Source organism: Musa acuminata, chromosome BXJ3-6 (genome assembly GCF_036884655.1).
Source record: "Musa acuminata AAA Group cultivar baxijiao chromosome BXJ3-6, Cavendish_Baxijiao_AAA, whole genome shotgun sequence".
Lineage (NCBI taxonomy): Eukaryota > Viridiplantae > Streptophyta > Magnoliopsida > Zingiberales > Musaceae > Musa > Musa acuminata.
Window position 1 is genome coordinate 33,613,266 of NC_088354.1, and position 141,713 is coordinate 33,754,978.

General features: G+C 38.7%; 11 protein-coding genes across 22 annotated transcripts in view; 7 read left to right on the plus strand and 4 right to left on the minus strand.

Moving 5' to 3' along the window:
- Positions 1-1,099: 1,099 nt before the first annotated feature.
- LOC135641617 (NAD-dependent protein deacylase SRT2-like) lies at positions 1,100-15,689 on the minus strand. Of its 2 annotated transcripts, none has more exons than XM_065157130.1 (11): positions 15,522-15,689; positions 14,139-14,181; positions 13,780-14,032; positions 13,600-13,665; positions 13,470-13,515; positions 10,602-10,762; positions 10,387-10,516; positions 4,441-4,605; positions 3,206-3,333; positions 1,527-1,626; positions 1,100-1,449 (listed from the first exon to the last, which is right to left on the minus strand). In XM_065157130.1, exons 1-11 carry the CDS (start codon positions 15,564-15,566, stop codon positions 1,396-1,398), a joined length of 1,191 nt encoding a protein of 396 aa, XP_065013202.1. In that variant the 5' UTR covers positions 15,567-15,689; the 3' UTR covers positions 1,100-1,395. The 2 variants fall into 2 exon arrangements, with proteins under 2 accessions (XP_065013202.1, XP_065013203.1); XM_065157131.1 differs by having other exon boundaries at positions 1,147-1,449; positions 14,135-14,181; positions 15,522-15,615.
- A 216-nt stretch (positions 15,690-15,905) lies between these two features.
- On the plus strand, positions 15,906-18,435 carry LOC103989108 (DNA-directed RNA polymerase subunit 10-like protein). Its single transcript, XM_009407870.3, has 4 exons — positions 15,906-16,062; positions 16,251-16,309; positions 18,029-18,123; positions 18,221-18,435. The coding sequence occupies exons 1-4, from the start codon at positions 16,027-16,029 to the stop codon at positions 18,241-18,243; spliced, it is 213 nt and encodes a 70-aa protein (XP_009406145.1). The 5' UTR covers positions 15,906-16,026; the 3' UTR covers positions 18,244-18,435.
- Positions 18,436-19,335: 900 nt separating this feature from the next.
- LOC103989109 (uncharacterized) lies at positions 19,336-29,444 on the minus strand. Of its 4 annotated transcripts, none has more exons than XM_065157270.1 (14): positions 29,178-29,444; positions 28,070-28,221; positions 27,766-27,857; positions 26,786-26,899; positions 25,484-25,814; positions 24,205-24,384; positions 23,967-24,047; positions 23,336-23,554; positions 23,035-23,177; positions 22,582-22,748; positions 22,206-22,423; positions 20,894-20,986; positions 19,836-20,105; positions 19,336-19,722 (listed from the first exon to the last, which is right to left on the minus strand). In XM_065157270.1, the coding sequence occupies exons 1-13, from the start codon at positions 29,377-29,379 to the stop codon at positions 19,905-19,907; spliced, it is 2,193 nt and encodes a 730-aa protein (XP_065013342.1). In that variant the 5' UTR covers positions 29,380-29,444; the 3' UTR covers positions 19,336-19,722; positions 19,836-19,904. The 4 variants fall into 4 exon arrangements, with proteins under 4 accessions (XP_065013342.1, XP_065013343.1, XP_065013341.1 ...); XM_065157271.1 differs by having other exon boundaries at positions 19,336-19,753; XM_065157269.1 differs by having other exon boundaries at positions 19,831-20,105.
- Positions 29,445-31,264: 1,820 nt separating this feature from the next.
- Positions 31,265-32,901, plus strand: LOC103989110 (gibberellin 20 oxidase 2-like). Its single transcript, XM_009407872.2, has 3 exons — positions 31,265-31,869; positions 31,937-32,258; positions 32,463-32,901. The coding sequence occupies exons 1-3, from the start codon at positions 31,334-31,336 to the stop codon at positions 32,739-32,741; spliced, it is 1,137 nt and encodes a 378-aa protein (XP_009406147.2). The 5' UTR covers positions 31,265-31,333; the 3' UTR covers positions 32,742-32,901.
- Positions 32,902-39,522: 6,621 nt separating this feature from the next.
- On the minus strand, positions 39,523-49,869 carry LOC135641514 (probable LRR receptor-like serine/threonine-protein kinase At1g53440). Of its 2 annotated transcripts, none has more exons than XM_065156891.1 (24): positions 49,535-49,869; positions 48,375-48,549; positions 48,201-48,272; positions 48,036-48,104; positions 47,296-47,367; positions 47,136-47,207; positions 46,942-47,013; positions 46,708-46,779; positions 46,550-46,621; positions 46,394-46,465; positions 46,219-46,290; positions 45,978-46,052; positions 45,791-45,856; positions 45,628-45,690; positions 45,503-45,541; positions 45,343-45,392; positions 44,842-45,212; positions 44,410-44,602; positions 44,193-44,330; positions 42,780-42,898; positions 42,457-42,667; positions 42,088-42,325; positions 40,702-40,852; positions 39,523-40,107 (listed from the first exon to the last, which is right to left on the minus strand). In XM_065156891.1, the coding sequence occupies exons 1-24, from the start codon at positions 49,668-49,670 to the stop codon at positions 39,754-39,756; spliced, it is 3,024 nt and encodes a 1,007-aa protein (XP_065012963.1). In that variant the 5' UTR covers positions 49,671-49,869; the 3' UTR covers positions 39,523-39,753. The 2 variants fall into 2 exon arrangements, with proteins under 2 accessions (XP_065012963.1, XP_065012965.1); XM_065156893.1 differs by lacking the exon at positions 49,535-49,869 and adding an exon at positions 48,636-48,752.
- A 3,895-nt stretch (positions 49,870-53,764) lies between these two features.
- On the plus strand, positions 53,765-86,560 carry LOC135585554 (probable LRR receptor-like serine/threonine-protein kinase At1g07650). Of its 4 annotated transcripts, none has more exons than XM_065153068.1 (24): positions 53,767-53,992; positions 55,425-55,584; positions 56,587-56,658; positions 56,750-56,818; positions 56,910-56,981; positions 57,062-57,133; positions 57,232-57,303; positions 57,390-57,464; positions 57,612-57,683; positions 57,801-57,869; positions 57,961-58,029; positions 66,540-66,611; positions 66,717-66,785; positions 71,319-71,384; positions 71,471-71,506; positions 71,625-71,668; positions 79,979-80,364; positions 80,523-80,715; positions 81,190-81,324; positions 81,936-82,054; positions 83,617-83,827; positions 83,929-84,166; positions 85,573-85,720; positions 86,041-86,560. In XM_065153068.1, the coding sequence occupies exons 1-24, from the start codon at positions 53,899-53,901 to the stop codon at positions 86,422-86,424; spliced, it is 2,997 nt and encodes a 998-aa protein (XP_065009140.1). In that variant the 5' UTR covers positions 53,767-53,898; the 3' UTR covers positions 86,425-86,560. The 4 variants fall into 4 exon arrangements, 3 of the variants coding, with proteins under 3 accessions (XP_065009140.1, XP_065009141.1, XP_065009142.1); XM_065153069.1 differs by lacking the exon at positions 53,767-53,992 and adding an exon at positions 54,947-55,208; XM_065153070.1 differs by lacking the exon at positions 53,767-53,992 and adding an exon at positions 54,959-55,200.
- Positions 86,561-87,327: 767 nt separating this feature from the next.
- LOC103989114 (MACPF domain-containing protein CAD1) lies at positions 87,328-95,660 on the plus strand. The gene is made up of 6 exons (XM_009407878.3): positions 87,328-87,950; positions 90,740-90,978; positions 91,180-91,375; positions 92,890-93,073; positions 93,809-93,972; positions 94,899-95,660. Exons 1-6 carry the CDS (start codon positions 87,633-87,635, stop codon positions 95,502-95,504), a joined length of 1,707 nt encoding a protein of 568 aa, XP_009406153.2. The 5' UTR covers positions 87,328-87,632; the 3' UTR covers positions 95,505-95,660.
- A 707-nt stretch (positions 95,661-96,367) lies between these two features.
- On the plus strand, positions 96,368-107,104 carry LOC103989116 (serine/threonine-protein kinase 12). Its single transcript, XM_009407880.3, has 12 exons — positions 96,368-96,997; positions 98,733-98,807; positions 98,917-99,012; positions 100,129-100,214; positions 100,342-100,462; positions 101,110-101,189; positions 101,352-101,414; positions 101,515-101,633; positions 102,056-102,141; positions 102,911-103,032; positions 105,457-105,568; positions 106,875-107,104. The coding sequence occupies exons 1-12, from the start codon at positions 96,659-96,661 to the stop codon at positions 106,968-106,970; spliced, it is 1,395 nt and encodes a 464-aa protein (XP_009406155.2). The 5' UTR covers positions 96,368-96,658; the 3' UTR covers positions 106,971-107,104.
- A 457-nt stretch (positions 107,105-107,561) lies between these two features.
- On the minus strand, positions 107,562-109,845 carry LOC135639900 (GDSL esterase/lipase At5g45670-like). The gene is made up of 5 exons (XM_065153895.1): positions 109,571-109,845; positions 108,663-108,787; positions 108,335-108,580; positions 107,995-108,247; positions 107,562-107,897 (listed from the first exon to the last, which is right to left on the minus strand). Exons 1-5 carry the CDS (start codon positions 109,818-109,820, stop codon positions 107,674-107,676), a joined length of 1,098 nt encoding a protein of 365 aa, XP_065009967.1. The 5' UTR covers positions 109,821-109,845; the 3' UTR covers positions 107,562-107,673.
- A 2,114-nt stretch (positions 109,846-111,959) lies between these two features.
- Positions 111,960-117,153, plus strand: LOC135641635 (protein phosphatase inhibitor 2-like). 2 transcript variants are annotated; one of them, XM_065157159.1, is made up of 5 exons: positions 111,960-112,141; positions 113,524-113,589; positions 114,310-114,425; positions 114,506-114,667; positions 116,566-117,153. In XM_065157159.1, the coding sequence occupies exons 2-5, from the start codon at positions 113,558-113,560 to the stop codon at positions 116,787-116,789; spliced, it is 534 nt and encodes a 177-aa protein (XP_065013231.1). In that variant the 5' UTR covers positions 111,960-112,141; positions 113,524-113,557; the 3' UTR covers positions 116,790-117,153. The 2 variants fall into 2 exon arrangements, with proteins under 2 accessions (XP_065013231.1, XP_065013229.1); XM_065157157.1 differs by lacking the exons at positions 111,960-112,141; positions 113,524-113,589 and having other exon boundaries at positions 113,910-114,425.
- A 5,975-nt stretch (positions 117,154-123,128) lies between these two features.
- LOC135641001 (alpha,alpha-trehalose-phosphate synthase [UDP-forming] 1-like) overlaps positions 123,129-141,713 on the plus strand; it is a 21,292-nt gene continuing 2,707 nt past the window's right edge. Inside the window, exons 1-16 of one of the 3 annotated variants that reach the window (XM_065155936.1) lie at positions 123,129-123,246; positions 124,011-124,451; positions 124,809-124,906; positions 125,094-125,482; positions 127,507-127,621; positions 127,814-127,915; positions 130,433-130,583; positions 131,922-132,010; positions 135,000-135,048; positions 135,483-135,583; positions 136,497-136,684; positions 139,177-139,294; positions 140,706-140,885; positions 140,956-141,078; positions 141,159-141,246; positions 141,352-141,482. In XM_065155936.1, the coding sequence (XP_065012008.1) occupies positions 124,031-124,451; positions 124,809-124,906; positions 125,094-125,482; positions 127,507-127,621; positions 127,814-127,915; positions 130,433-130,583; positions 131,922-132,010; positions 135,000-135,048; positions 135,483-135,583; positions 136,497-136,684; positions 139,177-139,294; positions 140,706-140,885; positions 140,956-141,078; positions 141,159-141,246; positions 141,352-141,482 (2,343 nt within the window). In that variant the 5' untranslated portion in view covers positions 123,129-123,246; positions 124,011-124,030. Of the gene's footprint in view, positions 123,250-123,885; positions 124,452-124,808; positions 124,907-125,093; positions 125,483-127,506; positions 127,622-127,813; positions 127,916-130,432; positions 130,584-131,921; positions 132,011-134,999; positions 135,049-135,482; positions 135,584-136,496; positions 136,685-139,176; positions 139,295-140,705; positions 140,886-140,955; positions 141,079-141,158; positions 141,247-141,351; positions 141,483-141,713 lie in introns of those variants that run through there. The other 2 variants (XM_065155935.1, XM_065155934.1) reach the window with 2 other exon arrangements.

Here is a 141,713-nt window from a genome sequence, read left to right on the forward strand (position 1 = left end):
TAATCACTATATGCGTTCTCTCGGTCTTTTTGGAACGGAAAGGGGTAAAAGTTATTTAATATTTTTTAATAAAATTTAAAAAGATGACGTGGCGTTGGATGAGTAACGATACATTAATTTACGTGCCTAAATTATATGGGGGCAAATCGACACGTTTATAATAATCACTATTGGACGTAAAGGACCCAATCAAACCCAAATGGGACAGCCATCCGATCAATATTTTGGTCAGTGGGTCGAATGGTGAGATTGTAATTTTATTTTTCTAAATAACATAATATAATTATATAAAGAGAAATTTTGATTTTTTAGTATTTTTAAATAAATATCATGATTTTATTTTATTTTTCTCAAACAATGTCTCTAATTTGAAAAATACTCGAATCCTTCTTCAAAAAAATTTTCACCTGTTATAATATTTTAGCTACTAAAACAAAAAAATACCAAATATTATAAATGAACCAAACCAAATCAAAATATATTTGATATAAATAAACTCATAACCTCAATCAAATTAATTATAAGCTTAAAAATAAGATATTGTAATCATCTATATAAGCAATGATGATCGAAAAGACACAATATGATATCACATATTATGTTTTTTAATAATATTTATAGTATTTTTTAATAGTATTTTCAGTACCTCAATGAAACATCATAAACGTAATCAACCCAATGATAATGCTGTAACAATTTAACACTGGTAAAAAAAAAAAACAGATGAAAAAATTTGATAGAAAATTTCTAAGAGATATTTTAGGTATTTTTTAATTAAAGATACTATTTGAAAAATAAAATAAAAGAATGATACTTTAAAAAAAATACTTAAAAAGGAACAAATACATTTATCATATTATAAAAAATATATCAAAATAATCAAATATGACGATACAGATGAGAGCGAGGATATACTGATGAGAAAGTAATAAGTGTAATAAGTTTTTCTTTCTTTTTTTTTAATTGAGGGTTTATTTTTTTCGACCAAAAACAATGACATATATCAACCAAAAATCTTACCTGATTTTATATCAATTTGCTTGAACTTAAATATATGGTTATCAGAATTAAGTAATGCAATATTCCTGGAAACAACAACTGGGACAAAGTTGTTCCATCAACATGGAATTAAATTGGAGTACAACAAACCAACAAAAACAGTTGTGGCTATTTATAAGTACTTTCTATCTCCATGATTCATTTTTTCAAGAACCAAATAATTTGTCAGGCTGTTGTTTCAGAGACTAGATATATAAATTAAGATTACAGGTCTTGGGGTGCAGTGGATATTGGAAAAAGCTGCATCAACTTATGCTTGTTCACTGTCACACTCATCCAAGGATTCTCTGGAGCTTCTTATACTGATAGGAGCTAGCAATCATTGAATTCACATCTTCAATTGATGCTGGGTATAGCAAGGCAACCCATCTCAAGTACTCTGGGAAGAATCTGAAAAGTAGCCGATGAACAGTTAACAGATATACCATGAGGCAGCAAAGTTTTAAGCAGAATCACAAGAAACCTACCTCCCCACATCTGGCGTTGATTTTTAAGGACACAAACTCATCACACCTTGTCTTGCCTATGTTGATAACTGCAACAGCAGCATTTGCTTCATAAGCAGCTCTGTTAAGTAAAAGAAAGCAAACCAATCAAATTAGAATCTTCAGCGATGATAGAGAGGGCAAAAAATGAAAGATAAACTCCTTTGCAAGAGAGTAGCTTTCAAGTTTCAGTTTCAAACTTATGTCTACATTCACCAATTCAACAATCTGCAAATTTCCCAAGTATGAAACTTTGAATTTCCTCTGATGAGTAGCAAAGAAAATGCCTTTGGGATTGTGCCACATTCACATTGCCATCACAATCATAAGAACATGATTTGGTACGTGATACACTGGAGTTTAGTGAATTCCATGTTACATGCAGTTTAAGGAAGAGTCTAGCTCAAGACACTGGAGTTGATGCTTAATAAATGCTTCTTTCTTGCTGTAATGTTTTATGTGATCAAATTACACTCTACATTCTACATGATGAGAAAAGCAACTTGTGCTCCAGAAAAGACATGATTCAACAGAATCTAATCGAAGGGAGGGAGGTGCTATTCATCAGCTACCCAAAGCTTCAAGAAATTAAGTTTACCAGATAACACTCGATAGAATAGATGATAAAACAATTTATCATGTGTTTACCAGATAACACTTGATAAATTGTGTCTAGTGCCAGTACAAGCAGCATACACATCATAGGCATCACTGTCAGCAACACAGGAATTGCAGATATGCATGTCCTGTTACTGATGTCTCAAATGAAGCAATGTAAATCCAGATAATTCCAGGATAGTGCAAGTAATTTATATGCTACAGGTGATAGCCTCTGGAGAAAAAGTGCTTCCTCTTTTTTGAGTCCTCCCATAAAACTGTGGAACCTACTTCATCAATCCAACACTATGCATTATAACAAAACTTGCAAATAAACTGTCATCAGTTTTCATTGGCGGACAGAATATTCCATGAACATTTCATCCTTTTATGAATAATCTAAAGCTTCATTTGTTAAAAATCCACTGCATTATCAACTATACCTATTTTCTCCAATTCATTCTACACCATCACCACCCTACTTCCCATTATAATCACCTCCATCAAGCCTATTACCACTTGTCTTTTTTTCCACCACCACCACCATGTCTCAATCACAATACTTACCATATTGCAATGCCCCCTATTCTGTCCACCTACCTCAAACACTCACTCTACCACAATCATCACCATGCCAACTTTTACATTTCCACAATAAATCGTGTCAACAACCACAGGAGACGATGAAGAAGACCAAAAAATAAAAAAGACGGAGAGAGGAGACTATGCCATTGTAGCCTATAGTCTTAAAAAAATAATGAAAAGATTAAAATTTATGGAATATTCCAAGTTTTGATAATAATTGAAACATGGGTTATTTGCAAATTTCATGAAAATGCATAATGTCAATTCGCAAAATGTTGATAAGGTATAGAATTTTTGTAATCACGCCATAAAATGGGGGTTACATGTAAAACACTACATATGGAACTGTTTACTTCCTCAGTTAAAGTAAGTCAAGAAAGCAAATCAAGTATCCATATAATACATCCTCAAATTCAAGGTGCTGACAAAGGAATACAACTGAGCAAGAAAGTAAGCCAATGATGTCTTTATTCATATACCTCACGATCCTGAAAGCAGACATGGTCATCACTGATGAACCAATGACTAAAAAACCATCACATTCTCTTGCAGTTTCTTTAGCCTTTTCAGCTCTGTCTTTGGGAACATTATCACCAAAAAAGACAACCTTCATAGTTCAAAAGAAAAGAAAAAAAAATCAAAGGCAAAAAAAATATTGCACCGACTATGGTACATTTAGCAATTCAGTTATGCAATAGCATTATGAAGATAAAATCCATCCAATAAAATACACAGGCGCATTATTATGACTTAACATAGAGATTTTCAGAGAATGGAGCACACATCCTCAAGGACGTCACAGTACAGTCGAAGAAAACTTTTGCTTCCATGGAAGAACAGTTGCAAAACAGTTGAATGAAAGAATACAAATTTTAACAATTACATCGGAAGGAAAATACCTACGTTGCCATAAAAATTATAGGCAATAGAATATTTTGGCATCTACAGTTTATTTTCACATGAATTACAAACACAATGAAATGTTCCATTAAAGGACATGTCAATGTTGTGCTAGTATTCCCACTGTCCCAAAAATCAGGAGCCTCATGCACTGGGTACACCCTTTTGTATAAACTCATGAATCCATATTCTAAAGTTATACATATCCATATGCCCGCAAGTTGATCACTTATAATACTTTCACTATACTGAATATTAAACAAAATAACAACAATAAAAGTGGCTCTTTTAGTGATTCCAAGAGTTCTTGTGAACTTAACATCCAATATTTCACATTCTACCAAACATTCCAGCATAATCATATCATGTTTTCTCAGATTATTCTTCTATTTATTCTTTTATCTCCACTCTATCTCCTTGCAAAATTGGACACTTGGATACATGTCCATATCAAGTTCTCATGTCCATGCCTATGAACAACTGCAACTACCATCAATAATTATTTTATGCTGATATTCAAAGCCAAATATTGTGACTGAAGCAACAAGAAATATTGATTGGTTTATCTTCGCTACATTTCCTTCTACTCGACCTTCATAATAGCTAACAATGGAATGATCAATCTCACTGTGACTAAAACAGGCACAAACTGTACAAGTAACATAAAAAATATCAGAACAAAAATGAGTGGTCAAATGTCATGTTTGCTTAGTTCTCTAAGTGTGCTCAGACATGGACAAGGCAAATAATAGATCGTAATTGAGCATGTGTAAAGTAGAATGGGTAGTTATCCTATACTGTGTAACACGCTCACATCAGGTTTTAATATTCCACCACATTGCTGGCAGTTTGGAATTTCAAAATCCTCCTCCCAGAACTTGGCATCTATCTCAATGTCAGCATCAGGCCGTTGCTGCATGCCAAAACTCTTGTCGGAGCCAGGATCTCCACATTCCAGACTTTCGATTGCTGCAGCCCACTGTAACAGATTATAGTCAATCATACATTACCAGCACATTATACAACGATGCATACAAGAATAAAAATGCCTAAATTTCTTTTTTCCATTTTATCTTTTAAATAAAATATTTTTCTTCAAAATATGTGTCAACTGTAATTCAAACAAGTTGCTAAATATCAGATACATTTCACAAACTCAATGGATTAAGCAAGGAACTCCTTTTTGTCCAGACCGGTCCATACTGACCAGTTTACTGGTCCGAGCATGAACCATTACGTGGATTAAGCAAGGCTCATCCATTTCGGGTGGTCTCATCCACCATATTAAAAAAAAAAAAAAAACTTTGCATGCCTCCTTCTCCTTGAGGTCCATCCCCATTTGTGAGCCTTAACATGTGGAGTCCACCACCACCTACCTTGCCACACAGCCCACCATGCTGTCACGGACTTGGCTGGTTTTGCCTAAGTCGTGCGGCACCCTTGCGTGTCCGTCCGCAAAGGTCAGCCTCCCCGAAGCCTCCCATTGTCCCTTAGGACCAACAAAAGAGAGAACGGGCTAGAGAAAACGCCTCAATCGGGATCCACAAGCAAACATGTCCGAAAAACACTTCATAGACAATGCAAGTTACAAACAGACTTTACAAGCTCTGAACAGTGGCACAACAAAGAGTAAAATGGTCCATTACAGACCGAAAAGCTCTCGAGCGTGTCCACATGACACAACCTTTATTTACAAGCCTAAAGAGGCCACCAACCCAACTAAAATGGGACTATTAAGCCTTCGGCCGCCCCTCTACATTCTGTACAAGGCAAGAACATGCCAAGAGACACGGACATACATGAGCATTACATCAAACATCTTGTTTAGAAGTTTATCCGTGACATTCTCCCCCACTTATCCCTTCGACGTCCTCGTCGAAGCCTTTGTGAACACTGCAACTCTTCGCCTTTGTTGAGTCTTCAATCTTCCGCTCCAGCTGCAATGCGCCTCCTGGCTCCCAGCTGCTCTCCGCTGCTGTTTTTGAGTAGTCGAACCTTTGATCCGCCATGCTGCTTCAACTCGCCAATGACTCTGACTCTGGTGTGGGGTTGGCTGAGTTGTGTTGATCCTCGTTGATTCCTGCAGATCCACCAAATGAAGGAAAAAGACCATCCTTACTGCGCCAGTCTCTCAAAATTTCTACATGCTGCTTGAACTGGGTGAATGCTTGTTGGAGCTTTACCGAGCATCGCCTCGCAAACTTCTGAAGTTTTGGGTCCTTCCTCCACAAAATCTGCTCATTGACTCTTCTTTCAGTTAGTTGTCACATCCAAGTAGGTTCACATCACTTCCGCTTTCGATTGGCATTTCGTTGGGAAATGAGGCGGACAATCTACTCTCAGTAGCACTGATCACCGTTGGTGAGGATTTGACAACTATTGTCTTCCATTATCTTCGAAGGGTCTTTGAACTTGTGCAGAGCTCCTCTGCTGGATAGATAAGAGAACTGGGGTACTCGGTTTCGCCCATCCTCTTAAGAGTTGAGAAGGCAAAGGTTACTTGACTTCGCCTGCCTCCTCGATGTTGTACTTTATGCATCGAGCTGGTTACTGGCCTTCGCCTGCTCTTTGCTCACACTTCTGAAGCACATGAAGTGTTTGCACTCCTTGCGTTGAGTTAGCTACTGTGATTCACCTTCTCAATGCCATTGAACTTCTGGAATGCAGGAAGTTTTCATCCCAACTTGGAGTAATTCTCTGATAGATGAGGTCGCCTCTGGGATTGTACCGTCTTCTCCATCAACCCTGCCGCCTACTCCACTGAGTATCAAAGGTACAGCACCACGTACTGCTTGCTTCGTTCCTTGGTCGTGCACTCTTGCATGACCCGAAGTCCTTCACTTACGGCTATCTTGATGAGAAACTTGTTGACACCGGTCTTACGAAGTTCCTCGGCCTCTGCCCTTCAGCCTTGTTTCGGTACTTGGAGATTGCCTCTGCATGCTCCACCTCCTCGGCCCCTTTCACGACCAAGCGCTCTCCCTCCATGAGAGCAAGGGATCAATGACTTTCACGGAAGTCCCGCCTCTGCGGTACCATGGCGCTGCCATGCCCATGGCCCTACTATCCGTTGCCTCGCATCTGCATCCCTTTTCTTCACGATCAGTAGATATGTCTCCGTGGCACTCCTCTGAGTCCACCTCCATTCTAACTGATGCTTGATTTTGGGTAGCTAAGTCCCTCTGGACTTGTCGTCGCTTCCTCGCCCCTTTCGACCCCCTGCTTCAACACCTCTGTGTTCTCCAAGCAGACTGTTTGGTCGATGGGAAGACAGACTGCAACTCCCATTCATGGCCTCTGCCATCGCATTATAGGGTCTGCACCGATTCTGTTCTCCCTAGCTTCCTTGGTAGCAACGTTCGCTTACTCGACCTTGTCCTCTGACTTGTCGGGCTCCCTTAAGCGAATATGAGCTCTGGAGCAGTCCAACTCTCTAGCTGCTTCGATCATACCTCTGCATGATCAAGTCCCTCCATGGAACTCACTGGTACTTGCATTCGAACTTTTTCCCTTAGTGGAACACAGCCCCCATATGCTGATGACCAAGGTTTTCATCCGATGCAAAATTTGATGCACGCCCGGAAGACCCGCCTCTGCGGTACCATGGCCTTCACTCCCTGAATCCATAGCCCTTCTTGCCGTCGTGTTGTTCACCAAAGTGGAGCTTCCAGTAACTCCCGATCATACCTCCATATGATCTAGTCCCTCCCGGGACTCTGTCGTGTGTATCGCATTGCCACAAACTGTTCCACCACGATCCGCTGCACCATATCGCCTCCTGGTGACATCTCTATTGCATTCTGATCCTTGTGGAATAAACTCGAATTGTGAACCCTCCATGTGTGGCCTCTGCCAATACATCGCAGGGTCTCCTCCACCTTCGATTTTGTTCGCTCCTTTGGCAATCGACCTTCATCCACCCACTCTTGGGTCACACCTAGATGAAGCACCGCTCTAGGACAGTCTGTCGCCTAGTAGCTCCCGAAGTCCACCGACTTCACCGTAAATTGTGCACCATTGTCTGGATCCTGGGCCTCTGCCCCTACCAGCACAATCTCCGCTGCGCACCGCTTCCCTCATGGCAACTTGAATGACAACACTGTGGCATATTCTTCAAGAGTACCCGCCTCCGCGTCCTCTTGCCCCATGCTAAGGCCTTCTGAACTCAACTTCGCCTCCGCAAATTGAGTCGCCTTAGTTCCTCCATCAAATGCTCCTCCGAGATAAGGTGCATGTGCCCCGAAGCTCCCTTCGTCTTTGGCACCATGCAAAATGAGTCCGCTCTGTCAGAATGAAGGACCCATGGAACAGCATGATTCTACTCCTGCCTCTGCAAGAGTTCATGTCCTTGACCTCTGTCTAGGGAAAGCACTGTGCCTCTGCTCCATGTTCCAACTCCTATGCTGGCTCCCTTCAAGCGGCTTGGGTACTTCGCCAAGTTACACCCAAGTTGCTCCACTCCTCGTTTTTGCATTGAGTCGATGGTGGCCCTCGCGCCCACCATTCCACGGGTCAGCCCTCCCTTGAGTCCGATCTCCATATCGACTCCAAATGTGCCTCCATTTGAGTTGTTTTGGGTCGCTCCCCCACTTGATCTCGCAATGCATCCACCAATGCATTCTCTCAAGCGAGATCATGCGACGACTCCTCGCCGCTTGCTCAGTCCATCGAGCTTCGTGGAGTTGTTGTTTGTTGAGGTACTCCTCCTCAACATGTGCAGTCCGTCGCACATGATTCTCCCTCTGGAGAGCCAGGACTTATCCCTCCTGGATAACTATCCCATTTGAGCAACATCTCTCTTCGTTTTGGAGACCACCATCCCCTTGGACTACTCCGATCTGCTGAACAAACTGTGTATTGTTCTGCCTCCTGCAAACGCACTTGCTAGATTGCACCTCCCCGTCAATACAGCCCCCACTACGCCCCTCAAGGCCTAGCAACATGCTGAACTCGTTGCACACTTCAGCCTCCTACGGACGTATCCTTCACATGCCGAAGAGAAAGTTTCAATGCTCCATGGCGCCGAGTCTCGATCGCCTTGGGATGGCCACGAACATTCCATCGTCCGCATACAAGCCCATGCATGAGTACCAAATTCTTCGAGTTAGCAATTCCCCTCACCTCTGTGAGCTTTGCATAACTCTTTTGGTCGTTGAGCAACTCATTCCACCTTGCATGGTCTCATTCTTGCCAAGCGCCTCGCTTGCCTAGAGCACCATCAAGTATAGTTGTCAACGTTGAGCCGTAGCTCAAACTCAGCCATCCCAACCTTTGTGCGCTCCAAATTCTTCCAAGCTTGCCTGTTCTCGTGGTGCCTCTTGCGCGAAGGGTTGGCCATTCCTCTGAATGCCAATGTTAGATGCCCGCTCCTCCGAGCGACTCCTTTTCCCTACATCTCCATGCCCGTTTTCCCCCAAACGGTCGCGCGTGTGCTGACTGCCCTCAACGCAGCCCCGCTAGGTCCCCCACGTTTGCATGCTAAGTGTTTCTATGAGTGCTTGTCCCACTCTGATACCATCTGTCACGGACTTAGCTGGTTTTGCCTAAGTCGTGCGGCACCCTTGCGTGTCCGTCCGCAAAGGTCAGCCTCCCCGAAGCCTCCCATTGTCCCTTAGGACCAACAAAAGAGAGAACGGGCTAGAGAAAACACCTCAATCGGGATCCACAAGCAAACATGTCCGAAAAACACTTCATAGACAATGCAAGTTACAAACAGACTTTACAAGCTCTGAACAGTGGCACAACAAAGGGTAAAATGGTCCATTACAGACCGAAAAGCTCTCGAGCGTGTCCACATGACACAACCTTTATTTACAAGCCTAAAGAGGCCACCAACCCAACTAAAATGGGACTATTAAGCCTTCGGCCGCCCCTCTACATTCTGTACAAGGCAAGAACATGTCAAGAGACACGGACATACATGAGCATTACATCAAACATCTTGTTTAGAAGTTTGTTCGTGACAATGAGCTGCTGACTGGGTATTCTTCAACTCTTCTCCTCCTCCTCTTCCTCCTTTTTTTTCTTCCTTTTCCTCCACCATCTCTTCTTCCTTCCTCTTCCTCTTTCTTCCTCCTATTCCTCCGCAGCCTCTTCTTCTTCCTTTGTCTTCTCCTTTTTCTTTTCGGTCCATACTGGTGTATTAGTTCATTGGTCAGGCATGGACCTGTACAAGCGTCCAATATGCAATTGTGATCCTTGGACATAAGTACAACACTATGATGCAAATATAACCTAATCTAAATCATATCATTCAAAATTTTATTGCACCCATTTAGGTCTTAAACTATCATAATTAAACCATCTTGAAAAAAACAAAAGGGGCAACTTTGCAAAAAAGTGGATTTATGGCAACAATTGATTACATCTTTGACTCATCCATCAGAAAATCACTTCTTTATCCCAAGAGACATCATCTTCAAGTCAAAATCCAAATCAAGTCCAAACTAAACCCTAAAGAGAAGTCATACCCTACTCGTATCAGGAGATAGATCTATTCAAATTGAAAATATTTTTTTTGTCATCATTTTTATCATGTACTTAGAAATATGTACGTATTCTATAGATCATTTTTATCTGCACAAAGATAAAAATATGCATATATTAAATTTATCATGTACTACTATGGTCTTTTCAGTATGTGTAGTCTATAGAGAGACTCTAACATGTAAACTTAACAGTGCAACACTAAACCTTTTCAAATAGAATTTCAAGTTCCCCTTGTTCTTTCAATAATATGATTTAGTTGCAAATAACACACCTTTGGATTAAGGGCCTTCACCCTGTCTTGAAACGAATCTCGGTTAATGGAATTGTCACACTTTAAGCATACTACAGAATAGACAGTTCCATGCAATTCAAGCGGGTCACTACCGGCACGATGATGCAACCTGAAAAATATGATTGTACTACCAGTAATTCTGACCTAAAAGAACAATAGTATATTTTACAGAACAAAGGAGCCAAACATCATACCTATCCACATTTTGGGTGACCATATAATTAATTCGACCAAACTTCTCCAATGATGCTAAAGCACGATGAGCTGCATTCGGCTGTGCAGCAAGGAATCTTCTCCATCCAGCATAGCTCCTGGCCCAGTATCTCCTCCGAGCACGGCTTGAGCGAACAAACTCCTAATTACAATGTTTCATCATTATAAGACAGCAGTGTGATAAATCAATGATGGGTCACTTGTGAATTGAAGATATTAATTGGTCAAAATCCTATTCACCCAGAGACGGGAAAAAGGGACCTTAAAGAGTTGGGTTCGCACTGAAAGGAGACTCTTCAAAAACGATTACTCATAAAGTTTTATTTGCTGAAATTGTTCTAAAGAATAGAAGATGTCTAGATTGTAAAATTGGTTTTCAAAATAGGCTATTTGCACTTTTCTAACGTCCAATTCTACAATGTACAACATTGATCTGACATTCAAATATTTGACCATCCTCATCTTTAAATTGGTCTATCAAGCAAAAGGATATGGAATCTGCTTCCTCTGTATAGTTCTGTCAAATCAGCAACAAGGAGTTAGGATCTGCTTCATTGGTATAGTTCTCCTTACAAGTCGTTGATTGAATCAATCAGAAATACTTGACAACAAAAAGACAGTATTGGCTCATGTAATCTTTACTACACGCTACTAATACAGTTAAAGGTATCTGCTGTCAGCTGCAATTAGCATTATCTATAAGAGAAGCACAAAGCAACAAGGAACACCATCACTGGTACTGTTGGAAGCTTCTTGAAAACTAATCATTTCCAGAAGTCCAGAAAAGTGTAACATTAAAATGATAATAATATTTAGAATTTACACCACCATGTGCCAATGTAGGAGTTCACAGTGGCATCACATTGCACTGTATTTTAATTTCAGAAGAGACAAAGATAACATGACACTAAATACAAGTACACTGACAATAATTCCAATCACTCAATTTTGTATAGAATAAGAGCCTCAGAACTAAACATTTGCTAAATGCAAAACGGAATGAGTAGTCATAGATACTACACCAAATTACCCAAACTACAAAAGGGAAAATATCCTGAAAAACTATATAGTGTGTGTCATAGTTGGAATGTTCTCGAAAATTTCTATGCATTTTCTCCTCCAACAGGGGCAACCAAGTAGTGGAAGGACAAGTCTACAATTCCATAGAAGAGCAATATGTATACAAACTTGGAGAGCCTCATGATTCATGATCTTAGACGATGACAAACACCTAGTCAAACAGTAAGAAAGAAGATGTTTGTACATGATATATGATATCCTGAATATTGATTGACTGCTAGTTAACATGTTTTGATATTATATCTTCAGGTTGGTTATTGACAAGAACTCATTAAATTTATTGCTCAAACTCATATAACAAGCTAAAAGATTCTTTTGCTGCTCAGCCTAGAGCCTCAAGCGTTCTACAAGGATATGCTGTAATAACTCATTGCCTTCTAGGTGGAATTGTCACAACATAGATGTTCCTCTTAGCACAGTTGGATAATGGATATGATGATTAAGAGGCATTATGTCAATAAGATTTTTGAGGTTTAGACAAGGCTTAGCTCAGCACACCAATACCCAAAATCCAAATGTATTTTGATTTTATTTGAAATATGCTGCTTCCTAATGAAGTTTTCTTGCAACAAGCAATTAACAATAATTCATTGTAGACAACCCTCTTGTTATTAAGTATGTAAACATTCAAGTTCTTTAAAAAGATGAACACATTCCATAACTTGATAAAACAAAATCTTGCTTTTGCAGGTCAAACTTCTTATCTGTCATCTGAAGCCTTCGATTTGTTAAATGGCATGTCACATGACTTTTGACACCTTTTATTCATACTAGCCCATTAGCATATAAACATCCAAACATACGCATGGTGCCTTCTACTTCTAATAGGCCATGAACCATGAACCCGATCAGAATTATTTGCAACGAATCCATAATAAGTGATCCAATTTTTTTCATCAGGTCTGGGTGAAAAACATTTAATCTATAAACCTAAAAAATATAGAAATGCATTTCCCTCTTGGATCTCAACCACCTCGACCTGCCCAGCAGCCATACTATTACATAATAAATATGATGAAAAAATATGAGTGGGTTGAGCTGAACGGTGCTTTAAGGATCATTTAAAGTGCAGCAATTCAAGCATAAGGCAACTCAACCTGACTCTTTTGCATCAGTTTAATGTCAACAATAGAGATATGTTTCAAAGCAGTCTCAAAATTTTGAGCTGACACAATTAGGGAACCAGTTGCAGATATTACAGATTTTGTCAAGGACCTTAGTGACTGATAAATATGTGACTATTAATGTAGGAGAAAGCAATTTCCCAGATATGGCATCATCAATCTTTCCTTTGTGATGTAAGAATGTTTGCAGCCATTTCAAGAGAAGTAGAATGAAAAGAATCAAATACATCAAAAAGAGATATTGTAATGCCCTAAATTACATGTCTATTATTCATTTAACACATCTTATCATCTAAAACCATCATAGGGAAACAAACTATTTCTGCAAATTTGGCTTCAAGGTGCTGAGATTTCATGACGAAAGAAATGTGCTTTGCAGGTGCCATATAGAGTAAAAAGGAATACAGTGTCTTCCATCAATTAACATGATTTTTATGAAAGCTAAAGTCTTTGCAAACTTGGTTATTGGTTCTTCATCGCTTTAACATTGATAGGAAATAACATGCTTACACAACTCAGATGCAGTTAGAGATAGGATACATATTGCCATAAAATAGAACTGTAAAAAGCCAACGAATCTTCATACTCAAAAAGTAAAGCCCTGAGACATTAGAGATAGAGAATAACATAGCAAAGTCGAATCACCTGATGAGTAATTGGCTTAAATCCAGTACTATAAGCTCCATTTGGGCTGTCATAAAAACAATTCTTTAGCTCGTAAAAAAGAGGTCATATTTAGCCTTGAAAAAAGAAAGATGAAACCTGAGACATGCACCTTCTGTAATCAGGAATCCCCGATTCTGTGCTTATTCCTGCTCCAGTCAAAACCACAAGCTTGCGGCTGAGACAAATTAACAAACGTAGACTTAATGGCACAAGATCTTTGAAGCAAACTAGTTCTGAAACTTTAATCTGATTCCCAATCATTAAAAACACGTTAAAAGGTTCAATATACCTCCTATCAATAAATTGATACAGAAGGTTGACATCTTTAACACTTGGAGGATCGGAATCAGGAACTATCTTCCTGTCGTTCAAATTTTTGAAGTGCGATCCATTTTGTTCCCTCAGTGTGGATTCATAAGTCGAATAACTGCTTTTAGCCAGCAATTGATGCATGCAGCATTTCAAGACAAGGCCCCTCCTTCTATTGCAAAATAGTCCACATGTCAACCTTGTCTGAACAGTTAACATGTGAAGGCGAGACCCTAACAGAGGATAACCAGTAAGTTAACTTGAGATCATGATGTGAGAGTATTGCCCTTGGAGAGACACCACCAAGTAACAAGTTAAACAGATAATAAGCTGACCTGCCTTCGGATATGGATCCAAGAACTTCTCTAAGTCTTTCAACAAGCTGCAAATTTTGCAAAGGAGAAAATCTGTTAGAGGAAATCAAAGATTCACTTAACACTATAAAAGGTTACTTTTTCCCCTCTTACAAAGGGCTTGAGAAAATTAACATAGGCAAGATGAGAAGAAACAAGATGGGATTAATACTAAAATGAAATAGAATAAAGCAAAAAAAGGAAAAAAACTGCTAACCTCACGGGAATAAGTCTTTAATATATTCCAAGTTCAACAAATAAATAGATATAGCAAATCTAGAATATAGGTTGCCTTCATGGATTTTTCAGAAACCAGTGTTTAAGTGGCAAGCCACAATTATAACGTCACAATTTAAGTGGCAAGGCACAAGTTTTCTTATTTAAATGGTATGGATTATACAGCACAATTCAAAATTAAGAAGACTCCACAAAACATTTTTAAAGGAGTTCTAAAAATAACCATTAACCAGACATTACTCCTGAAAAGGAGGTGCAGTGTTCCTGATTAATACAAGTCTAGTGGAAGAAGGATTCTTTTGAAAACTTGAGGGACTACATGACAGAAAAAAGGAAAATTTCTCAAACTAATAAATGAAGTAGCATACCTGAAAAAAGAGAGTGAGACGACAGAATGCAACACTAAGCTCGATGGTACAAGAGAAGCCAAAGAGGATGTAAAAGGAAATTCAAACGGTAAAAGGATAGATTGAAAGCAACACTGTGACGAGATTCCACAAAAGTGAAAATAATCGTGAAGTGATCACCAAAAGTTAAACTAATTCTCAGATAAGACATAAGCGAACTTGCCAAATCCAGCAGGCCTTTTTAACCCATTATCTCTTAGTTCTTTCTGTAGCGCGCATTCCGAGCCAGAAAACCTCAAGCACTAATATCTCAACAAACAAGTGACTAAAATCAACTCATATTACTATCAGGATTGTCTTATTCTATCTCCGGTTCACTCTTTCTCAAATCCCTCCGGGAAATCGACGCAGCAGGAAGAACGGACCTTTTCTCTTAGTTCTTTCTGTAGCGCGCATTCCGAGCCAAAAAAACCTCAATCACTATTATCTCAACAAACAACTGGACTAAAACCAACCCATACTACTATCAGGATTGTCTTATTCTGTCTCCGATTCACTCTTTCTCAAATCCCTCCGGGAAATCGACGCGGTAGGAAGAACGGATCTTTTCTACGAATTCTTCCTACTCCTACAAGGCCACCGCCACCGATCGAGAAGCAGTGAGATCACCTTCAGGGACAACATTCCAAAATCGAGACCTTTATACGGAATAATTCGCTCCCAAAATCTCGTTTTTCTAAGAATTCACACAAATGATCTGAAGTGGGAAAGAGCAGGGAGCTTACAACAACCGAAGGGCGAGAGGTCGCCATGGTCATCGCGATCGCCATGGCAGGGAGCGAGTGATCGTGAACAACTCGGGCGGAGGCGGGGGAATTGAGGCGAAGCCGCAAAGAGCGGGGGGCGTCGGAAGACGGCCACGTAGCCGCCTTCCCTACCGTTTGCTCTTTGGCGTAGCCTACAGAGAAGAGTAATAGATTTCTCTACCCGTCTGTCGATGACGCAAGTAATTACTCGTGTGGTGGTTGGGAATATACCATTAAATACACGTGGGAGCCACTTGCTGGGCATCCTAAGGTTTTTGAGTAGAAAAAATAAGAGAAGGATAGAAGGGTCTTTTGACGAGAGTTGGGATCCTCTCCAAGATTTTTGAGTATTGTACGAGCATAACACAACCACCGTCTGATATCTTGGAGAGGATCCCACCCCAGTTCCGAAGTCTACACGCCCTTCCCTTCCTACTTCGAGTCCCGGAGTCGGCGAACGAAGAGACAGGAAAGACGAAGGGAGATGATCATCCCCGTGCGCTGCTTCACCTGCGGCAAGGTTTCTTCCTTCTCCCCTTCACGCTCTTGTTGATGTTGTCTATTCTTATGATTGCTCTGGCGATTCGCGTCCGTCGCCCGATCAATCTAGGGTTTTTGTTCTGTGCGTTTTTCTTTCGTTTCCTCCTTTTTTGTGTTCTTTCCTGCTAGGTTTGATGTTTTGGGGCGGTTCTTTGGATCTTGGTTTAGGTCATTGGCAACAAATGGGACACGTATCTCGACCTTCTCCAGGCGGATTACACTGAGGGGTAAGGATAGTCTGATCGATGTTTTCTTTGGTAGTTTGCTTTTTTTGCTTTATTAATTTTTTTTATCAAGATAGTTTTCTTTTTTCTAATTTAAAGGGATCGGGTGATCACTCGCTCATCATCACTTTGATCATTTAGTTTTACTCTATGAACAATATCTTCATCAATCTCTCCAGCAGGTTCAATAATCTCCATCTTGTTGAATAATCGAATCAAGATAACTAAAACTTTTCCTTATTAGAACTTCTTGTCCATTTATATTACCACATCCTTAGTTCTTCCCGTAGTATTACTAAAATGTTTTCACTTGATCTAAATTTTCTTGGATTTATTGGTGGGGTTTGATATGAGTTCTTTCAATTATTTGATATGCTTTTACTGTTTGAATAATGATTGTTGTATTTTCGACATTGCTCAACACATTCCAAGTTGTGTCAATCATGGATGGACCATGAGGGGCAATATTAATTGGTATAACACAGGATCTATTGCGCTTCAAAGGTTTTTGCAGACTGTTGTGCTGTGAAACAATAGTCAATAAGGTTGTTAATGGATCAATTTGACAGCTTCATAAGGTGATGGGATATGACCCTCTTATCAGGGCTTCATTTAATCAAGAATATTAGAAAAATCCTTCCAAACTATTAGAAAAATAACTATATATATATATATATATATATATATATATATAACACCAAGGGGGCTTGTGGGAAAAAATCTTCCTTTTATAATAATTGTGTCCCTCTCCAAAATTCGGTTGACTTCCAATGCCATTTCTCATATTAAACTGCTTGTCTAACTTATACTATAATCATATTAGACTATTAGTACTTCTGTACTCCATATAGATACAAGATAGGAGTAACTATGAAGAATAATGAGGAAAATACATCGAAAGATAATAGATAGTACTACAAGTATAAATTGCAAAAGTATCTCAATTATCCCTATCATTTCCTAAATCAATTGGGAGTGAGTTGAGAAGGCTTTGACCACTTGGCTTCGATTGCATAAATAACAAATGAGATTGATTCAAAGGTGAAGCCAAAAGGCAATCAATTATGGAAGATTAATACAAAATTACTAAATCTAGTGGTGCACTTCAATCTTATTAAATTTGGATTCAAAAGAAAGAAATTTTGGAGCTTTAATAATTCATCTAGAACATCGTTTCTATATTACCTGTCACTAATGGGTCAAATAAACCTTTATGGATTAAATGTGAGAATTTTGTGAACCATCAAGCACTGTTTCTTTCTGTCAGACCTTCTTAATGCTGTGTGGCCATCAACTCTGATGTGTGGCCATAACCAACGTAACTCAGCATATGAGATCTCTGTCAGGCTTTCTTGATTTTGTTAAATTTTGGTTTCATGCATCCTGTTCATCATGCCACTGCATTTTCACAATTAATCGTTAGGTATTATTACTTGTCCAGTCACATCTGAATTCACCACATGTAATACCAACAACATGGTTTACAGGGCACATACAGAAGCGAACATGACATATGCTGACATTTATATTAATGTTGACCATGTAGTAAATCACATGCATGTGAGTATTGTTTACCTCGCTATTTCCATATGTTGGTGTTCTTCATTGAGTTGCATAGCATCTCTACATATTAAGTGATCCCACAAGTTGTACATGTCCATTTCACATTCTTGTGCCCATTGTGGTTCATCGGATAATGGTTGGTAAATGATGAATCTATAGGGATGCTTTGGATGCTCTGGGCTTGGTCCGCTATTGCTGTAGGCGAATGCTTATGACTCATGTTGACCTTATCGAGAAGTTACTGAACTACAACAGTAAGCTTGTTCGAATCCATTACCTTCCATGTGGATTGCATTTGACCCATTTACTTGACACACGTGTTAACTTGTATGTTAATTTGTCCTCTAACAGCACTCGAGAAGACTGATAGTTAAGGAGATGATATGGTGGAAAAGAGTATGATTCTGATCCGGGCGTCACGTAATTTTGTTTGATGTGTTGGGCATTATGAATAACATTCTGTAGTGTTTTTATTGTATTTCATTCTTATGAGAATTACAGGTAAGATGGATTTCTAAGTTGTCCAGAATATTAACTGTTGAAAGTCTTTTAAGTTTGGTTTGCAATTGCTGCTTGGTCTATAAATCATTTTTGTTTGTGTGAAGAGAAGGATTACATCATCAAGTTGATAAGTAGGTGAATCATTAAACATATGCAAACTGTTCCCCAAGTAAATGCTCAACATGATGATGATTATATAGTTTTCAGTCATTCTGCTTCAGCAACCAACAGATGCTGGGCATGCTTTCACCCATGAATTTGTATGTTTCAAAGACAAATATCATCACAGACGGCGGGCATGTATATTTCAGGTATACAGGGTGTCCTTGAGGCTTAACCCTCTTGGACTGTGAGAGTGCATGTAAGATAGATCTAGGCTGTCCTTGGGAAGGAGAATGATCCATCCCTCTTGGACTAAGATCTAGACGTCCTTGTTAGGAGAATGATTCATATCTTGAAACTTACTCGATATAATAAGAGATGTCGTGCACGTGTTATCATATATTTACTGTATATACATGCATAATAGGAAGGAAATGAGTGTTCAACTGGCTGGTAAATTTTGTTAGAATTAATCATTTTTATTTTTATTGGACAGATTATTGACCTGACTGAGGGGTCTCTACTCGCCAATGCTTTTTCATAAGTAGGGATTGATTGTTATACAGCGTTGCAGTAATAAATCTCTATTCTTGAAATATATATATACATATATATACATATATATATATATATATATATATAGAACAGCCGTCAAACTGAGTAGAGAATAGAAATGAACAGCATCATCTCACCTCTCTTCTTTGAGAGTTCGCTGGTGACAAAATAATATGTAAAGAGAACTTTACATTGCTCGAGAGAACTTGATTCTTCTCTCAGTCTAACAACATACGGAGTATGTTGTTTGTTAAATACATAGAGCTGAGTTGCCTAAGATCCACAAGCAAAAAAACCTACTTCAAAACTTGAACAAAAGGATTGCAATAATGTTATGTGAGGCGATGGAACACTAATAGAAACATGAGCAGTCCCGACATATTTGGCAGATAAAGAACAGTGACTTCAAAAAAGGGCAGGGCTTGTTCCTTCCAGAGGCTTAATTAAATTACACAAATTTTCATTAAGACAAAATTAAGCATGCAAGCCCCGTTCTTTACGCCTTTAGACAGTTTCCTGAAGAGCTAATCGCATTACTTAGCATGACTTGGGAACCACATTCTGAGCAACCTCATATTCTGGCTCTTTGTTCTGTCTTCGAATCAAACTGGCATATGCGCTTGGAACCCCAATACCAAGCATCGGCCACATTGTCTGAAAACTGCATGATGTGCCAACTCAGACTTAAAATAGACCTGCCAATTTCAAAAAAAATCCCAGTAGAAGCTGGGACAGATTGAGTAAGCAAATCCAAAAGAATGGAAAACAAAATTTTGCTTGTTAAAATGACATCAGTGATATACTTTACTCGCATCTTCTCTGTAAACAGAATCATAGTTAGAACGGTGCATGGAACAATTGCATCTCCTGTTTCATATTAGGCACCGGCAGCACGTCGTGCAGTAGCTAAACAAGATTCAGTTTCATCAAGATCATCTGCAGCTGATCTGACTAAACCATGCCTTTTCATTTCACTGGCCATCCTGCGTTTAGCTTCTAGGCAAATGAGGAGAGCTGTCATGTCAGCAGGGCTCACACCACCAACTCTACTTGCTTGACCAATCGTTTGTGGCCTGACCTGCCAAAATTTATCGTATCATCGCATAAGAGAGTTTTCTAGCAATTTGCACAAAAATGCATGCAGTTGATAAACTACAGTTTTAAGCTGGATCAAGATCAAACTTCTTTAGTGATGGCAACAAATTTTTAGAACCCAACTACTTGGTGTCAGCTACACTAAAATTCTCGCCACCTAGATCTGTTGAGGACATCATCAAAACTACACCGAGGCAACATGAAAAATAATAAACAAAACAACACATTTGTCATGCGTGGTGCAATAATAATCTGATTGGCCAAGCTTAAAACTGGCCCAATTTAAGTTTGGATTAAATCATGCCCAATCATATCTGAATCGTGTCAGTTTCAATCAAACTTGGCTCGCTTTAGTATTGTAATTGGGTCTTTAATCAGGTTAACCATCATCTTAGATTATAACTTAAGAACTTAAAACTCTCATTCTCATTCTAATTATGTCATTGAGGCTATTGAAATGTTCATGGTATCAATCTGATCAACAGTTTAATATATATATTCAACCTAGCTGAGGTTGAGGATCTAACTAATGAAATGGCAGAGAAGCAATATAGGAAGTCTTGAAACATAGCTATGATAAAATAGGTTCTCTTTTAGTAATGTATCAAATGGATCAAGAAACTTTCTTCCATGGGTTGCATCACAATAATGGACTTTGCTTCAAACACTTAATATGGATGAGATGTTGCACTTAGACTTCTCATAGCTTTCCTTTTTAACACCCAACAAGATCACCAGTTTCATAAAACAAATCTTATCGAGGTTACATACCTTTGATAGCTTCTCACGTGCTTCCAAAGATAAAGTTGTCATCGAATAGTAATCCAAGTCCTCTGGAAGTCTTTTATGTTGTTGATTAACAATCTGACAAAAAGAAAAAAAATGTAGCAAAAATTAAGACAGTATGGCAAGCCTACAGTCTTATAATTCCTATTATATGTTTACTCTATCTTCTAAAAAGAACTGATATATCAGCAATAATGACTTTTAAAATAGGATTATTCGCCTCATAAGGTTTCAACACGTAGTTAGGTTCTTCCTAGTTTATTCAGAAGTTTCCAAACAAAAATAATAGAAATTACCTCGTATCAAGGAATAAACAACCACAGTATACTGCCCAGCATTTTCAGTACATATCAGTATGAGGCAAAGCCAGATCAGGGACCAAGCCACTAATGGTTGGTATAATAAAGGGTAAAACTAGACCAATATAGTCATTTAAAAAATCTGGTATATAGCACATCAAGCGATGGGATCCCTTCTAGCGATCATTTAACCTATTGAAATTCTCCTATAGCCACAAGTTGGAATCAATAAATAGTATGAAGATCAAACAAACAATGTAGATGATAAACTTGCAAAATCCAACAAAAACAACCAAGATGCTGCTTTGCCAGTACCTATGAAACTAAATGATGTCAATTTGACCATCAAAACTGGAGAAAATAACAGATTTGTGAATTATGGTACCTTTGAAGATGTAATACAGATATCTAAGAGAATCCAAAATTTTGGCTTATCATTAACTTTTTAGGGTTATTTCAACAATAAAAAGAATGTGAAGTGAGAAAAAGCAATCTAGAGCTAACAAGAGAGGCAGACATAGACAAGTTGCAAGATACCAAGCACATGGTGATTATTGCAATATTTGCAAACGTTACTCTGAATCCATATTGGAGGAAATGATTTAAATAACTGTCTCCACATGTCAACAATTGGGTCAAAGTCATCTTATATTGATGCTTAAGAAAAGCAAGAAAACTTTATGACTTGTGGTAGGCCAGCTAAAGATACAAGCTTTAACAAACAACACAAATTGGATGGTCTGATAATATGTAACGATGTTCATTATTTGTTCTTTCAGCCTCCTAAATTCAAGAAGATAATGGGATGCAAGGAGCCAATCAAATATTTCATTTGAACTTCAGATTTATGTTCTAGGGCAGATCATGATATATACACTTAGAATTATTGATGCAAATTATGAATCTGCATAAGCAAAAAAAAAATGAAGAATATTTTTAAAATCCAATTTAGCTTCCCTAGGCAGAGAAAACCACTTATTTCAGATAAAATAATTAACCTGTTGCAGCTGGCTCCTTTGGCGTGCAATGAAGCCCGCATACTTTATATCAATCTCAACGCATTCTTTCTCAATCCTGGATAAAAGCTCATTACCGTAGCCATGCTTGTCAAGGACCTTGTATTCTACATGTGGTTTTTTTAGAATGCTTTCCAATGAAGATGAATCTTTAACTGGTTGCCCAGATAAATGACTAACTTCAGCAGCAAAATCACCCCCTGTTATTAGAACAGAACCATCACATCATGTGATGAACTATAAAAAAGGGCAGATAATATCCAACGGATGCATGCGGTCCCCCGTATATGATCATAAAACCCAAAAGCAAGGTCCTGATGTATGAACTGTCTTATAATATATGAGAAAGATAGCTAACCTGAAATACGTACAGACTTCAGACGTTCTTTCTCCTCCAATATTCGAGCTTGCTTTAATTGGTATAAGTTCCAGCATCTTTCATCTATTAAACCAATATCCCACCCCAAAGGAGTCAGCCGGCTGTCTGCATTGTCAGCACGGAGAAGTAATCGATGCTCTGAACGGCTGAAGTAGATAAAACATCATTACACATGAAATCAGTGAGAATTCACAAGTTAAAAATCTACATGAACTACTTGGGCCTTGAACATTGCCAATGATCAAAAGCAAGCCATCAGTGCATGGCATCCAATACATACGCATCATAATGCGTGAAGCTCAAACAAATGCTCAGTGCTTTGCTTATTGCAACTATCAGAGTTTCTTTATATTAGACAAGTACATTCGCAATTAAATAGTCATCTCCAGCGGAGCTAAACATCGAAAGTTCTCAAATAAAAACACATAATACCTCGTTAACATGCGATAAGGCTCTCGTAAATCTTTTGTTACAAGATCATCAATCAAAGTGCCAATATAGCTGCTTTCTCTCTCAAGAATGATAATAGATTTTCCATCTGAATGTCTAGCAGCATTAATCCCAGAAATAAGACCCTGCACATCAAACAAAAGAAACCAAAAAATACCTCAAAAGTTGTATACTCCACTAGTCCACTATTTGTATACGGAGGTACCACAATCTAGGTCCTAAATGATAAGAGCAAGAAAACAGATGAATCTATTAAATGTGGCAGGACTACACAATGCATAACCTGAGCTGCAGCTTCTTCATAACCTGTTGTTCCATTGATCTGACCTGAGAAAAACAAACCTTCAATCTTCTTCGTCATTAGAGATCTAGAGCACTGATGGGCAGGCAAGTAGTCGTATTCCACAGCATATGCAGGCCTTAGCATCAAACAGTTTTCAAGTCCAGGTAATGTTCTTAAAAGTGTCAATTGCAGCCTCTCAGGTAAACCAGTAGAAAATCCCTATCAGACAGAAAAATGTTGTCATTCAATATATAAAACACTGAAGATGAACTATATATCATATAGCAGCACCAAGGGAACAAAAGAAAGCACAATAAATTACATAAGCATGTCCTAAAACAAGAACGCGAGGAGATCCAAGAAAATGTAGAAGAGTTACACATAAAACATTGAAGCATAAAGATATCCCGAACCAATCAGGAATCCTTAACAAATCAATGAATATTATAACATCATTCAGTATTCTGATCAACCAAATGGTAGAACATGCTAAGCCAATATCCTCTACATTGATTGCACAATTCACAGTATGTCAAAATGCAGAAGACAGAATTAAAGGTCACTGAATGCTGCAGTGATCATCATACTCGAAAACTCCAAATTATAATTGATTTAGAAGAAAAAGAATAACCTGCACATAGAGATCGGGAACAGTACGGCCTTCAGGTTCTAGAAAAATTTGATGGGAATCCTTATCTTGGAATCGTACAATCTGAAAACAAAGTTAGTGGTTACTTAAGAGAAAAGATATGAGACCTACAACTAACTCCTAGACAGAATGAAGTAAAAAATAACAGGTGAAATAAAAGATAATTGCTCTTCCCTGATAACAAATAACATTAGGTTCTAACTGAAAACTAGTGTACTACCTTATCTTCAATAGATGGACAGTATCTTGGGCCTTTTGCTTCTACCCAACCACCATATGTGGGTGTCTCATGTAAGTTGTCTTTGATAAGTTGATGGGTGTCTTTTGTGGTGCGTGTCAAATAACAGCACATTTGCTCTCGCTCTACATGGTAATCAGGATCAAAGCTAAACCAATTAACCTGTTGCAGAAACAAAGGGTTAAAATAGTAAATAACAAATTGCAATTATACATATCAGTTTCACAACAAAATTGACAATAGTATATTGCTCCTAAACCATTTTTTACAACAAAATTGACTATAGTATATTGTTCCTAAACCATTTTGTGACTATGAAATGGAGACCATATGATCCACTAAATAGGAGCCCCTGGGTGTACATATTGATAAACTCAACAGTGCATGTTTGCACACAGGAAGATCAATATATTTTAATCAACGCAACCAAAGTTTATAATATTCTATTTTAGTTGACTTGAGGAAAAATCGGCTGAGTTATTTTTACACACCCATGACAGGGTAATTGTATACAGTGTACATAAGTTTATTCACGAAGTTTGTAACAACAATGCACAATTTTAATATACCATGTGAGACTTGAATAACACCAGTGGTGAACACTTGACAAGTAAGTCTAAGTAAGGTCCCACTAAATATGAGACTAGAGAAAGAATATAGAACACATTTCGTCTAAAAGTTATCCTTTGGCAACCTATTCAATCTGTATAAAAAGACAAGAAGATTTCTTCACAAATTACTCATTCGAGTGAAATCAAACATTGCTAAAGATTAAGCAATGATTCCACTAGATAATTGATAACTTAAATTCCATGACAAAATTTGAAAAATACTAATAATCGATAATTGTGCTAGTTAAAAAAAGACAACATAAAGAAAAGTTCATTCATTGTGGAGCAATCAAAAGCCTTTTACTGTGTCATGATCAACCAAAAAGATATGTTGAGTCATTGACAAAGCCATTAAGCTATGCTAACAACATAATGATATGAAAGCACGCATTGTCCTAACAGGACATATAAGAAAACCAACCACATTAGAACTGCTCAAGATGTCTCAACCAGGAGTAGCACAGCTACAAAACCACCAAAGTTTCTTGTTAGAGAAGACCATAAATGCAGGGAGATTATAGTCTATGTATCACATTATAAGAATGTTACTAATGTTATTGTTCAAAATAATATACATTTAACTATAAGAAACACTCAATTATAGTTATTGATGTTATCACAATCCTGCATGAGCTTATAACAGTAACCACCTCTTCATCTCCATGCTGAGGTTCCAAACCAGAGAAGTTAACACTACGGTAGTCGACACGTGCAGGGGTTCCAGTCTTCAACCGGTCAGTCTCAAAGCCAAGCTGTTGCAAGCTCTCGGTTAGCCCATGAGAAGCCGACTCCCCAGCTCGTCCTGCAGGCATTGATGTTCTACCAACCCAGATCTTACCGCTCATAAAAGTGCCTGTTGTGAGAACCACTGAAGGAGCATAGAAGTTCATGCCAAAGAAGGTGGACACTCCTTCCACAGTATCATTCTTGCCTACCAAGATATTAGTCACCATAGCTTCTCTGATAAAAAGGTTTGTGGTGCTGAAAAAGTAGCACTAGTTAGAAAGCCATGTAGTATCTGTAATACCAATTCATATAAGCCCCTAAAATGCCCCCATCATAATATTTCAGAAAGCAATTTGATATTTTTCAAAATTTTATGTCTGAGAAAATGAATGAACTTCGAACCAAAAAATGGTACATGCAGAATAACAATCAAGAATCTGAAACAATATCTCCGATCATTCCTGAATCCCTGTTCTTATGCAAAAATCTTAATTTCAGGCAAAGTAAATATTAAACTCATACTGATATAAAATATAAATAGAAACTATTTAGTCTTCTTTGATATGGAAATGAATAGCATTTTCCTGATGAAGGCAATCAAGCATGGATACATACATAGAGCATAGGAAAATCAGTACATGTATGTTTCCTATGTGTTTTATAAATTTATCTGTTGTGCTGCTACTGCTACTTAGATAATTATTATACATTAAACTATTTAGATAATTAATGATCATTATATACGAAAAATCATAAGAAATATGAGCACTTTTATGATCAAAAAGTGTTCACAAGAACAAGGATTATCATTTTGTAGCACAGCATTGTGTTGATGTATCTTTCAAGCTAACAATAATCTCAATGGGTACCAGCAGTTTCAAGTCAGCAAACTGACAACAGGCTACTCATTCTTGTACTTCGATTTTCTTTAGCGATCAAACACTATGATTCACTATGCAGATGATGTAAAACTTTGTAAGAGCATGTCAAGTTGGGGACACAATAGATTAGCACAATACTTGAAGTTTTGCATGAACTAGACACATGGGTTTAGCATCATTAATAATCAAAACCTTGTTAAAACTACATTTATCTAAAAAAAATATAAACTAGTACATTCTTCATAATATTGGTGCTTAACTACCCACATGGACCTGCCAACATTAGTTATAGGTAGCACGAGAAGAATAAAGAGAATAATCAATTCTTTGTGCAAATAGACTAACCTTTCAACAACCTTTTTCATTTCCAAGGCATACTCCCTCTTATCAGTCTGAGCACGCAATGCTCGAACAGCAGGACCTTTTGAACGGTTGAGAACACGTTTTTGCAAGTAGCACCTGGTGTGGTAAGAGATCAGCAAGAATTATGAGACCCAGGTTAAGGAAGGCGAGCAACAAAGATGGTAATCCCAACCCCAACTGCAATGAAGTGTATGAATAAAATAAAATTGTAAATGATCTTTTAACTAGGAAAAATTACAACTAGCACTAGTTCATAGGTGTGGTACCATAAAGGGTATACAAGACCCATTTACTGTGACTTTGTACTCTGATAGACCAGAACTCTTATGGACAAAGATGATAACCGAAAAATCTTACAAAATTTCCAAGTAAAATGCAGTGAGATGGGGTCAATTAGAATGACCAGGTGGCACAAAGGTAACCCTTGCAATTACACGAAATGAGGCACAACTTTTATCAGATAAAAAGCTTCCACTTATCAAGAATTAAGACGAATAACATCAAAATCTGGATCTGCAAGTTTAACAAAAAAAAAAATCAATTCAAAGAGGAAAATGGCAAGATGCTTATACTGCACCAAAAAGAATTTGGCTGCTTGATCTTGTATGTCACAAAGCTTGTCTTGTTGTAGTATGTTGTAGTATGTTGTAATATGTTGTAATAAGTTGTAATAAGTTGTAATAAACTTTATGATGCACTAGTTAACATATTACAACAAACACAGAAGTGAAAAAAACAATAAACCAAAAGACAAATAGTTCAATTTATGAAGTTCCAACTAAATTATGAACCAAAAGAAATTAAGAAGCATGAATAAGCATCCCCACAGAAACAAATTTCTCACAGAAATTCAATTAACAATTTCAAGAATCCAAGTACCTGCTTAAGAAAATATTTGGTGATTAATTGAACAACAAATTAAACTAGTAATATATCAAAGTCAACCATTATGGGAATTCTACCTATCAGCAATTTTCCCTATTTCACCACCAAGTGCATCCACTTCATGCACCAATTGAGATTTTGCAGGACCACCAACTGCTGGATTGCAGGGCTGTGTGCCAAGACATAAGAATTCAAAATAAAGTGAGACAAATATGTTATGTCATAATTTAAGAAAATTAAAAAAAAAGCTGTATCAGTTATGCAATCAACATACTCAAGACTCAAAATGAACTTTCAACTTTTAGTGTGCCTAGAAATGCCATGAAATTTAAACAATAATAAACAAAAAACAATGATAAATGTCAAAATTACAAAATTAACCTGCCATGCAATACGATCAATGTTGAGGGTGAGAAGAAGAGTCCGGGCACCAAGACGAGCAGCTGCAAGTGCAGCTTCACAGCCTGCATGCCCTCCTCCTACTACTATGACATCATATTGTTCCTCAATTGATTTGGAATTATCTTTCCCACCTGTACATTATGACAAAGGAGTTTCATGCCGTGGAATACAAACTATTGATTTCCAGAGTATGAGAAATTCATAATATAAACATTTTTTTAGAGGCAGATCTGCTAAAGATTCCAATTCCAAACAATTAAATTGATTTTGCAGCTAGAATATATGTTCAGATACAAGTATCAGAACCACAAAAATGTAGAGATGACTAGATTCAACCTAGGATTTCATGCTTTTGTATTTGGTTGGAGAATTTCATGTGTATATTGTGCTTAGCTAGGATTAACAAGGTACGTAATCTCAAGGATTTCCAAGTTCCTTAGGTAACCCAGGAATTCAAATCACCGTACTTCCAGCAACTGACCAGAATTGCCAAACTGCTGGTTTCAGCTGGAGACACTAGGGTTTTCTTGCTTAAAATCCTAGGATTTCAAGGAAAATGCCCATACCACGTAGGGCCTTATATTAGGTTAATGGGGTACAATTTTCAAGTGACATTTACTTATCAAGACAAAACTCCAAGAAAAAGTTGTCATGGTCTATAGCCTGAGGGTTTTGAATGCCAGAGAAGTCTCCATCCTAAATCAAACAGCCAAGCTTCAAAGAGCTTTATTCACATCTCAAAACAGTAACCCAAAACATGTTATCAGCCTCTCCATATAGTGCTCTCCAGGCTCTCCATAATCACATGTACAAGCAACCTCTTGTAAGGTTTTTATCAATAATCCAAATTCCACCGCTAATTTAAGACAGAAGAACATTCGAATCCATGAAACCTCTCATATGGTGAATCTTACCAGAAACAGTGAGTATTTTCCACCAACAACCAACAAAGAATAATTGCCAGGGATCATTACCCAATTTCATAACTGTGGACCTAAAAAACCAGCCCCAAACCCTGAAATCTCCGGTCAGGAAAGCCAGGTGCATAGAATTCTCGCGTATCAATCAAGAAATGGATCGGGTATACCTTGGGCACGGGTGGTAAGCCCTCGGCGATGAGAAGAGTTCCATCTTCTTGACAAGAGAGACTGCCTTCGGAGAAGGCGGCGAACCGGAGACGGGAAGAGAAGCGTGCGAGACGTGCAGGACAAAGGGGAGAGGCAAGAGCTTAGCCGGGGGAGAACCACTGTGGTCGCGGTGGCGGCAATCGGACGAAGGCGGAGCAACATAACCGCCGCTCGATCGCTCGGTGAGTACAGCAAAAAAAGGCCTATCTTCTTTCCAAGGTTATAGTGAAGACAGGACATATATATATATATATATATAAGTATGCATGTATGTATGTATGTATGTTAATCATGTCATGTTATTCTCCAATGTAAATCCGAGATGAAGTTTATTATTTGTGTCCATTTTCAAGCAATTATTGATATTATGATGCTCAATTGCATGTTTGATCTAATTTATGGAGCCCAAAATTACCCTAATCCTTTGAATTTTATTTAGATCTTTGTCCTCTATTTTTAATATTTAAAAACTTATTTATAATTATAAAAAGATCCATCAACTAATATGCAACTACATTTTCACACCAAGAAAGGATTAAAAAAGAAAAATTCTTAATTAAACTTCAATAAATTTTAATATTTTAGAATAATTATAAACAATTTAAGGTCAAATCTCTGATTTTATGTCTATGAGTCAAAAAGACAAGGAAACTTTTTTTTTTCTTTTTTAACTACGTACTCCTCTTAATAAATGAGTGTGGTTTGATCATGATATATTCGAATTAATATTATTTCTTTATAATATTAAGATTAAAATAATTAAAATATAAAAAAATTAATTAGGATCGGGCTAAGGAATATGATTGATACTTCAATCTCACATAATTGACATGTACCTAATACTTCGGAACCATACGATCAATATGTGTCCAACACCTCGACATCGTATAGGACGATATCTTAATGTCTCGTATCATCAAACTTAGCATGGCATGATCGTAGTTAAGCTTGATAGAAATACACAACTTCTCATAACCAATGCTAATTACAAGAGTAGTTGTCCTAATAACCCATCATAAAAAGGCTTGCCAAATGCACTACACATTTATATACGACCTTCAAGTTTTTTCTAAATCCTTCAAATCTTAGACTAACTTAAATATTAGAGGAATATTTATCAAGAATACTCCTGATATGATTGAGATAGAAAAGAAACCTTAGAAAACCCCTTAGAACATATACAATTAGAAACTCTAAGAATCATGCGTTGATGATGAGATTATACAATTTGGTAGTAAGATGCCATGGTGAGAGGCCCCATTTCCCTATTCATCTTGAGACCAACTACATGCTCCTAAATCTGCGTCCTTGAGACACATCCTATTTAGGATGTATTTGCCCCCAAGAGCTCAACACAAAGGGAAGGGATGACACTGCAGAGATTCCAAGCATGTTTGCCTGCCCAAATTGGTGAGCTAGAGAGTGTGACATGCAATTGGAGTCAGGACAGGTGATCTACTAATCCTTACCTGCACTGTGCCAGAGAGGATGCATGGGTTAGAAATCTCAGTCCATAAATTTATATCCTGCCTCTGTCATTTATCATTAATGAAAAAAAAAAGAAAACATAATTTAAAACTCATTCAGAAAGTCCATATTGAATTGGCTGTTTAATTCCCTGATACAGTCAATTCTTCGACATCCTCTATGCTGCTTCAAAAGGAGAAGAAGAAAAAAAAGGCAACCTTTATAGTGAGATACACAAAGATAAGCTTTTCCTTTAATCCTATCCTTGAGAGATATCTTAAATCACATCAAAAGGGTTGAGGAAGGTGACACGAGACTTGGATCAAAGAGATGAAAGCAAGGCAACAAGAGGGAGACGCTATCATAGGCGTCAGTCGCCCCAGCTTTTGGCTTCAGCTTCACAAGAGATTCCCATGCAGAAGCTTTCTTGGACCACGACAATGGAAGTTCTACACCACTAACGCCCTTCATTCTTAGCTTCATTTAGCGTCATCGAATTTATCCAAACTCACAAGTGTCTTAAACCCCTGTTTCCCTCTTCTTTACCACCTCGCCTCGCCTTTTGTCGTCTTCTCCTTCCTCCCGTCGTTACAAATAGCCCCACCAGTAACCCGAACCTTCTTTCACCGATCTCATCTCTTTGTCTTCCATGGATTCCGTCTCTCCTGTCACTTTAGACCTCAACAAGGAGGAAGGCCACTGCAGCAACGGTGCCGTCGTCTTCGACACCTCCTTCCTCCGGAGACAAGCTAAGATACCCGAGTCATTCGTCTGGCCTCGCAACGAGAGGCCTCACCCACTGGAGGAGCTCGAGGTGCCCGTCGTCGACCTCCGAGGACTCTTCGAGGGCGACGAGGCCTCCATCAGCCGCGCGGCCGAGGCCAGCCGGGCCGCATGCGTGCGCCACGGATTCTTCCAAGTGATCAACCATAAGGTTGACGCGAAGGTCTCCGGAGACGCCCTTGACGCTGCCGGGGACTTCTTCAAGCTCCCCCTGAGCACCAAACTGAGGGCCCGCAGGCAGCCCGGGAGCGCGTGGGGCTACGTCGGAGCCCACGCCGATCGCTTCGCCTCCAAGCTGCCGTGGAAGGAGACACTCACGTTCGGCTACGACTACGGCGAGCGCGGGGATGGTGTCGTCGACTACTTCACGTCGAAGCTCGGGGAAGGATTCGAGCCGATGGGGTACGGTGTTTTATTAACTTTATGCCGCAGTCGGATACCGATCGAGCATGAACGATTCGTGAAACAGGAGGGTGTACCGGAGGTACTGTGAGGCCATGAAGGAGCTGTCGCTGTCGATCATGGAGCTGCTGGGGATCAGTCTGGGCGTGGGAAGGGAGTACTACAGGCAGTTCTTCGAGGACGGGAGCTCCATCATGAGGTGCAACAGCTACCCGCCGTGCCAAGAACCAGAGCTGGCGCTGGGGACGGGGCCTCACTGCGATCCCACCGCGCTGACGATTCTGCTGCAAGACCAAGTGGGCGGCCTGCAGGTGTTCACGGAGGGCAAATGGCAGGCCGTTCGCCCCGTCCGGAGCGCGCTGGTCATCAACATCGGCGACACGTTCATGGTACGTTTTCGTAGGGTAGCATTTTGTTCTGGCGTAGCGATCTGATACTGTTCAGGTGCGGCTCGCATTTAGTGGTCTGATAACACGTGGCATTCTTGATTATAATTTCATCACAGTTATTAATGACAATCTTTATTATTTCCGGCAATATTATTTACAGCTCGAAAAGTATGAGCTGCATGTGAGAAGTATGCTATGTTGTAGGCATTGTCCAACGGGAGGTACAAGAGCTGCCTCCACCGGGCGGTGGTCAACAGCGAGAAGGAGCGGCTGTCTTTGGCCTTCTTCGTGTGCCCGAGAGGCGACAGGGTGGTTCGGCCGCCAAGGGAGCTGCTGCTGCTGCTGGAGGAGGAGGCGGTGCCGAGGGCGTTCCCCGACTTCACTTGGACGGAGCTGCTGGAGTTCACGCAGACCCACTACAGAGCAGACACCACCACGCTCCAAAGCTTCGCCCGCCGCCGGTTCCTCGCCTCTTCACCCTAACCACCACCGATCGATCGTCGGTATACGTACATTTGCCGTCGCTTTTTGACTCTTCACCTTCATGTCCGGTTGCATGCATGCCCATAGAGTTCACCTCCTCCCTTTCCTGCCATGTTATAGCAATTCCATTATTATGAATAACTTAGCATCTTCTCATCTACATGAAATATTAAGTATGTATATTAAACTTTCTAAAATATATAGGTGAAATGATATCAAAAATTTCTTTGACGAAAGATACATAACGGTCGTGGAGATTGACATCGGACAAGACAAGTGCACATAGCTGACCCAAATCCAAGGTCAACAGTTCTTGATTCCGGTTCAACGCATACGCAGGTAATATATCGGATCGAGTCAAGTCAACATGACAGGTCAACGCATGACTCGCTCTCAAAATTAGAGCAATGATTTGAGTTGGATGGTTTAATTGCGAGCATATATCGAAGACGGTCGTGTCCTAGCCACGAGTTTGGATAAGATTGACCGTCGATGGTTTCTACCGAAGGAGGCGCCATCAGCATCCGACGCGAGGCTCAACTTGTCGTTTCAGTCGCCATCGTGAAGCCATGCCCATCATCCCCAAGCTCGAGATCATCCCTCAGCAATGGAATGGTTGAAGCGATGCATGAAACATAAAAGCATGTCCTCATCGGACAAAACAGAGTTCGAGTGCACGATCGACTGTCCGCCATTCCACCCCAACAGCTGCGGCAGATCGGGCGGCTGAAGTTGATCGAATGATTGGCTCTGCCAAGCGATGCTGACACTCGAGCCGAGGTACGGCCGGGGAACATCCATTATTGATTACATGAACAATGTGCAAGGCAATGCGGGATCCGTGGACAGGCGCTTTCTCGTGCCCGAGAAGTGCTCGACGTTATTCCTTCGTAGTCCGTAAGGGGCCACCCGTGTCCCTTTGGCCGCATGGGATGGTGATCTCTTCCGCGACATTATTAATGGAACGAAAGGCGGGATCCGCGGCTCCGCATCGAGCACTCGGTCGTTGCCCGGAGGACGCGAAGGACAGACTATTTATCCTGCAGGGAAAGTGCTCGACGTTATTCCTCTGTAATCCGGTAAGTGCCCACCCGCGTTCCTTCGGCTGTGTGAGATGGTAACCTTTTCCGCAACATCTTTAATGGAAGTTGGATCTGTCCAATTCCGCCTTCCCTACCCTTAAACTTCTGCAACCCACAAGGTGGGAGAAAAGCATATAAGACAATGATGACATGCTGGTCTCGTAGAAGGATGCTTCGGTAATATCACACTGTAAGTGATGCCTCATCGGCCAAACTTCATTGAATGATGGGATTACACATTATCCTCTTAGTTAATTATGATTAGTATTACAATCCCTATATTTTAAAAAGTAGCATTCAGATTTGTATACTTATGAAAATAAAATATTTAATTTTAATTCTCTTTATGTCGTTAATTTTGAGGAAAAAAATTGTGTTGTCACGTGCAAAAAGAACTAAATGAAAAGGATAAAAAAAATAATTTTATTTTATTTATTAAATTATTAATTTCATATAAATTGCTCGCTTGTAGCGTAGAAACTTTAATAGAGAAATCGCTCTCCCTTGTTCTAGTTCCCTCCCCTTCGGTTGTGTTGCGGATGTCAGACCAGCAACAGTGTCGATGGCGCACGAGGCCAATGATGTTCCAGAGGATCATGACTAATTTCCTCCACCCCTTCTCTTTCCAACCTACTTGTCCATCACCCCTTTGTTGATCTTGCTCACCCGTCGAAGATGAATGCCTATCGCATCTACTCGCTTGTCGCACCTAGTTCTATACATGAGAGCATATTGATCCCCCAGTGTTGTACGAGATATTGCCACTACACCTGCTCACATGCCGTGGAACTCTACCAGTACGATTATTGGTCTGCCCACTAATATGTCAACGACAACCAGTAGGTGGTGGATGCCATGGCCTTCCTTGCTAACCTCACTAATGTCATCGGCGATGCCATCGCCAGGTGGCCACCCCACACCACAACATGTTGACATCTCACTCTGGGCCCTATCACAGACCAAGTGCGACGGGCACTAGCCGAACACCACCTCGGTGTCACCAAGCAAAGAGGCCGACCGGAAGGAGTTCCCCCAACCAAGGACACTGTCAGACGCAACGATTTACAAGGAGGGCGGGTGCCAGCTCAGAGCAGTTCAGGTGATGGTCAACGCTACGTCGAAGCACAACGTCGATCAATACATGATCTACATAAAGAAAGGGGTGTATGAGGAGATGGTCTGTGTGCTATTTGAGAAGATGAACTTGGTATTTTTCAGGGATGAGGATGAGCAAAATGATCATTACGAGCTCCCATAATGTTGATATGGTCGACGTCTCCACTTATAACATGACCATCGTCGATGAGTACAGACTTAACTTTTCTCAAAGTTACCATGTATAGTTTTCTTTTTGCAATCAATAAGAATTTGTCATGAATCCTCAGTCCAATCCTGACCTAACCATGGCCCGGGACCTAACCTTCACCAACATCACGAGGTTGGACGAGCACCAAGTTGTGGCCTTTCGCTTTGCTAGCGACCTCTTTGTGCTTGAGTCAGTGGAGTAACTTGGCTACCAGGACACCCTCTATGCCCACTCCTTCTGCCAATTCTATAAGTCCTACTGCATCTATGGCTCCATCGACTTCATCTCCGGCAACTTCACCACCTTCTTCCGCAACTACCTCATCTTTGTCCTCCCCGGCCAGCTTAATCCTGAGCACGACGAGTCCAACACTATCACCACGCATGGCCACACTAACCCCACCCACTCCACTGACTTCATGTTTTGCATTGCACCATCGACGAGAGCAACGAGTACCTCGAGCTTTACTACTCGAAGCTTGCAATCCACCGCACGTACCTCAAGAGGCCATGGAAGGAGTACTTGAGGACGGTGTTTCTCGATTGCAACTTGGAGGAGATCGTGAGGTCATAGGGCTAGTTGCCATGGACCGGTGACTTCATGCTAGTGCGAAAGAGGAGGGAAGGAAGAAATCGATCATGGTCAAAGGCGGCACCCGGATCTCCTCTAGAACACCACTGGCCTCACGCACCACCGATGCTGTCGCTAGTTTGTCGTTTGCAGCGCAATCAAACGGGAGGGAACCGGAGGGGAGAAAAGTAATTTTTATTAAAACTTACACTAGGAGTAAGAAGTTTATATGAAATTATATAAAATTAATAATTAAAAATAGTAAAATTATTTTTTTATCTTTTTTATTTGTATCTTTTGGTTTACTTGACAACACGTGTAATTTTTTCCGTCGATAAAATTAACAAGATAATTAAGGTTAAATATTTTATTTTCATAAATATAAATATTTTAATATTATTTTTTAAAATATAAAAATTAAGATATTAATTATAATTAATTAGAAGAGATAATATGTAATTACCCCGATGCATACGATGTCTTAGCTTTGACAAAAGTAGATGATCGATAACATATGATTGATAGTAGCATTCATAACACAAAACCAAACTGAAATATACAATAAAAGAAAGGAATGAAAAATCTTTACTCATAATATATAAATATACCTTTTTAAAGTCATATAGGTTAATTTTACTCATAATTAGAAGTTGTTAATATATGTAATCAAGATCGGATCTTAATATTTAATGGATATATGCTCGGCCGATGGCAGTTCAGTGAATAGTGGTCAACTGTGGTTTATTGCCGTATCTAAACCTTTATATCAGTGTTTAGGGTTCTTCAGGTTTCTTTCTTCCATTTCGGCAACTTCTTTTCTGATTCGCAGTAATCTTCTGCAGATGAAAAGGATTTGATCTCATCCTCCGAAAACAACATTTTGATATTTACTTTTTATCTTTATTTCCAAAGAAAAGAAAAAGATCTGATCTTTTGGTTATTGTTTGACTTATACGTTTAATTTGTCTACGCATTTTGGGGATTTATTAGCTCTGATATCTAATGGTTTCGGATGAGTAAGTTTGATGAAATCCTGTTTATGGGGCGACTTGTTTTTCTTCTTATTTTGGTTGACATTACTGCTACGATTGATGCCCGATGATGGAAGATCTAATATCGTTAGCGGCTTATGTGGTTTTCTATTGAGCACTGATGCTTGCTGCTTCATCACCTCCACTTATCCTCTTCTTCTTCTTCTTCTTCTTCTTCTACTTCGAAGCCATGTGAAGGTGCTCAATAAGTAAAGCCACTCACTAAGCCTCGATGAATGCGAAAAGCTATGAGATCTGAGGGCTTCATTAACCAAAGTAATCTATCATATAGATAAGGAAGAGTGGAGAAATAGTATTTCTTGCTTTGCCAAATCGACTTCTTTGTTAAACAGAGTGCTGTGATCATGTCTCTTTACCTGTCCACCTGTTCTTATGTTGTTGGCATTGTTGATATTGGTGGTAAGAGAAAGATTGATATTTGCTATTTATAGTGTTCTTTATGCTCCATTGAATTTATTTGCATTTAACAGTATTTAAATAATTTATAATTTTATTAGAAGTAAAGATGTGATGCTTCCATAGATTCTGTTGGTGTTATAGTTATAATACTTGATCAACAGTTAGGTGATCAAATTGTGACAGAACATATGTATCAGACAATGTCAATCTTTAACTGTACTTTCAAGTTCTAAACATAGTCATGTTTGCTAAGAACCTTTTTTTGCTTGTACGTTTCATAGATTAGTAAATCACTGTGGGCATTTAATAGGTCTGTCTGTATAAACATATGAAGCTTTCTCCCTTTTATGATTACAGTATCACAGTCTTTGCCAGCCACTGACATGGCATTTTGTGCATATTAGTAATACATTGTGTCATCTTGTGAGTTACAGAATTGCTAAACTGATTTAAGTTGCAGTTAGTAGAAGTGGCTAGTTGTACTGTTCAGATCTGTAGAACTTGCAAATATCAGTCTTTACTGTTCATTCTACACTTCATTAATATACTTGTTTGGGTTTAGAAATTACTGTGATCATTTATAGGTATGTGTGAAGCTATACAAATATTATAAATTTTGCTCTATTAATGATTATGAAAAACAAACATCAGGCTGTGCCAGCCATTGGCATGATATTTTATGCCTGTTAGTATCACTTTATTTGATGTTAGTAACATATTCAATTTACTTTTTCTTTTTATTAAATCAGATGGCTGATTTACTGTTCATTTTGTGTTACCTGCATGCTGATCCATAATTTCTTTGCCGATCTTTTAATGAACAGTATTTTTTTTTTTTTTTTTGTCTTGATTTTTCCCCTTGTGTTTACATTGTTATGTTGCACTTAAGATGAGGCCCAGTGATGGAAATCATTGATTTGAGCTGCTCCATGGCTATTTCTTTTGAGCATTAACTGCATGCCTTCTTCATGTCTTAAAACAAAACCACCACCACAACCACCATTATCACCACCACCGCTACCACTTCACTACTTCACCACCACCACCACTACCACTTTATCGTCATTATTTATGCATGTTAAATGCTCATTGAGAAATACCATTCTTCGAGCTGCAGTGAATTTCTAAAGCTATGAGATCTGAGGGCCTCAGCTAACAGTGTTTGATTACTGTCGATACATGATCCCCAGTGGATCTTAGTCCATCACCGTGGACAGTAATTACAGATGGTAATGTCGACTTACATATATGTGATGATCAGGGTTACATTTTCAGAACAACCAGTGTTGCTGTCTTCAACCATTTCCTGACTTGAATCTATTGTGTGTTATCCTTGTTTACGTTTTGCTTATATTGTGCACCTTTGTGTCTGTTGTAATGCTCACATGTATCAGACAAAGAACCACAGCCCTCGAAGACATTATCTACAAAATAATGGTATCAGTTTCATGTTTTTGTTGTTGTTGTTATTAGTGTTTCCTTGTAGTGTTGCTGGTAAATATTGCCAACTTCAGCATTGATGGATTTGTATAGCTAACCATGACAAAGTTCAATAATTGATCAAATACCATACTGTATTTTTCATGTGAATTCTTCTCAAAATTCTATCATTTTACGTTCCGGCATAAGTTAGTTAGTTGGATATCTGCTATCATTTTATATTGTGTTAATTATTGTTTTAATGGATGCACTTATCTGCTGTTGAGTGTATTATCGAAACTTATATATCTTTTATTTCTTTTTATGGGTATATGCAGGAACAGGCCTTCTGTTTAAGCAGGACTGAGGATGACTAAGGAGCTCAATGTTTCTGACACCGTAATCCAATTGGATACCCTAAAATTCTTATAGTTTTTTTGTAAAGGGAATGGCTGTTGTTCACTGTAATTTTTTATGGGCGATCTCATATTGTTGTACAATTTAGAGAGTAATGGTTGGTCTTATTTTGGAAAGTTTCTGAGTACTAAATTATTTTGCAATGGTAATAGATGTCTATTTTCAGCAAAAAGAAAGAACACAGTATTCAGCGATTTCGCACTGTTTGATTCTTTTTGTCATTTTGTCACCCTCTGGTGAGATAAACTCACCGAAGGTGAAAACAAGAATAACAAAAGACGTGGAAAATGGATTCTTAAGCAATTTAGCCAACAAAGTTATATCTGAAGGCAAAAAGAGACCAAATTCTTCAAATTTTTTCTCCATTTTTTAAATGGATCTTCTCAATCCAACACCTACCAAAGATCTAATCATACTCCCTCAAAGGCCAAAATACCAAAATATAATCATGATGATATATGAATGGCGTTTGGTTCATCAGCTTGCCATTCATATCTACAGCTTTTTATCAGCCCAAAAAACACACAATCTAGAGAGACAAAAACTGCTGAAGTTTTATTCATCACAATTTCAGTCTGGAAAATTTTAGCTTCCATATTTTATTGTTGACTGCATTTTGATGTTCCGTATTTAATTAAGCAACAAGTTACATCTTCTACTTGCATGATGTACATATACTAAGATCACCATCTATATATCTTGACAGTGAAATCAAAATGACCAGTGGACGGGCATACCTTTCTCATGTATAATCAGCGAAGTTCTTCTCAATGAAGCAGAGTGGTATCTCCTTTTGTGCTCTGGGCAGACACCGACGAATCAGGCCATGGCCAATCTGTCGAGTTGATCTCTGTTTGGCTATCACGCGATAGCTTCTCAAAAGCCTTGAATCTTAGATCATCACCTTTGGTGATTGAGCTCTGCACAGAGAGGAGCTCTATGGGTGTCTTCCCCTCGAGCATGCTGACCACGGCCGACATGTTGGGCCTGAGAGTCGGAGATATGTTGGTGCATAGAAGAGCCAACTTCAACATTTGCAGGGCTTCTTCTGTGGAGAAGCCGGAGCCAAGTGCAGGGTCGACCAGTTCAAGAAGATTTCCCTTCTCATGACAAACATAGGCCTAGAGAAGAAAAAGGAACCGGCAAGCTCATTAGAACACCACAATAATTTGAAAGCATTTAGAAGCAGTTCACAAAAGCAATCAATTGACGAGAAGGTCCCAAGAAACCTTGGGAGCAGGTCTTTGGTTAAATGAGATAGTTGTGGAAGACTTCTATTGCTTGATCAACTTGATGCACTGATATGATATGTTCCTAATACCAAATTTTTATAATAAAAAATAAGCACAGTGGTTTTCTTGAAGGAATGTAATAGGACCCTCTAAGATTCAAGCAAATGTGAATGAGACAATCATTTTGCTTCTTGAAATGGTGCAAGGCAAATAAAGTGAATCGAGTTGAGCAGCCTTCGTTTGAAACAAAATCGTTATGTAAATAATGCTCCCACTGCTTCTCTAGATATAACATTATCAATACAAGATGGTCAAAATGTAACAAAAATGAACATCTGGATCGGTGCCTGAAGCAAAATTACTATTTTAATTGGTGGTCGAGAGCCAACCGGATAAGTTTGGTCATCACATTGTAGTTGCATTATTATTTTTTGGCTGTCATCAGACAATGTTATGTCATATGTTTAGAGTGCTTATACTCACCCAATCAAGAAGGTAGACACAGTCTTCCTCTGGCCTATACTTTGTGTTGCTCATGCCACTGACAATTTCCAATGCGACAACTCCAAAACTGTAAACATCTGCTTTATCGGTTAAGTAACCCCTCATTGCATATTCAGGAGCCATATATCCTCTGCATGATCAAATTCATCATCAAAAAGATCATAAAGCTGGTAAAATATGCTAAAAAAACCCAGCAAAAAAGTTTCTTCATTTTTCTATTCTAGATTGTCTATTATCAACTGAATGCATATATTATTAGGAGTCACTGAACTTGTGATTCATCAGAAATTATCATTAGGCATTTACTATAAGGAAGCTCAGACTATTTTGTGAAATACAAAAGACTGTCCTATAAAGAATGAAAACTAATAATATTCATGCCAGTAATTAATAAATTGTTGCCGACTATGTGGCTGTCATACATCATACTAAGAATCTTGTTGGCCACTCTTTCCCAGATATCGACTGAGGAAGAAACCACTGTTAGAAAAGCAATATCCTTTACTGTAGTTCTTCCAAAGCAGATAATGCAAAATTATGTTTAGCTTGTACTTGGTTTAACTCCATATGCTGCATATATTGAAACTCTTGCTTTAAGAATAGCAACAACTAGGATCTGCCATTCTGTGCCACAAAATGCTACTTACACGATTAATCTATTCTTGTTCTATTAATAGTTCTAGTACCACAAACACGTTGATCATTAATAAGATATTTTTGTTGATTATTAATAAAATTTAATTAGTGAAGCAAATGCGGATAATCAACAACCTCACAAAAATAGAGCATATTGTGAAGTTCAACTGCCAAGGAAGCCATCTATATGAAGTTAGTTTCCAATATCACAAGTCTTGAACACTAAGCTCTTAACAGGCATTTTTGCAAAAGAAAATCAATCTTTCTCTAGATGTCCATACCCTGACATGTATCTGTTTCGAATTGTACTACATGGTGATATTACATTCCTCTGGTGTGCATCTACATATGTTGATTAGATAAGCATGTATACGCATCTATTATCTACCAAAAGGCATCTAGCCCTGCAGTCGGTCTTTAGAAAAGCATCCAACTCCTAGTATTGGGAGGTGTTTCCAAGAAATTGAGAACGATAATTCATACCTTTAATGTGTTTCATTTTGGTTAATAAAAAAGGATTGATGAAGACACTCTTAAAGTATCACCAGAACTGATTTGGCAAATAGCAGTCTGTATGTTTAATTGCGGTCACATGTGATACTTTGGAATTGCTTTTTGATACGCTATGCAGATTCTTTAATGGTTTATTACACATGTACAGCATGGCAAAAGAATTCTGAATATTGACAGAAAAATATTGCTTTCTCAAAACAACTAATAGATACTCACAAAGTGCCAGCAATTCTAGTGCTAATGTGGGTATTCTCTTCTTCATTAAGTTTAGCTAGGCCAAAATCTGATATTTTTGCATTGAGATCCTTGTCTAGAAGAATATTTGTCGCCTTGATATCTCGATGAACAATCTTCAACCTTGACTCCTCATGGAGATACGCTAAACCTCTTGCTATTCCTAGGCAAATCTTCCACCTGGTTTGCCAGTCCAATCTCAATCGGTATCCCTCAGGACCTATTGATGTTGAAACTTTTGTTAATTTTGTTTGGTTTAAATAACTATTAGCAAAAAAATGAAGATAGTAGAGGAGAGATTAAACGAGATATATAAGAAAGTTCTTTTAGCATAATTAGAGAACCACCTACCATGTAGGCCACGAGCAAGACTATTATTTTCCATATATTCATAAACAAGCAATAATTGGTTTCCCTCAATGCAGCATCCATAAAGTTTCACGAGGTTTGGGTGCTGCAAAGCAGATATCACACCTATCTCATTGACAAATTCACGGTTCCCTTGCTTAGACTTTGAAGAGAGTTGTTTGACGGCAATTTCGGAACCATCTGGCAACACTCCCTGAGTCAAGCAACAAAAAATATTACAACAGTAAGGCCAATGCTAAGAAAAGTCAAGTGAAACCGATCAATGGTGAGAAATTTAAGTTAAATTTTTTCAACACATATCTTACCTTGTAAACTGGACCAAATCCACCTTCCCCTATCTTATTTGCAGGATGAAAGTTCTTGGTGGCAGCTTTGATATGCCTCAAACTGAACTGTCCAGTTTGCAATTCTAGACCTCTGAGCTCTGCATGCAAGTGTTTCATTTGAAAATAACAAATGTTAAATCTGAATTTATGAGGTTTGGACTTGCAACACCTCCCTAGAAAATAACTAATCAACAAAATATCTAATGTCGTTACTGGAAACTTAATCAATTATGAAATATAATTGTGCGGAGATATCCATCCATTGATTAAAGTTCAAGGCAGAGAAAATATTGAGGTCAAGTTTATGAAGGCACATGGAAACCAAATACTCTTTTTTCATTCCTGCTAATTTATGCTGAATTATCTCAAAAATATTTCATTAGTACATATGACATTATTCAATGGACAGATGCACTGGTCCTCGAATTATTTCATGCAAGGCAGACAATGATCTTCGATACGAATTACACTTTGGTAATTATCACTAGATTCTGTTCGCTGATTCAATCAAAAATCAAAATATAATGAAATGTAATCTTACATATTTCACATAAGCTTCTAACAGCAGAGAGAATACTGTAAGCTATTTGTTAGAAACAATCAAATAGTAGTTCAGGACTTCACAAGACATGTTAAAGATGAGTGGCGTGGGTGGCGAGACCAGGTGTATTTGAGGTGTCTAGGTGTTACAGACTGTTAATCCCACATTTGGAACCTTAGAGGATGACTTTGGACTATATATCATGACCATCAAAACATAAGGATATAACAAACAGATGGAGTTAACCATGGAATACAATTCTACTACTGGCTTAGGTGTAAGCATCTTCGAACAATCCACTAAGTATGAGGTCTGTTGAACATCTAGCTGATGATAAATGGTGACAAAACCATTTTATGACTCTTCCATGCCAAAAAAAAGAAAAACTTTCATGTGAGCTGATAAAATATAAAATGACAAGTTCCTAAACAAAAACAGGTAGTTTAATATATAAAAAAATCAATTAACAATTAGAAACAAAAATCAATCACCTATGTAACAAAGAAAATCACACCTAAAATGAAGCCAATCTCTTTTTTATACTTGAGACATAGTTTAATGCAAGGTTCGCAATACCGTACCGTACCGGTGTTTTGACCTGGGCTCGGTACTGGTACCGGTACGGTGTACCGAGCGGTATACCTAGGTGCACCGAGCACTGTAGCACTGTAGTACTACTATTATAACAGTGTACTTCAACAGTACTGTACTGTTGTAGTCTATAATGCACTGTAGCATTATATTAGTGAATTTGCTAATACAAAAAGAAGAATTATTCTTGCTGATACAAAACCCCTCTTTTGATATGATTGAAGTACAAAAAGCAGAAAATGCATAAATAATGTCCTTACCATTATTCTTGGAATTTTTCCTTCTGATATACAGGAAAATAAGGCATAAAATCAGCAGAACTATAATGCAAGCAGCAGCAACAATTGCCAAAATAGTTCCAACAGTTAGCTTGTTTTCACCTGTATCAATCTTGAAATCTACACAAAAGCAAACGATTTAGAACATTGACATGTAACTAATGCACAATAAAATAGGAACAGGCTTCCATAGGCTCACTTGGTGTAACAGAAATGGCTGATATAAGAGGCCCATATACACCTCTCAGTGGAACAGAGTTTGTGCCTTTCCCAGCCCAATAAAAATGAATTTCCAAAGTGCCATCTACCATGACGGTAAAGGACTTAATAATTTCCTTACCAGTCCCATTAGCTTCCTTGGCAATATTAAAGTCCTTCAGAACTTTTCGGCCCTGCAATATTAAATCATTATGACATAACTATTATTCCAATAATTTAATTGAAAGTAAGAAGAAAAAGAAATATGTGGCCCAAAGAGGAAAAACTATGACCTAGTGATGAAACATACTAGATTACAGCTAGTTTTAGCACAGACAAATGATAGATAATACAGCACTAAATTTTGTTAGTGCAGATAAAACAACAGAAAAATTCCAGCGAGATTAAAGATTTTGATGAGGGAATCAATCACCTGGATTGACACATCAAACAAGCGTCTACCGTTGCTGCTATATGTTTCATCATCTGTAAACATAATCTCTGCAAAATGCAGATTTACTGTGTAGTTTCCTTTGTATAAACAAAGCCCATAATATTTGAGCGAAAGCGGACTAAGCCTAGCAGTCATGTACAACTCTGGCTTGGTGATATCTAGTGCCGTTGTGTTTGCAGTTATGAATTTTGGATTCTGATTGTCAACAAAGTCTCCCGTGGAGCTATAGGCCCATTTTCCACTTTCAGAATCATAAAATTCAGATGTACCCAGATCTAGTATGTCGCCTTCATACTCAATGTCGTCAATTCTCATCTTTGGACCACCACAATTTATAAACAAGTTGTAATCTGTGACAGACATAAAATCCAGACACAATAAGTCATGAAACTTTTTTTTTTTGCCATCTTCTCAGAACCTGAATTATGAGCTCAAAGGTTATCACAAAGCGAAAATACTTTTGCAAGTTATCATACTCACTTCTAGATTCTCCAGAACATGGTAGGTTTCTTCTTAAACATGAAAGTGTCCTGTAAAAAGGAGCAGTCAAATTACACCAGCATCCTTCTATGGTGAAAGCAGAATCAATAATTGGAAGTTGTGAAGAAAAAAGAAGGAAGCAAGTATATTGAAAGCTTACGTATCGGAATTCGTGGAAGAATAGCTCGAGACTAGGTTACTACAGGCAAGAGAACCAGTTATTAAAAAGGAAGAAAAGTTTGGCAAATTAGATAACCAATGGATTTCAGACCATCGACTACTCACACACTACCACGCTGACAAATAGCTGGTGCAGGTGATCCCGTAAAGGAGTTATAAGAAATATCACTGCAGAAAATCCGTGTCACGATGAATAAACATGCCGATGTTTGACAATCTTTATAGCTGAAGGAAATGCATACTAATAACTGAAGTAGACATTGCATACAATTTCTGAGCGCTGTTCAAGATCCAATCAGGTATTTTTCCATTCAGGTTGTTATTTGAAAGGTACCTATACAAGAAAAGGTAAGAAATGGATTTCAGATAAATTACAAACAGCACAATAAGATATGAGATTGGATGTACTTGCTATCCTTATTGCATGAACACTGACAATGACAATAATTGCTTACATGAAATTTAGTGAACTCGTCAATGCTGCATAGGTCCCCGGAATTGGACCTGACAAGTTGTTAAAGCTCACGTCCCTGCAAGAAAACCATGGAGACAATCTTAATAATCAATTTTATTGGTGGCAGGTCGGTTACAAAATCAGGACACTAAGTTTCTTCTCCTGAAGAAGTTAAGTGGAGCTCTGTCCCAAAGAAGCTAATGAAGCTAAAACCTGTCAAATATACCCGCTGATAAACTTACAAGCTGTTAAGAGCTTTCATCTCTCCAATATAGTCAGGAAGTTCACCCGATATTGACAAGTTTCTCAAGACCCTACATCATGGCACCAATCAGTACAAACTGGTTAAAGTAAAAAAAAAAAAAAAATCAGACCAGATCATGATGTTTGCGGCATTTGACTTTCTTTTAAACATACAGCTTTGTCATGTTCCTCATATTCTGCAGCTGTGGAAATGAACCAATTCCTCCTTTCAAGTCAGACACCCTCCTGCAGTACCAGACAAGCTAATTTGGTTGTAATTATTGGATGCATGAAACATCTTGAATTGGATTGGGTAAGTTATTCTCTCACAGTTCTTTTAAATTTTTTAATGCCAAGAATCTGGGAGGAAATGGCCCCTCCATAGCCGTGCCCTGCATGTCTCTGTAGAAATATAAAAGATCAATTTGTTAATTACAACAAAAGAATTAACATCTAAGTAAAAGAAAATAGTAGTCAGTGATCAGTACAGCCTCTGGAGCTGTGTCCAGTTCCCGATGAAGCTTGGAATTTTCCCAGAGATTGGATTCCCATCAATCAAACTGCAAAGGTTTAGAAGTGATTAGGTGTCTATTGCTTCTTCTGAACATAGGTTAGGCCCATTGTCTTATGCAATGGCCATCTGCTGGCTGCTAAAAAACCATTGCAGAGACCATGGACCCACACAGTAACTTGCAAAGATTAAAAGACTTTGTGAGACATACAACATTATGAGGTTTTTCAGGTTCCCAAGTGATTCTGGCAACTCCCCACTTAGGTTATTCCCATTGGCAAGGCTGTAGGAAAAGAAAGAAGGGTTGAACCATTCAACCAAATAAACTAGAAAAGAGAATCTTATCACATAACTTAAACAGAAGGCATCCTACAGGCTAGGATAAGAGTTTTTGCATAGCCTTACAATCGTTTTAAATTAGCAAGTTTACCGAGCGCCGCAGGTATGGGTCCTTGCAGCTGATTACCTTCAAGAACCCTGACCGATGAGATGAGATTCCACCATGAGCAAAGAAGGAAAAGAATTGGTGATTAAGAGTAAATAAAGATGGAAGGTATAATGTTACAATTCTTCAAGTGTGATCATTTTTGCGAATTCCTCAGGAATTGGCCCAGAAACCCGATTTCCAAGGAGGGACCTGCAAAGAATTACAATACATAAATTTTCTTCCGGTTTTATATAATTCTATAGTCATCATAAAAACCATACCTAGATCACTGAACTCCACAATTTTAAAAGAAATGCCAACCTAGTCAATAAGCTAATACTTGTGTCTACTTTTTAAAACTATTAAGGATCATTCTCTGGATGTATTAAACTTATAATTAAAATACAATTTACTATCAACAGAGAGTGCATGAGAAGTGGATAGTAGAGGCTGTTGGTGGAGGAAGAGGCAATGATGATTGGTGGCAGGATGATAGTTGCAGTTGTCGACTAGATAAAACTGGGTGTAGCTAGGAAATGGCAACTGGTATCTAGAAGAGATGGGAAGAGGAAGAAGAGATGGTAGTGGCAAATCACATACATAACGATGAAAGAAATAGGGTGGCGAACCAAGAGATGGTTTCATTTATGGCAATGATAGACCGATGAGTTTATAGACAAGAAAGTGAAAATGTTGAGAAGAAATTTTTCTGCCGACAAGAATTTTTTTATCTAGAAAGGACACAGTGGACCAGATTTTCATTAATAATGAAAAAAACTGGTTTCCAAGTCAAGCAACAATGTGGTATGTTGTATCCAGCAACAAGAAAAGAGAAAAAAGAATAAACATAAGTTAATAACTGAAATGAAGTAAATTACAGATGGACGAGAGGAAGAGAAGCCCATGCAGCTGGAATAGTTCCATTCAGATAATTCCAGGTTAAATCACTGTACAAAGAGTAAAAGTAACATGAGCCACATCTTGCAACAGCCTTTTAACTTCCGTCTTGATAGAGTGATAAGAGAAAGTCACTGTAGACTTACATATCTGTTAAGAAGGGAAGCTTAGAGAACTCAGCTGGCAGGGTGCCAGTTAAGTTCTGACCCTTGAGTTTACTGCAGCCAAAAAAAAAAGAACAAACATGATCTTATCTACTAAATAAATGACGAAAAAAGATGTATGATTGTGTAAATGGGCCTTTATTCAACAAAACTTACATGCTAGTAACATGACAAACGTTGGAGGTACGATTACAGTCACAGGTGACATTGTCAGTAAAGACAGGCATGTCACTTCGACCTGGAACGACCCATCCATTGGTTTGGCTGCAGGGATCCACAGAAAAGTCCCACTTCTTTTCCAACTTGGATGCAATCACTCGCAATGCTGCAACTGTTTTTGGAATATGCAAATATTAGGTCCCACATACCACTGCAGAGCGATCAAACCAATACACATATAAGCTTTTGTTCTCTTACCTCCATCATCTCAGAGGTAAGCATTGTCTTATACATTGATGATCGTATTGCATAAGTTGGCCACACACACAGATATACACTTTGTAGTTTGTACAATCTTCAATTCCCCGAAGAAACCAATTGGTTTTTAGCATTGAATAAAAAGAATACCTACATATTATTTCTATCATTTCTAGAGCATAAATTCTTCATACAAGCAGAGAGCAAACTTAGGTTGACCAATCCCACGGTCAGGATCGGTCAAACTCCGATCTTTTACCAATTGTTGAGGCCGATACCCATCACTTTGACGGGACACGCGGTCCGATGTAAGTAAACGAGTTCGGCGGGATAACAATTATTTGTCCCCGCGCGGGATAACATTATTTGTACATCGACAGTGCCGCCGCCCCCATCCCCAGAAAAAGATGGGTTTGGATACCCAAAAATTAGCCCTCAAAGATGGATATAAACTTTTCTTGTGGGTACAGAAGTGATGAGAACAAAGAGGAACGCGAGCAATAAGCACCGGTAATTTATTGCGGAGGATGACGACCGGTGCCAATTCAGGAATGACAGAAATTTGTGACACAAATTATCCATAGCAGTGGAGAGGACAGACAATATTCTTCTTCGAATAAAGAAGAAACAAAACCCTATTCGAAATGAAGAAACGACCGGAGACATTCGGAAAGCTGTGGCGGCTACTTGGGTCGAGTAAGGATACCTCGGTCCCCTTTAGATCTGAAGCTTTTATCAACATTAAACCCAAGGTATTCCGACGAAAACTACAGCGACGCACTTGAGCTCAAAAGGGAAGTGTGGTGGCCAAGCTATTCTATGACCTCACAAAGGAACCATCGATTCATGCTGAGAATCTGAGGTATTCTGACTAAAAGCAAAGTGGGGAAGCAGCGCACCTTCATCCGGGGCCAGTTTCTGGGCGTCGCAGCCCAGATCGAGGGAGGAACGGAAGCTCCACAGAACGAGCAAGACGAGCACAAGAGGGAAGTGACGTGGGAGAAATGAGGGACGCGTCCCACCGAGTGCTCTCATCTCTCTGCACTTCTCTCGCGCTCGCTCTCTCCGGATCGTCCCGATCTAGCAAGGATTCCAAGATGCAGAACGAGATCGAACAGTGCGGCTCGTCCTATAAAGAAAGCATTCGGAGTTGACGAGCTGACGATGGCGGAAAGGGAAGGTTGAACGTACAGCCTTCTTTGCCGGTGTGAAGGAAGTTACCAACATGTCACGCGTCTTTTCCCGGTCGATCGGAATGGGCGGCAAGTGGACGCAGTATTTTTATTTTAATGCTGAAGTTGGAAATAATCTTCTTACCACCTTAATGTTGGTGTGATATCCTTTCAAAGTTTCTTAATAGCATATCTACCCTTCAATAAGTTTTAAATTCAAATAATAAAATAGGTAATTTGAATGGGATATATATGCATATATAACTAATTCTTTGAATGATTATATATATATATATATATATATATATATATATATATATATATATATATATAACTAATTCTTTGAATGATTATATATATATATATATATATATATGTATATATATATATAAATATATATGTATATATATATATATATGTATATATATATATATATGTATATATATATATATATGTATATATATATATATGATCAAATTTGATTGTCCATTCCAATTAATGAAATCGATCTGATTTTTTTTATTTTAGTATTGTCACGTTTAAATGAGAAAAAAAGAAGAATTTTATTAGAGAACATAAAATATCTCCATTTCACATCTAATATCCTGCTTTGATTATACATATGATCAAATTTGATTGTCCTTTCCAAGTGATGAAATTGAATCTATTTGAGTTTTTTTTATTTTAGTATTATCATGTTTAAAAGAGAAAAAAAAGAAAAAAATTTATTAGAGAAAATAAATATCCTACTTTGAGGGGAATATATATATATATATATATATATATATATATATATATATATATATATGTATCTTAGTTTTATTTTTAAAAAAATTATATCGAGAGTTTTTTTAATTGATTAATTAATTAATTAAACTATACCGAGAGTGTGTCCAATAAGATTACTATGTTTTAGTTTGCATTAAAAATCGGATAGAGAATTCATTTATTAAAATTGAAGATAAAACGTGAGAAAAGAATGCTAAGTTGACATGACATGCCTAATAGATTTCATGACATTTTTAATAGCTGAAGTGGTAGGTATGATAAGCACTTTCCCAAGTCCATGTAAAGAATCATAATTTGGACAAAAACCATTTAGAGTTTTCATTACTATATCATCCCAAACCCTTTAATACTGATGTGTAGTTTTATTATATCTTAAACTCTCCAATCAATAAGAGATTAAGTATGATCTTATCAATATGATTTAATTTTATAATAATACACTTATTTAACCTATATATATATATTATTTTGATGGGATAATGCATAAAATAATAAAATATAAAAGGGGAAGGTGAAGCCACTCAATAAGACTGAAAATAGTTTAATGTATCCATAGCCTTTCAATAGTCTCTCTCTTTTTATGTTTTTTTATTGATAGTCTTTCGATAGTCATAATTGGGTAGGTAACATATGTTCGTTCAAATCCAATCGCAAGAAATGATTGACTCCATCCGTAAATGAATCGAATATAAATTATAGGTCAAATCATGTGATCTATAGATTGATTGAATTGTATGTTTGGAATATTTACTTGGTAGATAAAATTGGGTGGACCGGATTCGGCAATGTTACATGTGTTTGGTGGACCGGATTAGGTTTATAGTGTTTGAATATTTAGTCTACATGAATTATATTGAAGTGGAAATTAATTATTGGTTCATCGGTCGGAAGAGATGATCATTAGAAGCTATTCCTATATCATTATATTATATTAGATTATATAAGGACATGATGTAACGTGATGACTCGAGTGCAACTTTTCATGGGTTCTTCCATGCTTTGTTTTCTTGGATATAAGAGCCAGCAAAAGGCAGCCTTCAGTCTCCAATCCTATCGGAAACTATCAATCTCATAATTACAATAGGCTAAGTTTATATAAAGTATATGGAGAATGGAGGGCACAATATTTCATGTTTTTTTTATACCTATTTATATTTTATAATATAAAAAAATGATGTCAAGATTTTAATTGAGTGAACCGAATTAATAAGTTGGGGTCGAGCCAGAACCAAGTTGGTAAATCAATTCAACATTCATTTGAAATCCTAGATATGTTAAGGTTATATTTGGTTGATCCACCTCGATTTATCGTAAGTTGGTGTGATAGATTCGATTTATCGTAAAAAAAATATCAAGAATGAGTGACAAGTCGATAGTCCAACTCGTAAATGTAAGGTTAGCATCGTATCCCAATACCTTATGCCTCTTAATATTTCAAATACATAATTACTCGTATTTACTGGGTGATTATTATTTTTAGATAATTACGTGTAATTTCAAACTTAAAAAATTGAGAGAGGAACACAAATAACTATCTCGGATGATATATATTAAATTTATTCACCAATCTACTCACATAAATTTTTAGATTGAATTGATATAATCTATATTAATCTTAGTCAGTCGGATTCATTCTCATGTGTTCTTAACTAAGATTAAAAAATATTTCTCGCACTAATTTGAACATATACATCACATAGTGTGTGAATCTTGAAGGAAAAAAAAAAAAAAAACTGGTCTTAAAAAGGTTCCTACTACCCGAAGATTAAACAATCGGAAGAAGAGGCATTTCTTGCCATTATAAGATAATGACATCAATGTCATCACCCATCATAAACGATATAAGAGTTGACTTTCTTCTGTAAAATTTCATGGAAGAAGAAGAAGAAGAAAGATATGCCGGCGGCTGTTTAATAGTCTATAAAATTTCATCGAAAGCCTTTCAGTAGTCTTAGGGAGTGGTTGGGTAGGTAACATATGTTCGTTCACAATCCAATCATTGACTCGATCCGTAAGTGAATCGAATTTAAATTATAGATCGAATTATGTGATCGATAGATTGATTGAATTGTATATGTTTGGAATTCGGATCGAATTATAAGAACCTCGTATACATAAATAATCCGGAGGGCATACTCTCGACAATAATTTGCAAGAATCTCATAGGTCGAAATAATCATGATGAAAGACTGAGTTGGAGTTGTTGTGTAAACAATTTTAAGCCGTGGCCTTGGGGCCGACGCGGCTCGGTTCGGGTCCAGATGACGAGAGATCTCTCAGGGGGGATTCCTCGGGACTGTAGAGGTTGTCGGCTCGGGTCGGTTCGATCGTGGAGGTGGGTCGTCGTTTCCTGCGGGAAGGGGTTCCTCGCCAATGCGTCCGGTGAGAGGTACCTCGTCTTCGTTCCTGCACACAGGTCGGGGCGGGATGCTCGACCCGACCCCTCCGATGATTAAGTTAGTCAGGGGTCGCAGGAGTTTTTCCCGTGTTTGCTGTCATTTTCCACCTTTTTTCCTCCCTCTTTCGCTCAGAACGTAAGGATATTTATAGGGGAGTTTAGTGTCACCTGACGTGTCTGCTCGCAGGTGGCAGGATCGTACCTTTTGATGACGTCTGACATCGCTGTTGGCGTGGCGTGAGGAATCGAGCCTAAGCAGTCGTTAATGGGCCTCGGTTGGCGTTTCGGCCCGTATTGGCCAAGCGCTGTCAGCCCGACAGAGACGTGGGACGTCAGCTGATGTCACGCAAGTCTTATCGTAATTATCACCATCATCAAGAGTCCACTACTTTTTAAAAATTTAAAGGAGAGATTCACATCCATAGACATTTCGCTCTCGTCAAGTCAAGTTGGCTTCAGACACATCATTGATGATGAAAGTTAATCATAAAAATATTATGTCACATAGAAAATTAATATTTATGTGGATCGATGTCACCATTAGAGACATGAGGATCATCAAATTTGTGGAAAATTGCACTACATCAATGATATGAGAGTCAGCAAAATAATTACAGATATAGGATCGGAGACCGAAAGCTGCCTTTTGCTGACTCTTGTATCAGTAGCATGGATGCAGAGCAATCTTCCACAAATTCATGATCCTCATGGTTGATTAATGCTACAGATATAGATGAAACTGATATGTCATCTGTAGATACGAATATAAGTCAGCTTTCTTCTATAAAATTTCATAGTCTCTCCTGAGACCGAGCAAATTGCAGCAAACTCAGCAGGAGGAGGAGGAAGAAGAAGAAGAAGAAGAAGAAGAAGAAGAAGAAGAAGAAGAAGAAGAAGAAGAAAGATGTGCTGGAGGCTGCTTACATCCTCTTTGGTCCTCGCATTGCTTAGCTTCCCCGCGATCGGATCCAATCTGACTCGTCTACCGGATGATGAGGGTACAACGAGCTCCTCTTACTCCCATCCTTTTTTCTATCTACTCTATTATTGAGTTCATATAAAAAGTAGAAGATTTATCGGTCTACTAAATTTTAGTCGATTTGACTATTAGACATCTAATCAGAGATTGAATTGTTCGAATCGGATTAATTTTTGTTTTCATGATTGAGAGTTGACTGCAAATTAGAATTAAAATATTTAAATAGCAACAAGAAAACAAAAAACAGCACTGCAAATTTGATTTTATTTGTTGTGTCGCGAATCATGCTGTAGCTTTTATTGATGGATGATAAGGTATTAATTACTATGCATATATTTCTTAACACTTTATCCTTCAATTATTTGATATATATATATATATAATTTAATTTTTTTATTATTTTTAGTATAAATTAATTTAGAACTTGTATAGGAGATTTAGCTTAGGTAGTAACTACAATATCGTAAAGAGTTGTCTTAATGTACAATTCTCAAAAATTGCTTTTGAGAGGATCAGTAGAAAAGAAAAAGCTTCATCCATTGGGTGAATTGGTCTATTGTGATGTCAGCTATAATATTTTTTATGTAACTTTTTTCTAAAAAATTATAACTAATATATAACTCAATTTATTGCGTGCAAAATATATTGACTAGTTTGATTGGCAAATACTTTTGTCACCTTATTATAAGGTTTTAAGATTCGTTATTTACTCTTAAAAAAAATGTCTTATTCTTAGATTAATAATAATATTTATTTGAAACTTAACTAAAGTTGATAAATTATTTTGTATTAGATTCAAAGTTCGTTACGGCGTTATCTTTGCATAAATTATTTTTTATACACTTGATAGTATTTTTATGGAGGTATGAAAAATTAAAAAAGAGGTGTCAAATATATATATATATATATATATATATATATATGTATATAAATATATTTATTTCGCGGAAGGGAAAGAAACATTAGAAGAGAGAATCCTAAATCGCCTCCGGTCGCGGGAAGGGGACGACGAGACGAAGCCTGTCTCCGAAACCCTACCTACTGTTTGAGATGTTCCGGACCGCATTCAGATGCTTATCCGCCACGACTCCATTAACATCAGGAGTAAGTCTTTACATTTTCCGAGTGCGAAACCGATTGCTTGATGGCGTGGTTGCGGCGGGAAGGCAGAAGGAAAAGATACCTCCTGTTTGGAATCGATCACCAACCCATGTTTTGGAGTTTCAGGTGATCCGGTAATTGATTCTTGATTCTTTCTCCGTTGACTCCCTCCTTTTTGGGTTGTATTACTACGTTGCGTCTTGATGAGATTTATGATGGTTTTACCTAATCTAGGGGGTTATTTCCGGAATGTTTGTTCACCTTGTGTTTTTTATTTATCGATATTTCTTGGTGGAGTTATCCGATTCTCTGATTGCTCAATGATCCAAGTGTTACTCTGGTTTGATTAGTGGATGCGCTCAAGAAGATCGCGGTGACTTTGGGCAAAACCGGCTGGGATTTCAACGTGGACCCATGTAACAATGAAACGAACTGGATCACCGGAAAGGATGACAATGTCACGTGCAATTGTAACTACAACAACAACACCGTCTGCCATATCACAACAATGTGAGGGTCCCCACTACTTGAGATTGGTTGGACAATGGTTTTGCTCTCGTCATAGGTTTTTTTCTTGTTCTATGTAGTTGTTAAATAATTGATGCTTTTGTTGATTTTTACCTTCACCATGACTAAGATTCAAAATTGATCATTGAATTAATTACACATTTTTTCTTTTTCTTGAAAACTATAGTATTACTGTAGAAAAGCTAGGAGATTCTGAATGCATTTCTAAGAATTTATTTGACTGTCTGCAATCATGAGTAAGTTAGAAATTGGTCTAGGATGATTTTCTTTTGTTTAAGGAGTTTTGAACTGCCGGTGCTACTTGATTTTTAATTAGTATTCATGTTGTTAATTCTGTTGGGAAAAGATTAGATATGGGGTCCTGAATCTGCGGAAGTGACAAACATCAGAATCTTCTTTTTCTCCATTTTATGTGAATCAAATAAGTTATAGTTTAACACCAAATATATTGTAAATAATCTAACAGTGCAGGTTAATCGGATTAGTGACAGAATACTAAGCAAATCATGAGACAAGATTTATGTGGAAAAACCCTTCAACATGAAGGAAAAAAAAAAAAAACCACAGGCAAACCAGATCAATCTTTCACTATAAAATAATGGGATTATAATGTCACTCTCTCTATATTAACAAGAGGATATCAATATCATATGAAAACCAGGCATTCAAATGAGTTTCAAGAAACTAGGAAAAAAGACTAAGAAGAAGAAGAAATCTTAAAGATCTACCCTGATCAATTCAGAGAGCAATGTGTCTAGATCAGCATATCGAAAAATCATGACAGTCAGAACCAATTTCACTGACCAATAGTCGAATCTTTTTTCTCCCTAGATGAAAGTCTCTTTTCTTCTCTATGACGTCACCTTTTAGGTTTTTCGCATCTAACTCATATAAGATTAGGGTTAGGATTTTTTAATTAACCCCAATGGGTCCCACCACTTAAGTCATGGGCGGCACCACCTAACGAATTCTTTGAATTTACAGAATCCTCAAATCCCAGAATCTTTCAGGAACTCTACCACCAGAAATGGCTCGGCTTCGCAATCTCAATATAATGTGGGTTGTTCTATATCTTCAAATTGGTTGAACTTGTTCAATTAAGCCTTTTCTCCGTATCGCTAACCTGCATTTATGCTGTCTTGAATAGAGACTTTACTCGAAACTACCTTAATGGTACAATACCTGTTGAGTGGGCAACTTTGCCTCTAATGAATCTGTAAGTTTGACTTTTCCTTTTCTGCCATTAAATTTTCTAAAGAATGGTTTCCCTGTTTTCTATCAACTGATTGGATTTGGAATTTCTGCAGTTCTCTATTGGGAAATCGCCTCTCGGGAGAAATTCCACAATGGATTGGAAATCTTACAAATTTGAAAAATCTGTAGGTTTAACATTTTTCCACTTGTTTGTGTCAAAATATGATCATTTGGGTTCATGACTTGCTTGATTGTTTTTACGAAGAGATCTGGAAGCTAATCAGTTTACCGGACATTTACCTCAAGAACTTGGGGAGTTACTCAACTTAGAGATATTGTGAGACCTTTTCTTAAGCATTTAATTTTTCTTCTTTGTTATACAAATTTTGAATATCAGCTTTTGTGATTGTTTGATATATCAGGTTTGTTTTGCAGGCACTTGTCTTCAAATACATTTTCTGGGAACTTGCCTGTGGATCTTGCAAAGCTCAACAAGATACAAGACTTGTATGTAATAAAGTTTTATAAATCCTATTATATTATAGTTTTTCTTGGTAGGCTATTCAATTAAAAAAAAAAAAAAACCATTGCAGCAGGATCAATGATAACCGCTTTAATGGAAAGATACCAGAGCGGATTTTTCAAAACTGGACATATCTTTACAGATTGTAAGTCGTCATTATTTTGAAATTCTTGTATCAATGTGTCATCAAACATTTTGAAGTTCTTATATAAATGTGATATCTCTTTTTCCGGATGGTATCTTCCATGCATGAATTATTGATACCCAATATTTGTCCTTCTTTGGATGGTAGAGAGATGCAAGCAAGTGGCTTTGAGGGTCCAAGTCCTTCTGGAATTGCGTTTTTAAAGAATTTAACCGAATTGTGAGTGAAACTTAGGACTTCATTATCCAGAGTAACATTTAGGGTTCATTTCCACTCTGTAATTTTGGGACCAGAAATTGCAACAGACTTATTTGTTGGAACTGTTTTTACTTGCAGACGGATCAGTGATATAAATGGAACCATGAGCTTTCCGCAACTAAGTGCCTCCAAAATATGGCGCTCATTGTGAGCTTAATGATCTCTAATGTTTAATGAATTCATAATTTTAAATTATCAGCTTGGAGGGGTCACCTTTTTGGTTTGATTTTTGTTGCAGGATTTTAAGAAATTGCGGACTGTCAGGAGGAATCCCTGAATATATTGGAAATTTTGATCTTAAGTACTTGTAAGTTGACTATCTTTGTGCATTACACTTGGTTCACCCTTTTTTGGACTTAATATATTCCAATTGTTGCCTTGCTATTGCACGAGTATATGATGCAGTTCAAAATATTTGCAAGGCAATACTTGTCTCAGTTTCCCTGATTCCTGCTTCCTTGTATATGGATAGGGAACTAATATCTCTAACAGTTGCCCTCAATCAAGATTTGAATCGGACATTGTAGATGGACTCAGACTGGAATAGATTATGGATCATAAATTCGTTCATTTGATGGAAAAAATTAAATGCACATTTGAATGTTACACCAATCTAGACTAGGGTTACAAATGATTGAAACTGTTCATGAACATGGCAAAAACTTGGCTTGTTTAGGTTTGTGAGCTAACTCACTAATAAAATTGTGAATAAGCATTCTTATAGACTTGAGCAAACTCATGTCTAGACTTGTGAACGAGTTCACTTATAAGCATATAAGTGGAGAATCTACATAAGGCAGTACTAATGATGACTATGAGGCATGGCAGGGTGGGGCAGATTTTGCCCGAACTATTCCCATCCCACCATGCTCCCACCCCATCGCTGACATGTTAAAAAATACAATACCATCCCCGAACTACATTAAAGAGTTACCACCTTGGTTGTTCTTCATCCTGCTTGATGAGAATAAATTATGTGAATGTGTGTAAATATATTTTAATAATACAAAGGAAACTATTTCTATATAGAGCGATGAGGGTTTGGATTGGGAATAAATGATATCATCCCATCCCTAGCCCAATTCAAATTTTAGAAGTTATGTGCAACTCTGCCCCGTCCTGTCACGGACAAACTTCGAAACAAGGTGTTTGATGTAATGCTTATATATGTCCGTGTCTGTTGGCATATTCATGCCCTGTACAGAATGTAAAGGGGCGGCCGAAGGCTCATAAGTCCCATTTTAGTTGGGTTGGTGGCCTCTTTAGGCTTGTAAATAAAGGTTGTGTCATGTGGACACGTGAGAGAGCTTTCGGTCTGTAATGGACCATTTTACCCTTTGTTGTGCCACTGTTCAGAGCTTGTAAAGTCTGTTTGTAATTTGCATTGTCTATGAAGTGTTTTTCGGACATGTTTGCTTGTGGATCCCGTTTGAGGCGTTCTCTCTAACCCGTTCTCTCTTTTGACGGTCCTAAGGGACAATGGGAGGCTTCGGGGAGGCTGACCTTTGCGGACGGACACGCAAGGGTGCCGCACGGCTTAGGCAAAACCAGCTAAGGTCGTGACATTTGGTATCAGAGCGGGACAAGCACTCATAGAAACACTTGACATGCAAACGTGGGGGACCTAGCGGGGCTGCGTTGAGGGCAGTCAGCACACGCGCGACCGTTTGAGGGAAAACGGGCATGGAGATGTAGGGAAAAGAGTCGCTCAGAGGAGCGGGCATCTGGCATTGGCATTCAGAGGAATGGCCAACCCTTCGCGCAAGAGGCACCACGAGAACAGGCAAGCTTGGAAGAATTTGGAGCGCACAAAGGTTGGGATGGCTGAGTTTGAGCTATGGCTCAACGTTGACAACTATACTTGATGGTGCTCTAGGCAAGCGAGGCGCTTGGCAAGAATGAGACCATGCAAGGTGGAGAGAGTTGCTCAACGACCAAAAGAGTTATGCAAAGCTCACAGAGGTGAGGGGAATTGCTAACTCGAAGATTTTGGTACTCATGCATGGGCTTGTATGCGGACGACGGAATGTTCGTGGCCATCCCAAGGCGGCCGAGACTCGGCACCATGGAGCATTGAAACTTTCTCTTCGGCATGTGAAGGATACGTCCGTAGGAGGCTGAAGTGTGCAACGAGTTCAGCATGTTGCTAGGCCTTGAGGGGTGCAGCGGTGGCTGTATTGACGTGGAGTCGCAATCTAGCAAGTGCGTTTGCAGGAGGCAGAACAATGCACAGTTTGTTCAGCAGATCGGAGTAGTCCAAGGGGATGGTGGTCTCCGAAACGAAGAGAGATGTTGCTCCAATGGGACAGTTATCCAGGAGGGATATGTCCCGGCTCTCCAGAGGGAGAATCATGTGAGACGGACCTCACATGTTGAGGAGGAGTACCTCAACAAACAACAACTCCACGAAGCTCGATGGACTGAGCAAGCGGCAAGGAGTTGTCGCATGATCTCGCTCGAGAGAATGCATTGGTGGATGCATTGCGAGATCAAGTGGGGGAGCGGCCTTAAGCAACTTAAATGAAGGCACACTTGGAGTCGATGTGGAGATCGGACTCAAGGGAGGGCTGACCCGTGGAATGGTGGGCGCGAGGGCCACCATCGACTCAATGCGAAAATGAGGAGCGGAGCAACTTGGGTGTAACTTGGCGAAGTACCCAAGCCGCATGAAGGGAGCCAGCAGAGAAGTTGGAACATGGAGCAGAGGCACAGTGCTTTCCTTAGACAGGGGTCAAGGACATGAACACTTGCAGAGGCAAGAGCAGGATCATGTTGTTCCATGGGTCCTTCATTCTGACGGAGCAGACTCATCTTGCATGGTGCCAAAGACGAAGGGAGCTTCGGGGCACATGCACCTTATCTCGGAGAAGCATTTGAGGGAGGAACTAAGGCGACTCAATTTGCGGAGGCGAAGTTGGGTTCAGAAGGCCTTAGCACGGGGCAAGAGGACGCAGAGGCGGGTACTCTTGAAGAATAAGCCACAGTGTTGCCATTCGAGTTGCTATGAAGGAAGCGGTGCGCAGCGGAGATTGTGCTGGTAGGGGCAGAGGCCCAGGATCCAGACAATGGTGCACCAATTGCAGCGAAGTCGGGGGACTTCGGGAGCTACTAGGCGATGGACTGTCCTAGAGCGGTGCTTCATCTAGGTGTGACCCACGAGTGGGTGGATGAAGATCGATTGCCAAAGGAGCGAACAAAATCGAAGGTGGAAGAGACCCGGCGATGTATTGGCAGAGGCCACACATGGAGGGTTCACAATTCGAGTTTATTCCCCAAGGATCAGAATGCAATGGAGATGTCACCAGGAGGCGACATGGTGCAGCGGATCGTGGTGGAACAGTTCGTGGCAATGCGATACACACAACTCGTCCCGTGAGGGATGAGATCATATGGAGGTATGATCGGGAGCTACTGGGAGCTCCGCTTTGGTGAACAACACGACGGCAAGAAGGGCTATGGATTCAAGGAGTGAAGGCCATGGTACCGCAGAGGCGGGTCTTACGGGCGTGCACCGAATTTTGCATCGGATGAAAACCTTGGTCATCAGCATATGGGGGCTGGGTTCCACCAAGGGAAAAGTTCGAATGCAAGTACCAGTGAGTTCCATGGGAGGGACTTGATCATGCAGAGGTATGATCGAAGCAGCTGGAGAGTTGGACTGCTCCAGAGCTCATATTCGCTTAAGGGAGCCCGGCAAGTCAGAGGACAAGGCCGAGTAAGCGAACGTTGCTACCAAGGAAGCTATGGAGAACAGAATCGGTGCAAACCCTACAATGCGATGGCAGAGGCCATGCATGGGAGTGCAGTCTGTCTTTCCATCGACCAGAAGGAGCTGCTTGAAGAACACGGAGGTGTTGAAGCAGGGGGTCGAAAGGGGCGAGGAAGCGACGACGAGTCCAGAGGGACTTAGCTACCCAAAATCAAGCATCAGTTAGAATGGAGGTGGACTCAGAGGAGTGCCACGGAGACATGTCTACTGATCGTGAAGAAAAGGGATGCAGATGCGAGGCGACGGATAGTAGAGCCATGGGCATTGCAGCGCCATGGTACCGCAGAGGCGGGACTTCCGTGCAAGTCATTGATCCCTTGCTCTCACGGAGGGAGAGCGTTTGGTCGTGAAAGGGGCCGAGGAGGTGGAGCATGCAGAGGCAATCTCCAAGTACCGGGACAAGGCTGAAGGGCAGAGGCCGAGGAACTTCGTAAGACCGGTGTCAGTGTGCTTCTCATCAAGACAGCCGTAAGTGAAGGACTTCGGGTCATGCAAGAGTGCACGACCAAGGAACGAAGCAGGCAGTACGCGGTGCTGTACCTTTGCTACTCAGTTGAGTAGGCGGCAGGGTTGATGGAGAAGACGGTACAATCCCAGAGGCGACCTCATCTATCAGAGAATTACTCCAAGTTGGGGTGAAAACTTCCCGCATTCCAGAAGTTCGATGGCATTGAGAAGGTGAATCACAGTAACTAACTCAATGCAAGGAGTGCAAACACTTCAAGTGCTTCAGAAGTGTGAGCAAAGAGCGGGCGAAGACCAGTAACCAGCTCGATGCATGAAGTACAACCTCGAGGAGGCGGGCGAAGTCAAGTAACTTTTGCCTTCTCAACTCTTAAGAGAATGGGCGAAACCGAGTACCCCAATTCTCTTATCTATCCAGCAGAGGAGCTCTGCACAAGTTCAAAGACCCTTCGAAGATAATGGAAGACAATAGTTGTCAAATCCTCACCAACGGTGATCAGTGCTACTGAGAGTAGATTGTCCGCTTCATTTCCCAACGAAATGCCAATCGAAAGCGGAAGTGATGCGAACCTACTTGGATGTGACAACTAACTGAAAGAAGAGTCAATGAGCAGATTTTGTGGAGGAAGGACCCAAAACTTCAGAAGTTTGCGAGGCGATGCTCGTTAAAGCTCCAACAAGCATCCACCCAGTTCAAGCAGCATGTGGAATTTCTGAGAGACTGGCGCAGTAAGGATGGTCTTTTCCTTCATCCGGGAGATCCGCAGGAATCAACGAGGATCAACACAACTCCGCCAACCCCACACCAGAGTCAGAGTCATTGGCGAGTTGAAGCAGCATGGCGGATCAAAGGTTCGACTACTCAAAAACAGCAGCGGAGAGCAGCTGGGAGCCAGGAGGCGCATTGCAGCTGGAGCAGAAGATTGAAGACTCAGCAAAGGCGAAGAGTTGCAGTGTTCACAAAGGCTTCGACGAGGACGTCGAAGGGATAAGTGGGGGAGAATGTCACGGACAAACTTCGAAACAAGGTGTTTGATGTAATGCTTATATATGTCCGTGTCTGTTGGCATATTCATGCCCTGTACAGAATGTAAAGGGGCGGCCGAAGGCTCATAAGTCCCATTTTAGTTGGGTTGGTGGCCTCTTTAGGCTTGTAAATAAAGGTTGTGTCATGTGGACACGTGAGAGAGCTTTCGGTCTGTAATGGACCATTTTACCCTTTGTTGTGCCACTGTTCAGAGCTTGTAAAGTCTGTTTGTAATTTGCATTGTCTATGAAGTGTTTTTCGGACATGTTTGCTTGTGGATCCCGTTTGAGGCGTTCTCTCTAACCCGTTCTCTCTTTTGACGGTCCTAAGGGACAATGGGAGGCTTCGGGGAGGCTGACCTTTGCGGACGGACACGCAAGGGTGCCGCACGGCTTAGGCAAAACCAGCTAAGGTCGTGACAGTCCGTTGTCAGAGTTGATTAAATCCAACTGGATCAAGTTAGTACACCATAGGTTTAGATTGAAATCATCATTCCTGGTTGATAAATCCATATAGTTGTCATTAAAATTATTTTATAATCTCGCTAACCTTATAAACTAATAATAAGGCTTGTACATAGACATGTGGTTAAAATTGAAAAATTTATATCTTTTTTGTACAAATGGATTAAGCTCTTATTTCTGTTGATTGTTTCTTCACTTAACAATTAAAAATAGATGTACAAGCTATATATGCATGTGATAGTGGAAGGATCACTGAGAATGCACGATGGAGCATATTTCATAGTATGATACTATGATAGATAGTGGATCATATGCATTTGAAGTTCAGATATGTATTGAGTATAATTAATGATGTTGTTTTTATTCTAGCTTTTCTTATTTATTTCATTTCTGTTTATTTTCTTGAACTATTATGCCTACTAAATTAATTTTTTACCTCTATGAAATTGTAGAAAATCGGAGCTTGAGCTCGGCTCATTCCATATATGAGATCAAACTCCACTCATTTGACAGGATAAACAAACTACTGATGAGGCAAATCTTAAGTTGATCTTGAACTCTCCTGGAAAAGCCAAGCTGAGATCGAAATCATTTACAAGCTCAAGTAGGATTACCGGTGAAGCACAAGCTCACCTAGACTAAGTCAAAACAAGTTGGATTGCTATCTCAATTTAGACTGTTTGCAAAGAAGGGAAAAATATTTCTACTCAAATATTGCTCATTCACTAATATAAGGTCTCATCTAGTATGAATTAGAATGAAACATGTAGGCATGGATATATGTTAAGTGGGGCGTGAGAAGAGTTATTCACATAAGATGAGATTTAGTGCCTTGTTAAGCAGGTTTTTTTTGGGAAACTTGGCCTTCCTAATGTTGCCGACTGCATAAATGGAAGGGGAGTGGTAGTGTTTTAAGGATCAAGAGCTTACATGATGAACACTGTCTAAATGGTGTCAGGAAAGTTTTCAGTGTGGTCCCCTGTATGCTTAAGTCACTAAGGTGAGGAAGATATATCAAAACAATGACTAGATAATATAGCGTCTCTTGTAACCATTGAAGGACTTCTATAATAACGAGTGTATTGTTCAAGAGAGCAGGTCTTTAACCATCCTTGGTCGGAGAGTGATGCTCTAGCAACCTTGACCTTACAGGGCCTGGATAGAGCGACAAACTATAACAGCCTGCATAGGAGGAAGAAGTTCCTTTCTGGTCATGAATAGTGACTGGGTGAAGACAGTTTAGACTTCAGTGCCAAGGGCTTTTTGGGCAAGTGTATGTTGAGTCTTTTGGGCAGTGGGTTGATGTTTAGATTAACTTTGTGGCCAAGAGTTATGTGCTAATATTTCTCAAAAAATAAAGGTTGGTGTGCCTTTATTTTCTTTGTCCTTGATAGGTTCTCCAAGATAGTACAATCATTCTCTTGATAGAGGCAAATATATCAGTAGAAAGATTCACTTATGAGATGGATTTTTCTTTCGAGGAGATGTTATCATAGTTTATCATACTTGGCTGTGATTATGATTGCAACTAGATCCGGTTGGTCATGTTGAAGGTTAATTTAAACGCCACCTCGGTGAAGGATACTAGAGTAGGAGCGTTTGTAGAAATTTTATTGCATGACATTGATGAGATTGAAATCCCAAATTTGATACTCTAAATTATGTCAGGTAATGATACAAGATTCAAGAATAACATGAATAAATATGCTGAACTGAAATCATGATTCTGGATATAAGAGTGATCCCATCAAGCTGACCTCAGACTGAGGTTCTTTAAATCCTGTCATAATCCAATTTAGATAGGGTTGATCTCTGGTTCAGATTGATCAAGTTGTATACATTGCTAAATCTTGAGGTTAAATCAGCAACTACAGAGTGGTATCGCATAATTTTCTTCGATATATATATATATATTGCAAACCATTATTAATTGGATATATGTTTGAGTTGGACTGGGCTTGCATTGGTTTTGGGGTCATCTCTAACCCATTTTTTAATTTCAACATTTGAGTTGGATAGGATTGTTTAATGTTGAACTTAGGCTGAGGTTGTAACAGCAGCTATGATGAAAAGATTATGTGCTGAATGCTTGTAACTTTAGCTTGGTTCCTTCTGAAAATGATTGCCAAGTGGTAGTCACTTGTCTTGTGGTTTGTTATCTTGCAGTGTGTTACAATTATTTTGGAATTTCATCCTTTTACTAACAATTTTCGGTGTTAGCATATTCTGGTCTAACTGCATGATAATTGAGTCATGAAAGTAGAAATATTTAGTGATCATTTAATTTAGTCTATTTATATGGTTAAGTTCACTGCACTAGATGTTTTTAGAGAAGACTTAGGTGCTTATTCTGCTTCATTAAAAGTTTTGGTCAATGGAGAAATTCCTTGTTATTTGTTTTAGATATTCCCTTATGTAAATTTACCTGATCTTTTAATGGATATGTTATTTATTCTAAAACCATAATGGAATTTGGGAAATTTAGATGAAAGTATATAAGTTGAGAGGGAATTGATCATATAAAGAGAGAAAATAGTGATAACTAAAGGAGGGCATGGGAGCATTGGATATGGAGAGAAAAACAAGTAGGATTTAGTTTGATTACTTATAAGAGATGAAATAATTATACTTCAATATTTTTTGCTCTCTAGAAAGGTAGATGGAATCATGGAATCCAGTTTTGACTGTACTCGTCAATATGCTGATCCAATGGCCATTCAACACATGGATCGAGCATTTTCACTCAATCCGTTCTGTTACTAGGCAATTATCGAGCAAGGTTAATGTAGTGGCGTGTCACCTGGTAAAGTATTCAATACCAAAAATATATTGAGAGGAATGTCTATTATCTTTTTTTTCTATACACAAATTTATATGCAATACTAGTCCATTTTTTATAATAGGTGAATCTTAATATTCCAAAAAATGGTTCGTTCCTCTCTGTCCTCGACTGTGGTACAAAGATTATCAATTTTCTCATTTGCTTTGCTACTTCAATCAGTGAGGACTTCTCTCACTGATAATATTCCAAAACAGATATGCTCACTTGGATGTTACTCAACTATGACTTCTCTGACTGTTTCTTTCATCAGGGACCTTAGTTTTAATAATCTATCGGGTGCAATTCCAACTACATTTCAGAACTTGAGAGTCTCAGACTCCATGTAAGTAACCTACTGAAATACTTTCTGTTATTTCATCACCGCAATTTGTTGGTAGTAGAAGTCATCCTTCATGATACTTATTACCTACTACGACTTTACTGTCAGGTTTCTGAACAACAATAATTTATCTGGCCCTGTCCCTGACTGGATATCTACTGGAAAAACAAAACACATGTATGATCAATTTTGATGTTTATTTCAGATTATAAGTTTATAATATAAATTGAAATTTCTGTGTGCTTGTTGTCACATTTTGACTGTCATATTCTTCGTATTGTTATAATAATAATAATAATAATAATAATAATAATAATAATATTATTATTATTATTATTGTGGGCCTGTGGTATTTATGGGAACTTGAAGCATCTTGCTCTAATTTTTCACTTCGAAGTGAGTTCTGCAGCTGTTTGCCCATGTAACAGTCCCAACTCAAACAACATCATAGGCATGCTATGATAACCCCACTGAAGAAAAGTCCCAAACTTAGACTTACTAAATATGCCATTAATGAAGGTTTGGTTTTTTCTGTTTGATGTGACTTGCACACTGTGGTTTTGGTTGCATGACCTAAGCTGAAGACCAATATGCTCTGGTCTCCACTTCAAGTTCCTTGGTTTGTTTAAGTTTCAAGGAACTAAGAACAATTGAAGACATTCAACTCCAATCCCATCCACTCTACTGAGAAAGATAAACCCAGATTTTGAATCAAAACTATTTTAGCTGCATGCAGCGGTAGTCCAACATGATTCAGTTTTTATAGACAAGAAAGAGGAATGGCATTCGAGGAAATAAGGATAAAATATAGTATGTCTGGTTGCAATTTTTATGCCTTTGGGCCCACCTGACTTTTGTTAGGTGCCTGGTGGCCCCTACCATGAATTTTTGTTCACATTTTTAACATCAGTATATGTAATGGTTGGTTTAATCTGATCTGTAATTCAATAGGAGTTGAGGGTCTCCGCTAACATCATCTGAATTAGAGTACACATACGTGTAGACCCGTTACTGTCTCAGCATTAAAGTACTAGTTTCAGTTGCTCAGAGAATTGACTGTCATTTCATTTCCCTCGAGCAGATTGACTTGGTCATTTTATTCTCTCAAACAATTGACTTGTCCATTCTGTTCGGGGCTTGGACATGAACTTGCCCTCATGAATGACTGATCATAAGTTGGAGTGTCTGAGGTACTGGTGGTCTGGTGGGAGCAACGAACTCTGGTCCCAAGTTCGGGGGTTAGAGGTAGAGATCTGCAGGGCTACTTTATTGAGTTTGTTGTAGGCAAGGGGGTCAAGGGAGAGCTCTCGCCACAACTAGAAGTCGATAATTCTCTCTCTTTTTAAACCCTTCAGAGGGCTTGCTGGTTTTGTAATCAAGGCCTCTTTAGATGAATCATGTTATGTGTAACACATAATAGAATTTTTAAAATTGATGGTAACAAATATTGCATTAGATAAGAGCTTCAATCAAGTTATATAGAAGGCAGAAACTAATGTATCTTGTGGAAAATTTAACTATTCTATTGCTGTGCATGCAGCCTGCTAATCATTGCCAACTCCAGTCTACATGCGGTGTATTTTTGGTAGTATGGAGAGAGAGAGGGAGGGAGGGAGAAAAAGAACTCTCGATTTTAAACTGTTATGCGAAGAAAATGTCAAAATGCTGCACCTCTTCTCTCCTTTGATGTCACTTCTGGTGGTTAGATGAATGAACTGATAGAGTTTCTCTGGAAGCAAAGCAACAACAGGGGGAGTTTCTGGTAAAACCTAAATTTTGAGATGAAGAACTGTCATAACTCTTTTTAGTTAGATTTAGATTGAACTGACAGATTTGATCCACTAGAATTGGTGCACTTTCCTACAACTTTTAGCTATATACAAGGAGGGGTGTCAGAATCAGTAGTTTGGGCTGAATTCAGATTCTTGCTCTGTTGTTTAGATCGTATGGGAAAATCTAGGTAATGTTGAATAAATCAATAAGTTAAGAAATTTGCTTTAATAAAAACTAAAGTGCAAATGAGCCTGTGAATTAATGATCTGGCGATGTTTTTCTTTAGAAGGTTAAGAGAGCTTTAAGCATGACCATTTGTGCAAATTCCTGTCTTTCAGATATCTTTCCTTTTCCCAATTGCAAATGGCTGAGTCACATTATGCAATAGTTGCAAATATTCATTGGTAAATCTATGTTCTTTTGCCATCAGTTGACTATCATGAAGAAATTTGCTTCACCATTTAGTACTTCAGCCTGACTTGAGATGGTTAGTCGATTTAGTACATGATGTCAAGAAGCTTTTCTTTACGACAGTTTGCCTCTACTTCTGGATTTAGCTTCCTCTATTAATTCTCAATTGGTGGGTTTTGGCACCAATTATGAAATCTTAATAAGCTTGTTTCTATCTTTTATCATATAATCTTATGTTTAATGATAATGCAATCTGTGTGAGCTAATAATCTCATTATAAAATTATGACAAAAATTATGACTTTTAGGGAGTGAGAGAACACACTAGAAAGCTGACATAAGATTAGCGTGGTTTGATAACTCCCATCTACATCTACGAAGAAACCTTTGTATACCTTCTCGTACTATAATTCCTTGTCCTTTTTTTCTCACCCACTCTAGAAGCCCTATAGAGCATCTTCTCTGGACACACCAGAGAGAAACCTAGGAGTATCTAAATTATTTCTCACATTTTGCTCTCCCCACCAAACCCTAGAAATATATTGGATTTTTATAGAAGAACCAAATCCTAATTTAGAGAGTTTTCTTTCTTCACAAGGACTTCTCGTACTAGGACCTCTTGTTCTTATAGAACACTGACTTCAGAAATTCTAAAATACTTATCAATCCCATCAATCTTTCCCTGATGAATATTTTGGCCAATTTTGTGTCCCTTGAAGAAAAAAAACTTTTGCTTCATGCCCCTTTCAAACTTCGTTGCTCATCCTTATTGAATCGATGATCATTAGATCTTTTGGACTCTGATATCATTTTGTTGGGAGGGAGAGAAAACTCGAAACAAAAAAATTCTAGATATCAATAATAAAGGAGTAAAGGACACACTAGAAAGTCGATGTAAAACTGATGTGGTTTGACAACTCTTGCCTACATCCATGAAAAACTAAACTCTTCACCCCGTGTGATTAATAATTACAAGACTCTCGAGTTATTCTCATTCAAGCACAATCTCCTTGTATACCTTCCTACTAAACCCTAGAGAGCACCCTCTCTAGACACCATAGAGAAACCTATGGACGCCTAAAGTATTCCTTATATCTTGCTATTCCCTCATTAAAATTTAACATCGCCAATGTCGGATGTTAGGTCATTGACAACTTGTGTAAAACTATGTCAAATCTCATGAACATGGATCTTAACTAATTTTACAAGATGGAGAGGTCGATGAGTATATTATTCATAGAGTAAAAATAGGGTGGTTAGAATGACAAGGGATTTCAGGAGTCTCATGTAATCACCGAATACATTTGATATTAAAAGAAAAATTTTATAACACAATTGTGAGATCAGTAATGCTTTATAGATTTGAGTGTTGAGAAATTAAAAAACAACATATATAAAAAGTTTGTATTGTTGAGATGAGAATGCTGAGATAGATTTGTGGAGTTACTGAAAAAGATAGAAGAAGAAATGTTTTTATTTTTGAACAACTAGGTGCCACTTCGATAGAGGATAATATAAGATAAAATCATTTAAGATGGTATGAACATGTGCTTAGGAGACCTATGGATTTTGTAGTTAGATAAAGTGAAATGATTAATAGTACTGGTACGAAGAGAGATAAAAGAAGATCTAAAAAGATCTCAATAGAAATTATAAATAAAGATTTAAATACTCTAAACTTAACTAAATATATGGATTTTTACATATTTCAATGGCGACAAAAGATCCATGTAGCCGACCTCAAATAGTTGAGACTTATAGTTTTGTTTTGTTATATTAAATATTTATATAAGAATCAAATGCTAATTTTTAATGTTTTCTTCATTCACAAGGACGTACTAGGATTCTCCTTGTTTTTCTTTGACACTAGCTCTAGGAATCTCAAGAAGATACTTGTCAATCCCAACAATGACAAGGAGATACTTCTTTATAATTTGCATCTGTCATATCATTTTTCTTTTATATATAGCTTCATACTATAATATCGTCATCTACTTTTTCCCAATAAGTGGTTTTTTGCACAACAGTTATGGAGCCTTTATAAGCTTGCTCTATTTACTATCATATAATCTTATTTTAATGAAAATGCAAGCTATGAAGCTATGAATCAATTCTAAGGTTATGACTTAGTTATGACCAAGATATATGTCACACTTACAATAGAATTCATGTAAGCTAACAAAGTGCCTTTTGTCATATCTAATGTTCTCGTATAGTCACTGTCTACCTTTGGTGATTTATCTGTCATTTTGCTGGTTTGATCTTTTTGTTAACACTAGATTTTTCACTTCAAGCTGAATTTTGACATCCAAGGTGTTGCTTCCTGAGTGTCAAATTTTTTGAACACAATGGAATATGGCATTCAATGGTCTTATATATATTTTTAATTTTCTGTAAGAAATATATGATTAGAAAATAGATTGATCTTCAAAAATCTTAACTAATTCTCAGTTCTGGCTGATTATACAAGTAATTTTTCTTTTTCCTCTCTTTCTGAAAATACTTCTTTTTAATTGGTGGTTTGCAGTGATCTTTCTTACAACAACTTAACTTGGACAAGCCATGATTCCCTTGACTGCCAACAAGGAAAAATGTAATAATTCTTAAAATAGCTGAAAGAAGCCTTTTTCAGTCTTTGTCCTACAACTATCTCTTAGTCTGTTTCTCTTCTTGATCCAGGAACTTGGTTGGGAACTCAGTCAAAGTTAGTAACTTGTAAGTTTCTTCTTTTTACGAGTCTTGAATAGTCATTTGTGTGGCAGAAGGCTACTCGAGCTAAGCTAATCATTTGTCTTGAATAGTCATTTGTCTTGATCATCTCATATTTATTTAGGCAACCAGCTACCCCATGCTTGGAGTTACTTCAGTGTACTCAACGTAAGTATTCTCCTACAAGTGGGTATTTCATTATTTGTAAATGGATATTGGTGAAGATTTTATTTTTTGTGTCTTGGTTATGCCTCATAATTGGCTGAACAATGACATCATAAAAAATGGAAACCAGATGCCATTTAAAACTGTTTTGTAGAATAGGAAGTCCTAATATCTAATTTTGGTAGGCATAAGATACCATTAGAAAACAACTAAGTGGGGGGTGGGGGGGAATGGCTTGCTTGACCATTTATAGTTTTTGAATGTCAATATTTTCTTTATGTTAATCATAGAAGTTAAATGTGCTTGTTGGATCTCATCATGCATGAAGCATATTATTTGTATTGTACTGTCTCTGGTATTCCTCGGTGTATCAATATCTATGGTTTCACATTCCTCGGTGTATATCAACTAGGCAACATGAATCATTTCAATGTAATGACAACCTTATTGTTGATAAACAAAATTGGACCTTTAATCATATTCATGCATGTTCCGTATAATATATTGGTTCCAGAAATAAAACTGAGTTATCATTTTGTTATGTCGTAATGCGATATATGGTGTGAGAACATGCTAATAGGTAGGAATCCTAGACAAGAAAGTGAGATTGGATCATATCTTGTTTCTGCAAGTTTTTTCTTGCGGATGATTTGATACATCATTAACACATTTTGAAGCATATTTGATTTTATTTTTCTTGCAAATTGGCTGACCTTTGCGGACGCATATCACAAGGGTGCGTTATGACTTATGCAATCCCAGCTAAGTCCGAAAAGTTGACGCCTGGGCGCTTCGCGACTTGGCCGCATGGGTGCCTCACGACTTAGGCAATTCCAGCTAAGCACGTGACAGTTTGTTGAATCTTTAATCTTCTGCTTTAGTTGCAACACATCTCTTGGCTCCCAACTGCTCTCTACCGTTGTTGTTGAGTAGTCGAACTTTGATCCGCTACGTTGGTTCAACTCGCCAATGACTCTGACTTTGGTGTGGGGTTGGTTGAGTTGTATTGATCTTTGTTGATCTTTGTAGGTTCGTATCACTTCTGTTTTCGATTGACATTCTGTTAGGAAATGAAGCAGGCAGTTTAATCTCAGTAGCATCGATCACCATTGGTGAGGATTTGACAACTGTCGTCTTTCATTAAGTTTCTTCAAAGAATCTTTAAACCTATGCATAGCTTTTTTGCTCAATAAATAAGAGAACTGGCGGTACTTGGTTTCACTAATTCTCTTAGGAGTTTAGAAAGCAAAGGTTACTAAATTTCGCCTGCCTTCTCGAGAGTTGTACTTCATGTATCGAGATAGTTATTAGCCTTCGCTTGCTCTTTGCTCATATTTCCAAAGCACTCAAAGTGTTTGCACTCCTTGTGTTGAATTAGCTATTGTTATTCACTTTCTCATTGCCATCTAACTTTTGGAATGTAAGAAACTTTGCCCGAAAAGAGCAAAATTTCACCTTAACTTGGAGCAAGTCTCAAATAGTCGTACGACACCCTTGCGTGTCTTTCTACAAAGGGTCTGCCTCCCCGAAGCCTCTTATGGTCCCTTAAGGACTCGCAAAAGAGAAGACAAGTTAGAGGAAGCGTTTAACTCGGGATCCCACAAGCAACCATTTTAGCAAATACTTGATAGTAAATTATAATTATAGACTTCGCAAGTTCTGAACGATCGCGTGATAAAGGGTTCAAGGTGATCCACTATGGTCAAGAGTCCCCACAAGTGCCCACATGACACTACTGTGGAACAAGGCAATGAACTAGCCCTAGACACTAAACCCAAAGGCCCATCTAGCCATGTGCCACCCGAGTAGCTCTTGGGTGCTATGCTGGCTGACACTCTACAGCACTTTCCAGAGTTAGAAAACTCCCAAAATAGCTACTTGGATGGCCTGTTTCTGGGCAGTTTTGCTGTTGTGCAACGATTGCACACAACCTATGTTTATAAGCCTGAAACAAATGTAGAAGCCAATCAAAATGAGGCTGCTAACCATACTGCAAGCCTTCTACATTCTATGCAAAGCATGAACAAACCTGAAAGATAAGGATATAGATGAGCATTACATCGAACACCCCATTTACAGCTTTGCCCATGGTATTCTCCCCTACTTATTCTGTCACGTCCTTATCGAAGCCTTTGCAGATGCTACATCTCTTCGTGTTTGTTGAATCTTTAATCTTTTGCTTTAGTTGCAACATATCTCTTGGCTCCCAGCTGTTCTCTGCCGTTGTTGTTGAGTAATCGAACTTTGATCCGCTACACTGGTTTAGCTTGCCAATGACTCTGACTTTGGTGTGGGGTTGGTTGAGTTGTGTTGATCTTTATTGATTCCTACGGATCCTTTGAAGGAAAAAATCTTCCTTATTATGTGCTAGTTTCTCAAATCTCTCGTACTGCATGAACTGGGTGGATGCTTGTTGGAGCCTTAATGAGCATCGCCTCGCAAACTTTGAAGTCTTTCCTCTACAAAATTTGCCTATTGATTCCTCTTCCACTTAGTTGTTGCCTCCAAGTAGGTTCGTATCACTTCCGTTTTCGATTGACATTCTGTTAGGAAATGAAGCGGATAATCTAATCTCGGTAGCATCGATCACCATCGGTGAGGATTTGACAACAGTTGTCTTTTATTAAGTTTTTTCAAAGAATCTTTAAACCTTTGTTGCTTTGCAGAGCTTTTTTGCTCGATAAATAAGAGAACTGGGGTACTTGGTTTCACCAATTCTCTTAGGAGTTTAGAAGGCAAAGGTTACTAGATTTCGCCTGCCTTCTCGAAAGTTGCACTTCATGCATCGAGATAGTTATTAGCCTTCGCTTGCTCTTTACTCACATTTCCAAAGCACTCAAAGTGTTTGTGCTCCTTGTGTTGAGTTAGCTATTATTATTCACTTTCTCATTGCCATATAACTTTTGGAATGTAAGAAGTTTTGCCCGAAAAGAGCAAAATTTCACCCTAACTTGGAGCAAGTCTCAAATAGTTTTGGTTGCCTCTGGATTGTACCATATTCTTCATCATTTCTGTCACCTACTCCTCTGAGTATAATAGGTATAGCGTCGCGTATTGCTTACGTCGTTCCTTGGTCGAGCACTCTTGCATCGATCTAAAATCCTATATTTTCGACTATTTTGATAAGAAGCCCGTTGACATTGATCTTACGAAGTTCTCTAGCCTTTGCTCTTCAACCTTGTCTTGGTACTTGGAGTTTGTCTTTACATTCTCCACCTCCTCAGCCTCTTTCACGACCAAATGCTCTCCCTCCATAAGAGCAAGGGATTGATGACTCCATGGAAGTCTCGTCTTTGTAGTACCTTGGCGTTGTCATGCCTATGACCCTACCGTCTATCAACTCACATCTGTGTCCCTTTCTTCACGATCGGTAGATCTGCCCGACACTATGACACTCTTCTGAGTCCGCCTGCATTCTAACCAATTCTTAGTTTTGGGTAGTTAAGTCCCTCTAGACTTGTCATCACATTTTTACCCCTTTCGACCACTTACTTAAATACCTTTGTGTTCTCTAAGCAATTCCTCAAGGTTGATGGAAAGATAGATTGTAACTCCCATACGAGGCTTCTACTATCATGTTGTAAGGCTTGTGTCGATTTTGTTCTCATTTGCGTCCTTTTTACCAATGTTTGCCTACTCAGCTTTGTCCTCTGACTTATTGGGCTCTCTTAAGCGAATTTGAGCTATGGAGCAATCTAACTCTCCAACTTCTCCGATCATACCTCTGTATGATCAAGTCTCCCCATGGGACTCATTGGTACTTGCACTCGAAATTCTCCCTCGGTGGTACATAACCCTCATATGTTGATGACCAAGACTTTCATCCAATGTAAAATTCGATATACGCACGGAAGACCCGCCTTTGCGGTATCATGACATTCACTCCTTGAATCTATAGGTCTTCTTGCTGTTATGTTATTCACCGAAGTGGAGCTCCCAGTAGCTCCCGATCATACCGCTGCATGATCAAGTCCCTCATGGGACTTCTCCCGTGTGTGTCGTATAGTCTCAAACTATTCCACAATGATTTGGTGCACCATGTCGCCTCCTAGTAATATTTTCATTTCATTTTGATCTTTATAGGATGAACTTGAATTGCGATCTCTCCATTGAGTTGATGGTGGACCTTTCGCTAACCATTCCATAGGTCAGCTCTCCATTGAGTCCAATCTCCACATGTAAGTATGTTTTTGTTTGGTGTTGCCTTAGGTTGCTTCCCCATTACCTCGTGCGAGGTCATACGATGACTCTTAGTCGCTCGGTCCGTTGAGCTTTGTAGAGTTGTCTTAAGGTACCCCTCCTTAACATGTGCAGTCCGTTATACATGATTCTCTCTTTGGAGAACTGAGACTTATCCCTCTTGAAATCTGTCTCATTGGAGCAACTATTCTCTTCGCATCCTTCCCAATAGAAGTTTAGGAGACCACCATCCCCTTTGACTACTCCGCCTTGCTGAATAAATTGGGCATTGTTCCACCCTCGCGAATACACTTGCTAGATTGCAATTCTTCGCCAATACAGCCTCAATTGCGCCCCTTAAGGCCTAGCAACATACTGAACTTGTTGCACACTTTAGACTCTTACGAACATCCTTTCCATACCAAAGAGAAAGTTTCAATGCTCTATGGCATCGAGTTTCAGTCTCCTTGGGACGGCCACGGATAGTCCATCATTCGCATACAAACCCTTGCATGAGTATCTAATTCTTCAAGTTAGCAATTCCTCTCACCTCTGTGAGCTTTGCACAACTCTTAAGGTCGCCAAGCAACCCATCCCTCCTTGCATGGTCTTATTCTTTGCTAAGTGGCCCGCTTGCCTTGAGCACCATCAAGTTTGGTTGCCAATGTTGAGCTATTGCTCGAACTCAACCATCCTAACCTTTGTGTCCTACGTGTCCTTCCTAGTTCCTAGCTTGCTTGTCTTTGTGGTGCCTATCACGCGAAAGGTTAGTCATTCCTCTGAATGCCAATCTCGGATGCCCGCTCCTCTAAGAGACTCCCTTCTCTATGTCTCAACACCCGTTTTCCTCAAAGGTCACATGTGCTGGCTATCCTCAATGCAGAGCTACTAAGTCCCCTACTTTTGCATTCCAAGTATTTCTATGTGTACTTACCCCGCTTTGATAGTATCTATCACGAACTTAGCTAGTTTTGTTTAAATCGTGCGACACCCTTGTATGTCTATTCGCAAAGGGTCAGCCTCCTCGAAACCTCTTATGGTCTGTTAAGGACCTATAAAAAAGAAGACGAGTTAGAGGAAACATTTAAATCGGGATCCTATAAGCAGCCATTTCCGCAAACACTTGATAAACAATACAAATTACAACAATAGATTTCGCAAGCTCTGAACGGTTGTGTGACAAAGGGTCCAAGGTGGTTCTTCGCGACCAGTCCCCACAAGTGCCCACATGACGTTGCTATGGAACAAGACAACGAACCAACTCTAGACACTACCTCGAAGGCCCATCTAGCCATTTTCCACTTGGGTAGCTCCTGGGTGCTGTGCTGGCTAACATTCCGTACCACTATACGGAGTTAACCTCCAAAATGACTGTCTGGATGATCTATTTTTAGGTAGTTTTGCCTCTACATGACGACTGCACACAACTTACGTTTACGAGCCCGAAACGACCACAAAAGCCAACCAAAATTGGGCTGTCAAGCCTACTATAAGCTCTCTACATGCTATGCAAAGCATGAACAAGACCGAAAGATAGACATACACGAGCATTTCATTGGAAACTCTTTTTACGGTTTTGTCCATGACAATACCTTATTGAAACTTTTATGGGAAAATTGAGATCAAGTTATGACAGTTTCAGTGACCAGATTGAGACTAGCCTGATTCTCTTCTTTTAAATGTAAAATTAAGTATTCGATCTTAGATTTTCAGGTCTAAACTTTATTGGAGAAGTTATTTTAATTTTGACTCTGTCAATCATCTTTGAACCATGAATATTCATGGTTTTTTCCTTAAACTTGTTCTACGTCAAATTTGGCATCCGCTTTGCTATGTCAAACAACAGATGGTCATAATGTCAAGTCTATTAGGCTACGAAAGCTCAAGGAAATTTATTTAGTTAGTTGTTTTATAATTTAGGACAAAAAGAAGCTAATAGTCAAGTTTTTCTTTAAATGTTATGTTATTCACTGGTCAGTCTTAAGAATCTCATGCACCATAAATACCAGTAGATTTTCTTCTTCTCGTGGTTTTCCTTTTCTTGGAGCTATGATTTTGTCTTGAAGGTCTTGCTTTAAGATATCTAGTATCATCTATGTTGGTTGTACCAGTGGCATGGCAAATACAAATCGTACAAAAACAACATGCCATGGTATCAGTTATTCTTTTCATGCTATTGAGCTCTATTTAGGACCATGAATTATATCGAAATAAAATACCTATCTTATTTTTCAAACAATTTATCTAAATCTTTAAGAAATAAAGAATGGTTGTGGTTAATAATTGCCACTTGGTTACCGTCCAGTAAGGAGTGTCATGCATATGAACTTCTAGATGGTTATCATATGCCTTTTAGGGGGCTAACACCAGTGATTTCAATAGGCACTCGGGTGCCCGCCTAGGCGCTCGGGCAAGGCGAGACGAGGCCCGAGCGCCTCGCTTCATGTCCAGGCGCCTCGCTTCAAAGAGGGCACCGCCTAGGCGCTCGCCCGAGCCCAAGCGTCGGGCGCTTCGGGCGAGCGCCCGGGTTAAACCAGGCGACCGAACCAGATTTTTAGGTATGGTTGGTCTCCAATGCTTTAGTTGGTTCAATCGAACCATCTAAATCACCGATATCAGGCTCTCTCGCGATTTCCCCGACTTCCCCAACCCTAACACTCACGATTTTGCCGCCGAGATTTCTTCTCCGTTGCCGTTGCCACTGTCGCTGCTCGCCACTATTGTCGCTGCTCGCCACTGCCACAATCGCTGCTCGCCGCTGCCATAATCGTCGCTCGTCGTTGTTGTCGTCACTCGTCGCTGTTATCGCCGCTCCCGCTACCACTCGCAGCTCCCGCTCCCGCTGTCGTCGTTGCTCTCGCTATTGCCGTCGCTCGCTGCTCTCGCTCCAGCTATGACTGCCACCTGCTACCGCTGTCGTTGCCACAGCAGCCTCGGTCTTCTCACACTCTTCTCATTATACTGTTAACAGTATACTTCTAACTATATACTAATAATAATATTTTTATTTATTAGATTAATAATATATTATTTTGATTTTAATACCATTAAATTTTATTTATTTAATAGCATATTTTTTATTTAAATAATTATATTTATTAATTATATTATATATTTTTATATTTTAGCGTCTCGCTTCGCTTGGGCGAGCGCCTAGCGCCTCGAGCGTTTTTTGACCTTGACGCTTTTTGCCGCTTGGCGCTTAGCGCTTTTTAAATCACTGGTTAGCACTACCAAAACAAGTCAATGACATGATATAACTAGATGGAATTGTCATATAACATGAATAAATATTAAGCAATGATGGCATGAATAATGACTACCATGAGTTAGCTTATATAAAGTATGTGCAACATCACTCAACAAATCAAGTCATAAACAAACCCTATTATTGTGCACCATCCACCTAGGTATGATCAAAATATTAACCTATAAACAGTTCAGTGGGACCTCTTGTATATGTTGTTCATATATTGCTGATACTCCTTTGTTCTATATGTGATACCATTACCATTATTGTTCTTTAATCATAAGACAAGGGGCTCAAAGCAATGTGGTTAAGGCTGCTCATGCATCTGACTCAAGGATGCGATAATTCTACTTATCAGCTTTTGGATGAGCATCATCATCTCCACACTCCAAAGAGGCAGGGTTATATACATGGGACTTTAAACTTGATCTGACTACAGGCAGCCAAAATTGGCTAGCTCCCATGCCAGGTTGGTGCAGACATGGTGTGCTTGGTATAGACCGCGGTTGTATCCCTTGGCTTATGCAACTCATCTTTCATTACTTTGAAAAAGAACTGTTCTAACCTTGAAGATTAAACTTGATCCAACTAAGCCAGTAAAAATTGGCTGGTTCACATTCAAGTTTGATGTGGACATGGTATGCTTGGTATAGATTTTGGTTCCATTCCTCGGCTCATGCAACTCATCATAATTTGAAAAAGATCTGTACTAATGTTGAAGATCATTGAGATGTCTCGAACAAAATAAATTTCTGAGAATTTGCATTTGCCTGATTAGGCAAATATGATATACTAAATGTAACCATCATATTTGGTTGTGGTGTTTCTTTTTCTAAATTGCATTTGATTAACATTTATCTTTTTAATCATTTTATTTGCTACAGGTCAATCATCGTTATACATAAACTGTGGAGGGCGCAGTGTACATATAAATAATAATGGGACAACATATGAAGAAGATAGTGAGTCTGATGGTGCATCAAATTTCTTTGTGAGTTCTAACAAAAACTGGGCATTCAGTAGCACAGGTGTCTTCATGGACAATAATAATGACAATGATGCATATGTGGTAGCAACAAGTTCTTTGAAGCTTTCGATGCCTGACTCAGATTTGTTTAAAGACGCACGCATTTCTCCTGTCTCCCTTACTTATTATGGGCTTTGTTTATTAGAAGGGAATTACTCTGTCAAACTTCACTTTGCAGAGATAAAGATCACTAATGATGGATATGGCAGTCTTGGCAAACGGATTTTTGATATTTACATTCAGGTCTTCATCAGATCAATTCATCTATTTGTCTATATTCTAGACACATGTAGGGCATAGATACATAAATACATAAAATCATGAATATCCACACACATCGTATGGATACCAACCCGCATAGACATACTCAGATTTTAGTCCAATAATATTTGTTTGTACAGGGAAACCTTGTTTGGAAGGACTTCAATATCAGGGATGAGGCTAATGGGTCTGGTAATGCTATTATCAAGAGTACTAATGTGATGGTTACAGACAAACTTGAGATTCATTTATATTGGGCTGGCAATGGAACACAATCTCTTCCGGTTCGTGGGACCTATGGTCCTCTGATATCAGCTATTTCAGTGGAACCTAGTATGTAATATTTTCTAAACATCTGAGTGCATGTTCTTATTATTTACTGATTGTGAGCAATGTTTGAAGTTTTTCTGGTACAACTAAACTGAAGATTGTTATGTTCTTCCTTACTATTTTAAATCTTGATCGGTTGATGACTTTTGGTTAATGTGTAAATTAAACGATCTGCTTTATGAACTTATACTTCGATCAGTTAGTTATCTTAGACAATACCTACATTGAATAGGACTTTAAGAGCAAGACACTTTCTGGTTTTCCTTGTGCAAGACTCATTCTTACACCTTACTGATTGAGTTTTTCTGTCTCCTTTATACTTATATATGTACTTAATGGACTGTTGTTCTCTTTTACCATGCAACTTTGTTTTACAATTAAGTTATATTAAGATGAGTTGTGTTTTCAATTATTTGGATGGATCATCATATGAGATGATGGTGTTCTTCCCAGCTTGATGTGCTTTCAATACTGCAGATTTCTCGCTAAGTAGTGGAAAGCGTACCAAAATTATTGTAGGGATCATTGTTTCAGTATCATGCCTGATCTTCTTGTTATTGAGTATATTGTGGAAGAAAGGCTGGCTTGGAGGCCAAACTGCAAAAGATAGAGGTAAGATTGAAGCACCTTCTAAATATGTGGGACAAAATACACTTTTGACTTCTCTTTATCAGTTATAAGGTGATATATGCTAGAGCAAGTTTATAGTCTTTTAAGTGATGGGAACATTTTTTCTTGTTATTTCTTCAGTTCAATTTTAGAACTAAATGTAGATCCACATTCATTCATAACATCAATTGATAAACAAATTTATATCTTTCATGAAGTTCTAATTATGGTGTTTATAGATTCAAAGAAAATAAGATAGCATTCTTTTGGTTTGTTTGAGAATTACGAATCTTTGTGGCTTTCATCATAAATCAATTTTTTTATAGAGCAAATGTTTGTGAAAATCTGATGCAGATTGTTTATGTACTGTTTGCTATTTTTAAGTGCAATTTCTCAGAGGATTTATTCCCAAAAAGTACTTGTTATAAATATGCTTATGCTCTATAACAGATAATTTGTTTGATTATGTGTCACATGGAAGCGACTGTTTTCGATTATTTATGACTTTTTTCTTTCATTGCTTTTCTTTGGCTTTTAGGGTCATGTCTCTGCTATCACTGCTTCAAAAGCTGTGTGACTTATTTTGATAATGCTAGTTTCTTCCTGTTGGACAGAGCTGAGGGCTTTAGATCTGCGGACTGGACGTTTTACCTTAAGGCAAATAAAAATGGCTACTGGGAACTTCAGTGCTTCTAACAAGATTGGAGAAGGTGGTTTCGGACCAGTTTATAAGGTAATTGTTGAGTCACTATGTCTAGAACTATGTTCAAAATCACAGAAACTTGACTTGACTTTTGTTTGAGTTCAGTTGACTCAGTCTTGACTAAGTTCAAGTCTTAATTATAAAACTTATATATAAGTTTTCTGTATATTTTTAATGATTTGCATAATTATGTTTATAATTACGTTCCCAAAACTGAAATTGAATTGCAAAATCTTCATAACCATCCTATGACAAATACAAGGAAATAGATATGGCAATATATAAGAGTTCAGCCAAATACCATGAAGCAAATTAATTTGACTTGTATTTCATCACTTGGAATTTGGAAGATGAGTTGAAGTCTCCAAGTGAGGAAAAAAAGTTGTATTTGTTTTTCTAACTTGTAATGGGATGATAAAATCAACTTTCTTATATGTTAAAGTTAAACATCCTTCATAGAAGACTAGTGTCTATCGTAATAAATGCTCAACACGTTTTCTAATTACTTATGTGATATTAGCCTTTTCAACTCAGCTCAGTTCAATAACTTGTTCTGTTGTTCCGAATAACTCGTTGAGTCAGATGAAGTTTGACTTAGGCAGCTGCATCAGGTACTGAGTTTTCACAAAATCTAAACAAGTTAACTCATTCAAACTTTCAATCAACTCAAGGAGAGGTGAGTCAAAACTCTGGTCTGGAACCATGATGGTAATTTTACTTCAATAGTAGGAAAAATATACAAGAAGACATGGAGAGCAACCTGAAGTGACTAGAGGTAGCTGGGAAGGATTGCATCAAATGTATATCTTTAATTTTTATTTTTCTTCGCAATTTTCTTTCTCTAGCATGCTTTCATCGAATCCTCTTGTCTGTTTCTTTTACTTCCTCTTTCTACATCCAATCCACTTTAGCCTTTGTACCCATATAGATTGTCTAATTTTGGGGTGAATCAAGTTGAAGTCTTGACAAACTTTATACACAAAAGGAGTTAATTTAGTAAACTAGCTCCCTGTACTGATCTATTTTTTTGAGTTGGTACTGACAAGAAAGTAAGACAAATTAATATGTTTATGTTCCATAATTATGACTGAAATATGCCAAAAATTAAATCCTTGGTAGGACCAATCTAAGCATAACACCAGTATGCACAGAGGCAACATTCACCTTGGCATGTGTCAACCTACCTGGAAAGACTAATGCTCTGATGTCAATTGTCACCTACTAACATAAAAACTTATTGGTCAAAATGTTGATTACAATGGGCCTTTTAAGTTTTAACCACAAGTTAGGTCGATCTGATCCTGCATACTGATTTTGCCTAACTTCAACTCCTGATGTGGGTCAATTCAGATGGAATTTAACTAAACGATTCACGCATCTTGACGTCATTTGATCCTAATCAATATTTTTGTTCTTATTTCTCCTTTCACCTCTACTGTAAATCTACTCAATTTGCATAACTGATATATAATATGTCCAAACTCTTTTAGACTCTTCTCCCACGTTTATAGAGTTGTAACTTAAAAAGTATGCCTGTCTTCTTTACTAGTGCTGTGAACATGATATGAATATTCATTCTGTATTCAATGCAGGGCTTGTTACCAGATGGTACAATAGTTGCCGTGAAGCAACTTTCTTCCAAATCAAAACAAGGAAATCGTGAATTTTTAAATGAGTTAGGCATGATTTCTGCATTGCAGCATCCAAATCTTGTAAAACTTCATGGTTGCTGCATTGAAGGAAATCAGTTATTATTAGTGTATGAGTATATGGAAAATAACAGTCTTGCTCGCGCTCTTTTTGGTCAGTGGAATTCTTTTCCTTTGCTCACCTTTGCATATGATAATTGCTATATTTAACAAAAGAGTAGAAAACATTTGAGTTCGATATATTTAATGTTACAGGGAGTGAAGAATATCAACTGAAACTTGATTGGTCAACAAGGAAAAACATTTGCATTGGCATAGCAAAAGGCCTTGCATATATCCACGAGGAGTCGAGACTGAAGGTTGTTCACAGAGACATAAAAGCAACCAATATACTGCTAGACAAAAATCTTAATGCTAAGATATCCGACTTTGGTTTGGCTCGGCTTGATGAAGAGGAAAACACTCATATCAGCACACGAATAGCTGGAACTGTGTAAGCAATCAACACTACTATATCTCATCGAAGCCCTGGTATACTTGTGTATCTCCGCCAATGAACATAACTTTGGTCCTACAGTATTGATCCTTGAAACTATTGGAAGAAGAAATTGGTGAAGTTCATTTAATTTTTCACTTTATCTTTTTGAGCTTTTCATACTGATAATGAGATCATTTTGTCATTTTGCATGGAACATCAACATACAAGTACAACTAATAGATAAATTATTGTTAGTGATTCATTCACACACTTCTATGCATTAGCAATATTCACCGATACTTGCTCAGGTGAGATTTCATGGAGTATTTTTATGGGCTATTAGTGCTAAAATCAATATTTCTAAAATTGTTCCTCATCAAATCTAGTACTGGTGCATGATTTTGTTTTTCATGTGCTGCATTATGAACTAAGATCGAGACCATTATATATGCTAGTAGGACAAAATGACAGGTTGAAAAGAACAACAATAAATGGTCCTGAATGTTTAAAGAAAAGATAGTGGTGCTAAATAATGTGATAATGGTCTATGTAAAAGAAGTCAACCCAATTGTTTGATTAAGAGAAAGTAAACTGGATTTATGGCCTTGGACATTTATGGGGTGAAGTCATCCATAAAAGATAAAATTAGATTTTGTGTAGTGAATTCAGCTTACAGTCTTTTTATGTTATTCCTCTTGCCTTTGTTATATTTAATTATTAAATATATTTCAATCCTTTGTTATTCCTCTTGCCTTTGGATGATGGATTAAATTTTAATTTGCCATATTGTTGGGTTATATTTCGATCCTTATTTTTTGCCTTTGAAACTGAAAATGCCTTCACTTTGTTTAACTAATTTAATTTGATATAACAAGGTTGTTGCACCAGCTTTCTTTGGATCCAAAACAATCTACTTCAAAAGCTATATTCGTGTTTCTGTTTCGCTAAATCTCATAGGAAACATAGCCTATGCTTTTAGTTGTTCTCTTATCACTTGTATTTTATATATTTTTATTCTATTCTCAACGTGTGATTCATCTGCAAGCCACCAGACCTCAAGAAAGAATTAAATCAATCTCCATACTATATGTGAAGTAGATTTACATTCACTTATTGGTAGCTAACTCAGATGCCCTGGTTTGCACCAAACATGGTCCTCAAATGAAAGCTTCACAAAGGTGAGGCTTAGCTTACAAGTAAAATCTGTTCCTAGCTTATGATCAATTTTCCCATGCTTGCTTAGATCTAACTCGAAGTTCTGGTCTGAACTGCCAGCTAAAGAGCTAATGTTTTATCAAGTTATCAGTTCAACAGTATTTGAAGGAATCGTTTTCTGTGGTGCCTGTTTAATTTACAAAAAGCGTTATTTCTGCTTTGTGGCATCATTCAGCAAGCCTTATAGACTAATTTTGGTGTCTCAGAGGATACATGGCACCGGAATATGCTACCCGCGGTTACCTGACTGAAAAAGCGGATGTATACAGCTTCGGGGTTGTCACTTTGGAACTTGTTAGTGGAACCAGCGTCATGAGTTTCAGAAAGGAAGGCGGCATGCATCTTCTGGACTGGGTAAGCATAGTTGTCCAATTTCCCATCGACTTCCAGTACTTTCTTTGGTTGTTGATTTAAGAGATTAGCTACTATGTATAGAAATAATCTGTACCACATCTTTGATTGTAAGCATAGCTGTCCAATTTCCCATCTGACTTCCAGTATTTTCTTTGATTGTTGATTTAAGAGACTAGCTATTATGTATAGAAATAATCTGTACCACATCTTTGACTGTTGATAAAAATAGTCTGTACCACATCTTTGATTGTTGATCTAAGAGACTAGCTACTATGTCTAGAAATAACCTGTACCACATTCTTTTCACCCTGGTGGTTCAGGTGCAAATCCTGAGAGAGGAAGGCAAGCTGGAGAAATTTGTTGATCCGAGACTGGGAACGGATTTCAACAAGGAAGAGGCGATTCGGTTGATAAATGTAGGTCTGCTATGCATAAATTCATCACCAGTGCCAAGACCACCCATGTCTGCTGTGGTAAGCATGCTGGTGGAAGCCCAAACAAGTATTGTAGATGCCACGCCAGAGCAGATCTTCTCGACTGATGATTTCGAGATCCAGGTAAGTGGAAAACGATACCCAAGTTCAGGAGACAGCCAGACCAAGAGCTTCTTAGTTGAGGGGGGATCTGTCCATGGTTCTACCACATCATCATCCGATCTGTACCCCCTCAATTTAGATTCACTCTATCGGAACCAAAGATGCTAAAAAGACTCGATCGGGATGTACTAAACCTGAATCAGGAGAACTTGTCGAGTAGATACTCCATTCTGTTTGAAATTTGCAGTATGTAGTGTAAGACAATCCGATCATTCGTGCTTATATTGAATAAGGTTCGAACCTTCTTTCATGCTTACTTTGTATCGTCCTGAGTTGCTTTGATGTTTCACTGCGATGCACACAAGGCATGACGGAGTCTTTTGCGGCGCTGATGCTGCCACCTGCTTCGATCTAGTTCGAGGACGATGGACGCATGTCGTGGCGCGCAGATCTGAAGAAGGGAGATAGATGCTGGTGGACATTCTCGATTACGCTTACACCTCCAAATGTAAATGGCTGCAAGGGGTGGTTGACTTCTTACCTTTTTTTTTTTTGCCTCGGTTGAAGAAGCGGATCACGAGACGTGTATTTGTTTGTTGACCATACGTTTCTCCTTACCGGAGTGGCTTCTACATACACAGTTCCCGGTCAATCTTGTCTAATCTGTCTTTGTATTGCCAGAGGAAAAGTGTGGGTCGCCTGCAACTTTGCGTGGACAGCCGACCAAGCGTTGGAATGCGACCCAACCATGCATGAGTCCTCGCTTGCCGGGCGATCCGACCGACCGAAACATGGTACGCATCAGCTGCCTCGATCGAGGCATCAACCAGGAAAGAAATCCTTCTCGTCCGTCCATACCGTGGGTCCCACAGTCTGAGCTTTAGATAAGACCAATGGAGATCGTGAACTTTGCTGATTGGATCCGCACCACCAAACCCTCGAGGGATGTCCACCGAAGCGAGGGAGCGATGGGATGCGTAGTTGGTCATTTGTTTGTGCGGACCGGTCAACTCCTAATCCTCCTTAGAAAACGCGTTCTTTTTATTTTGTTTCTGACGATCCCGGCGGTCAAAAAGTCCACCCCCTCTGCACTCCATAGAAACCAATCCCCCTTCTCTCTCTCTCCCTCTCTCTCGCGCCTCGCTGCCCCCATTCCATTCCCCCGTCGTCGATCGCCCTTCTTCCCCAACCTATCTTTCGCCGTCTCTCGTCTCGCGCTCTCCCTTGGAAGAACAAAGCTCGTTCCTTTTCAGGAAGGAGGGTGGCGCGGTGGACGGGGGCGCGGAGAAGGTAGAGAGACGACATGAGATGAGATCGAACCCTTGTGTGATGCGCTTGAGCACTGCTACTGCGTCGAGTCAGGCGGAGCTGTTCGCATGGAGAGGGCACGGGCGGCGGCGGCAGCGGGGGGATCGGACGCTCTGATCGCGACGCTGACGAACGCGGTGCAGGCGCTCGGCCGGGGATTCGACGTCACCTCCGACGCGCGGCTCCTCTACTGCAAGGGAGCGCCCGGGTCCCGCCTCGTCCTGCTCGACGACACGCGGACGAGGAGCTTGGTCATTGCAGACGACGGCGGCAGCGGCAGCGGCAGCAGCATCGGCCAGATCGTTCTCCCGGATGTCCTCTTGGACGTCAAGATCTGCAGGGAGAGGGACCGGCGGGAACCCTCTCGCGTCTGTAATTTCCAACAGGTAATTCCGGCTCATCTAATGTATTCGTAGTTTTCGGGATTTGTCATATGGTCTGGTCTGTTCTTGCGCTCAGGGACAGGAATAATCCTCTTTAGGGCTTTTTTTTTTAGATCAGGTGTTGGTCGATTCTGATTTTTTTTTTTTCTGAAATGAAATGCTTGATGTTTTTTGTTTGTATGTGAACTTTCTCTTTTCCATTTAATCTGAGAAATTCTGCTTGTAAATTGCATGAGATTTTGTTTTACTGTTCTTATATATCTTCGAGGAAAGTGTTCTGGACATAAAACTTTCACTCACCAGAAGAAGAAGAGTGCCTAATGTTGCATATCTTAAGTTCTCCACATATCTCATAATTTCTACGATGCATCTCCTTCTTAAGGAAAAATGAACAGGAATCACACATGAAAAGGAGCATAGTAAGCATATTGATCAATTCTACTCATTGACTCATGAAATGGGGTCCGATGTCCGAGAGAAGCATCTCCAATGTTGAACGAGTCCAACTGTTACTGTGCTAAGAAGGAAAAAAGAGATCATTCGGCACATTTCAGAGTATCTACTGAAGACTTGGACTAATTATTAGGAACCTTTTTGCTTCAAGGATGACATTGTTCCGCAGATAACCCTTTTATGCCCACTATTGGAAGGAGGCGAATTTAAAGAGAGTTTGATGCTTAGACAAGCTTCTTTATTGCCATGTGTGTAGATTTAGAGAGAGTTCATAGGAACAAAGAAAGGTAAAATGTTCTATTTAGGGGCCCTCCCCTATGATAGGTCATCTTTGTCTGAAAGTTGATGCATCTTTATAAACTCATATGCAAACAATAGGCTTCCTTAATTCATCACTAGGTCCTGAGTATGTTAGTCATCAGGAAGAAATGAGTTCCTTAAGAGAACTTTTATTGTTTTACTTTAGGCTGTACTAATGGAAAGGTCTGCAATAAGTGATAAGTTATTTACTTTGAGCGTTGGGGATAGGTGGCACTGGAACTTCTGTTGTGGGTGTTGTTGCACAAATTTGTTACCCTGGATCATGTATATACTAGAGCATTCTTCTAAGGAAGTTAATTGAAGTATAACGTATTTGAACCAGTGGCTGTGCACAAAGATTAAGGATAATAAATCATAATTTAAGGTATCTGTTGCAGAATGTTGAGACCTGCTTCTGAAATATGTAGTTCTAGTGATTGTATTAGCTGAAAGCTAGGAATAGTGCCAAATAAGGTAGAGTAAGAGGAACTTGATCTAGGAGAGTTTAGATATGATCAGAACTTGGACAGATCTCTGTATGCACTGACACGGAAGCAAATCGAATCATATTAAGGTGCCTCAAAGAAACAGGAAATAGTAGAGGGTTTGTAAGAGAGGAATACCAAATAAGCAAGATCATAACCATTTCTAATGACATTGGCTTCTACAAAAACCAAATGATGAGAGAAACTTATTTCTCTATTGAACCAAATAATTGGGGGAAGGATTTTGCTTTCATCGAAATGTATGTGTTGATGTCATTTTTCAGACCTGAGTTTTTTTATGCATGTAATAGTCATTCTGGTTTGCAGAAAACTGATGACTACAGGGATAGTCTGTGGTGGGTATGATCATAGATCAAAATTGAATAAAGAGGCATCTCGAGGAAGATTTTCTGAAGAAAAACGTTTGTGGTTTGGATATGTGCAAAATGAATTTTCTGTTAACCAGTTGAGAAAGATCTCATTCTAAAATCAGCTGTTACAGGGAGACGGAGAGTTACGGAAAAAAAAACATGATTAGGAATAGTTAAGGGCATGATGATTGTTGGATAATCGAAGATTTTGTCCTCTACAGAGTTAATAATAGGAAATAATAATGTCATATACAAGTATTTGAGGGTAAAAATTGTTCTTCTTGTTGCTGAGAATAAATGCTTGTTGTAGCAATGGATTAATAGTGATATTGATAAGCTCCATATGCAAGCAGTCTCTAGATTGAGCAGAGAATGAGTATCAATGCCTTTTCCAAGTAATGGTGATTACTCATAGGTATCAATATGCCATTTTTCCTTGTCTGATGAGTTTTTGGCTCGCAGTTAGACCTAACGTTAGCAGAAGTAATGAAGATTTTATGGTCTTAGGAAGGAGCAGTTTACATGTCATTTGTTGCAAATTGGCTACTAGGCTCTCCAAAGTAACCAAGGTTATTTGATGCATTATGACTTGTTCTAATACAAACAACTTCATGACAAAATCCATGCCTCTATGAGAAAGATGAGAATCCATATGCTAATTACCAAGTAAGTCTGATCTCTCTGATGTATGGTAACCTATATTGGAACATATGATATTCATGCCTATTAACCTTTTGGGAACTGAAATTTGTAGACACAATTTTTTTTACATTAAAATAAGAACTTTCATTGAAAAAGAGATGAGAAGTTAAAGTGGTCATTGACATTCTATTGATAATGAGATTGCAAAGAGCCTAAGCGCTTGTGCAGATTTGTGAAGAATAATTGCATCCTGTACAATATATTGATTTAGTAGATTCATAGTAACATCATTTTTGCTGCTTTTACTTTGGTGTGATACACTTCTACTAGCTGTTTGCTTTATTGTTTCAGTTCTATATACTGGAGCCAGTTTCATCTACAAATGTAAGAATAAGCAATAGTATTATCTCTTATTTAACACACTTGCTCATACCATTTCATGTGTGATTCAGAGTGGTTTTTGCATCTTGTGGATTACTTTTTATTATAAACACATTTGTGCCCCCTGCAACCACCTACTACTGCTGTTTTGTTTTGTCAGATGGCTGAGCATTTCAATAAGAAGTCAGGTTTATCTGGAACAGTACCTCTTGGTAGCTTTAACTCAATGTTCAGTTTCACTGGATCATGGAAAGTCGATGCTGCAGCAACGAAAGCCCTTGCCATGGATGGTTTTTATTTTCCTTTATATAAAGCCAAACTTACAAGTGATGATTTATTGCTCCGGGATGATGTCAAGCGTGCTGTTCCTCACAGTTGGGATCCACCACTGTTGGCTAGGTTAGTAGGTAATAGACTTGTTTTCATCATGACTAGGTATTGTAAAACTAGATTTTGATTTTTTCTATCTGTTTGGTGGATATCTAGTTTTTTTTTTCCATTATATATTTTCTTGGCTTCCATTGGGAAGTCATCGACCGTCTGAAATGAACTTAATTCATCTCATCTGATTGTTGGGTTTTTCATTTACTCCTTGTTCAGCTTCATTGAGAATTTTGGCACCCATATTATCACATCAGTTACTATTGGTGGTAAAGATGAATTGTATATCAAGCAACACCATTCATCTCAGTTATCAGAATCAGAAATTGAGAAGTATGTTAAGGACATTGGGGATCAGAGATTCTTGAACATGGAACACCAAACGCTTAATGCCCCCTTGAATTACAAAGAGAAGGTCAGTGCCTTCTGTAGTCTTAAATACTAGACTGTATTACATCATATGTATTATTGTCATACTATATCCATCTTCTATTAGTAACATTGACATGCCAGCTCATCTATCTAGGGCTGCATCTCTGAGGAAAATGTTCTAGAGCTTCTGTCTGATACATATATTTGCAATTTATTAGCCCCACAAAGTCATGAACTAAAATGTAATATCTTAAAAACCAGCTGGATCATACGTAGGTTAGTTATTTCTTTATTCATCTACTTTTATTTGGTTATTGATATACATTATTCTCAAAGGGCTTCCATGTGCATGCTATGGAGATATTTTCACATTTTACATGTCATACATAAGATTGGAAGGAACCTCATTTTATAGAATTAACCTCACCAGATGCTCAAATCCAGTTATTATATTTTGTGGTCTTTGTATTTTTACATTGCTTAGAATATCCTCATGTTAAAGCTGAGGTATTTGAATTTTGAGCAATGAAATTTATACTGATTCTGAATCTTCTATAATTCAATCATGTGTTGGTTCTTGTTTGGCACCTTCTAGTGCTATGGGCAACCTAGGGTCAGAGAACTGAATTGTGAAGTTAAAGCAGTAGGGTGCACAGTGGTCGAGAAGAGACATCTACTAAGAAAAAATGAGGGCTGTGGCAACAGGAAGATCCCATGGAATAGGGTATTCTTGGTGCTTATAAAATTATAAGAAGGAATATTTGATTCTAGAAATTTTCTTGCCGAACTTTTTATCTGCCTGTTGTACTATTCTTTAGTCCCATCCTCAATAGATTTGCCATATGGAGAACCAGACCAAAAGAAAATTGCAATCTTATTTATGTTTTTTTTTGGGTTCTGTTCTTGGCATAAGATTGTTTTTTTGAAGGATAAAATGATGAATAATTGATTGAACTGGTATGTGAGAGTAAATAGTGATATACCATAGCATTGGCAAAGAGAGGATCATGATTTTTACAGAAGAATTAAGAAATATTGGGGCATAAAGGTGAAGGTAGTTTGGAGTGAGGTATGTAGGCATGGAAAAGGATATATGAAACTGGCTTCAATTTAGGCAATTGAATCATGGACTAATGGTTTAGGTTTCAATTGATAGAAACTTGGAGAAGGGCTTCTAAAAGAAGATTCTTATGAAGTGGATATCAAACCAAAGAGTATACTCGTCTCTACAATGATTGATAAATCTAATCAGGAGCAAACTACAGTAGATTTTTAAAATCTTTTTCCTTTTCAAGCAAAGTATTGTCAGTATTTTGTGATTGCTAGGTACTAATGTAATAGAAAAGTTAATTGTGTTGGGCCTGTTCACCACACTTAATAGGCATGTCCCTGTTCTCAATCTTATGTCAAGATTATTCCTGCATATAAATAGTAATCTTTAGCTGTTTGAGAGATTGCAAAGCAATAGACGTTTGCTGGAAGTCTGCCACTATTCTATACTATACTGTAAATAGTATTTCTTTTAATATCACTAAGGTGATGCTTCCTCTTTTGCAGGATGTTACTGTAATCTTTAGAAGGAGGGGCGGTGATGATCTTGTCCAAAATCATGCAGAGTGGGTGCACACCATTTCTTCAGCACCAGATGTCATCAATATGACTTTTCTTCCTATTGTTTCTCTTCTGAATGGAATACCTGGAATTCAGAATCTATCTCGTGCTGTTGACTTATATTTGGAGTGTAAGTGCTAGTTAATTCTTTGTTGCACCTCTGTTGTTTAATATTGACATCTGGATTGCCTGAATAATTCATTTTTTGGGAAGATTTTCTACAAAATTTGAACTTTAAGGAATCTAGAGGTTTAAATTGGGAGTAGTTTCTATGCCACTGCATGGTAAATGATATGTTGTCATGGTACTTCAAGCTTTCGAGAAGAAAAAATTAATTGACCTATATAGTGCTTAATTAGACTTGCTGAATTAGTTTTGGTAACAGAGGAGATCATATTTATGTGCAGCATTATCTAAAGCTGGTGTATAATCTTGGCAACATATAATATGTAGGTGAACTCACTGAAGATGCATTTATCGCAAGGATGATTTTACTTTTGAATACGTTTTTTTACTAGAATTTTCTCATCTGATTGAACTTAGCTTTGTTATTCTTAACTTCTATTGAGAAGAACATATACCCCATTTGAAGCTTTGAAACTTTGATGAGATCAGTACTTCGAGATCAAATTAGACTAATTACATAATAGAGGATGTATAGGGAAGCAACTTATCAGTGAACATGACTTTCATAATATGGGGATTTCAAAATCTACTATTAATTCAGCAACCAAATATTTATGACTTGAAATTTTGTACTTTGTGAACCTTGATTGGTGAGTTGATGAGTTGTGTGTGCATGTGTTTTTGGCAATTTTTGGGGGTTGCCATTTCATGTTTATATTTATCGAACACCTTTCTCCAGATAAGCCCCCCATAGAGGAACTGCAGTATTTTTTGGAGTTTCAAGTACAGAGAGTTTGGGCTCCAGCACCTGTTAACATTCCTGGACACCAGAGAAAGGAACCTGTATGCCCTTCTCTTCAGTTCAGCTTAATGGGCCCCAAGCTCTACATTAGCGCAGAACAGGTAATGGGATACAGATTCTTTATTGTTTTCTATAAACAAATTTTACGAAATTTATCTTGTATCAGTCGTATGAGAATTATGAATCCTACTTAATTTCTCACCAACATTGCCATCTTATGGTTTAGCATATTCCTCTCTCATCTTTCATATGCGAGATGAAATATTTTCGATTATGGATCAGCAAACAGACTAAATTTAATTGCCCATGATTATTCATATTATTGTAGTAATAAAGCTTCAGTTAGTGGAGGAATTGCTTGCATGTGAGCATAGTATGAGTGGTATAACATCTTATCATCATTTCTTCTGTGCACTATTGTGCAGATTGACTAAACCCAGTTTTGTATAGAATTCTACCCTATAGCTTCAGTGAGCAGAACTTCAACTTCCTGAAGAAGTAAAAAAATTTATCCGATCTGTTTGTTTTCTCTGAATTTGCTGATGCATCGTAAAATGTAGTAGTTGCTGGTTGCAAAGCCTGAGAGAACTTATTCTTTAAGTTGGATCCCTTGTTCTAGGCTTCAGTAATATATGAAACAGAGAAATTCTAATTGGAGCGAGTCTTGTTCGCCCCACCACACACACATGTACAAACGCACAACTTCTACTAAAGAAGAGTGCAAACTTAAAAAAACTTTAACAATGTCTTCATTAATTCTATTACCTATATGGAAATCGAGTGATTTCTTGGATCTTTATGGCACACTGGTATATATCTATAGTATAAATTACTGGCACACAATAGTGGAGGAAAAAAGCACTGAAAGATTGACATAATTAATATATTGTGTTAGCTATATTCTCCGTAAACTCTCTTATTGCCTTATTTATAGTGGTATTCTATGTTATTTAATACAAACTGATGGCACCTTAATAGGTACGAACTACATATGTTCTTCGTTGCTGACTTTTATAACTTGATGCAGGTATCTGTTGGCCGTAAACCCGTCACTGGCCTCAGGCTAAGCCTTGAAGGAAGCAAACAAAACCGACTAGCCATCCATTTGCAGCATCTCGCAACCTTACCAAAGATATTTCTACCTCACTGGGACTCCCATGTTGCAATTGGCCCGCCTAAGTGGCACGGCCCCGAGGAGCAAGATTGCCGCTGGTTTGAACCCATTAAGTGGAAGAACTTTGCACATGTTAGCACCGCTCCGATTGAGAGTACCGAAACAAACATTGGTGATCTATCTGGCGTCTACATAGTAACAGGAGCTCAGCTGGGGGTATGGGATTTCGGTGCCAAGAGTGTCCTACACCTCAAACTATTGTTTTCCAAGGTCCCTGGGTGCACCATACGGAGATCAGTATGGGATCATAATCCATGCCCTACCTTCCCCCAGAAATTAGATGACACTTCATCTTCCACTTCAGGGGACAATTCCAAGCTTGCAAAGATTGTTGACATGACAGAGATGTTGAAGGGGCCACAAGATGTACCAGGCCACTGGTTAGTCACAGGAGCTAAGTTAGGGGTTGAAAAGGGGAAGATTGTTGTCCGTGTAAAGTATTCCTTGTTGAACTATTGATACTGATGTTACTTGTCCAAATCTTGCTTGTTGTATTCACCTTCCTGTGAGGCATTCTTTCTATGGGTAGCATGCGTTGTTTTGTTCTTCCTGTACATTTCTAGACATAAAATGTTGTTTATCACAGGGTTTTTGTTGATGTCTTCCTTTTTCTCATTCGTCTTCTTTTGTTGTTTCTTTTGTTCAAGATGGTTAGTGTGATGTGTAACATTAGAAACAGTTCTTGATGTTGAAGCTTTGATGGTGTTGTGTGTCCAACCATGTGTTACAGCTTACCTGTGAAACTTATTATTCTTTAAGACGATGTCCGGGACCGGCTCAAGCGCCTCGTGTCCCCCCTCCGATCCGAGTTCGGCGGCCCCGCTTTCGAGCCCCACATCACCGTCGTCGGCTCCATTGGCCTCGCCCCCGATGATGCCCTCCGCCGCTTCCGCTCCACCTGCGCTGCCCTCTCTCCCTACCTTGATCCCTTTTCTGAGATCAAGTGCATTAATTTGTTCTGAGACATCGATTCAAAAAGCTGACTCGATGCCTTTTGTACGGGGATTTCGCGGACGAGGAGAACGAGAGGGCTCGGCAGAGGGTCGATGCTTTGGATAAGGGGATCCTCGGCCTCAGCTTCGAGGTCTCGGCGCTCGCCCTTTCCAAGACGGACAACCGAGGACCAGAGCTTGGAGTCGTGGGAGGTCGTGGAGCTCTGCCACCTCTCCAATGATAAGTAGCTTGCTCGTTTCCGTTCGAGACACGGAACACACTAAGATTAGATGTACTGGATACGTTAGACGTCAGATGAAGACGGGCAAATTCCGTGCTCCCTGACTCGGCCGACACAACAAAAACCCTCCACCCTTCGTGGAAAGCGTCGTGCCAGCGGCTGATGCGCCCGCGAAAAGTAAGAGTCACACGGGAAGATGAGTCCCCACTACGATTTCTTACCGAACTTGCGTCACGATTCGTGTCGAGGAATCAGCGTGTCCTTTTCCTGCTTTCTTGTGATAAGTATTCGCCGCCAGCGACGACGAAGCGCTCGTTTCTTTACCTCGATTCAGATTCGTCTTCCCCCAAACATCGGAAGCCCTGATCGATCCTATTCTCCCTGCTTTCGCCTAGGGTTGGATTCGATACGCCCAACGCTTGGAGTCTGACTTTGGGGAATGGAGGCCAAGTCAACGGGGCGATTCACTCTCGGGAAGCAGTCGTCGCTCGCGCCGGATCGCGACGACGGCGAGCTCCAGGCCCTTCGATCCGGGGACCTCGATGGGCTGCAGGTCCCGGAGGAGGTCGACGCCAACATCCGCCTCATGTACCTTGCCAACGAGGGCGATCTCGCCGGGATCGAGGAGACCCTTGCCTCTGGGGTCGACGTGAACTTCCGGGACATCGACGACCGCACTGCCCTCCATGTCGCTGCCTGCCAGGGCTTCGCTGACGTCGTCCAGCTGCTGCTCGACAGCGGGGCTCAGGTCGACCCGGAGGATCGGTGGGGCAGTACGGTGCGTGACACTGTTTCTTCTTCAGTTTCTCTGTTGTGAATTAACTATTGTTTCTTTCTTATTTTTGATGGACTTTTGGTGGGAAGACTAATAAACGAATCTTGGTCATTGCTAGGATTTTGAATTGTGGCTAAGATGACCATGCTAGACTTGCATACATGTGCATCGTGCATTGTGGCCGAATTAGTTGCCGCTCCAAAATTCGTGTTGGTAAAAATTAAGTAGACGGGCTAGAGTCAGGACAATTTAAAACTTTGATCCGAGCAATAGGTGCTGCAATATTTCCTTTTGCAAGTTGCTGGATCCCTGTAGCATCTTGTTGTTTCTCTTTGGTGCTTTAATTCTTGCAGTCAGATGTTGTTAGTTCAATTCAATACTTCCGAAAATGGATTCTCATAATTGTTCCTTGATTGTTGGGATGTAGTTTAATTAAGAGAAACGAATGCATGAATGACAAATATTTTGCTTACAAATCCCTTTGTTTTGTGTGAAGGTTTAGGAAAATTATTGAAAAAAATGGAAGAAATAGAAGAAAATTTATCTTGCAAAGTTAGTTTGTTATCTTTTAATGCTAGAGCATATTCTACTTAGGATCTGTAGTTGTCTACATCACACAGTTTATATTATAACCATTGGCTACAACTGAGTATGCGTAAGAAAATAGCTTCCCGAGTTATCAACCATTCAGTTATATAGACAGTGTGATTTAATAGAAATTGTAACATTGAGAAATAGCTAAAATAATATGATGGCAGAATAACACTCGTCATCCAAAGGTTTAAGACTAAGAAAAACAGAAGTCATAAACATTCTTAATTAACTTGTTGAATGGAATTTAACCATAGACCTACTTCATTCATGTTTGCATGTTCTAAATATTATATATATATATATATATATATGCACACACACACACATATACATACACATACACATGCATACACATGCATAGACATACATAATATATATATGTATATATATGTGCGTGTGTGTGTGCGTGTGTGTATACATATACATATATATATATGTGTGTGTGTGTGTGTGTGTATAGGTACATATATGTATATACATACATACATACATACATACATACATATTATAATACACACACACCCACACACACACACACACATATATATATATATATATAATTCTTACATGGAAGTTTGAGTTTGTGTTCAGAGAGTAGTGGAGCAAGACTTGGTGCATGAAGAATTTAATAAGTGAGTTATCACAGTACAAGCTAAAAATCATTGAAGCTAGTTAAATTCAAGCTGATGATTGCAAGTGATATTCTGGAGTATGGTACCATCAAGATCTGAAGAAATAATCTACTAAAACTTTTAACATAAGAGTTAAAATATTAGTAATTTTTTTCACATAATGCTCTTTAGCCAATGCTTGTTAGTTTTAGCTGAAACTAGTTTCTCCTTAGCCAATGCTGGTTATTTTTTGCTGAAACTAGTTGGTTTCAACAAAATTTTACGAGAACCAAATGAATCTGGATGGACATGACATCCAGGTGAAGCATTGATTCATTGTGAGGAGAACTGTTGAGCATATTGGCTGAAAGTCATAATTCTGTTTGAACTTGGCAGTGAGGTCATAATATCTGGATTGAGTTAAATGAATTTTTTATCAATGATGATTATCCACATGGTGTATGCATAATGAAAGTTTATTGTTTAGTTTTAGTCTTAAGTCAAATTTCATCACTATTGCTCCTGCTAAACAGCCACTTGCAGATGCAGTTCATTACAATAACCATGAAGTGATCAAGCTTTTTGAGAAGCATGGTGCCAAGCTACGGGTACATCATTGAAGACCTATTAGTCTTTCCAGTTTGATGAGAAGGCAGTTATCTTTTCTTTTAATAAATTCTTGTGGCATTAGTTCTTGTTGTTTTGTATCTTCTGCAGGTGACTCCTATGCGTGTTGAGAATGCCCGTGAAGTCCCTGAATATGAGATTGACCCCAGCGAACTTGATTTCACTAACAGTGTTAACATAACTAAGGTACATTTTCTCATGTTCATCTGCAACTATGATAACATATGTCCTTAACTGTAACTTTGTGTTGTTTTCCTTTTCTTATGTTCAATCAGTCAGTGCATGGTAGTAACATGTTTAGCATTAATCTCGGTTATTTGGCTTTTAACTTTCTGTCCTTAATCAGAATAGTTTTTCCAATTATTTAACACTGTATACTTCTTCTATGTTTTAGTATTGGCATTTGAATGAAGATATTTACAAATTGTTGAAAGCTAAATAAAAAATAATAATGCCAATTGGAGCTCAAAATCCAACTGCTTAAGTTGTTGACTGCATGAATATCTTTTCTGCTTTGATCTCTGCTTATGCTCAATCGACCTATTAAGGGTTGTCATGTCTCTTTCTTCTGCCTCCATTGACTTTCCAAGTTTTCTTAATCTTCAATCTTCCTTGTGGCTCCTCCCACATGTAATAATTCCCTGGACTCGTTGTTGGTGCATTTCATGATCTCCTTTGTGTATGTGAAAGCAACCTTAGTAGTCCCTAGTTTATCCTAATACTTGCACCCTCCAAGTTATTTGTTCTATCATATATTACTGTATCTCATATGATAGATAAACTTTGTTTATATTCTGTTCATGGAAACGTTCACATGTATCTAGTTGTGTGCTGGTCGAAGCAGGTCAAGTCTTATTGTACTTAGAGCTGCACCTGTAGATGCACTAGTTAAACAAGGTGTGTGAATTAGGATTATTGATGTGCAGAGAGAGAAATATCTAAGAGAAATTCATTAGAAATGATGGCTCCTAGTTTGACTAGTGGTTAATGCTGATAGAAGATTTATGTAGCTGACTTAAATAGTTGGGAGCTTATGACTTCTTTCATTGCTGTTTTAACGTCGTATGACCACTGTGATTCTGCAATCTAGGGATTTTCGCTTCATTTACATTCAAGCTGCTCTGAAATAACTAAAATAACTCCTATTAAATGACTTTCAGCTCTGCAGAAATTTGTCTTTGTAATTGACATTATATTAATGATTTAAACTTATCCTGTTTTTTCTGAAGTCGAAAGTTGATGTAACTTCTCCTGTTAATACAACTTATTACCTCCCCTTTTTTTACCAATGTCATCTTTTAGGGAACATTTATTATAGCAAAATGGCGAGGAATTCAAGTCGCTGTGAAGAAGTTCAGTGATGATGTAATGGCTGATGAGGATAAATTGTGGGTTGGTCCTATTTTTTTTCTGCATATTTTTATGTTTGCAAATTGTAATGTCTACTTGATGTACCTGTTGCAGTCAGGTTTTGGTTCATTTATTTGTTGGTTAGGATTTCTTTATATTTTGCAGAAGGGCATTCAGGGATGAGCTTGCATTGCTTCAGCAAATACGGCATCCAAATGTTGTCCAGTTTTTGGGTGCTGTTACTCAAAGTAGTCCAATGATGATTGTCACAGAATATTTGCGCAAGGTTGTTACTCTAAGTGTGAAATACTCAGCTTGGTAGCTAAATGGATTCTAGCTGGCTATATAACCTGGTTGCTCAATATTTTCTTACTTTCTTGTTCTTCCATTTTCATGAAAGTGGCATGAGAGCAATGACCAAATTGGCTGCTCAATTATCTCCTCATGCTGAGTGATTCCTTTGAAATGCATACATTGTTAGTATGTCAAGTATGAAGTATGAACCTAGCTTTTGTATTTCATGTACATATACGAGTTGGAGGGATGGGCAAGGGAGAAAGAGACTGGGGAAAAGACAAGAAAACAGAGACTATCATGCATTAAGATGAAAATGAAAGCTATCCTGACATGCATCAGTGAACTTTGTCGCAATTTCACATGTATGCTAGGTAACTATCAATGATTCTCTACATGAGAAGCGTGACCTTGTTTGACCCCAAGTATTGACATGTCTATATTAAGAAGGGTCTACTTTCATCATGTTCACCAGAATAGATGAGTGCATGTTGCCAACGTATCAGTTCAGTGAACGATTTCTTTGCAAACCACCTATTTGCTTTTCCAGTGATTGGTTACCTTTTCTTTTACAGACAGAAAACTTTTTTTGCTTGAGTGAAGATGTCATTCAGATCATTAGTTCTCATTCATATGCAGGGTGATCTACGGGCCTATCTGAATCGGAAACGAACTCTAAGCCCATCCTCAGCAGTGCTATTTGCGCTTGATATTGCTAGGTTGGTTCACTTTTTATTTTCTTATTATTGTATTATTTGTGTGTATTTTTGAGGAATGCCAATGGAAATACAAATTCTTTAGTGGTTATTTCTTACCATAATTCAAATTTTTATCTTCAGTTAATTGAGCATAAACTAATATTTTTTAAACAAATATATTAGAGGGATGAATTATTTACACGAGCATAAACCTGAAGCCATAATTCACCGTGATCTTGAGCCTTCGTAAGTGTCCAGATACTTATCGTTTGCTCTCTGATCTGAATTGTGTGTTTATCTTATTATTTGCCTGACAGCCTCTATTGTCTAAACATTTTTGCTTCAGAAATATCTTGCGAGATGATTCTGGGCATCTGAAAGTTGCAGATTTTGGAGTTAGCAAGTTGTTAAAAGTGGCAAAGACTGTAAAAGAGGAAAGACCATTGACATGTCTTGACACTGCATGTGAGTGTGGCAATATTCTCTTATGCTTTTTTAATTTTATTCAGACAATAGTTAATTTTCCGTTAGGCTACTGGCTCTGGATCTTTGTGATCCTATATCTTGCTAGACTTTGATCTTCTCTTTGAACATGAAAAATATGGTTTCGTCAAAGTTTAGTAAATATCCACCGACATATGAGATCTTCTATATGCCTATCTAATAAAGCATGCTACAAAACAGAATACAAGCATATTATGGACTGTTGAGTCTAGTTTGTTAATCAAGCATTAAAAGTTAGTTGGGATTGTGGAGAAAAGATTTAGCTACTTTTTTCTGACATTTTGGTGCCTGTTCATGTTTTGTGTCGCCACTCACTAAAGAATTCCAGTATATCATGATTTGGTTGTATCATTCTTATTCTTTTATGGTTTCACTATATACAGGCAGGTATGTGGCACCAGAAGTCTTCCTCAACGAGGAGTATGATACAAAAGTGGATGTCTTTTCATTTGCTTTGATCCTGCAAGAGGTAAAGGATTTGCTTTCATTTAATTTCAAGAACTTATTTTAGTCACGGATTTGAACGTGAATCTGTTGCGAGAAATAAGCTACTGCACCAACAAATGTTTAGGATCTATCCTTTTTGTCTGTCTTTTTTTATATGCATGAGGTGTATTGTGATTGAACTTCGACAATTGTGACAGGTTCGGCTACATGACTTTATAGTTTAGTAGTAGTAGTTTGAAGTTTGAACTATGAAGTATGCTAAATTTCAGTTATAGTACTTTTGCTTTCTTGTCCTTTCTTACTCTCTGTTTATCTCATCTCATGGAGATATACTTTCTTATTTACTATTAACACAAGTTAGTCTGATATTTGATTGACCATGAAGGATTCTTGTGAAGCTTGAGAAACTAAGAGCCTGTTGTTATTGTAATAAATGTTCTTTTGGCTTTAGACTCTAAGCTTCCTTTAAATTGTTAAGTACCATATTACTGCTTCTTCCCCTTACATTTGTTATGCACCAATTTGACATTTAATACTCATGCCAACTTAAAATCGAGTGGAGGTGCGGAACTAAGTTTTCTAGTTGAAATTGGCTATCTAAGCTATCTTTGAGACTCGATACACCTAAATAATTTAATATATACTGAGATTATTTCTTTGTGTAATTGTGATAAAATTGTACTTGGGTATATGATTATTATGGATATATTTTATCTTACTAGTCACTTGTGGCTAAGGCCAATGCATTGTCATATTGCATTAACATTTTCAACCCTTTATCATTTCTCTAGATGATTGAAGGATGCCCACCTTTTTCCTATAAACAAGATAATGAAGTTCCAAAAGCATATGTGTCTAAACAGAGACCACCTTTTAGGGCTCCACCAAAACAGTATGGTCATGGATTAAAAGAGTAAGTTTTGTTCTTACTTTGATATTCTTTAGTTGGTCTAATTTATTATTTTCATTATTATATTACTTTTTTGGGCACAACCAGCAATGCTTTATTGTTTAGATTTGATGATGCTGATTAGCTTTGTTCTTTGTTTTGCTTTTGGATGGTAAAACCAATTAACATGCACATTTAACACTTTGGTTTGCTATGTGATAAGTTATCGTATCCCTCGAAGAATGGATTTCCCACTTTGATGTGCAAATGCATGATCTACATGAAGCAGCATTTACATCATAAACTGATTTGTGTTGGCTTCATTGATCTCATTTTATCTGTTAGGAGTATAATATTCTCAGATAATACAATTGTAGTATCAGTTGCACACTATATTTTATCTTGTATTTCAACAGTTATTTGCTAGTTTTTGCTCAAGCCTGATAACACTCATTAGTTTTATTCAATCATAAACAAATACATTTTTTTGTTGCTAGGGAATCTCATTTGAAATATCCTTCTCTTTACTATCAACTTAAGTTGACTTCTAAAGCTTGAGGCTATAGAATCAGGTATTTTGATTAATCAGTAATGATGATCATAAGATATGTTTTACTATGGACATTATTTATCTCAAATCAAAGAATAAGGAATTGTGGAGAATCTTCATTCCCCTAATTTTTTTCTTCTTTTCATTTTCTTTGGCAAGTTGCCTTGGAGTGGTCATAAATTCAGAAAAGAGATATATACTTAGGGACAAAATCTGTCATACCGAAGTGTACCGCCCATATCGGGCAGTACATACCGGTCCGACAGGTTACCGGTACGCGGACCGTCCGGTACCGCAACAGGGTGTACCGCTCGGTATGCCCTGATGTACTGCCCGGTACACTGGTACCATACCGTATCGAGCCTAGGTCGAAACGCCGATATGGTACGGTACAGCGAACCTTGCTCAGGGATCTTTTGGATGAATGAGGACAAATATAATCGGCTTTTCAATGGTATGACACAAGAGCCAGGTGGGTTTTGCATGATGAGAGGGAGGTCATGTGATAGGTGTGATACGTACTACCAGAGTATCAATCAACCTTCCCATTGTTATACCATTTTTGTTTGTCATTTTTTACTTTCAGTTGCCATAACCCACCTAGTACCTTCACCTATATATTGCCATTTGTTTCTCTTTCTCTAGTCAATTTTTGTCTTTAAATATAGAAAGATTTACTCTCGTTTCTTTATGTGTTGTAAAATCTAAGACACGTCATTTTTATTAAGTTTTTGCCTAGTCCAATTTTAATTTCATGAACTCTAAACTAAGGCCTGTCGACCAAAGCTCTATTCAACTATAAAATTGATTTCAGCTATGGTAGCAATTTTAAATATTAAACTAAAAATTTAATTACTACCAGTACCGTGGTCCATTGTAATTTTATTTGGCCTGAATGAAACTAAGTCTTGAGGCTAGTTGCATCAGTTTGATGAATGTCCTCGATGGTACACTTAAGTTCCTTAGAGAAAAATGTGATACTAAGCTTTGGGAAACTTTTTGAGCTTCAGTGTTTCGCAATAGGAGCTCCGAAAATTTTTGAACGAGTAGCTACAATTTAGCATTTATTGTAATAAATTTTGGGATCTTTTGCTAAGAATATCTTTTATGTATATCAAGGGGCAAAATATGAAGAAAGATGCATCTTTGTTGTTTGATGATTCCTTTGTCTTGGTAAATTTCAGATGTTGTTATAAAAGATTTTAAGGAGAAAATTCTACATATTTGTTTCAAAACAAGAATTTGTAGGATTCACGTGATCATTTGGAGCCTGGATGATATTATGCAATGAGCAAATTTAACACAGAAAACAATACTGTGGAATCAATAAGTCATGCAATATATGCTTTATGTAGGGGCCTAATCCATGAGAATTTCCTGTTTTCCTCTTCTTGTAAACCTTTCAGCACTTTTTCCCACCATCCCATTTGTCGTTATTCCAGCCACAACATGCTCTAGTTCATATGATTGTTTGTCACAGAGATGAGGTTACTTGATAAAATAAAAAACAACATATAGACATTAAGTAAGCAAAATATGTATATCTTGAGCCGTATCCAAAAAAAGTATGCATATTTCCCAAATAGTTGGAACATTACAATTTGTTGTTGTTGTAATTGTTGTTATAACCTCTATGACGAACAAGGGTTGCTCTGCCAAATCTTTGATTTTCATGGTTGTAATAATGTAGCTGGCGTTTTTTGTTAAATAACTTATCTGGTTTGATTCATTTTCCATGTTTCTGAATACCACTGTCCTAGATCTTGGTGTTGATTATGCCTCTAATTAATGCCAACAAAGAAGACTCCATGCTTGTCCATAATTAGTTTCTTATTGTTGTTGCTTTTGTTATCACAGAAGATTGACTGGATCTGATACATCATCTTTCCCCCTTATAGGTTGATTGAGCATTGCTGGAGTGAAAATCCTGCTGACAGACCAACATTTAGAGAAATAATTGATCGGTTGTCAAAAATTCAAAACCATATTGCTCAAAAACGCCGTTGGAAGGTAAGTTTGTTCAATTTCTACCTCGGGTTGCAGCTTTTTTCCTTGTAATTGGCTTCCCATGTTTTCTGGAACTAGTATTTTCTATATACTCTTGCTACTTAGTTCAGAAAGTACAAAAAAACAATTACTATTTTCTGTTACTCCTTCAGAATTGTGCTACTGATTAGCTGAGTTTTCAAAATACCAGGAGAATTTAGATCAGTCCTATCTAAATCATTTTTTGGTGAAAGTTTGATTCAATTTCCACCTATGTATGCACATAGTGCAGATGGTCATATCTAGGAAGTACAAATGCATAACATTGTGGATTCCTACTACCTCTGAATTGCTGGAGGGAAGCAAATTTTAAAAAATTAATCACATTTTTATCAGAACATTATGAAGCTTAAAAATCGATGTCGACTTAAAGTTCCATGCGGTAAAAAGATTATACTTTTAGTTCTTGTGATGCAAGAGCATTCAGTTGTACTAGTCTTAATTCTTCAGTGGCGCATGTACCCATACTTGATTTCTTGCAAATACTGGAACCACAAATAGCCGAACATATAGATATATTGCGGAGAACATAATCATAAACTCAACAGCAAACCATAATGTCAATTATTCGTGATCGACTGCATAAATCTTTTTATACCATTGAGTTCTGTTTTTGGGTAGTATCAATTGTCAAATTAAAAGCTGTTGAATCTCCTATTATTGTTTCTAATGAAATTTTCTTAAGCTTCCTTCTTTTATCATCATACTACTAATTTAAAATAACTCTATCCTGTTTCTTCAGAAGCATCTGTAAGTCTTCTTTGGGCATGATTATTTTCTTAAATGGTTTTTTCTTGTTTTATCTTCTATTTGAGTAATTGCAATTGTTGATGGATGTAAATGTTTCTCACTCTGTCCTTTCTGGTAACCTAAAAAATCCATCTTACCACAACGTTTATGATATAATCAAACTGTAATATAATAATCGACATGACATAGTGCAGTGGACAAATTTGTTTTAGGTGTACATAAAAACATTACAAAGTTTCTTACTCTTACACCTTTTTCAGTTTTCATAGGGAAATACTTTTTAAGTGTGCTAAAAATTGAAAAATAAATTGGAGATGTAAGTGACCAATTTGGTTTGTGAGTATTTATTTTGATCATTGTATTCTTATTTTGACTGCCCCTGTTTCAACAGAGAACCTCATGCAACTTAATTTGGCTGCATCAAAATTACTTTGGTTTTCAGTAGCTGCACCACATACTTTCTCTGACAGTTATGAACTTAAAAAGTACTGGTTTTGTCACTTTCTTGTTGCATTGCCAGGTGACGCCATTAAAATGTTTCCAGAATTTTGAGGCCATATGGAAGAAAGACGGCGGTAGCACCCGCTCATCCCGTTCATCCACCACAAACTTGTAACTTCTATCGGATGTTCCAAATAAGAGTAAGATACCAAGATGCTAGTTCGGTTTGGTGTAATCTACTGTTGAACGACATACAATGTTATACAACCGCAAGGCCCTTTGCCAAACTAATGTAATATGTCTTTTTCATGGTTGATTTTTTGGTGCTTACAGGAATCATCTAATCACTTTTTTGTTTTTGCTGAGATCATCTCATAACTGGTAGCTTTGGATTGTCTGGTGATAGGTAAAATGTATCATTGCAATTGTGTTGGGGCCTTCCTTCGTGATAACACATACCTTGCCATGTGACAATGATCATTTTATTCTTTGTCCGCATGCATGCGTATATAAGGATGATATGTGACTTTTGATTCTCGTATTGACCCATGTATAATCTCTTGGAACATATGGAGTGGCTGAAATCCATCATGGTTTGTATCGCTGTTACTCTCTGATTGAAAATTTTCATAGCAAGTTGACTAAGGATGCTTGATCTTTATGTTTAAAGCAGGTAGAAATCGTCTTCGATGTATGGCTGGAATGCTGTCTCCAGCAATCATATGTATGGCAGGAGAAACAGTTCCAAGGAAAACAAAAGGCACGGATTATGAGCCTTATTTGGGGTTTCATATTAGTTCCACGCACTTAGTAGGCTACGGTACAGATGGGGTTGGGGGGAGGGGGAACACCGACGGCTCCTTGACGCCGATGCGACATCAGACTCGAGCAAGGCGACGGATATCCATGGGGTAGGCGTCACCAGGAGACCGCGCGCTGTAAGATCTTTTGCCAATGATGATGTTTGCAGCTTCGGTTGGATGGAACGCGTCGAAGAAGAGGTACTCATCCCTGTTCGGACACGGGGCTTGGTAAGGCAGACATGTAATCTGGCCATTGTTCCTCCCCACCCCACAGCATCCCCTGTTCGTCACGCTCAACCCTGAAGCACACAGACCCACGACGTGATGCAATCAACAACAACGTATCGTAAGTGTTTGATGAAATGACGATGAAGGCAGGCGACCGCTGTTCCTCACCGTTGGCTGCCGGGTTCCGCAAGATATCTTCGAATATGCCGTAGCCATTGATGTAAATGAAGTGCGCTCCGTCCAAGGCGTTGAACTCATCCACCAGATCGATCAGCTTCGCGTTAAAGATTCTGATCGCGCTGTTGATCTCCTCGACGCAGGCGACGCCGTTGGGGCTCCGTTGAGCCAACTCGTTCGGGCTACACCCCACCTGTCCCACTCCTATCAACACCACCTTCCTCGCTCCGTAGTTGTACAGAGTCTAAAAGAACGAGCAACTAACTCATCGGTATCATGTCGAGATCTGCCATTGATGCTGCCATAGTTGAACCGGAAAAGAAAGACTAACCCTGAGCTGCTGCGAATACTGTTGGATCAGCTCGTCGGCGTACTGTTCCGGGGTGTACCGTTGACCGGTCGAGTAGAACGCCGGCATGAAGTAGTTGTTGAGGTAGTCGTTGCTCCCCAAGCCGACGGAGAATATGCATTTGCTGAGGTAATTAGCTGCAGAGTCCTCATCTCCCAGTATGCTAACCATCTCCTGCACCGCCGATTGATAGTTCTGCAGTTGTCCCCCGAAAGGAATCCTCCCACCCTGCAAGCCCAAGCCTAGACAAGTTAGTTCTCTTCTCCATGTAGATCTCTAGGTGTCAAGCAACCTTTCAGGGAAGGCGTACCAGTTGTTGGCCGGTTTCGTCCCTTATTCCGGCGGCCGCGGAGGCGAAGTTTACACCGGCGAGAAGCGCTTGCCCTCTCGTGCTTGCGTAAGGTGGGACGAAATCGTCGAAACCCAGCTGTTGAGCTGCACAAATCAATCATAACTTTAGCCTCCAATTCCCAATGATCCATCTATTCATGGTGTTAGAACATTACATACTTTTACCAAATATCGAAGCAGAGCATTCCTAACTGGTTCTAAAGTTGCTACTCTTCCCCAAGCGGATAGGGTCACCAGAAGGAAAGCAAACCTAAATAGTGATCACGTGAAGATAATAAATGGAGTTAGGAGCACCCGATTCGATGACCGAGTATACTCATATCCTGCATTTACTGTTCTGAGCCTCGCAGTCGAAGCCGATTCATCCCTATGCTCTGTTCAAGTACGTGACTGCGGCCTGCCACCAGACGCAGAACGTACCACATCCTGGCTTGCTTAATATGGTAGAGCACAAGAACATGGAATTTGTCACAGACAAACTATTACTTGGCTGCAGCATAAAAGATATAGCTCAGACCACGAGGCTCCCACCACTGCAAGCTTAATGGCATAGTATGGACGCCGCCGCCCGATTCACGTGTTCCGGACTCAGTGCGGTGACTCGTGTGTGCCATCCACTAAACTACCTATGCTTTCTGGTTTGGATAGAATGATCAAGATGACATGTTTCATTAAGGTTTAGAAGCGAACGATGGCGAGCAAGAATTCTACCATTCTCCCGCACGAACAATGATGGCGAATGGGGTACGATATCTTCTCAATGTAGAGAAGTATCAGTTGTCATTATGGCAGACACTGTTGCAGCATTACTTGAGCGACTAAGAACAGAAGCGGAAAACTATACTTGGCATACGTAGAACGCCATACCAATAACGTCCACGGTGGTCAAGCCATTGGTGAACCTCCCGCTCGGGCCGCTGGGGAAGTCGATGCCGTACGGCGGGTAATTGGCGACGGCCAACGACGCGATGTTGTTGTTGTTGCCGTTGTCGACGAGCGAGTCACCGAAGATGAAGTAGCACGGGACTTGCGGCTCCGGTCGCACCGACACGAACGCCGCCCAGAGCAGCAGCCACCGCGCGCCCAGCATCGTCCTTCTCAGCTCAACGTGAGCCATGAAGCAGGAATAGGAGGCGATGGGGAGGTGGGAAGTAAAAGGCCACATGGAGGGAGATATATAAGGGAAGCAAGGAAGGAGACAAGGATTAGGGTATCGGTTGGGAGAGTAGGGTTGGTCCAGTGCATTAAAGCCCTCGCGAGCTTAACGTGGACGCAGAGGCGAGCACAGTCTCGGAGTTGAGACGGAGTTCCTGCAACCTTCCTCAGAAATAATAGCTTACATGTATGAGATTATGATCACCTAATTAAGTCTTTAAAATGACATCAAATTCTAGTCAAGTCTAAATCGATCTCTTTAATAATCAATTGAGATCAATAGTTCAATGCCGACAGATTAGGTTTTATCATCAAATGGTGCATGGCCAACAAAGTCGAGAGTACAGACTTCATGCAAACATAGGCAGAAGTACTATATATGCACCAACCGTGAGCTCATGTTCGATCTGTATATGATCTGCTGTCCTAACTTGAGCAGTACCAAGTAAATGGCCTGCTGTATGCAGCTGAAGTAGTACTAATGGTCATAAACGTCAGCTAATAATGCAAGAGAGACATGTACACCATCTACATTTACCGGCTCATTCACTGAGCCTTCCAAGTTGTGACAGAGAACATTAGAAACCATGTGTGGAGTAGGTTGTCTGCTTCTTGTGGAACTAAGAGACAAAAATGATGGGCAGAGGAAGAAGAAAGAAACTCTATATCTATCAACGAAGACCAATAATTTTCGTTCTTATTTGGATTTCATTCATGCCTCAATCTTGAGGTCAAAGGATTCATTTCACGCTGTGATTCCACAGCTTGTTGGGTTGGATATCCGCGTGACACTTGCATCATAATGTGGGCGACTTGAATCGAGGCAATAAATTAGGCTGTGGAGCACTTCATCTAATCCTTGCCTTCCAATTCAATGGTGGTAACAGCAAGTGGGAGTGATGAGTCCCCACACTTGTTCTTCTCGAGTTTAGAGTGAGAACATATACGTGGAGTTCATCGTAGATTTAGCAGCCAGTTGTGATTACCATTAATGCAGTCTCATGATAGAGTAGTCGATCGAAACAGATGAGAGGTCTTCTTCTCCTTCGTCATGCCTCGTGAACAAAGACATCTGATGGATATGGATGTTAGATGTTGACAACATCCATCACACAAGAAAAAGACAGGCTTTGACTCATAATTGAAGTGAATCCATCCCAACACAATGCTTCGTGGTGATTAGATCGGCTGCATCGTAATGTGAATCTGCTTGTGCAATGCGAATGATGTCTTCTCATACCGAATTAGGCAGCTCACCATCAATCAACCAAATTTGGGTGCTCATCAGGCCGATCCTTTATGAAGCCAACCAACCATCATCAATACGCCTCGGGAAGCAATCGAGGCTGGAATTCGATCTCCGAAAGGCTGTCAGAGCAAGTGCCTGACACTCACTGTCCAAAGTCCAACTGCATTTACGAGGGCGAAGGATATGGGCGCCGGTGATGGAAGTAAATGAAGAGAGGGAGAGGAGCTTCGGCACTCCTTCCTCCATGTTCGGCAATAAAACTTGGGTGGTGTCCTCCGCATGACATGATTCGATCTGGATTGCATGGGACGACCCATCGCTGCCATCACTGCACCACGGAAGCACATCCAACTCGCAGAGAGAGAAATGATGGGGGAGAAGAACGACAGACCCGAAGCGAGCCCTCCAGCTGTTTAGCACCGATCTCCGAACAGTTCTTGAGCAACCCCCCTCCCCCCCTCCTCAGCCGCCTCCCTGTGCGGCACCAACACCATCTGACCCCTCAAACATGATCAAAATCAAACCTTGATCACAACAACGAACCCTACGAAGGGGCTTCTGGCACTAACGAGAGCGTACCGATCGTGAGGAGCAGGGCAAGCGGCCGAGGCGCCGCCGTCGGTGGCCGCCAGCGTCACTCCCGCTCACCGGGAAATGGTAAATGGGCGTATGGTATTTGGGCCACCTACCAGTGTAGTATTTGGGCCGATACGAATGGGCTCTATTTGGGCCATTTCAAACCCAACAAGTAGAACACGAAGTGATTCGTGTTTAGGAATGTATTATAGCGAGCGAGTAAAATTGACTTGAAATCGGCACATTTAAGTAGAAGCCACGTCAGAGACGAATGAGCATAATGGTTCGTGACGTCATTACGCGGACCAGATTTGGTAGTTTCGTGGGCGCGTGTACGTTGGTCGGACAGTCGCAGCAGCACAAAGTCCCGCCGGCCCATCGCCCGCCACGGACCGCCTCCTCGCGCGCTGTACCGCCGTCGCCGGCGCTTCCCCTCCCCCGTGCGCTGCCGCTCGCCGGTACGCCTTGCTTCCCCCCGGCGTCTGTCGTTCATGTCGTCGCTTTCTTTAGCCCTTTTTCCTATCGCGCCGCCATCGACACAGCCTGTCACATGATCGCTACGGTGCCTTGGGTGGTGGGTGAGAGAAGAGGAACACAACCCTTGACCCGCCGGATATCACCATATTTTGTCGGCCATTACGATCGACCTGCTGATTGGGGGCTCCAATAGAAACCCTAACTTCTGCAGGGGTCGGACCGTCGATCTTTGAGTTCGATCGCAATAACAAAGATATTATGGATTATAATATCCGTTGCTTCGCTGTTTTGTTTGATCGTAACCCTAAAGACGTTCTATGGAGACCTTTAGAAGGCCTAAGATCAAATGTTACGTATCGCCTTCTATTTCCTCTTCGCTCTAACTTTTGTGTTTTTGATTTCTTTGTGCTAAAGTCTAGTTTCTTGATACTGTGGATCATCTTGTTAGTCAATTATGTTGATTTCGAAGTCTCCAGTTGGTGGTGCAAAACTACTGTTTTTGTGCAATCGTTGGTTGCTTTTAACTGTATTAGCACAGGAAGTTTCTTCTAATTTATGGTGACGACAGAGAAAAATCTTGATGGATAGTCGGGACCGATGAGTGCACAAGACTTCTTGGAAGGGATGGTTTTTTTCTCTATGGTCACAATACTTCTTTTTTCATTAGTTATTTATGTTTTCCTATTAGTTTGTATTGTGTTTCCTTTTCAAATTTTCTTGTCTGACCAATAAATTTTGCTTTCACAAATTGTATATTGTTCACTATAGCTATGTTATTTACGTGAACAGAGAAATGATTGGTGTTTACACTTGTATTTTGACATTTACTAGTTGCTATGCATCGATATCTGATTTGTCGCCAACTATTTAAGTACTTGTAGTTAGTATAGGTTGTGGAAGAGTTAAAACTGTATTTTTGTGGGATCGAAGAGCAGAAAGATGTGATTTATCTTATGATCGAATCTTATTGTTGTTGACAATTGGTAGAGCTAGGTATGAGGTTTACTGTTCTCTTGCTCTGATCATTAAACTTCAAGATGATTCAAGTATCTGGAGAAATTTCTGTCTTGATAGTGCTCATTTTTGTCAAATGTTGCATGATTCAGTTAAGCCTGGCTCCTATGGTACTGATAATATTGTTGTCCATGTGTCACATTATATGGGCCTCTCTTTTATCACCTGGAGAAGTTCTTTTAGAATTTTGAATTTCTTTTGCTAGGAGTTCTATATGTTTCCTTTTTTATGTATATAAATGATATAATTTATATGTGTGAAATGTCCAAAAACCATCTCATGTTGCCAATTTACTTTTGATACATATCGATAGTTGGATTTTTAGTTTTTGGAGGTCTTTTGGTTGTAGGTTGGTTTTAGTAGTACCTTAAGTTTTCTGGTTGATGAAGAAGATACAACACTTGCAAATTATGAGGTTAGTAGCATTACCTTTAGTATTAGATATATTTCTGTTGATGATATCTTGTTTCTGCAGATATTTACTTGTTACCATATGAGCACACTGTGAGATATAGCCTTTTGCCCTCATTGATGCATTATATTCTTGAGATATAGTGTTCACACACCAAATTACTCATAGAAAACAATTTTATATATATATATATATATATATATATATATATATATATATATATATATATATATATATATATATATATATATATATATATATGTATGTATGTGTGTGTGTGTGTGTGTGTGTATACACACACACACCATGGTTGCCTGATTTTGTATGTATGTATATTTCCCCTCTTTTTATTTTTTGTAGATTTGTACATATGTGTTGCTTCTAAAAGAGGAACTGAAGACCAATCTATATACTATTTTTATTTTTTTATATTTTTTGTTTATATAGTTTTTACCTTTGGTTTTCTAGTCTTTTATATGAAATCCAGCAGAAAATTTATACATGATAGCAAAAGGAAAATTATTTAGAATACAGTATCATAATAAAGCAGAACTTTCATCATCATGTTTTCTTCTCCCCCGGCCCCTCTCTTTAATTACATATAAATGTACTTAGTTCAATAAAAAGTAATTTTCCATTTATGCATTCCATTCCTTTAGACATGTGATCATTGATGTGCATCCAGCATATGATCAGCTTGTTTGTTTCATGCTTGTTTCTTAGAAAGAGTCGAGTTAGATGGAATGAAGCAAACTTGGATGAGATTGAAGCAAATAAACCAGTGAGGCAGAAAATAACAGAGCCTAAGACACCTTATCACCCTATGATCGAAGATGATGGTAAGACATCTGTTATATTTCATCTTATGTAGTGTTAATTCTGGTGAAGAGTAACTTTAATGCATTGTTTTGACTTGTAGGTGCTGTATCACCGAGACTTGCTTTCAACGAATGCTTGGATAATTCTGCTCATGCTGAAGCTCTTATGACTGCTTTGAATGATGTAGCTTCTTCAAGCAGAAGCCCTAACGGGGATTGGACATCTTCTGAAGATGAAACTGATGCCATGGAGCAAGATGATGGTTGCCCATTGCTTCCTGCTTAGTGCTCCTACCTACTTGGAATTTACCTGTTTCTCCTGTCTTTCCTTCATCGTTTTCTATTTTTTCTTGCAAATCAAACTCATACTAGCAAAATAAGAATAGCTGAATTTTCTTTCTTTATAAATTTGCATCTTATATAACTGCTATTAAAAACATTGGTTCAAATCATTGTTGAATGGTGAAAAAGGTTCTTTATTGGTGGGAATGCAGACTAGCTGATGATCTTTAGCATGGAAGAGTGAAATCAGTTGCATGAGCTTTAAAAGTGATTCCTGTTGAAGCTTTGGTTTGAATGACTTGTATATTTTCAGGTGAGTGATGTGTAATTTGTGGAAAATGAGGCTAATGCATGTGCCTACCTCGAGGAAAATATGGAATTCTAACCTTGTTTTTTAGGAAAGGAGAAAAATAGAAACTACAAGGAGATTAAGTGATATAGCACTAAAATGTTAGGGTAATGGTATGCTATGGTTGGAATGTTTATTTCTTGCTCCGAGCTTCTTTCTAGTTTCTTTGAGTTAGCTGGAAGTTTTAGAAAGTATAAGATGTTATGATGGGCTTTTCGATGAATCTATGTGACCATGATGATCTGTTCTGGCATCACAATAGGAGAGAAGATGGAGTGCGGTTGGGATTCCTGATATGGCCAAGCATTGAAACCCGTGAAAACTTTATTGCTCACCAGGAAGTTTCCGTTATGGACTGGGGTCAAATACATCTGTCTTGGTGATTTAGGAGGTGAAGCGTTAAAAAGTGACTTGATAGTATGTGCTAGATTTGGTGAGATACATTGATGAAATGGTACAATATGTTTCAGTTAACATTTATCATTCAACTGGTGTAACATGGATCTTCAACATCACTAATATCAACACCAATTTTAATCTCCTTTGATTGTTTCTTTTTTGCCAATGCATTATATGTCATCATTTTTAAGTCTTTGTTATTATGGACTCTTTATTGGCCTTCATACGTTGACTCTCCCCAGACAATGTGAGAGTGTCATGCACCGGGTCCGCCTTCTTTTTTTTTACTATGGACTCTGTCCAACGTTTTGCTTAGTTTGTTTTGTTGCTGATGATGTTCTTGTGCTCTCCTATCAGGCCACCTTGGTGTGTTTTAGAACTGTTTTCTGTTGAGGTACTTTTGTAAGAGAATCTCATTTATACATAATGGCATATTAATTTTTTTGGTTTTTTATTTTTTTTTAATAAGTACCTTATATTTTTTGCATGATTTCTTTATTTATGCCCATATCAGACAAATTAAGCTTAATTCAGGTAATTGTATGTCTGTTTATGATTGGGATAATGTAGCCGCCTGTCTCATTTCTCTTTGCTTTTTAATACCTGTGTGTTATGATATCATATTACCAGTCTGTAAAACACCCGTGTCACTTTTGTCATTCAAATGCGTTAAATGACCAGTCACTTGTACACTAAAGCCTGCATTTATCTAGCAAGGTTTGTACTGACTAAATCTAGAGATGGATAGCACATTTGAGAGTAGAGTTTCTTGGGGTTTTCAAGGTTTTCCTATTTACTCATGTGTTGCATTAATTATATGATATGCTGCATCTTTGAAATGGTTCATTGACCTGTCGTCTTCCATCTAAGCTTGTTAGGAAGAGAACCCCATCATGTGCTTATACCTCCTCCGAATGCTGTTACATGTGGAGGATAACACTTTTATGCATCTTTTATTATATGTTCTGCTTTTTTCATCTTCGTTACATATCTCATCCAATTCAGTTGTTTATATCAACAATGTTTGACAAGCTTTAAAGGTGTATGTTTTTTTTTCTTTTTTATAACAATTTATATTAGGAAGCAGAAACTACAGCTAACCAAGATCATTTAATATGTTCATCGACTCAGATTCTGAAGTGGATGTTGCAAGGTTGAGTTTCACGGAGCACCGGAAGGCTCACTATGATGAATTCCATAAGGTCAAAGAACTCTTGCGAGCGAAGTCCCTTGTTGATGAGGATGAAGAAGACAACAGTGGCGGGGAAACTGGCAAAGAGATCGGTGATTCAACGTCGGATGAAGTGAGGGGACCCGAATCTGGTGAAGCTCAAAATTCCACACCCAACAAATAAAATAAGGGAACTACGTCCCCCATGTGATGCAGCCCACCGGTGAATAATTTCCAATAAGAAGACATCCGAGCCATTTGCTTCGATCATTGATTTCTGCTTAAATGAAAAAAAAGCACGTATCGTGATCACATGGCTTGTGGTTATCCTGACTTTTAGTGCAAAATCTTTGATTCTCTAATCCATCTTACTTTATGTGATGCCAAGTCTGATCTACCTTTCTCTCCACAACATCTTTTGACTGTATTTGTACTACGGTTGTTCCATGTTTTCTCACCTCCCTTTTTCCTGGCAGTGTTTCTGGAGAGCTGTAAATCTTCATTACAAACTGTGTAAACGGTTGAATTCTGTGGTTTCTTTCACTCGATATGTGGGGTAAAATGGGTGTTATTATTGCAGGAATTGGAAAGGGTCATGGAAAATAAATCTGGTGTTATTTTTGCAGGAGTGTGACTATTTTCCTTGGTTTTGAGCTGCATTTGTTTGTTGAGATTACGGAGGATATTACATTAAACTTCACTATTCTTTCTCATTGGTTATGAGCAGCGTACGATCATGAGATTGCAGAAGAAGAAGTTGGCAGGGTTATGTAAAATTTCATTAGTATTAGCATTGCAGAGATTTAATCTAATAGTGGAACAACGTTTGGCACGCAATCTAGTGGAGGCTGCTGCGTCCACAGCAGCTGCAACTGAGAGACAAAAAAGAAGACTTCCACTGCGAGCTGTGTCCCCAGCAAAATCCCCAAAGCTTTGATGTGCCCCACCGACCTCCGGGAAGCACTAAATTGCCGACTGACCCACTGGCGGGCGGTGTGACGTCGAGGTGTTGACCACAGGCCAAAAGGAACAGATGCAGTCGTCCCGGAGGACAGCGCAGATCTCGCAAAGCGGAAAGCCAAATCTCCGCTGCCCTCATCGCTTGCCTCCACCGCCATGGCCACTGCAGCATATATGCTTCGGAACAAATGCCCGCGACACAGCTTTCCTCCTCCTCTCTCTTCCTCCTCATGCGACCATGGATTCTCCGGATCTTTGGCACTGAAAAGAACGATCACACCACCAGTAACGTAGGCGGCGGCAGCAGCAACATGACATGTCGCTTGCTCATGTCCTGAGGTCCATCTCTGTTCAAAGCAGGAGTACCCATCATCCACAGATTGCCATTCTGCTGTCCTCCTCACCCACGCTGTTCTCCAAAAGCCCGGCACCCCGGATCCTCTTTGTGGATTTCGGATCCGCCATCATCTCTCTCCTTCGTGCTTCTCTCGCTATCTTGTCTGGTCCATCGTCCCGCATCTCCCAGCTTGGCACGGCGATCTCCATCGCAGACCTGCCACATGCAGGTGAGCTTCCAATGTAACTGTGTCGTCCAAGACAAAAGGGACGATAGTAAGATTTCCCCATGTTTAGCACACGCAAGAAACGTAGAAAGATTCGCTACCTACTGCTATCTTCCAAATTCCTTGGCGATCACATCTGGAGATATTGTATCCCGAGTGGGCCGCCTCGTGCGACATCACTAACAGCCGCCGCTTTATTCTCTGCCCAAAAGCCGTGTCACGTAATCTGTAGCTATTTTTCATCCCTCGAGAAAAGAAGGCACGCGCACTTTGTTGAAAAGGAGCGTCTGATTCCTCTCGCTTTGTACAGTGGTCTTTGCATGAATAGAATTCAAACAAGAAGAAGAAGACGACGACGACGACGACGAAGAAAAATGTTGCTAACCCGTGATTCATGCATGCATGCGTGCATGGAGGTGGTGAGCAAACGGAGAACATGTTGGAGCATGTAACGCTGTTCGGTGGCCTCATGTTGGAGTTGTGCCTGGCGAAGCTCTCCTCCATCTTGTGTTCGCCACTAATTTACTTGCACTCCACCGGACGCGTGGATTTGGAGGCCTTTTGTGGAATACTTTGACCACATCTTGGAAGTCAATTTGAGATTGGAAATAGGGAACATCGATCTCCTTAAGCAAACATAGAATCCCTTCGTCCAAGTTTAGACCTAACTTCACGTTCATTAACACAAGCTTTTTTGGCCATCAAATTTATACTTCACTTGTTATTCCTTCTCAGTCAAGATTTTTATCGACTCAGCTAGCTAACATCTTCGTTAACACGATGATGATGATGATGATGATGATGATGATGCACTTTAAGCAATCAATGGTCAGTGGTTAGCTCTATTGTTTAATGGCACTTTGATTCACTTAATATTTTAGCGTAAAGACAACCTTTTTATTGTTATTATTAGTCAAAGTGTTGGCTTTTGGTGCCTTCTTCCTTTAGAGAGGAAGATCATTTCGTTTCAAATATAAAGTTGACTTTGTGTTCGTTGAAGGTCAAAAAAATTATATTCTCTTTGTCGATTCGTGAGTGCAGCATCACAAATCCAAATAAATTAGTGTTTATCTTCTGGTCAAAGCATCCATGGAGATAAAAAAAAATAAAAAATAAAAACATTTTTACATCATCATAATTTATCACATGGAATCGTAATCTCTAAGTATGCTTAAAACTAAAAGAAACGTAATTAAATTTCAAACCCCTCCCACGCATATACAATTATGTTAATATTTCTTAAAAATCAAATAACGTTGAGATGAATCAAATCAAATTGTGCAAAAATGATGCCGATCCAACCTAAAAAGTTAAAAGCTTGTAAGTTAAACGATCAGATTAGTCTCTCTCTTTTTTATTTTCATCTCGTACATGAATATTTTTCTAACATAAATGACTTTCTAATGCTTAAGGCAGCGTTTGTTCGAGTTGGGTAACAAAGTACCGAGAAGGTTTTTAGAGTGTTTCAGAAGCTTTTAATCAGGAGGTGTCGATATATGCGGTAATAATTGGCCATAAGAAAGAACTATTATTGTTGGGATGTCATGCTCATGGTAACTTAATTGACCACATCAATCGACGATCTTAGTTGATTTACCCCACGAGTGAAGTCCGGATTCATCGAGAGTACCGACCCAATCAATCAAGCTTTGTGGAGAGAGAGATGGTGGCAGCATCCATGGATGGCTCTCTGGTGATAGTATGGTGTCGAGAAAAGCGGTCGGAGAGGGGCATCCGAGCCTTCTGGCCAAAGTGGATGGCAGCAATGCGCCAACTTTGTGCGCTTTTTAAAGTGGCGCCACCGCCTTCGTGCATGGCCCATGCACGCACGCACGCACGCAAAAATGCCCTCCTTTGCCTCTTAATCCATCATCGATCATCATCAGCTACTGCTGCCTTAGCCTCCGAGCAAAGGCTTTGCAGTCTCCACCGCTTCTATGTTGCTGCGCGTGCTCATAAATTCATGCACATCAACTAAAATTTCATGGGAAAGTTGACCTTCTTCTTTTGCATTCCCCAGTAATTAGGTTCGAGAGTGGCCTAATCAACCACAAGTTTGCAGCGTGGGAGAAGAACCTCTGAGAGAGGCAAAAGCCAGTTGTGGGGGGCTCCAGAAATGGCTGTCATGATATGGATGTGCAGCGCCTCCAGGATTCTCTTGCCACAGTGCTACTTTGTGGTAGTCAGTGAGATGAGCATCTTTAGAACCCAATACATAGTGAAAGAAAAAGACATTGTGGACCAAAACATAGAAGGAATGAGATCTCCAGCTTTGCACCTTTTGTTTGGCAACGCTGACATGAAGAATCCGCTTCTTGCTTCGGGAAGAAGCACTACCTCTCTCTCTCTCTCTCAACAGCATGGTACAACAAAGCATGACAGGATCATATATTGGAGATAACAAAGGCAACAAAGCCACCATCAGGCTCTTGGTGAGCTTGCTTTGGACTCCCAGTTGACTCTCCATTGCGTGGACCTCACCAGTTCGTCTTGTTCTTGGAGTGCGAACGGAGTCAACAAAGAAGCAACCCTGTATCCCACTCCCAGCAACAGCATGTGGCTTGGCTTTCAGCCTGCAAAGCTCTCTCGAGCAGCTTTTCATGTTTGCATGATTGCTTCGGGGGCCGACGTTATCGTCCAAACGAAAGCTGCTCCTTTAGACGTGAGGCTCTAGTTGGATCGAAGGTTAATTTTAGCCTCGATCGATCTCACGATAAGAATGGAAAGAATGGTGAAGCTCGCGAGATATTTCTTTCGCCAGGACCCTCCTAATCTCCAAGGAAAAGGAATGGTCCGAAAGCGTCCATCGCTTGGATGCAGCCAAAAGCAAGGAATAAAAATGAATCTCTACTATTATCAATTGGGCATCACATTCCTACCTTTTCGGCTTTGGTTTGACAGCTCCAGCTTGTGATCCCAAATCTGGATTTGTGAATGTCGTCGTCAGCTGGGGAATTCCCTTTCCATGCTCTATCCTTAGCCTTTCAAGGCGTGTGTGTGGGTATAAATATGTATATTTGCATGTACATATTCCTCTCGCAGTCAATAAAGAAGTGTAAAGAAAGGCCAAGGGAGGCGATAAAGTTGCACGTATGTGACGAACACGCTTTACCTCCATCTCCTAGTGTTTTAGATGCCAATCCATCCATTTGCAGCACAGACAGAGCATCACCGATGGAAGGTGACCATTCATTTTGCTTTTGACGAATGCTATTCAGAAAGGAAAACATTCATCATTATCTCATCATATTCAGCAGATGACCTCTCCAAAACAATATTCTTCTTTTTAGCCACTGTCAATATTATCTATACCTCCTTAATCTCTCTCTCTCTCTCTCTCTCTCTCTCTCTCTACTTATCAGTGAACGTTTAACACCATGAATTATTATTGTACGATAATAAAAGAAAACATTTAAAGTAATTATTTTAATAGAAAAAAAACTTTAATGCTAAATCTTCAAGTATTATAATCAATAGGATACTTTGGATATTGAAAAAACACTATGTCGTAGATCAAAAAGCTAAACCCTTATGTTCTCTTTCTACTTTCCTCTCTTCGTGAGATATCCTGTGAAGTTACTATCATTCTGTCATTATGTAGATAAGAATGTTCAAAAATATAATTAGTAGAATGTTATCTTCCAAAATTTCTAAGATATAAACTTCCCTATTTGTCATAATTTTAATTGAGATCTAATTATTTTTTAATATATTTTACACTTAAGTATTTTACCAAGCTGTAACTAATCATTGTTTCTTGCTTCTTTACAGTACTACAAAAACTTCGTATAATCTCTTTTCTTGCTTTATCTATCTATCTATATTTATATACATACATACATAAATGATCATGACAAGTCAAAGTTGCCTATCCTTGAAATCACGAAAATGTAGGCATTTTTCACAATGTAACTTAAAAATGCAATATGAAATTGACCGATTCTATCGCTATCTTTTTGTATCAGTCAACAATTTAATGTGGTCTTTTCTTTGGACTATATTTGTCAGAAAAGCATGATCGGACTTTATGAGTTGCTTCCAAGTTTTCCTCCAATTACTTCATTCTACAAAGCTTGCCTACTTTTAGACAACCATTCAAAGATCATTAAACAGACAGTCCCAAGACGGCTCACGTAGCCTTCCTTACTGCACCGATTTGTCGGACTCTCATCAATTTCATTTATATTTTTCAAGCACGTCTGCAACTTTCATGTCACTACTCAAATTTGATACGTAGAGCTCCTCTGACGTCATCAGTGGTCAAAACATGATGTCAATTATTTCTCCAAAAAATAATTTCAAGTTAATATAAAAATATAAGTATAATTTTAATATATGATCAAATATATAATAATTATATTTGATCCTAATCTTGTTTTGGGTGTAATGTTACTATCCAGATTTGATAGACTAACAAATTCTTAACATGATATATATATGAGACACGTAATCCCCATCAGAACCTGCAGCCTGAGCGAGGTATTGCAGCAGATATAATCCAGGGTAGGTTGGGGAGCGAGTGTGTCGAGCTGTCGTCCCCGTGGATCAAAACCAACGTCACGAGCAGCCCCTGACTCGCTCGCCCTCCTTCCAACCCCCAACCGAACCGGCCACGTTTGTGGGGCTCAACAGCAACGCCACCTCCCGTCCCGCTCACCACATCAATCACCCAATACAACCAAAACGCGCAGTCAATTGATTGCTTTCCGTAGCGGCTTCCTTCTCGTGCGTGACACCCCCAAGTCACCAACGCGGATTACAGCTGACTCTTAACCGTCCACGTGTACTCATGATTCTTATCATCGTAACTACCTCGCTTCTGTTGACTTGCCGGTCGCCATCTCAAATGTGTTCCTCACACACGCACGTACATACAGAAGTCGGTGCGGCCATGGTCGCTGTGCGCTGTACCGTATGTATGGATACACTTTTGACGGGCGTGCGAAGTGGTGTCCTCGCCTGCATGCCATTACACCACTCACTGACAGGTATAAAAGGGGGGCAGATTACCGGAGAGACATTGCATCCCGCAGCACCTCTCCCCCCACCCCCACCCCCAACCCCGCCTCGCTTCCCCGTCGCATCCCTCGCGGTTCGGAGGAGGAAATAGGAGATCAGGTGGTACGAGAAATCCTTCCGACCCTCGTTTCTTCTCTCCTCTCCCTCGCTTTCGGTTTCCTCCATCTTGCGTCGAACCGCTCGGCCTTCGCTTGCGAATCCGTCAAGAACCCACTTCTTGAATCCACCCTACCCTGACTTGGCCAAGATTTTTTGTTTCGCCCCTTGTTTTGGTGCAGATCGAGGCGGGATTGGCTTCTCTCTGATCCTTGTGCGCTGGTCCTTCTTTCTTTTACCTGTGTTTGCGATCGATCCTTCTCATCGCCGTAGGGTTTTCTCCGTGTTCTTTCTTGCTTCTTGGGTTTGAGTTGTGGATCTACGGCGGTTGGTCTCGTGGTTCTTGATCTCCTTGAATCGCCATTGATTGATTTCGAGCAACTCGCGTGTTCGTCGAATGGAACAGGTGAGATGGGAGGGTGGGCCTCAAGAGACCCGTAGCGGGACCACCGCTTCCGCACCACTCCCTCCCGTAACCGACCCCATCCCGATTCCCCTCGTTCTTTGTCACGTTCCTCGACGATCACATAACCTGGACTAGGATTAGTCCGTACCGAGAGGAGGAGGAAGCGGAGACTTGAGAAGACAATAGATCATCGGCAACCGCACAGAGAGTTAGTAATGTGGCCACCGAAGGGCACCTTCGCCGAGCCGCCTGCCGTCGACGGATAGAACTCCCCGGGCTTCCTTTGTCGATGACGAATTTGTTTGTGTCTGTCGCGTGTGCTGGACAGCGGCTAACGGCGCTCATCCCTGTCCGAATGCAGGGCGGCCGGCATCTGCTTGAATGAGGCCGGCATCCGGGCAGCCGCCGGACGAGCAGCGGGGCATGCAGGGGTCCAAGTACGGCGGCAGCCGGAACCCCACGCGGGTCGAGCGGCTGCTGCGCGACAGAGAGCTTAGGAAGATAAATAGAGCGTTCCAGCAAGACGAGGCTGGCGGCAACGGTGGCCGGGAGGCTGAGTCCTCTGAGCATCTGCCGGAGGATTGTGGAAGGGAGGTCGGGGGTGAGCCCGATGAAGAGATTGTCGATGGGTCCTTGGCGCCGGTGATCACAACGGGACAGGGAAGTAGGAGGAGCGGGGGAAGACCCATGAAGCAGCGGCTGCTGGTTGTGGCAAATAGGCTGCCCGTCTCTGCGGTCCGGCGAGGGGAGGATTCCTGGTCGTTGGAGATCAGTGCCGGTGGACTTGTCAGCGCTCTGCTCGGTAAGTCTGCTCTCTCAGTTTCCAAATGCTCTCTGGGATGTATGATAGGTCCACTATATCGATCGTTAGTTTTCTGCTGTTGCCGCTGCACCTTGGAATCCCTTTTCTTTGAAGAAAATAACGATTGTAGAACGAGATATTGTTTTTGTATATGAATTTAGGTTAAAGCCACACAATTTTTTTGCATGTTTTTTTGGAACTCGTGCATATGAGATACTCCATCTTGTTCACATATTTGTCTTGTTCATGCATGCAAAGAAGAGCACAATTGACATGGTTATCAGGTGCTCCGTTTGACATAATGCATGTTCTTCAGAGAAGGGAAAGCTTATTTTTCTTGTTTCTTCAACATCGTAGGTGTAAAGGATGTTGATGCTAAGTGGATTGGATGGGCCGGTGTCAGTGTGCCAGATGAAGTTGGGCAGAGAGCACTCACAAAGGCATTGGCTGAAAAGGTCCTGTCTAAACTTGAGTATCTGCCTCTCCTGTTTTAGATTTTGATGATTCTGCCCTTGAAACCATACAAAATAATCAGATTTCACTCAGGTGGCCTATGCTTTTCTTTTGAGCATAGATGCCTGTTAGTTTTCCTGATAAAGGGCTACGAAATCATTACTATAACGAGTTGTTTATTTCAAGCAGAGATGCATTCCAGTTTTTCTTGATGAAGAAATAGTACATCAGTATTACAATGGCTACTGCAACAACATACTTTGGCCTCTCTTTCATTACCTTGGGCTTCCACAAGAAGATCGTCTAGCGACCACTCGTAGTTTCCAATCTCAGTTTGATGCTTATAAGCGGGCAAACCAGATGTTTGCTGATGTTGTGAACAAGCATTACCAAGAAGGGGATGTTGTTTGGTGCCATGATTATCATCTCATGTTTCTTCCTAAGTGTCTTAAGGAATACAATAGCAAGATGAAAGTGGGTTGGTTTCTTCACACTCCTTTCCCTTCCTCAGAAATCCACAGAACCCTGCCGTCTCGGTCTGAGTTACTAAGATCAGTTCTTGCAGCTGATCTGGTCGGGTAAGCAGGCATTTTCCATCTTGACGCACTTAGTATAATGTTATAACATTGAATTTCCATGCACTCCCAATTTTGGAAAGCTAGGAATGCAGTCTTGGTCTCATGCTTGTGATGTTAGTGCAGTTATGTGTATTGTCTTTTCTGGTTTATTTTGCCCCATTAAGGTTTATATTCAATGGATTTGGTGTAACATGATTCGGAATGAAGGAAAACTAGCACTAGTTCATGGTGAGGATTGTTGTCAGTTAACATTCTGACAAACGAGTGGTATTTGGAAAACTAAATTCTGCTTCAGAATTTAAAGCAGCTTCCTTCTCATCTTGTTGGTTTCATTTCTTCATTTTTATTGTTATGGAGACTTTTTGTCTTATTTGACTAATTATTTATAGCAGGTAACTTTTGATTACCATTGTTATCTAACATTTTGTTGGAGGATGTTTTTCTCCCTTAGGAGAATATATGATAAAATCTTTTGCTCATTGGATTTGCTCTTCTTGAGAATAATGATTAGAATAGTTATCCATAGATTCATATGGGCCAAATTACATATAATTTTTTTTTTTCAATTGCCAATGCATAACCTAATGGATGAATTATCTGGCACTTCAATGCAACTGACATGCACATGCATAGATCCCTCTGTTTTAAAGGAGAAGGCGAAGAGGATAGAGTTTAAAAGGATAACACATGACTTGAGGAAAGTTAATGAGCTGAGTGTGGATAAAGTGATAATTGATTAGCTGAAAGTGTTGATGATGATTTAGAGCTTAAAGTATCTTTCAATTTTTTTTCAAAAAATAACATGATTCTTTTGTGTTGAAAAGTTTAAAACCAAAGTTAATATATAATGTCTTATTGAACTCTTGCACGTAAAAGGATCAAGGATTTATCTATCATTCATTATAGTGCAGCATGTGATTAATAATCTCTCTCTTTTGTCATCATTGTATTAACTTGCATTTGTGAAGATTGTAGTCTTTTTTTTTGTTTTTACAGAAAATGGCATATACATAGTTATGGCCAATGTTAGACAGTTTTTTTTGGCTAACATTTAGATTAAGATTGATGGTTGCAACTTGCAAATGGTGGCATCCTTGCCCCTTTAGTGATTGATCTTTTCTTGGTTTGTTTCAATTAGATTTAACTTGTGCAGCTCTTGCTAACTGCAGCAAGAATTCTAGAATCTTTGGATTACTTCTGCAATTTTATAATTCTTGTTTGATAGTTGGAAGAAACTAATTTGTTTTTTGTGTATGACTAAATCTTAATTGCCTGAGCAGAAGAAAGGATCACTTTTGCTTTTCTCTCATAGAACTAGTGATCTACATGTAGTTTATTGAATGTATGAATTTCCAAACATCACTTCAAAATTTTTGTTTTTGAATGAATGAGAAAGTCACCTTTGCTGTTTCCTAACTTATTCTCTTGCCTCTGTGACAGATTATTTTGGTTTTGAATTGAGATGCATATGACATTCTGCATCATATGCATACAATTTTGTCCTGTCTTCAGACCAAAAATTTGCATAAATCTTACTGTCTGTGTTTTGATGTGACAAATTTTAATTAATAATGATGCTAACATCGTGCAGAAATTTTCGTTTGACAAATTTGCTATTAGAGTACTTGTGCTTTACATGTACTGTACAGAGTTCTGTGGTTCTCTTCTGATTCATCGATGGCATGGTTGATGGTGATTGTTTGTTTCCAGATATGGAATGTGTTCTCTGTGGCATTGGAATTTTTCAGGAGATTAATAGACTAATGATTAAAGGCATACAACCGCTGCCTTTGATTTTGGCTCATTTTATATGTATATTTGTATTACTAACACTGCATGACATCTTACCAGATAAGCCATGAGTTTCACTTTTGTTTATTTTCTTTTCTTTAGGAGTTCAATTAGAATTTTATTCTTTCCCTTGCATTTGTTTTGGCCAGGGTTGAAGGTCATTATTGTTCAGTGCCTGCCTCATGAGCTTTTTTCACCAGCCAGTGGTTTCATCATGTAAATTGTTACTGCAGGTTCCACACATATGATTATGCTAGGCATTTTGTTAGTGCTTGCACTCGCATTCTTGGGCTGGAGGGCACACCTGAAGGGGTGGAAGATCAAGGACGGCTGACTAGGGTGGCTGCGGTATAGTTGAATTGCTTAATTTCTGATGGCATTTGACTCTTCCATCAGTATTCCAAAGTGTGACGTATCATTACTTTGTTTGTTGGCTAGGTTTCAACCAAGGAAAAAACAAATGCATTGATAGTTTTGGTTACAAATAATTGCTCGAGTTGGTGTTTTTTTTTCCTTCTAATTTTTATTTTGAAACCTCAGTTTCCAATTGGAATAGACTCCGACCGGTTTAAACGAGCACTTGAGCTTCCAGCTGTCAAAGAGCACATCAATGAGCTGACACACAGATTTGCAGGTCGAAAGGTAAGTAACAGGATAATTTATCTCCGCAACCTACATAATTTATTAAATTTTATAGGTCCCAGCGAGCAGGATTTTCAAATAGCCAATGCAATCTCACCAATGTTGTTAGTTAGATGCTTGACATGACAAACCAGTGACATTGTAAAATTAGTTTGAATCACAAACTTGCCAATTCTTCTGGACCACTCATTTTAAGATTGCCAAGGTTACTTTTTCTTGTTATGATCTTACATTTTTGGCAAAAGTTTTTTTATAAGTGAAAACATGCCCTACTTTATGACCCTTTTTTGTTTTGTTATATTGCCTTTGGATAAATTTGGATAGTTCTAGGACTAGTACAGTCCAATTATGTGTGTCCGAGTCAAAGTATGAGGGGGACCCTGGTGAGAACTACTCCAGATATACTGTGGCTTTAGTTAAATTAGAGAGTTCCCTAGTGCAATAAATCTAATTAGAGCAAATGACCATCTTCATATTGAACTAGCACGAAAATGAACTGACAAGAAAAATGTTCAATTGCAATTAGAGTGCAATAGTAAAAAAATGATTTGATTAAGAATGCAGTCTAACATCTGTCATGATTCATGAGAACAAAGCAATCTGAGATTAATTTGTTGATGTGAATAACGTGTGTGAAGTCGGAAGCATTTTATAGTTTGAAACAATGCAATATGACAACACTTCATGGGATTAATCCAATTGGTAAACCCTATTTATTGAGCCAAACATGTAAAAACTACATTCTAAGTTTTGCACAATCAATAACAATTATGATAACTGCCTATCAGATTATAAGATTTGGACATCCGGACCACTCTATGTTTGGATAAATTCACATGCATCTCATGTGCTAGATCTAGTTGTATTAAGGGATTGAGTGCAATAACTGGGGTAACTTTGTTGTGAGCCTTCTCAACTCTGTTTTCTCTTACAAACTTCTGGTTATCAAAACCTTGTAAAAATTTGCACCATTTTTTTTGGGTGTAATGGATCTACTTCACTGGTGATTTTGCATCGTTTTCCGTCAAATGCACTTGGCATTTTCTGAAATTTGTCACAATTGGAATTTGTTTAATGTGACAAATTAATTGTTTCTCAGCAATCACAAATTAGGCCCACTCACTTCTGCCTTGTGGTCATTTGATAAGAGCAACATGAATTCTCATCTCTCTCAAAATTTTGTAGCATATATTTAAGTATTCTATGACCATTCAGGTTTCTGGCTTTCTATATTAAAGCCTTATCCCTCAAAATTCGTTCCTTTATTCTTGATGTTGTTTACATATTCATTACTATGTTGGAGTTGCGCAATATCAACCTCCAGCTCAAAGGGTCCCAAGTGCTACGTTTCCATGAATAGCAGTAAAATTCAAAGGTAGAGCTTAGGTTTGACTGCTTTGTTTTGTTAGTAATTGTCACCTTGGTGAAGGAAAATTTTGTGCAAAGCATATATTCCTAAGCTCTAAGGAACTTAAATAAAGAAAAGTGATAATCAAGTATCTGTTCTTATCAAGGTTTTCCTTACAATCATTCCAGTAAAACTTAAATTATTTACAGATGTTGGGATGTTGACCTTGGTTCTGGAGGAGTAAAACAGGAGCTTGAATGAGCAAATTTTTTTCACATTGTAAGCCTATGCTTCTGGCTCAATTATCTGAAAATTGTTTTTCTTATAATTTCAACTTATACTTTATGAAGTGTGGATATAGTTACTTTATATTGTTACGACATAATTTGGATGCCTGGATATAAAGATTTGAAAATTGAAATATTTCATTATATAAAATTTACTTGCAGTGTTGGAATATAAAGATATGTAACATGATATATAATAACGATAACGAGGTAGAAAAGATAGCAAAAACATTTGACGAATGTATCAGGATCATCCTTTTAATTTCATCAGTTGTAAATTTATTCTTAGTATAATTATAATCAGTTTGTCTGAACTCTGAACAAACATTTAATGGTTCGGCCAGAAGGTAGCAATGAAGTATTCCTAGGTATCTTAAAGGATTACCTTTTTTTTTTTAAGAGTATCTGGCAGAAGGTATCTATGAAGTATATCTAGGTGTCCTTAAGTATGACATTTTATAGAACTATTATTAAAAAGTATTGAACACATATATTAAGAATTATCTTGCATACGTCTAATGTGGATATAGCAAAATACAATGTATCTATGTCTCATAGATTATGCTTTGATACTTTGATTTATGAGGCCTATTACATAGATTCAGTGGAATAATTAACTAAGCTTGAATTCTTGGTCTAAGGTTCATTTCTGTTTTCTTGATCAGGATTGTGAATATTTAATGATGATCATTGTTATTCTTTCAGAAACCTTGCCTTCAAAGGTTCTCACATGTTCTTTGTATTTTTCTAATGTTGAGTCATTAGTGATGATTTAGTACTTGTTTTCCCTTTAATTGTTAGTTTAATCTCTTGATCGTAGCCCTAAATTTTGTCATATTCCAGTTACTTTGTATTATCAGTAAATCAACTATTTATTGGTAGGTAATGCTGGGTGTTGATCGTCTTGACATGATTAAGGGGATTCCACAGAAAATTTTGGCATTTGAGAAGTTCCTAGAAGAGAATCCATCTTGGCGTGATAAAGTAGTTCTGCTGCAAATTGCTGTGCCGACAAGAACTGATGTCCCTGAATGTATGTGTCTTTTCTTCTAACTAATTTGTTTGGTTCTACATAATAGCACAGTTCTCTCGAGCCATTTGTCTTTGGTACCAATACTGTGATTTACATTTCTTATAAGGTCTCCATTTCCCATGGCAACCCCAGAACTTACTGTTAGATTTTATGGAAAATCAGTTTTACCTGGTTTTCCTTGGGAATTAACTATGTCAACTAAGGATTGTGATGCCGATGAACACAACTTGGAATGTATTTGTCCTGGAGGGGCTTCTGTATATGGTGGATTGGGATGGAGGTGATGTATGGCTCGGCCAACATGTGGCCTAGGTCAGCTGGCAAATGAGCTTGCCGACTTATATGACACAAGATTGTGTCGTTGGATGGATCTTGGCATATGACCTCTTGCCATGCTACTTTGTCATTCGTCGGGAGATGCTTGTGTGTGTATCCTACAACATTCTCTATACTTTTTATTACATTTTACCATAACTTGTCACGTAAGAGGAGAGTTAATAGATGCCTTTTATGTGGATGTATGGGAAAGGCTAATGTACACATTCATTAGTCCTAAAACGACCATTCACTGAATCACAATTTAAATTAGGCACCAGGTAGATGTTTTAAGTTAAGAAACTTGACAAATGGCTCGTATACTTCTTTCTTACATACTTATTTAGTTTGAATCAACCATGCACACAATTTGAAATTGAAAACCATTATATTATGTTTGCTAGCTCTTGTATAGTACAAACAGTATATTATGTTCACTAGCTCTTCATGTTTATTCTTTTGAAATATTAGATTTTGTATCATATCTTAGTTTCTGATTGCTACTTTTTCTTATTAGACATGTTATATTTGTATGTTTTATCTGTCATTTTTAATCTTTTGGTAAATTCTAATCGTTATACTTAAGTATTTAGCAAGGATTGTCATTTCGAGTATCGAACCCATTTCGGTGATATAGTTAGACCAGTACATACCACTCAGTATCGGTATACCTGTAGGCATACCTGTAGGAAGAGGAAGGTGAAAGGAAAGAGAGGAGATGGTGAAGGAGGAAGAGGAAGGAGGAAGAGGCATACCAGTAGGCATCTGTGTGGGGTTGATGTCTACGATGAGCTCGATGCGGAGGTGTGTGGCTGTGCATCACTGAGGTGTGTGGCTGTGCATGACAAAGGTAGTGCATAGCGGTGTAGGAAGACGAGGAGGAAGGAGGAAGGAAACAGAGGAACTTGAAATTTCCTATGCAAGAGCAACTTGTATAGGAAATTTATGGCAATAAACAACATTACTGCACTGATTTTTGGTTCTAAGTAACTGTATTCTAAATTGCTCCTTTTTGTGAAACAGATCAAAAGCTTACTAGCCAGGTTCATGAAATTGTGGGTCGTATAAATGGTCGATTTGGAACACTTACTGCTGTTCCGATACATCATCTGGTTTGTTTCGACCACTATTCTTATGGTTTTTAATATCTCATCACTTCTATCTATTCATTTAGTTGTACACTGGAAGAGAGTCCGATATGCTTCGTTGGCATTACTACTTGTAGCAACTGTTCTATATTAACACAAAATATCTGTTACTGTTGTTACTGCTGTTGCTCAGGTCTATAGTAATTATAATGTCATTTTCCTGATAAAATCTTACAATAGACATACCAGGAATTGCTTTTAATCATGACTTGCAGACATTGATTTTTTTTTATTAGGGTAGCTTGCTTATTTTCCCACAGAAAAGATGTTAGCTCAGCTCCAATGCAACTTGTTAAAATTTTGAAGAACTACATAGATCAGTTGTTTGAAATTTGAATGATATCACATTGGCATATATGCTTTAAGCATGTATGTTTGTTGGTGAGAAATTTAATGACATCTGTGTTTTCTTGTATGTCTGAAATCCCCTGTAATAAGTTGAGTAGTTCCTGGAAAAGTAATGTGACCCTCTTTTAGTGACCCTAGATCCATATTGTGTGGCCCTTTTTTACCAACCCAAGCAAGAAACAAACTTGATAGAGCTTCTGTACTAAAGGGATATTGAGTTAATTATCATTAGCAATACAAAACATTCTTAACAATAAATATGTACATATTTAAAGACAAATATTGATAATTATTGACCTGAAAGGTCTTTAGTTACTTAGAAACTTAAGATGGATTGCCTCATTTGACATTTAGAATCACTCTATGATGGTTAAACAGCTTACATTTTTTATATTAATGATGGATTTACTATATAAGCTTATCCTGGATGAAACATACTTGATAAGTCCCTAGAACAGTGATGTTGATCATCTGCTAGTAGTTGTAGTTGCATGTTAACAAAAATGCACTCTTTTCACTAAAACAACCAGACAGGACAAGAATTTTGTTAATCTCTACATTGCTCATTCGTATCAAGATCATGTGGTTCCTGATTCTTGTTACTGAGAAATGTTCACCAAATTGTTCCGATTGGAGTTTTAAATTTGATGTACTTTTTTGGAGATTTATTTGTTTCCATCATTGTTCAGGATAATTTAATATGATTGAGAATTTTCTTATGAATTTGCAACTTAAATCCTGCTCATAAATTGGTTCTTGATACTTTTGATGGAGAATTTGCGCATAATGTTCAAGCTTAAGAGCTCAGTAACTACTTAACTACAGTGATTTTAAAAAGCTCTGGGTGTTAAAAGGCGCCAAGGTTCCAAAACGCTCGAGGCGTTAGGCACTTGCCCGAGTGAAGTGAGGCATTAAAATATAAAAAAATATATAATATAATCAATAAATATAATTATTTAAATAAAAATATGATATTAAATTAAGAAAATCTTAAGTATAAAGTTACAATGTCATGTTAACAAAGTCTCAAAATTCAAAACAATAAATAAAGTTAACAGTATTAAAATCAAAATAATATATTATTAATCTGATAAATAAAAAAATCTTGTTAATAGTATACTGTTAACAATATACTATTAGTGTAAGAAGAGAAGATACCGAGACTGTTGACTGATAGTAGAGGCTGCTGACTGAGAGTAGCGGTGAGCAGCGATAGCGGAGAGAGGCAGAGCGAAGAGCAACGACAAAATCGATTCCGACGAAAATGATTTTGATTCAATCCGTTTTGGAGAGAATTTGAACTTAAAAGCTTTTCGTAAAAGTGTAGAAGAAGATTAAAGAGATTTGTAGTAATGTAAATTGCACAAATGAAAAGCGTCGGTTTCATTAAATCTTCGTATGATTAAAAATGATCTCACAAGGTGTTTACTTGAAAGTGTATATGAGACGTAAGCGTAGTAAAAGCACAGTTAGGAGGAGAGGCAGTTTGATATAAAAGTAAATTGCTCAAAGTAAATGCAAACTGAGTTTTAGAGTGGTTCGGTCAATGTGACCTACATCCACTTTAGGATTCCTCCTCCGACGAGGTCACCAGCGTCCACTAAAGGCCTTCCTTCAATAGGTGAAGACCAACCACCTCTTTTACAACGCTTTCTCCTTTTCATGGGTTTAGGAGAGAACTCTTACAAGTCTCACACCTCTCTTGAATGATCTCAAAACTTAAAAATGGAGGAGAACTCTAGCACTTGTTTACAACACTTTTACACCCCAACAACTCAAGATTATCTCAATGTTTTCGTGCCTTTTCATGCAGAAAAGGATGAGGTTTTTATAGGCTCCAATGGCTTCAAAAATGGAGCCAAAAAGTGTCTAATCCCGAATTTTCGGGGTCCTGGCGATACCACCGCCATTACTGGGCGGTACCATCGCCTGACACCTGACACTGGGCGGTACCACCGCTGGCAATAATAACTGTCGGCGGTACCACCGCCCAGATTTCTTGGGGCACTGCTTTCCAAGCGGTGCCACCGCCGGCCAAGAATTCAGGGGCTGAATTGGGTGCTCAATTCGGCCCAATTCAGCCCTGTTAAGGGCCCAATTGGCCCCTAATTAAGTTAGTGGGATTACCTCCCAATCCTAACTTAATTTACGCTCTAACTATGACAATTAAGACATGTTTACTACACTTCTTGTTCCGATGCGTCAATTGCTCTTCCGGCGAGCTTTCGTCGTACTTCCAGCAAACATCTGACGAACTCTCGGCAATATTCCAGCGGACTCTCGGCAAGCTCCTGGACTTTACGACGATCTTCTTGGCAAGCTCGTGGACTTCTTGATTAGTTCCGACAAAACTTTCGACGAACTCTCGAACTCCCAACGTGATCTCAATCTTGACTCCGGCACAATACCTGCTTTATGTCTTATTGCTATCGTAGTTAATCTTGCATGCTTTCGGCATACTTCCGACGAACATTCGACGAACTCTCGGCGATGCTCCGGCACAACTCCTGAATTCTGACATTTTTGTTACTTTATTCTTATTAATTAGCTTGTTTGTATCTTGAAATGACTTGTGTCTCCTAATGGAGATTTTACTTTCCTGCAGGATCGTTCTCTTGACTTCCATGCATTATGTGCTCTATACGCAGTTACAGGTGATTGTTTAGACCCTTGGAATTTGCTTTCAGTTGATTATGCAATGCATTTCTTTTCATGGTAGTTTATGGAGGATAAATAAGGAAACGACAATGATTCCTTTTGGCTACACACATCTTTATCTGTATGTAACATGTAAATATTAATTATTCTTATGCACAATTTAGTGGCCTGAAAATCTTAGACTGGCATTTCCTTTACCTGTGATGTAGTATTTTGGTTAATATTTCATCTTATTCTTTTCTTTGAGTTCTTGCATTGAAGTTCCACATTTATAGAAGTTCATAGCTTGTGCATATTGTTTTGGCTTGACTGCTGCCTTATTTTAACTTAATATAACATATTTACTCTAGTTCTCTTTATTTCACTTTCAATTGCTTTTGTTCATCATTCAATTCCATTTAACAAGTTTACATTTTCCATTTTTTTTCAGATGTGGCTTTAGTAACATCATTGAGAGATGGGATGAATCTTGTAAGCTATGAGTTTGTAGCATGCCAGGGCTCAAAAAAAGGAGTTCTCATTTTAAGTGAAGTAAATCTTGAATCTTGTTATCTAAAGTTTTTTTGATTTTCTAGCATTCAGTGATCTTAGTTTCTATTCTTACATCCTAGTTGCAAATTCAACTGCATTTACTGTTCTAACGGCAGGTTCCTTTTGTCGCTTGTTGCATACTTATGGAATAAGTTCCTCATGCATTAATGAGGCTGCCATGGCATCTTTTATGGTGTTATCATTTTTTTTTAAGATTTTGTTTCAGATGTTGCTTTACAGAACTAATCTACATCCAGTTTTTAATGGCTGCTTATGCATAATATCTATCAAGGCTATGAATTGCAAATAAGAGAGCTTGGTATTGACAGAACACTATGAGCACTATCCCAGAAAATCTGAGTGAAAAATCCCATTAGATATTTCCTATACATAGTTATTGGGAATTTCAACAATAATCTGTGGATTTTCTACAATTGATATTGTTTTCCAATATTAATTAGTGTTGAAACAAATGTTAAAATAAAAAAGTTCGAGTTCCAGTTTCCTTGGGTCCATTTATGCATGGTGAAAAACTGAAGACAGAAACTCTCTGCACAGAGTGAATTGTGTTGCTAGGTCCATCTGGGAAAACAGTTGGAGAAGTACTTGACCATATTCATAAGTGCCATTTTATGGAAGGGAGGTGATGGGAAAGATAAATGAAATGGAGTTTTGAATTTTGGATGCCCTTTGTATTTCAATACTTCTAGAGTTTCCAAGTGTAGGAAACAAAGAAACAGGGAAATTGTGCTATTATTTGTCTTACCCATTATTGTATATTGCAACTCTCGGAATCATCAGTTATTTTCCTTGGGTTCAATGTGTTCCACTTGCTAATTTAGCAATTCTCTTTCCATCTACTTTATCTTATGTGAAATTGACTTATGCATCTTTTTTTGTTCCCCTAATCTAGTTTGCAGGAGCAGCACAATCCCTAGGGGCTGGTGCACTTCTAGTAAACCCTTGGAACATTACAGAAGTTGCTGCTTCTATAGGTTATGCATTGGACATGTCTCCTGATGAGAGAGAGAAGAGGCACAGGCATAACTACGCCCATGTGACTACACACACTGCCCAAGACTGGGCAGAAACCTTTGTGAGGTGTGGGTTGGCCTAACTTTGAAACTTCTCTATCTTGTGTTAACATAAAGGATGTCACACAATATAACAACAGAGCTCAAACTTGTTATTAGGCTGGCATACCCACAATTTTTACAGCTATTTCAGTGATTTATGCAAATCATTAATGTATGCATATATTTTCCATAATGAAGTAACCGAAAAATATTTTTGTGTATATCCATGATAGCGATAATTGTGTTTAGCATCTGTTTTGTTGTTCTAGTTATCAGAATTATCTAATAGATACTAGCATTTAATAGCAATAGATATTAGCATTTTGTAGCAAAATATAGATTATATTTTTCGGTTCTACTCATCTAGAATCTATCGATTGTCTTTTCTGTTGCAATTTCTGTTGTTGACACCTCGTATCTTAGGATTGTATTCATCGTTGAAGGTAATTCATGAATCCATGTTGGATGCTTATATTCGGTTTAGTATCCAAAATTTATCTAAATATTTGACATTTTGAATAATTGTTAGAAAGATTGATACTTCACAAATACTACTTAGGGGAACTTTGGTTATCTAGAATTTTATTCTTTTTATTTTTGATATTTATACTATATTATTTGATTAGTCTTTGTGATTTATAGTAAGCATTAAATTTTGATTAATGAAATTAAAATAATTGTGTCATGCTGTTTGTCACAAGTTCTTAGCATCCTTTCTATATTCTTGGAAGTACTTTTTTGTTAGATATGTAATTACTTATTTCATGTTAGTATCTTATAATTGTGTCTATGTTTCATCATGAAGAATTTTCTCACTTGAAACTACTTAAGGGGCTTGTCGCTAGATGTAGAAGTCAAGGTTCACCTTACCAGTCGGAACCGGTGTATCGGTCAGCCGACGATATGATACGTACCACTCCGTACCAATGTACCATGAGTTGGTACGGGCGATAAACGACACAAAAAAACATGATAAAAAATAGCTCCAAAAATTCTTTTAAAATAAAAAAATAAGATTATGATTTTTAAGTTGAAAATAAATATAAATTTAGTATAATTTTAGCAAAAATATTCTTAATTAGGAAAGAATAGTAACATATATTTTTTTCAAACTTTAAGGAGTAACTTCATAATACGTTTCAGACTATCCTTTTGTTGATATTGAATTATCTACAAAGAAATTATTTGAATCATTAGGTTATTTGTTAAACAATTTAAACTTCAAGATTCAAATGAACCAAGTAATCGATCTATGGATATACCTTGTTCCACCACTAAAAAGAACGACGAAACTCGACGATGAACATATCAATTTGATGTGTTTGTCGGACCCAATCCTGAAATTGATCCTACAACATAGTATACTGATCCATCATATGCCATTGTGCATCAATGTGATGATGGTCATAGTTTGATTGTCGTGAACCATGTGTCCAAGGCGACTCCTGAGGTAAGTATGATTGAATATACCTTATTCAAGCATGTGTCTATGGATATGATCGAAAAACCCTTTCAAATGGATTTAATTGCTAGAAAGGGCCAAATCCAAGCCATCCGTCGGTAACAATCGAAATATGATCGTTATCGATAGGTACAGGTCGGTAACAGATAGATTTCGACTATTATTGAGTGATATACGCCCGTAATAGGCGATACAGAGTCGTTTGGTAAATACAAGGTGGTCCATGTATCGATTCCCTGTCAGCCCTATATGTACCACCCATACTTGGCATTATACCGTGGTACGACGAACCCTGGCAAAAGATAAAAATTATAAGCAAACCAATGTAATATGATGGTAAATTTTAGCTCACTGTGTTGTAAATAATTGGCTGAGTCCTGTTTTAAATGTCTAGTGGAGTGTCTTTTAGTTATGATAAATTTATATAAGGTCATCTTTTGTGAGCCTGTTTATGACCTGTTGCAATGGTGGTCCATGAACTCATCTGTATTGGCATTCAATATCCTGTCCAACATGATTCTTTTGTGATTTTGGTTGACTTTACAAAGACTAATTTCTTTAATCATTTAATTACTGCATACGATTTTTAATTACTGCAGAAACCTTTTAGTCGATTACAACATAGTAGTTCTTCTGAAGTCTACTATTAACTATAAGCTTATAACCTGTAATTTTTTTCTTTAGACTAAATGGTTCTTGCTTTATATTTGAGTTATCTTAGCATTTTTCATGTCATGCTGCATGCTTATAGCAAAACAACTATCATTTACTATGTTGTTTTTTTTCAAAATAACAATATATTGTCCGTTAGGGAGCTAATTTGAGGAACATATTTGCCTTTTTGTTTGATCAAGTTATCATCAGTTCTTTGTAGTTTCTTTCATGTTTCTATAAATTGTAAATCTCTTTGTTCAGAACATTTACATCTCCTTTGTAACCTATACATAAAGGCATGTTCTTTTTGCTTTTTGAGTTAGAGTGAACTAATTAAACTTTTTATCTTGTACTTATTTTGGATTATTTTGATTTTTGACCATTTTCTTTTCTTACTATAGTGAACTTAATGATACTGTTGTTGAAGCTCAGCTTAGAACAAGACAAGTTCCACCACTACTTCCTACCAATATAGCCATTGAGCGGTACTTGCAATCCATGAATCGATTGCTTATACTGGTATTCTTCTTCTTCTTGTATTTGGAGCTTTCTTGGAATAAATGATAAACTGATAAGCTGCTTGCCCTGGCTTTTCTTGTCTCCAACTTATTTTATGGATAGAAATCATAATTCCCTTGTTAGTCTCTGAAATATTCTGCTTATGTAGATGCTGACTTCTAAGCTCTTGTAGTGTGAACATTTCTAAAAAGCAATCAGAGCTTCCTAGATGTACATTGCTCTAATCGATTGCCAAGTTGTTCATACCAGCAGTTAAATTGTGAATTGCCAAGTTGTTCGATTGCCAACATCATCTGATCTTTAATATAAATTGTGAATTTTAATACAAGAAACATAAATTTTATTCTTCTGATCTATTCAACTGGAGCACCCTATCGATTTTTCTGTTACAATTCCTGTTGTTGACATCTCATAACCTACGATTTTATTCATCTCTATACCAAGTAAGGACTGCAATTTCATCCAAAACAGTAGGGTACCAGTCAATTTTGGGCTAAATCACTGTGGTATAAGGTGTACCAGCTGGTATGCCTAGTTTCCTACTGTTCGTGTTGGTACAGGCAGATTTGACTGTTACCGGCCGGTACTGGTCCAGTTTCTACCAGTACCAAGTTCCAACAGTCAAATTTGACCATTGTCCCACTTTTGGGGGTTATTTAACCCCCTCTTGGCTTTCTCCTCTCCCATTCTCATTCATTCACTCTCTCTCACACACTCTTTCTCACTCTTATTTCTCTCTTCCTGTACTTGTGGTGACAGTCGAATTTCGACCAGTGCCAAGTGCCAATGGTCAAATTTGACCAAAATTGACTACTGGCCCACTTTTAGGGGGTTGTTATTTAACCCCCTTCTTGGCTGCCTCCTCTCCCCCTCTAACTCTCACCCACTCTTTCTCACTTCTCACCCTCTTTCTCTCTCTTTTGATTTCAAATTGCAATTAGTGGAGGGTGATTTGGATTAAAGAAACTGGGAATCTCGAGATCGGATGGAAGTTGTCTTTGATTTAAGCTATTTACTTATGCCTGTTTGTTTTTTCATAATTTCATGTGATTAGCCTAATGATTATACCTAATGTCTTCGATTTAACCTAATGTCTACAACAATTAGTACTGCCAAGTATTATGGTAATAGATCAGTTCAGTTTTTGTTTTTAACTGTCTGTAATGCAAGATAAGGGAGCCATTTATTCGAATCTTAATCTAGCTTAAAGTTTAATAATAAATAGAAGTAACCTGTCATATGGCTATTGGCTAAAAATTGCTTGCTCTCTAGTTCTATAAGTTTATTATAGCACAATTATCAGTAACTTTTTTTTTGTTTCCATGGTAGAAATTTTACATGCGTACTCTTTTGATGTCTAACTTCTCAAACATGACTAATAGTTTTTGTAATGTTTGTTGTCTAATTTTAGGGTTTCAATGCAACATTGACTGAATCTGTTGAGTCTTCTGGAAGAAGAGGAGGTGATCAAATTAAAGAAATGGAGCTTAAGTTGCATCCAGAGCTGAAAGTGCCTTTGACAACTCTTTGCAATGATGCACAGACAACAGTAGTTGTTCTCAGTGGAAGTGACAGAAGTGTCTTGGATGATGTATTTCCTCATTATGGTTGTTTGATGTTTATTATCTATCTATCTAGATAACATCATTATTCTTTCACAGAACTTTGGAGAGTACAGTATGTGGCTTGCTGCAGAAAATGGAATGTTTTTGCGTCACACAGGTGGAGACTGGATGACAACAATGCCAGAGCATCTAAATATGGATTGGGTTGACAGTGTAAAGGTATTTATACTGTTGAGGCTTCCATTTCTTTCCTCACATTGTTTGATGAACTAGATTTGTAACTGACTGAAAGTTTGCAGCATGTGTTTGAGTATTTCACTGAGAGAACACCTAGGTCTCATTTTGAGCATCGTGAGACATCACTTGTTTGGAACTACAAGTATGCAGGTAGAGTATCATAACATGTTCAACTGGTCACTTGCCTAAAAAAAGTTACCTGCTCACAGTTTTGTTTGTGTTATTTCTCTTTCTTTCCTCAATTTTTTTTGGCAGATGTGGAGTTTGGGAGGCTTCAGGCACGAGATATGTTGCAGCATTTGTGGACAGGTCCAATTTCAAATACTGCAGTTGACGTGGTCCAAGGTAGCAGATCAGTTGAGGTTCGATCTGTTGGTGTTACAAAGGTGACATGGAAGAAAATTATGTTTTCTTTCATAAAAATTTCACAATATTTTTTGTATTGGATTAGTTGGTACATATTGGTTTTAGACGAATGTCTGGTTCTTTTCATGAAAGAATACATGTGCTGAAAATTAGTCAGCACTTCTGGGTTTGATATTTTACCTGCTGTTGGTATTGCAAAGTAAAATAGCATGCATTCATGTGAGGCTGATCATGTGTCAAATAGGTTACAG

Coding starts and splice junctions, on each gene's coding strand:
- LOC135641635 (XM_065157157.1), top strand. CDS start 114,260: ATGTGCATCCAGCATATGATCAGCTTGTTTGTTTCATGCTTGTTTCTT. Junction 114,426..114,505: donor CCCTATGATCGAAGATGATG/GTAAGACATCTG, acceptor TTTGACTTGTAG/GTGCTGTATCACCGAGACTT. Junction 114,668..116,565: donor TGCCATGGAGCAAGATGATG/GTTGCCCATTGC, acceptor TCATCGACTCAG/ATTCTGAAGTGGATGTTGCA.
- LOC103989109 (XM_065157270.1), bottom strand. CDS start 29,379: ATGTTGCTCCGCCTTCGTCCGATTGCCGCCACCGCGACCACAGTGGTT. Junction 22,424..22,581: donor GAAGTCTGTACGTATTTCAG/GTTAGCTATCTT, acceptor TTCTAATAACAG/GGGGTGATTTTGCTGCTGAA. Junction 20,106..20,893: donor CACGTGAGAAGCTATCAAAG/GTATGTAACCTC, acceptor AAATTTTGGCAG/GTCAGGCCACAAACGATTGG.
- LOC135639900 (XM_065153895.1), bottom strand. CDS start 109,820: ATGGCTCACGTTGAGCTGAGAAGGACGATGCTGGGCGCGCGGTGGCTG. Junction 108,248..108,334: donor AGTATTCGCAGCAGCTCAGG/GTTAGTCTTTCT, acceptor TCGTTCTTTTAG/ACTCTGTACAACTACGGAGC. Junction 107,898..107,994: donor GCGGAACCCGGCAGCCAACG/GTGAGGAACAGC, acceptor TGTGTGCTTCAG/GGTTGAGCGTGACGAACAGG.
- LOC103989116 (XM_009407880.3), top strand. CDS start 96,659: ATGGAGGCCAAGTCAACGGGGCGATTCACTCTCGGGAAGCAGTCGTCG. Junction 101,190..101,351: donor TTTGCGCTTGATATTGCTAG/GTTGGTTCACTT, acceptor CAAATATATTAG/AGGGATGAATTATTTACACG. Junction 101,415..101,514: donor CACCGTGATCTTGAGCCTTC/GTAAGTGTCCAG, acceptor TTTTTGCTTCAG/AAATATCTTGCGAGATGATT.
- LOC135641514 (XM_065156891.1), bottom strand. CDS start 49,670: ATGAGAGCACTCGGTGGGACGCGTCCCTCATTTCTCCCACGTCACTTC. Junction 46,053..46,218: donor ATGAAAGCTCTTAACAGCTT/GTAAGTTTATCA, acceptor GTTTTCTTGCAG/GGACGTGAGCTTTAACAACT. Junction 45,691..45,790: donor TTGAACAGCGCTCAGAAATT/GTATGCAATGTC, acceptor GATTTTCTGCAG/TGATATTTCTTATAACTCCT.
- LOC135585554 (XM_065153068.1), top strand. CDS start 53,899: ATGTGCTGGAGGCTGCTTACATCCTCTTTGGTCCTCGCATTGCTTAGC. Junction 81,325..81,935: donor CCAAACTGCAAAAGATAGAG/GTAAGATTGAAG, acceptor CCTGTTGGACAG/AGCTGAGGGCTTTAGATCTG. Junction 82,055..83,616: donor GTTTCGGACCAGTTTATAAG/GTAATTGTTGAG, acceptor TATTCAATGCAG/GGCTTGTTACCAGATGGTAC.
- LOC135641617 (XM_065157130.1), bottom strand. CDS start 15,566: ATGGCGATCGCGATGACCATGGCGACCTCTCGCCCTTCGGTTGTT. Junction 14,033..14,138: donor TCTTGGATCCATATCCGAAG/GCAGGTCAGCTT, acceptor ATCCTCTGTTAG/GGTCTCGCCTTCACATGTTA. Junction 10,763..13,469: donor TTAAGCCAATTACTCATCAG/GTGATTCGACTT, acceptor CATTGTAATTAG/GAGTTTGTTCGCTCAAGCCG.
- LOC103989108 (XM_009407870.3), top strand. CDS start 16,027: ATGATCATCCCCGTGCGCTGCTTCACCTGCGGCAAG. Junction 16,063..16,250: donor GCTGCTTCACCTGCGGCAAG/GTTTCTTCCTTC, acceptor ATCTTGGTTTAG/GTCATTGGCAACAAATGGGA. Junction 18,124..18,220: donor GAAGTTACTGAACTACAACA/GTAAGCTTGTTC, acceptor GTCCTCTAACAG/CACTCGAGAAGACTGATAGT.
- LOC103989110 (XM_009407872.2), top strand. CDS start 31,334: ATGGATTCCGTCTCTCCTGTCACTTTAGACCTCAACAAGGAGGAAGGC. Junction 31,870..31,936: donor GAAGGATTCGAGCCGATGGG/GTACGGTGTTTT, acceptor TTCGTGAAACAG/GAGGGTGTACCGGAGGTACT. Junction 32,259..32,462: donor ACATCGGCGACACGTTCATG/GTACGTTTTCGT, acceptor GCTATGTTGTAG/GCATTGTCCAACGGGAGGTA.
- LOC103989114 (XM_009407878.3), top strand. CDS start 87,633: ATGGAGAGGGCACGGGCGGCGGCGGCAGCGGGGGGATCGGACGCTCTG. Junction 87,951..90,739: donor GCGTCTGTAATTTCCAACAG/GTAATTCCGGCT, acceptor TTGTTTTGTCAG/ATGGCTGAGCATTTCAATAA. Junction 91,376..92,889: donor CCTTGAATTACAAAGAGAAG/GTCAGTGCCTTC, acceptor CCTCTTTTGCAG/GATGTTACTGTAATCTTTAG.